Source organism: Sciurus carolinensis, chromosome 3, assembly GCF_902686445.1.
Source record: "Sciurus carolinensis chromosome 3, mSciCar1.2, whole genome shotgun sequence".
Lineage (NCBI taxonomy): Eukaryota > Metazoa > Chordata > Mammalia > Rodentia > Sciuridae > Sciurus > Sciurus carolinensis.
Genome location: NC_062215.1, coordinates 50,854,296 through 50,998,474, shown reverse-complemented (window position 1 = coordinate 50,998,474; position 144,179 = coordinate 50,854,296). Strand labels below are relative to the sequence as shown.

At 44.4% G+C, this 144,179-nt stretch overlaps 2 protein-coding genes across 9 annotated transcripts in view; both read right to left on the bottom strand.

Moving 5' to 3' along the window:
- The window catches only part of Pik3r6 (phosphoinositide-3-kinase regulatory subunit 6), a 63,801-nt gene extending 13,876 nt beyond the window's left edge, over nucleotides 1-49,925 (bottom strand). For 2 of the 3 annotated variants that reach the window (XM_047545573.1, XM_047545575.1), the window contains exons 1-16: nucleotides 49,788-49,925; nucleotides 35,137-35,238; nucleotides 20,902-20,985; nucleotides 20,266-20,357; nucleotides 19,848-19,916; nucleotides 18,909-19,041; nucleotides 18,666-18,735; nucleotides 17,383-17,560; nucleotides 15,483-15,648; nucleotides 13,320-13,406; nucleotides 11,962-12,385; nucleotides 11,539-11,617; nucleotides 10,821-10,943; nucleotides 7,376-7,486; nucleotides 698-785; nucleotides 314-384 (exon numbers count right to left, since the gene is read on the bottom strand). In XM_047545573.1, coding sequence (XP_047401529.1) covers nucleotides 314-384; nucleotides 698-785; nucleotides 7,376-7,486; nucleotides 10,821-10,943; nucleotides 11,539-11,617; nucleotides 11,962-12,385; nucleotides 13,320-13,406; nucleotides 15,483-15,648; nucleotides 17,383-17,560; nucleotides 18,666-18,735; nucleotides 18,909-19,041; nucleotides 19,848-19,916; nucleotides 20,266-20,357; nucleotides 20,902-20,985; nucleotides 35,137-35,149 — 1,788 coding nt within the window. In that variant the 5' untranslated portion in view covers nucleotides 35,150-35,238; nucleotides 49,788-49,925. The remainder of the gene's footprint in view (nucleotides 1-313; nucleotides 385-697; nucleotides 786-7,375; nucleotides 7,487-10,820; nucleotides 10,944-11,538; nucleotides 11,618-11,961; nucleotides 12,386-13,319; nucleotides 13,407-15,482; nucleotides 15,649-17,382; nucleotides 17,561-18,665; nucleotides 18,736-18,908; nucleotides 19,042-19,847; nucleotides 19,917-20,265; nucleotides 20,358-20,901; nucleotides 20,986-35,136; nucleotides 35,239-49,787) is intronic. The other variant, XM_047545574.1, reaches the window with a different exon arrangement.
- A 20,720-nt stretch (nucleotides 49,926-70,645) lies between these two features.
- On the bottom strand, nucleotides 70,646-143,712 carry Pik3r5 (phosphoinositide-3-kinase regulatory subunit 5). Of its 6 annotated transcripts, none has more exons than XM_047547556.1 (20): nucleotides 143,340-143,444; nucleotides 99,083-99,284; nucleotides 96,215-96,330; nucleotides 94,162-94,262; nucleotides 93,236-93,304; nucleotides 92,349-92,487; nucleotides 80,813-80,882; nucleotides 77,847-78,021; nucleotides 77,143-77,296; nucleotides 76,313-76,396; nucleotides 75,347-76,064; nucleotides 75,062-75,224; nucleotides 74,640-74,765; nucleotides 73,988-74,116; nucleotides 73,696-73,789; nucleotides 73,447-73,523; nucleotides 73,128-73,221; nucleotides 72,966-73,048; nucleotides 72,257-72,369; nucleotides 70,647-72,119 (listed from the first exon to the last, which is right to left on the bottom strand). In XM_047547556.1, exons 3-20 carry the CDS (start codon nucleotides 96,315-96,317, stop codon nucleotides 71,978-71,980), a joined length of 2,634 nt encoding a protein of 877 aa, XP_047403512.1. In that variant the 5' UTR covers nucleotides 96,318-96,330; nucleotides 99,083-99,284; nucleotides 143,340-143,444; the 3' UTR covers nucleotides 70,647-71,977. The 6 variants fall into 6 exon arrangements, 5 of the variants coding, with proteins under 5 accessions (XP_047403515.1, XP_047403512.1, XP_047403513.1 ...); XM_047547557.1 differs by lacking the exon at nucleotides 143,340-143,444 and adding an exon at nucleotides 101,141-101,273; XM_047547558.1 differs by lacking the exon at nucleotides 99,083-99,284 and having other exon boundaries at nucleotides 73,988-74,113; nucleotides 143,340-143,700.
- Nucleotides 143,713-144,179: the final 467 nt, after the last annotated feature.

The window sequence follows — 144,179 nt, the reverse complement described above, 5'->3', positions numbered from 1 at the left end:
GGCAGCCTTCCAGTTCCAAAGGAATAAGAAGTCCCCAATGCCATCAATTCAAGCATGTGGTTAATTGGTGAGGAAGAAAAGTTTGAGCAAGGGGACAGCCCTCTTGTTTCTTAAATCACATCACCTTGTATTATAAAGTTAACCTTGACCCACCAGCACCTGCACAACTCTCTGAAGATGGAGAAACTAGTGGCAGCTTCAAGAAAGGGGAAGAAGTTTCCTTTGGCTCCATCTGCTTCCTTGCCCCCTACCCCATGTCCCTGAGGCCAGCTGCCATCAGGTGTACCTCCTGGCCATGTCCACACACACTGACCTTCTGGTAGCACACGGAGAGCTCTGCACCCGGGCCCTCAGTCACACCTCTCCTCCGGGGTGAAAAGCCCTCTGAGGGAAAATGAGCAGAGGCATGAGGCGTGAGATCCCCAGCCCTCTGCCCTGACTTTGCCCTCCCCGGGGCCGTAGCTGAGCTGCTGGATTTACCAGGCAGCTCTCCCTGGACAGAGAGCAGCACATGGGGGACCATGCTGCCTTTCAGTTTGGGGGATCTTGAGGGGAGCAGAGGGCAGACCTGGCATCAGCAGAGGTGTGGGGTGGAGCAGGGACAGATGAGGTGGTGTCAAGGGCTGCGAGGTAGGAGGCAAAACTTGGGGGAAGCAGAGTCAGGGAGAGTTCTGGGAAAAGGGAAGTAGAAGCTCACCTTTGGGGATCCTGGAGTCTTGAATTTTCACCTTCAGTTCAGTGAGGAAAATGTCTTCTGTAGGGTCCTGGCTCAGGTCGCTAAACATCTGGCAAGAGGAAGAGATGGAGAGGGGATAGGAGGGAGGGAAGAAAGAAGAGATACTTAGAAGGCTGCCTCTGACTCCACAGCCGAGGATGCCCAGAAGCGGGGCAGGTGTCCCCTAACCAACCTGCCAATGATAGATTCTGAGCTTCATGAAACGACTATGTGGGTTTGAATCTAACCATATCTATAGAGCAATATAACATACAGTCATGTGTCACAGAACCATGTTTTGGTCAACAACGGGATCATATCAGCAGTGGTCCCACAAGATTACAATGGAGCTGAAAAATCCCCATCACCTAGAGAGGCAAGTTCATGGCACATGCGAGGGAGGTGATGCTGGTGGAAAAAAACCTGTGCTGCCAATCATAGAAAAGCATCACACATACAATTACGTATACAGTATTTGAAGATGATTATACATGATTATGCTACTAGATTGCATATTACACTGTTTTTATTGCTATTTCATGGTGCATTCCTTCTACATATAAATAAGAAACAGCTCCCCGTAAAGCAGCGTGCCCTGTTATACCAGCAGCAACTTTATACATCTCATGTTTACCGAGTTTCTAGTTTGCAATGAAAGGCTGCATCAAGATGCCATCCAGACTGGTGTAAATTCACACACTCTAGGATGTTTTCACAATGACAAAATCATCCAATGGCAAAGTTCTCAAGTCCTGTCCCTGTTGTTAAGCAGCACATGAATCTTTATAATTATTGGAAGGAAACTATGACTAAAACTCCACACTACCCAGTAACCATATGGTCTGAAGGGGAGGGCAGGTGGGAGACAAAATTCACATCAGGAAGGGGTAGAGGACTGAGGACCAGAGAGAAGTCAGTCCTTCAATGTCATAGAGAAGCCTGGAGCTGAGTGAGGGAAGGGACTGTGAGTTTAACCTTGGGGAGACTCCAAGGGAAAGGGGCAGAGAAGAGACAAGAGATGGGGGCTGGCTGGGGGAAGAGAAAGGGTGTCTGGACAACACAGAAGAGTGACCCAAGATTTTTTGAGGACAGGGATGTGAGAAAGAAAAATGAAGCCTCTGAAAGCTGGGAGGGAGGCCATGGTGTGTCCTATTGACCATTAGCAACTTCACAGATGCCGATGTTATTAGCCGATACACAAGACAAGCTGTGTGACCATGAGGTGTCAAGACAAAATCAGACCCCTCAACAAACACATCCAAATAAGACACAAACAGGGACATTGTGCAGCCATCCCCCTATCTTCCCATGCCAGCCATACAATTCCTTAGCTGATTTCTTAGCCTCACCAATAAAAGTTAAGTCAGTCACCGGCTTACTCCCATTTCTTGCCAGCACCCAATCCAAAGCAAAGTCTTGCTTTCCCCACCCTCCCCCAAATCCTGGAACACAGCCCAAATTCCAGAGTTAAGGTCTTCCTAGCAGTCCTTCGTGGTGCCCCATGGCACCCCCTGGTGGGCATTCACCCTCAGTGCAACAAGTCAGCAAACTCGGCAGCTACCAGTTGAACTTTCCAGACCAGGGGCCAAAGAGTATAGAGAGATGCCAAAGCTTTAGTTTAAGTTATTCCTGTTGACAAGATGTTTACTTCCTTTGCCACTGTGAGATGATTGTTTATTTTGTAGTGTTTTAGTTTGCTCTCTGAAACCCTAGAAGAGGGCCTAAATCCCGCATTTATGTCAAAATCAGAAAGGCAATAAGTAAAATATCTGCTTCAGGATGCAGACTGAAGAATAAAACTTGGTAAGATAGGAAGCTGGAGGTGGAGATGGATGTGAGGTATCAATTTTCAGGTGCTGGCAGAAATGTCAGGGCACAAGACCTTCTCTACATTGTGCAATGGGGAGTCAGGCAAATATCAGTTAGGTTTTCAGTAGCAGGGTGACCCGAATTGCTTTGTAGGATGACATACCTATGACCAAGTCTATAACACAGTGGTTTGCTGTGGGACTGTGTGTGGGTTGGACCTTTGGATACAGGAACACAAAAGCAGGAAGAAACAAGGGACAGAGACCCAGGGGGCTCAGGAGTTCCTTTTGTTGGGAGATTCTTCTGCACTGGACCCTCTGGTGGGCACTTGACATACACGATCTCCAAAGTGTTAACTTGCCCAGAGTCATAAGTAGCAAAGCAGGGGTTGTAATCTAAGTTCTTCACAGTGTCTGGGCATCTTTTATGTGTCTACAACCTTGCCCTCATCATCTTCTCTTTACTATAATTTTCTACTAATTTGAATTCTCACAGGAACCTTGAGATAGGTGAAGATTATATTCCCATTTTATATATGGGGAAAATTAATTTTGGAGAGGGAGAGGTGCCCATGATCTCAAAGCCAGCAAGGAGTGGAACCAGAAGACACAGCTTTTAGAAAACACTGTTTTACTAGCACATAGTGTCTGTAATTGCACATTCATTCCACTCATTGATCCCGCCAGGAACAGTGTCCACTTGTATGAGCAAGTGCATATGCTGTTATGTGCACACACACACATAAGGGCGGGTTTTACTGTGTTAAGAGCAGGATATTCAAGGATGAGCAGCATACAATTATTTATTTCAAGGGATGCCTAGTTTGGGTGAGGATCAACATATATCTGCAGGAATGTTACAGATCGGTAGATGATACTCTAGAGCCACACCCAGAACATTATGGTTACGCAGAGAAGCAGTACCCAATCCAGCTGGGGTGAGTGGAATGTAGATCAGGGCAGTTTTGTATAGGATGGAAATCATGAAGGGTGAAGGAGGGGATGTGAGGTGGGCGAGAGATGGCATTCCAGACCTAGGGCATGGCGTGGGCAAAGACCCAGAGGTGAGAGTATCAGGACAGGTGAAGAAAACCAAGGCAGAATAAAGGGGCTGCTGGACCAAGGAGCATCTCTGCAGACAACAGAGGGGAGCTGTCAGAAAGGTGAGGGAAGGGCCAGGAGGGAGGGCTACAAAAGTCAAAGGAGCTGGGTGCACACCTGTAATCCCAAAGGCTGAGGCAGGAGGATCATGAGTCCTAGGTCAGTCTCAGCAACTTAGGGAGGCCCCAAGCAACTCAGCAAGACCCTGTCTCTAAATAAAATATGAAAATATAAAAAAGGTCTAGAGACGTGACTCAGTGGTTAAGTATCCCCTGGGTTCAATCCCCAGTACAAAAAAAAAAAAAAAAAAAAGTCAAGTGGGGGCAGTCTCAAGAAGGGGGACATATATGCTTTCACTTGGGTAACCTGGATGCAAACATAGCTGTTATATACTTAATCCTATGGACAAATGAAACAAGTGTAGTGGGAGAGGCCTAGTAAGCTGGGACTGGAGATATCCTTGACTTGGTGACCTGGGGTCACTGAAAAGAACAGGTTGAGAACAGCTAGCCTGCCTTGGTGTGAGGATCAAGGGGGACAGGAGGGAATGGGGTGGTGAGTCAGGCTGACACGAGGCCTCCGGCTCCCTGGCCACAGCGACTGGTGTGGGGATAAGCTCTTTCCTGCTCTTTCCTGGTATTGGAAGAGAAGCGCTCTTTCCACTGGGGCTGCTAAGCTAGACGAATGTGGACTTGGAACTGCTGGTGGTCATCTTGCCATAAGGTGAAAGCTGGGGAGAGGGCAGAGGGGGAGAGAGAGAGATGGTAACACTCAATTCCAGCTTTCTGAAGTGACATCAGCTTTGAACTTTTCAGCAATGTGAACCGACAGATTTTCTTTCTTTCTTAACCCAGTTTTTAAGATTTCTGTTACTTGCTGCTAAAAGAATCCTCCCCAGAACAAGATGGGAGGCAAAAAGGATTGGGGAGATGTTGGTCAAAGAATACAAAATTTCAGTTAAATGGGAATAAGTTCAAGAGATCTATTGCACAACATGGTGACTATGGTTAATATAATGCACTGTATCCTCGAAACCTGCTGGGCTGGGGGTGTAGCTCAGCTGTAGAGCATTTGACTAGCATGCACCAGGGTTCCATTTCCAGCACCAGAAAAAGAATTAGTAAGAGTAGATTGTGTTTTCCCCATGAAAAATAAGTGTGTGAGATATAGCACATATGTTAATCATCTCAATATAGTCATTCTACAATACATTCATATTTTAAAGCAACCTATTATATGCCACAGATACATACAGATTTTGTTAATAAAAACTAATGGTCATATTTAAGCTAACTTGTAATAGTCCTTTACTGCAGAAATAAAAATGGAATGTGGAGCATTTTATAGTCCCTGCTTCCTGCTGCTGTATAATATACATTCAAAAGCTGTTTAAACAGTGCATTTGAATACTATCTGAACAAACCCACCTCAATGATAAGTGTTAGTATAACTTTAAGGGTTGGGGATGTAGCCCAGTGGGAGAGTGTTTGCCTAGAATGTACAAGGCCCTGGCTTCAATTTCGGTACTGCCCCCAAAAAAGTAACTCTAATGTCTATTTCTTATGTGAATTACTAACCATCATTTTTTTTCATGATGTCTCCTGGTAAACCTGTTGAATTATTAACTAGAAACATATTTGGACATTTTTAATTAAAATATAACCTTAAAATATTTTTCAAAATGAAGCAGGAGCCAGGAACAGAATTTTGTCAGTGCAGATGCTAAAAGGAGGACTTGATGGTCACAAGCAGGGTGGATGCCAGTGAGGCTCCTTCCCCATTGGGAATCCCCATTCTACAATCTACAGTTTGTGATGGGCTGATAGATCTGGCTCCATGAGAATGTTATAGGCCAGACTCTAAGGGAAATGATTAAACAGACTCCATTTTGCTCTGAGACCCCATGTTACGTAGGAAATAAGCTTCTCCCATGGGAACACCCCACCTCTGTGCCCACCATCAGTTACTTAGTGTGTGATGTTTAACGATACAGAATGATAATTCCTATGTAAAGAAAAATTGCTCTCTTTTGATTCCTATTGCTCCTAAACAATGTACCATGTGAACAGTGGTTGTGTGGATGTTAGCAACCATTCTTTAGTTTGTACCTAGGTAAGGGTCATTTTGACCCACTTCCCCCTCTGTCAATGATCTCATGATGTTAATGTGTAATTTCGATTCATAGCAACAGACACTTATGATTAATGTGATTTTTGGTATAAGAACCCCTACAACCCTGTGGTCAGGGCTGTTCTCCCAGTAGCCATTTTTGGGGGCATTGTGTGAGACAGTCAGCCGGCCAGCTTAATAAAGATTCTCAAATATGGACTTCTCAGTGGTGATCGGTCTGTTCTTAAGTTGCGCCCCATAACACAGTTGTGCTGTTTACTGTACCCCAGGGCTCAGACCATGTGCCTCCTGGGACCCGAGTTTTAAGGGTTTGTGTAGAATAAAGCCAGGATGCAAGTGTGTTGGTTTCTTCTGTGGTCTCTGAAGTAAGGGCCACTAAGAAAACACCAATGGTCAGTAGAAACTGGTCAGTCTTAGAGGGAAGAAGAAAGAAACCACAACCTTCCAACACAGCTCATAAAACAGCTATATCAGCTTCATAAGAACTGGGTAATCCTGGGAATTAAGGATTTAAAAGGCCAAATTCTCTTTCACCAAAAGAGAATGCCACCCAAGGTATGGTGTTTGGGGAAAAAAAAGTCAGAGATAAAATGGAGACCTGAAAAAAAGTTCAATCCCTCAGGTTTGCTCCTACCAAACCCTGTTGCTATGCGCAACTTTAAGGGGAAAATAAATGGAAACTTTATTCATCAATGGGCTCAAAAGTTTGTTTTGTTAGTTTTCAGTTACCAAGACCAAACGATGGAGACAAACGGTGAAAGTGAATGACAGAGGAGGAAGGTCCAAGAGGAAGTGAAAGCATGAGAGAGAAGAGAATAGATGAGGGGCCCTGAACTGGAGAAGGTCTACATCCACCCGGGGAGAGTCTGTGAAGATGGGAATGGATGTAGACCCATTTCTGGATGTGGGTAGGAAGTTGGGAGGAGCAAATAACTTCCCTTTCTCTTTGTTCAGTGGACTGGGTGGACAAGTCCTTTTCTGAATGGAAGGGCTTAAGAAAAGAGGTGGAAGATTGGAACAGTCATTGTCCTAAAGTAAGAGGGAGCTCACCAGGGAAGCTCTGTGGGCACCGCTGAGGGTGGATACTAGGAAGACATCAAGCCAAAAGGGCCTAGAAACCCAACCTTAGCAAAATGTAGGGCACACTGTAGCACTGATCTGGGCTTGGGTTTTGGCAGGAGGGGAGAGAGTAGGGAAGGAATGCAAAAGAAAGTGAGGGACAAGATAAGAGAATAGTTAAGATGAAAAATTGATTAGCACGGAAGAACTTGTAGTGAGAATGTGAGAACTTGCAGTGACCTAGAGGTCTCCTTGAGTCTAGCAGGGGAGAAAATGAGAGCCTTGGAACAATGGGAATTCATGACCAGACTGGAAAACAGAATTCAGAGCAGACTGTCCCTGATTCCCAGTCATCTACTTGGACCTGAGTTATTAGAAGTTAATAATTATCAGATTCATTCAGAGACTAAGAAGATAAAGTTAACAATCAAAAGTGTTTGAATGTGTTCATGATTTGCAGCCTGGTGACCTGTGCTTCCCTAGAACCAGGGTACTTGCGTGGTAAGATCTTGTGGTTCCACAGGCTGGCATGGTAGCCTTGGAGCCCTGCCAGGAGACTTACCTTGACTGTGTATATCTGGAAATAGATGGGTTGGGTCCCCATGCGAACATAGTAGGTGATGACATCCAGGATGAAGGGATCCACGGTCCGGGATGTGTCCAGGCAGGGAGGCTGTGGGAGAATGGGGAATGTCTTAAGCCATCTCCCTTCAGGATACTGTGGGAGGTGCCATTTTCTTAATAGAAAAATTCCAAAGCCCCCACTTATACTCTATCCATCTGATCCTTTAATATACTCCAAACCTTTCTGACCACCAATCAAAATATACCTGTCTAGAGCTCCATCTCCCCAGGGAATCTGATTCACTTCAATTCCACAGAGACATATTGAGCACCTAAATGCGTTGGTTCTTTGGAAGAGGTAAGATGCTTGTGAGTATAACTCAAGATGAAAGAGCCTGATAGGATTCTAGGTTTGGATTGGCTACTTTTTTTTTTTTTTTTTTTGTACCAGGGATTGAACTCAGGGGCACTCAACCACTGAACCACATCTCCAGCCCTATATTTTATTTAGAGACAGGGTTTCACTGAGTTGCTTAGCACCTCACTTTTGCTGAGGCTAGTTTTGAACTTGTGATCCTCCTGCTTTAGCCTCCTGAGATGCTGGGATTACAGGTGTGAGCCACCACACCCGGCTTGGTACTCGTTTTTGAGGCCTGAGTTTCCTTCAAGGGAAAATAAGAGGTTAAAGCATGTGATCTTTTGTCTTTCAGCTCTGCTGATCTCTGGATCTATTAATAAACTGACTAAAAAACTAAACTGGTGGTCCATGCCTGTAATCCCACCTACTTGGAAGGTTGAGGCAGGAGGACCACAAGTTCAAGGCCAGCCTGGGCAACATAGTGAGATTCCCATCTAATTAATTAATTAGCATGTTTACATGTTATTGGGAATGGACTTAGTGCCCTATCCTCCTTGGTGTCCTCAGCCCCATATGATTGCAGAGCATAACAATTAGGGTTTTTAGGCAAACAGAACATTTACATAGAATGCAATACAGATTGGATATACCTTATCCAAAATACTTGATTTCAATTTTTTTCAGATTTTGGAATATGTGCATAGGTAATGAGATATCTTGGTGATGGAACCCAAGTCTAAACATAAAATATGTTTTGTTCCATATAGGCCTTATACACATAGTCTGAAAGTATGCTTAGTGCTTCTGCATTTTGACTGTGACCTATCACACGAGATCAGCTATGGAATTTTCCATTTGTGGTCTCATGATGGTGCTCAAAAAGCTTTGAATTTTAGAGCCTTTCAAGTTTAAGGGTTTGGGATTAGGAACCCTCAACCTGTAGTATCAGAGTTCGAAAGAAGCTCAGATTTTATGTCTTCTAACTCACATCTCATCCCATAAGATGTCTTTTGACTTGCACATCTGGTTTATTGGAATACTACTTTCTTCCAAAGGTCACACTGAGGAACTATGAACTTGTTCTAATAATGCTATCATTGCTCACAATGCTTACATTTTCCTCATGCAGAAACTGCTTTTGGAGTAAGCATACAAGCCATTCAATTTGTTAATTTTAAAGGGAAGAATAGAGGAACAAAACCAAAATCTTGCATATGTCTCAGTGGAAAAAAAAAAGGCATTAACAGAGAAGGACCAATGAGTGTTCCTCCTGTAATATCCTCCAGCTTTCAGGAAACAGTATTTTAATATCCAGCTAAACAGTTTTTCATGTACATATGAGGATATCATAATTCAGAATAAATGAACATCCTGCCCAGATACCTTTATTTAAATAAAATATCTACGATGAGCCAATCCATCAAGTGATAAAACAAAATGGGGCACTCAGTATGTGGCAGGTTAAATAATAAATGGGTAAAAGTGATACACTTTATGTTATATACCTTTTACCATAATTGTAAAAAAACTAAAATAAATATATATACATCAATAACTTCCTTTGATACTAGAAATAGTTTCTCTCAAATATAAGGGAAGAAAGATAACAATTCGCAACACCAAGAAACACTCTCAAACAAAAGGAATAAGTTTAGTGAAAAATGGGCAAAAGTTCTCTGATGAGAGCTATAATATACTGATGGATAGACAGGAAGTTTTTAAAAAATGAAGTTACATCCCAGAGAGGGGTAACTTCAGGCACTCAAGATGCTAATTCTCCTCTAAATTGCAATCAAAATCCCAAAAGAATTTAGGAAAATAAAAACAAAACTTGAAATGTAATTCTAAAGTTTATCAGGAAAGATAAATAAACCAGCTGGATCTGAAAAATTTTGTAAAAGAAGAGTAAGTGTAGGCTTACCTTGCCAGATATTAAAATATAAAAGTGTTAACGTGTATGGAACTGCATAGATCAACGAGAGATAATAAGTATCCAGAAATAAACTCCAGCATATGTAAGAATTTATAAATAATAAATGTGGCATATCAAATGAGTGAGGCAAGATGGTTCAGGCAATTAATAGCTTTAGGACAACTGGTTAAACCTTTGGGAAAAAACAAAAATTATATGCTTCTTGCAAAACACTAAGATTAATTGCAGATGGGCTAATTAATGAAATGCAAAAACCGAGCACTAAAAGTGTTTTGGGTAAATTATCAGTGAATATGTAATCTTGGTGTAAAGGAGGTCTTTCAAAGCAAGGTTCCAAAGGCAGAAAACAAAAAGAATAAAAGTAGAATATATGACTACACAAAATTGTTAAATTCTGCAAGGCAAATAACTGATAGATAAATTACAAAGAGGAAAAAATATCTGCAACATCTGTGACAGCAAAAAGGGAATAACTGAATATATCAAGGTCTTCTAAAGTCCATTCTCTCCCCACTCCCAGTCATGCTTGGGGTGTGGCAGAATGGTCTATTCTTTTAACAGGGAATGTGGTTTGGAGTCAGGCTGCCTGGTTCCAAGTGGGACACCACTACTCATTTATGTTACCTGGGTCAAGTAACCAAATCTCTTTATGCCTCAACTTCTTGATCTGTAAAATGGGGTTATAGCAACAATTCCAACTGGAGTCATGAACCTACCTGGCTGGGTGGTGTGAGAATTAAATAAGCAATTCTCTTGGTGTAAGTGCTTAGAACATTGTAAGTGCTCAGGAAACACTGGCTGTTAACAATCACAGAAAAAATGATCCTAGGAAGTTCACAAAAGAAGGGCTGTCCTTGGCCTACACACTTACAAAAGAATATTTTACTCTGCCTTTTCCACAATAGTCTGGTCCAACATAGGTGCCTTTCAAGACACTGGTTGAAGGGGGCTCTTCCCTTGCATTCCCTTCTGACCTCATTTCATCCTTCTCAGCCCCTTTGAGACTGACTCTTGAGATCAGGGGTCAAGTGCAATATCTCAAAAGGACCTCCTCCCAACTCCATCCCACCCTGCTTCCCCACTTGGCTCTTCTGTCTCCAATTCTGTGCAGACCTACTGCCCCTCCCTCCCTCGCACCCTCGCTGCCCCTACCATCTCAGCCAGCTTGTGGATGGCGGGACACAGGGTGTTGACGGTGCTCTCGTACCATGGGTCTGCACGGCCCAGGAATGCGGCCAGCTCTCCCAGCTCCGGCTGCCTGGATGCCGTGGGCTCCTGGGGAGAAGGGGATGGGACAGACTTATTAGGCCCTCCCTTGCTGGTCAGAGGACCCCAGACACCAGGGCCTATGCTTTGTGAATGGAGTTCAATCGTTTAACCCTCTCCAGGCCTCCACTTCCACACCATGGGAACACAAGTTAGTGTTCTATTTCATAAGCTCAGGCAAAGCAGGAAGAGCTTTTGCCAAGGGTCACTTGCCAGGGATATTGAAAAATGATTTCGGGAGTCCAGGTGTGTGTGTATGTGTGCATGTGTGTGCACGCGAGAGGGACACAGAGAGGGACACCCACGTCTGAGGAAAAGATTGCAACTAATTCCATTAAAAAAACACAATGAAACCCAGTGCAGACTGGCACTGTGAGAACACCTGTCTCTGGCCATGTGCAGCCTCAGGGCACCTATCTGTGGCTTCTGAATCAGAAGACTGCTGAAGTCTCTGCCAGCTCTCCTTTCTAAGGCTGGTCATTCTGGTTCCTGAGCCAGGAGATGCCAGGCTGCAGGTGTGTCTCTGTCCACCCAGGCACCCCAACCCTTGCTTCCAACCCCATTCCTTCTCTATGGTCCCCTCACCCCTCCCAAGTCCAGTCACCTCAGGCGCCAGCACAGGGATATAATAGAGTTGCAGGCTGAGTCTGGGAGTGAGGCAGAACTTCTGGGTCTCCTGTTTCCTGAAAGTAGGTAGCAAAGCACAGTGAGGAAGAACAGGGGCAGGGGGTTGGTGTCAAACAGATTTGACTCTGCCATTTATTATTTCTTGGCTTTTGGAAATTTATACCATCTCCCTGAGGCTCTGTTTTCTCATCTGTGAAATGGGTACAGCCATGACATCCAGTCAGGGTGGTGATGAGGATCAGCAGTGCTCTATGATGGCTGCACATGTCAGTCCCCTGTCCCACCCTGACCTCTCCTCCTGACCCTCTGTCGCTCCTCCCTGATCTTTCGCCAACCCATACCAGGTCCACCGGTGCCCCTGACCCACCTCAGCCCCCAGCCCTTCTCCCTGGGGCCCTACCTGAGTCTGTGGTAGGCCTGGGCCAGGCGCCCCAGCATCCTGTCGTCCCCCAGCACCAAAACCCGTGCTGTGTGCAGCCGGGAGACCCCAGGCAGCAGTTCCCCATCCCCACTGGGCCCGCCTGTCCTCTGGTGCAGCCCCAGTGGCCCATCCCAGCTGCTAGGTATCAAAAAGTCCGGGGGCCACATGCGCTTCTTGATGCCCCCTTTGCGCTGCAGGCCAGCACGCTGCATCTCTGGGCTGCTGGGGGCAGGGAGCTCATCAACCCCCACAGGAAGGTCTCGCTCAATGCCACTGTCAGTGGACAGCATGGACACCCGGGCCAAATCCTGGTCTCGCCCAAGGCCCTGCAGATCCAAAGCTTCCAGGTCAGCACTGAGACGCAGCTGGGATTGTGGGCGGAGGAAGAGAACCAGCTCCTTCCCTGGGACAGAAGAACAGAGGAAGTGTCAGGGTGGTGAGGGCATCTGAAGCTGGCAGGGCCACTCCCCAGAAAAGCCGGGCTCCATGTTTCTCAAACACTATACAGTTGACCAGAAGCCCCACAGGATGCTCCACAAAGGAACAAAGGTTCAGAATCCTGCATACTTCTGTCCCTTCTTGTTGAGTCCCAAAAATGAAGGTATTAAAGGTTCTGAGAAGTTCTGCACTAAAAAAATCAGCTTAACCCAGCACCTTCTGCATTAAGCTGACCCTGGCACCCTCCGTACCTCCTACACCCTGTAGCTTCCAGAAGGATACCGGACAATCAGTTCCAGGGAAGATTTCCAAGCTTTTCTAATCCACCTTTGTTTTATTATACATGAGGATACTGAGGTCCAGAGGGAGAAGTAAATCTGTCTAGCATGACCCAGAATGCAAAATCAAATGTCAGGATCTGAACCCAGTTCCCAGCCCTGCACTTCCCATCACAACCTGCGTCCTCTTCCTCCCTCTCCTTCTCGAAAAGAGACAAGAGGTGGGGGGAAACCAGAGTGGAGGGGAAGCATCTGGGCAAGCAGGTCATTCCAGAAGGTTCCCTCCAGTTCTGGGAATCATAGTGTTTTGTGCTTGCCTCCTTGTTGGGGACATGGTCTGTTGTCATCAACAAGGCCTAGTGGCATGTTCTGGCACATGAGACCAGTGGCTAAAACCCTGAGCTATCCCAACACAGAGAAAATGTGTCCTTCTTCCAGATGCGTGCAACGACTTGAGGAAGAACAGAGAACAAGAACTGATGTATGCAGACACACTTACAGATGTACAGGTGCACACAGAAACACGCAAAGACACGTGCACAGACACTCACAGACATAAACACACACACCACTGTTTCCAGCCAGCTCCCAACAGGGGAGGTCAGAGGCATGGGCACGTACAGAGCTGCTCCTGGTCCGTCCACAGGTGGAAGGTGATGTAGGGGCTGGGCAGGGGGATGTTTGGTGGTCGGTCTTGGAGAGAATCACCTGAAGAAAGAAGCAGGCTGTGGGGACCGTGGGAAGTGGAGGTCTCCTCTACCCTCCCCACCTGCCCAGCCCCCATGGAGAGGCCTCGAGGGGTGGCAGGGACCTGTGTCTGGACTTGTGGAGTCTGCTTTTTCAGCTTATCCAGGGCCCAACGCTGCAGCTGTCACCTCCTTGCCTAAGAACATAGGGACTCCCTGTTTCCTACAAACTGCCTCACTCAGTCACGGTGTCCTTTGCAAATCAGCACACAGTCTTTTTCCAGACTTTTCTCCCATTGTTGATCCTGCCCTTGGCACCCTGTGACAGTCATGTTGGTGTTTCCAGTTGTTCTTCTAACACCCTGCCCACATCCAGTGAGGCAGAAAAGAACCGTTTCTCTCTGAGCTGCTTCTGGTTGTGCGCACCGCTCCGCTCCGGCCAGTCATGCAGCAGAGGCCTCATCCACTGAGGGCCAGCCCCTCTTCCTGCCCCGCCTTCTATAAACTTCTGCTCACTCTGCTGGTCCATGGTGGTCGTTCTCTGAGCAGAACTCATTGTGTACACTTTGGGCACACCTAACCTGCAGTCTTAGGATTTGGCTACTTCTGTTTAACTCCTACACAGCTGTGGCCCCTCCCTAATGAGGCTCTGAGCTTCCTCAGGGGAGGGCAACCAAGCTTCATTAGCACCTCCTACCTACTAGGGGCTGTTCTACTCACCTGTCAGACAATGTAATCATCTCTCTGGATCGTGCCAACGACCCTGGGGGACAGGTAACATAATCCTCAATTAACAGGGAGGAGCCAGGGCACAAAGAAGTTAAGTAACTGGCCCAAGTTCACATAGTAAATGGCAGATCAAAGATTTGAGCCCAAGCAGCCTGACTCTCATTCATGACACTAATTTAGAGTCACTGTCCCATGCTGCCTACATGTCCCTACAGCTGCAGGGGCTGGACTAGGGTGCTGGCTGGTCACTCAGATGCACAGGACAAGCCTAGGTAGGAGAAAGGTGTCCCCAGATGTGACTTGGATGGTGGGTGTGGCCCAGATGATCTCCCCTGATCAATGCAGATTTATGCCAAGCATTAGCAAGTGGAACCTAGAGGGAGTCCCGGGGTTGGCCCCAGGATTCATTGCAGCCACGGGGGGGGGGGGGGGCCTTCCTGAGCAGCCATTTCAGAGGCAGTTTAGAATTTTAAAACAAAACAAAAGAAAAGAAAACTGGGAAGATGGAGTCTAGGCAGGGGCTTCCCTGCTGCCCCACTCTGACTTTCTGCAGCCTCCACCCAACTGGGGATGGCCAAATTGAAGCCCCAGGGTTGGCACACTGATCTCCATCAGTAGTTTCCAGCCCTTTACACTGTGCCTTGTGACCATGCATGACGAGTGACCATGTGTTCTGGGACATGCAGGCTGGCACCTTCCATGAGTACTATGGATGACCACGCAACAACAGGACACACATCAGAGTCACCCTACGACAGTCAGAGAACACATATGATGGGTTCTCTAGGCTGTTTGGGATCTTCCCATCTACATGGGGCTTGCAGAATCATTGTTGAAAGAAACGAGGCATGCGGGATAAAAATGTATATCACTGGATCTACATGATGCTGACTCTAGATCCTCTGCAGACTGTCTTCCCACGATCACGTCTGTCTGTTGCTCTAGCACAGTGGTGAAGGAGGTTGCCTGGGTTCAAATCTTGGCTCTGCCACTTACCAGCTGAGTGATTTTCTAACTCACTATATTCTGCAAAACGGTGTAATAATAGTTTCTGTTTCATAAGTTTACTGTGATTAGTCGATTTAATGTATATAATATATTTAAATATATTAAATATAAATATATATTTTTGCTTGTAACTTCTACTGGAGTGTACAGTAGATCCTCTGTAGATGCAAGTTATCGTGATCAAATGAGCCACCTTCCTAGCGCCGGTCCTGCCAAGTCCCTGGGCATTCCTCTCAATTCACACGCTCCTGTGATAGGCCCTGCCAAATCGGGCAAAGTCTAGGCGGGTGCAGCGCTGCTCTCTGTCGCCCCCTGCAGTCAACTGTCCCAGAAGGTCCCCAGCTGACCATTCGCCGCTTACCGCTGCAATGTCCCCTTGCGGCGGCCGCCGGCCCCAGCAGCGAGCAGTAAATCTCCTCCAGCCTCTCCAGGTGTCCGGCCCGGCTCGGGTTGGCCTCGTTCGCCATCTGCTCCACTGCTGCCACCACCGCGTGGAAATAGCGCTCCAGGACACTGCGGGAACTGGCCTGCCAGGAGGTATGGCAGAGCCTGAGCCCCAGCCCAGCATCCACCCAACTCAGCTCCCATGCCAAGTCATAAAGGCCATGGACAGCCCCACGGGGCGCCTCTCCTCTGCTCCTGGGGACCAGACGGGAGCTGCCGGGCCAAGGCACCTGGACCTCATGTCTAGGGCCCCGCTCCTGCCCTGCAGCATTTTGCCCCATGCTGCCTGCAACCGGGAGTCATCTCTGCCCCTCACACCCTGTTATGGGGAGATGGCCCGTGGCCTGCAATGGCTTAAAGAGAGACATAGCAGTATCTAAAGGAGGGATCTGCCAAAGGCTTCGAGGTGTTGGGTTCAGGCTGTGGAGAATTTCACTTGGAAAACAACAGCAGGAAGAGCACCCCATCAAATGCGGGTTTTTTGGTTTATTTGTTTTTGGTTTTTGGTACCTGGGATTGAACCCAGGGAGGCTTAACCATTGAGCCACACCCCCAGCCCTTTTTGTGTTTTAATTAGCGACAGGGTCTCATCTCACTGAGTTGCTTAGGGCCTCGCCAAGTCCTAAGTTTGTCTTTGAGCTTGTGATCTCCTGCCTTAGCCTCAGAAGCTGCTAGAATTACAAGCATGTGCCACTGCACTCGGCCCATCAAATGTATTTTGATGGGCAAAGCAGGATCTGAGTAATGGGTTGGAAAAAAGAACTGAAGGCCTCCTCCACACACCAACTTCTTGGCACTGGCTAAGCAGAAGACAGCTGAACCCTTAAGGGCATCCTTCCTTTTGGGTGCCTGGCCCCTCCTGCAGTGACAGCACCACTGTTCCAAATCTTAGCAGCTTCCAACCTTAGCCTTGTCCAATCCAACCTTCCCCAGTCTTCTCCACCACCCCACAAAAGGTGACCCCAATAGGCAGCAGTCCTTCACCACCCAAGATCCAACACCTGGTGACAACCCTCAGCCAGAAAATCTCCAACCTACTCCATTTCTTGGGTCATGTATAGGGGCCAAGGCTGAGTCATAGAGAAAAGCTAGGAAATAAATTAAGTGATGGGAACAGCGCAAAAGCTCCACAACAGGAATGGTGGGTTGGTTAAATATAACAACACAAGACAAGAGAGAATATTGTGCCACCATTAGAAGTTCATATTTTCCAAAGAAAATATTTCTACACGGCATATTTCCAATAGCATGGGAAAATAAATACATATATACCTAGATACATATGCATTATATAAAACTGATACAGAGTTTGAGATCTTAATTTGTTAAAAAGGAGTGGGGGTGGGGCTGGGAGGCACTTTAATCTAAGCTTGATATAAGATAAACCATGTTCAAACCCTAACTCAGGCCCTTTGTATTTGTGTGACCATGAGGTTATCAACTTCTCTGTGCCTGACTGTTCCCATCTGTAAATGCAGATAATCCATTTCACAGCGTTGGGAGAATTTCAAAATGTGATAGATATAAAGGGTTTAACACAGTACCTGGAACACAATAGACAGTTAATAAACAGTGGTCTTCATAATTCCTGTTATTATTATTCAAGAAATACACCAAAATATTCATGGCTATTTTTTCTAGGTGGCGGTATCGTGAGTGGTTTTTATTTTCTTCTTTAGCTTATCTGCATTTTTCAGATTTTCCTTAATAAGCATGTATTCTTTGCTGATTTACGGGAGGAAAGGTGATATGAAACAGAAGCAGGAAGAGATCAGTGAGTGGTTGGTGTGGATGTGCAGGGCCTGGGTGTCAATTACCTGCAGCTTCCTGTGCAGAGCAGCAGCATGGCAGGCCTCCCCCAGAGCCGCCTGCAGGGCGTGGGAAATCACATGGCGCATGCAGGCCTCTGGGGTCACCTGCGCTGCCTCTATCTCCAGCAGCAGGGCACTGCACACGGAGGCAGACACCAGCTCAGGATCCACGAAGAGGAACACTCTGAGGGCGGGGGTTGGGGAGGAGCAGGACTGATGAAGATGACAGCTGGGAGAGGGGCCACTGGATGGGCACCCTCAAAACCTTAGAGCCACCTCCCCCCCACCCCTACTCACATACAACAAGGTAATTCTTCTGAAAAGAGGAGCAGCAAATTAAAAACTCTACAGTGAGATGACAATAAGGAGTAGTGGGGACTGTAGCAAATAGGAAAACATACCGAACCTTCTAGAAGGTCAGCTCTAGTTTCCTCAGTTGCAGTCCATTCTCTTCACACAGGGAAGAAGGACTAGCCCTGTGTCAAGGGAAGTTCTAAATCCTGCTCCCTCCTTCAGCATCCTGACCCAGGGACCATGTCACCCTCTGGGAGGGACCCTAAGTCTTTCCTGCTAGAACTAGATCTCTGAACAATGAACCAACCTCATCTTCTCTCATCACCCTGATTACACCAGAAAACCACACCCTCTTTCTCACTCAGCTGTCTCCCCTACCTGTCTAGCACTAATTTCTGGGTCCCTCTTCACCTCCCTGCACCCTTCCTAAGCACAGCTTCCTAAACCTCAAGTTCAAGCTGTGCCTTTCAGTGTCAAGCCAGTGGAGGTACCTGCAGAAGAGAGAGGCACATGCCCCCAACATCATTGCCCCTCTCCCCAACAGTGGACATTCCTCAGTCCTATGTAAAGGGCTGGGCACACACAGATTTCCTTGTGTGATCGTGGCCTCAACCCCCACTACAGATATTCTGGAGCTGCCTCTGGTTGCCTGGCTGGTTTGATGCACCATCATGGCCAAGGGCAGGATGGAGGTTCAGCAGTAGAACCACAGAGTGGCCCCCAAGGCCAGGTGCACTCTCTGCACATGAACAGGGTGGCTCCGAATTCAGTCAAGAAGAGAGGCCTTTCCTTCCAATGGACTCCAGAAAAAGATGTATCCTGCCAACCCTTGAACTCCAAGCTCACTCCACTGCAGGACAAATGTCATGGCCACAAAACTCTGCTAGGACTCTTTTCAATCCAGCCTACTCTTTTGTCCTACTGCTAGTAGGCAGTCACACATTCCCCAACACCTTGAGGGGGCTGAAGGCAGCAACCATTCTGGAGTCACTCACCTCTCTTGGTAGGGATACAGTTCATTCGTCAAGTTCTGTTCAGCAATGACCATCCTTTGGTACAGTGTCCCTACAGACCAGACTAGGTCAGCAATGAGGCTTTGAGTCTCTGACTCCCAACCCCCACCCTTCCATCCTAGTTGCTGAGACTCTCGAGCTCCCTGGAATCCTGGAGAAAAGGGACAGACCTTGGGTGGTGCTCGCATTGCAGTGTGGGAGATGAGGGTGCCCAGTGGCTCTCACCTGGGACAGCTGTCTCCGTTTTCAGTCTTATGGCGCAATCCAAGGCGACTGTGCAGTAGGGCGTGGGCAGGGTCAGTAACCTGGTGCAGAAGGCGTAGGTTCTCTGGTAGAGTTCTTCTGTGATGCCTGTGGCCTGGATGAGAGGAAGGAGTTGGGGCGCCCAGAGACCTAGGTCATGAAGGGTCCTGGGTGGGGTGGAGGTGGGTGGGAGAGGAGGAAGGTCGGACCTGACAACCAGGCTAGGCTCACAGCTTTCTCCCAAATCCACAACTTCCAGCCTCTTCTCTGCACATATGAGACCTCCCTTTAATGCCCCCACTCCAGCTCACCAAGAAAGAAATTCATCTCATCGTACTCCGCCAGCTTCCCCTCCCAACCCCCTGCTCATCCGGGCAGCACACCTCTGCAGTTCTCCTGCTCAAGAGCTTTACTCTGAGATTCTCCTCTGTTCCTCTTTGCATCCCACAGCGGCTCCCACAATGCCCAGAGGTTCCCCTTCCAGCCTCTCCTCCTCTTCCTCTCTGCGCCTGTGCCTTTGCTGGGGAGCCAAGCTCCATCCTGATCCCAGATACTCCAGAAGCCCACGCTGGCTCTTCCTGCCTCTTCTTCACCACCCACTCCCACCCCTGAGACACCACACAGCTCCCAGTAATTTTCCTAAGACATTAAAACTCTGTTTTCAGTATGTCTCTTCTTCTTATAGTGGCAAACCCAAGGACCTCGTCCGGCCATTGGAAGTTCTCCATGAATTCCCCACACTGCCTCCACTTTCCCACAAGGGAGAGAAAGGGTGCTTACAAGCCAGTGTGCAGGAAGCCATCCAAGAGCTTTTACTAGGTTTGCCCTGGAAGAGACTAGGTTCACTAAGGAGACAGGACGGTGTTCGGCCCGACCACATGTGCATCACCACTACCGCCTGGACCTCAGTCCCCTGCTCACCTTAGTGAGCACATACATCAGAGTGTGCAGCAGAGGAATGATGATGTGCCGGAGGTCCTCACTTTCTGCCTGGAAAACAGGAGATCCTGTGACGTGTGTGGGGCGCATCACCTCATCTTAGCAGGAGGCGGTTTGGGCAGGGGAAGGGGTGGAAGGCAGATCCCATTAGGCCAAGAGGAGTGAAAGGATAGGGGAGGAGTGGGGTGGGGAGGGAGCAGAGGTGCCGGAGCCCCTCTGTGTGCGGTGTCTGTATAGGGAGCTCTGTGGGGGAGAGGTGACTTATGTAAAAGTCTGGGAGGGAGATGTGTGTGGTAAACATCAAGCACATGATCCACAAATGACCCAAGTTTGGGGACACAGAGCTAATGAGCCCCCTCTCTCCTCAATCCCATCTACCTCCCAGAAGTCCAGAACTCACCTTTTCCAGCTCTCTGAGCAGAATGCGGACCAGCACTGGGCTCTTACCAGGATCTCGTTCAACCTTCTTATGCAAGGACCATCTCCACATGCCTGGATCAGGAGAAAGGGGAACCCAGAAAGACCAGGCAAGGCAGGTAGCTCTTAGAAAAGATCCCTCTGAGCAGGACCCTAAGCCTGGGGCCCAGACTGACCCTGCAGCCAGCCTTGGGCTCCAGGTGCACATCACAGGTAGATTCCTCCATGTGGGGGGATTCTGATCTGCAGCCCTTAATGAACAGTGAGTTCCTGGGCAGAAATGAGGGGAGGAAGGCATAAACTGGTTCAAGTATATGTGGATCTCAGAGCAGCGTTTCATACCGAGCCTCGGCCACCTTCTGGAGGCTCTGGCGTTTTGTTTGAAAATGAAGATAGGGGAAGGTAGTTAAGAAAGAGGCTGGCAGATGCTCAGTGCACTCTGCCACAGCTAGTGGGAAGGTTGCTCTAGGGAGCAGAGAAAGCATCTCTGGTGGACCTCCAGACTCCAGGTATTTTCAGGGGAAAGGAGTCAGGACCCTTCCTGAATGCATGGGCAGAGATTAAGGGGCGGGGTAGGGGAGGCAGAGCAAGTGGCTGCCACCTGCCTGCAAGTTCTTACCCTGGTTGCTCTGCAAGCCAGGGGCCTGGGCGCTGAGCTCCCGCAGCACAGCCTGTACACTCCTCTGCAGGTCCAACTCTGCATCTGGAAGGAGGTGGTCTTTGAGGCCAGGAACTCAGAGCTTGGCCCACCTGGCCTCACTGGGCCCACCTTGGCCCACTCCTGCACCCACCTCCATTTGCCCTGAAAATGTCTTCAGCCTTTCCATGAACCTCAAGAGGTGCCCAGAAGTAATCAACCAGGACACTGGCCAAGGCTAGAAGATAGCATTTTCATCATAATTCTATGTCCTTTGTCCTTTGTCAAATCAGCATTTCCCAGCAAAATCGGCGTTTCCCAAAGTGCAGGATCTATGGCAGGTTTTGCTATCTGCAGTTTCATTTACTTAAGTCAACAGCAGTCCCAAAATATTAAATGGAAAATTCCAGAAATAAATAATTCTTAAGTTTTAAATTGCTTACCATTCTGAGTATTATAGTGAAATCTTATATTATCTGGCTCCATCCTACCTGGAACATGAATCATTCCTTTGTTCAGTGTATCCATGCTGTATACACTACCTACCTGATAGTCACTTAGTAGTTGTCTTAGTTGCCAGGTTGACCATCCTAGTATAGCAGTGTTTGTGCTCTAGTAACTTTTATTTTACTTAATAATGGAACCAAAGCACAAGAGTAGTTCAAAGAGGCACAAGGGCATAAAACATGGAAGGACAGATAAACTCTTACTGCGGGAATATGGGGAAAACCGGAACTATAGGTAAGGATTTGATAATCTCTGGGGCTTCCGGCATTCACTAAGGGTCTTAGAATGTATTTCCTGTGGATAAAGAGGGACTATTATATACTGCTGGTGGTATGCAGTATAATTTGAGGTGGTACAAAACAATCTTAAAATTTGAATAGCTAGGCATTTATTTTAATGTATATTAGAAAAATACATGTAACTAGTACTTATACATGAAACTAAAATTTGAAGTCAATATAAAGAAACACATGAGATAAATACCATGTAACAAGTGGTGGTAAGGACTGTCCTTGATTAAAACTTACTTAGCTCCTCTGAATTCTCTTCTCAACCAGGCCTTGACTTTCCTTGGCCCCTGTTCTAGTTTTGGCCCATCCAGCCCAGTTTTAGTAAGAATCCTGCTAAATTAGTTTAGGGAGCTTTCTCCACCCTTAATATCTTCATTCCCCAATTTTAATATATAAGAGCTGCCTCTAGCAAGCATTCTGTTCAGCCAATTTAGCAAAAATCCCTCCCTGTTGATGTCTCCTCTTAGAATAGTTCTACCCACTGACCCATTTTTTCTGCTCATTTGCTCCAAATCTGCAGCTGTTTTCCTTATTCTGAGTTGAGCCTGCTCTCTCTTTCCTATGCAATAGTTCTCAATAAAGTCTGCCTTATTGTTCAACAAGAGTCAGAATAATGGTATGTTGGCATGGCAAAAACACAAAAGTGGTACAAGAATAAGCAATTGATGTTGTCAGAGTGTGGTAGCCATGAGAGTGCACCTTGCTGATCTCTTGCTAATTGGGAGTTTAATTGACCCTGACCTGAAGCTGCTGTGCTGTGAAATCCATTGCCCTGTGTGGAGCCACACTCTTGGACAATACCGAGAGCAACGGGAATTCCAAAGGCATCCCCGAGAGACACCTGCTCTGACAGCCATCTTTGGCTTAAGGTTCCCCACCATCCTCGGAGCCTATCCCAGATCCACCTCCACCCCAGCCAGTCTTAGACACTTCCACCCAGCCCTGTTTCCCTTTCTTTTTCCTTTTGGGCCAGATTTGCTTTGCTGTGAGGCAGCTCACCCTCCCAGCTCCCTCCTCATCTTCTGTCTGGCAGGTGTTTCCTCGAATAAATCCTTGCACATCTAAGCTCATCTTGGTGTCTGCTTCTTGGAGGAGTCAGAATAAGACAGGAAGTATAGGAAATACTCCCCACATAATAAATTCCCCTTTGCAGTGAGCTCCAACCGAGAGTTTGTCCTTATAGGTAAGTGTAGAGTCTCTAGTCACCAGACAACACAGACCACATGCCTCAGAACTTCCCTTTTTGACCTGACTGCCAGGAAACTTAAAGCCAAATTACGGCTTTGCCTCAAAAATCAGTACATCTCAAGAGATAGAGACCTCTCTTCTTGGCTTCTCTTTGGGGCTACAGCATTGAGCTCTGTTTATATTTATTTATTTATGCCAGGAATTAACCCAGGGTCACTTAACCACTGAGTCATATCCCTAGCCCCTCCACCCTTCTACACTTTTAGTTTTTAATTTTTTAAGTTTTGAGACAGGGTCTGGCTAAGTCTTTAGAGTCTCACTAAATTGCTGGTCTCAAACTTGCGATCCTCCTGGCTCAGCCTCCTGAGTCGATAGGATTACAGGCATGTGCCATCATGCCCAACATTTATGCTCTTTTAACTATAAACCTGACACACCACATTCCTTTGGAAGGAGGTAGGATAGAGATTATAAATTCAATTTAGGTTGCAGTTCAAGAGTTAAATTTCATTCAGGCCAAGGTGCCCTGTTTCCTGGTGCTTACCAAGTGGCCCCTCAACGGCTCTGGGGTGGGCCCAGGCAAAGTCCATAGGGCCCACCTGACATCTCTGAAGCCCCCACTTCCCTCCTGGCTCTCACTTGTCCCCCTGCGAGACACTTTCCACTGTCATGGCCCAATCCTGGTTCTCCTCCAGGGTAAGAGTGAGCAGAGTGCTAGAGCTGCATCTGCCCCTCTGGACATTCTGCAGACAGGGCAGCATCCCTCCAAACTGGCATGGAAGCTGGTCGCAATCTGTCCTTCCACCTACTCATCTCCACCTTGCATGAAGATTTAATAAGTTAATTTAGGGGCAGTCTTTAAGACATTAATTGATGTTTCTCTTTCTCTTTTCTTTTTTTCTCTTTCTTTCCTATCCTTCCCTCCCTCCCTTTCCCTCTCCCCATCTCTTTCTCTTTCTAAGGACAAAAAGACCTAACACCATGACAACAGTGACTTCCTCCTCTCCTCCTCCTTAGAAGGGAAGCCAGGCCTTTGTCCTCTGAGCCCTAGGTTCTTCTGCTTTGCAAAGGGAGTTATGTTTTTATGCTTCAGAGAAAAACAGAGAAGTTGCCAGTAGCCCCGGGAGACAATCTCAAATAAACTTTGTTTTCGAAAGTCTGGGCAGTCAGAACAAACTCTCAGGCTTTGGTCCACATCTGGCTTGCAGACGAGTTTTGTTTGGGCTTGTGTAGTACCTTTTAAAAAACAGTAACTGCCAACATTTTTTAATCAAGAGATTTCGCATAAAGTCTTGGGTGCCTGGCATCTCTTGAAATCTGAAAATCTGTTGATCCTGGGCATGCATTCCTCTGACATGGGGCAATCAACACGGTGGGGAGCAGCTATCCACTTGAGATGGGCACAGCTTCTCTAGTTCTTCACAGATCCCTGGTTTCACTCATTCAAAAGTTCCTCAGCTTGCTAATTGAGCCAATCAAGTTAGATTGTCCACAAAGGGTGGGAATGAAGGATCCCTTTAGTTAAAAGGTAGGAAGTTAGATTCCTCAAGGCAAAGAGGGAACAACGGTTATGGGATTCCAGGTAATGGGAAAGAACAGGGCTGGCTGGGACTGGCTAGCCTACCATGGTAGCAAAGATCAGGGGAGGGAGGGCAGCCAAGCATTAAACCCAGTGCCCCCAAATGCCACAGAAAATGTCTCCTAATCCATCTTTTCCAGAGCAAAAGAATATCCCCAAAGGAGCCCCTTATATCTTCTGGATACTGGCTGACCAGTTCTGGAGGCTATGACCAAGTACAGAAGACCACAGACTCTTCCTGCTACCCAGACTGTGTAAACCTGGGAAGACACTGGAATTCATACTGATCTTGGAAAATGAGTGCTTGAAGGTAGATTTGATTTGATTAGGCAAAAGAAAAAAATGGGGTATTTCTTATACTCAAGGGTCTGAGGATTGTTCATATATAATATATGTGTCTAATATTATCATTGACTCAGAACAGCCAATAAATAAAAGACATCCAGGGCATCCAAGATGGCGGACTAGAGGGAGGCTGCGTTCCTTGTCGCTCCATAACCCCGGTTTCAAGCAGAGGATATTTGTTTCTTGGTGAGGCAGTTTTTGCTGCTTATCGATCCCCTGCTGTTTACCCCATGTGTCTGCTGTGATGACCTGCAGTCTGCCACCATATTGACGCCTTTTTTGAGTGCAGATTGCTCACTGTCAGGCACCTATCATCCACCATTTGCCTGCCTCTCGCCTGTCCATCGTCTGCCTTACACCTATCCATCACCCAACACACGAGGTTCACCTCCCGATCGTGCAACAACAGTCAGCAAACGGATCGCCAACCTCCAGTGGAGCACCAGCTGCCTGCTGTTGCGTGGAAGTTCTCTGTCACAGTACCTGCAGGTTTGATTACACGTGGCTGCCGCCATTTTGAGACAACAGCCAGGCCCCATAGGACCCCTGGCCAGACTGACTGAGCCCCCTCTCCAGGATACCTCAGCCCGACCGATCACTCCCTGCCTCCAGGGCCCTCACATCGACTGCTCCCTGCCACCAGGACCCCCAGACCAACTGACTGCGCCTTATCACCAGGACCCCAGACTGACTGATTGCACCCGACCTTCAGGATACCGAAACCACACCAAACACACCCGACCTCCAGGACCCCTGCCTGACCAACCGCACCCCACCTCCAGGACCTCCAGTCGACCACATCCACACCCTGAGCTGCAGCTCCCCATTTGCCAACACATTTGGAAGCCAGAGCGGTCATCTTGGATAATCCTGGAAGCCAGAGCTCTGATCTTTAGGTGGGGCAAATCCCATCCTGAGATGACTGCTGGAGACTTGAAGCTCATTGTCAGGTACCTCTCAATCATTAGGCTACTGAAGACTGGGAGATTTAAATACTATATGAATGTTATAGTGTAGATTTTCTTTCTTTTCCTTATTGAACAATTTAAAGTTTTTATTTCTTTACTTTTCTTGCTCTCTTTTCCTTTTGTTTACCTGTTCCCTCAGAGTCTCTTTCTCCCTTTTTGCATGCTAACATCCAATTTCTTTTGATTACACTCTTACACTTTCTATTATCTAGAACTTCTGTATATTCTTTTCTTATCCCATTAACAGCTACATCCTACATCCCTCTGCATCCTCTTTGTCCTCCATTAGAAACTGCAGACCTTATTGCAAATCTGTTTGTTTTACTGAAGATAATAATTGAACTCATTCTGTTTATTATGACAATTTTGTTATTGTCCTCATAGGGACTATTTGGTCTAGGATTGCATAGTGTCTGAATTGGGCACTGCTAATATTGATCTCCCCTTAAAGAAAAGGTTTTAGAAACCTATAGGGCCATTATAAGCCGATAAGGGGAAATCTGGAATACCCCAGATCTGCACTGCTAGAGGGGAAGATACATGAACAACATGAAAAAACAAGGGAAGAAAATGATCCAAACAAATCTAGATTCTATATTAATAGAATAATAATAGAAGAAATGTCAGAAAAGGACTTCAGATTATACATGACTAAGATGATTTGCAAAGCAAAGGATGAGATAAGAGAGCAAATGCAGGCAATGAATGATAATATCAATAAGCTGAAAGAACAACTGCAGGAAGCAAAAGATCATTTCAACAAAGAGATAGAGATTCTCAAAAAAAAACAAAAAGAAATCCTTGAAATGAAGGAAACAATAAACCAAATAAAAAACTCAATGGAAAGCATCACCAAAAGACTAAACCACTTGGAAGACAGAACCTCAGACAATGAAGACAAAATATTTAATCTTGAAAATAAAGTGGCCCAAACAGAGAAGATGGTAAGAAATTATGAACAGAATCTCCGAGAATTATGGGACATCATGAAAAGTCCAAATTTAAGAATTATTGGGGTGGGATTGAGGAGGGCACAGAGATACAAACCAAAGGAATGAACAACCTATTCAATGAAATAATATCAGAAAATTTCCCAAACCTGAAGAATGAAATGGAAAATCATACAAGAGGTTTACAGAACACCAAATGCACAAAATCACAACAGATCCACACTGAGGCACATTATAATGAAAATGCCTAACATTCAAAATAAAGATAGGATTTTGAAGGCTGCGAGAGAAAAGCATCAGATTACATAGAGGGAGAGACCAATATGGATAGCAGCAGACTTCTCAACCCAGATTGTAAAAGCTAGAAGGGCCTGGAACAACATAGTTCAAACTCTGAAAGAACATGGTTGCCAACCAAGAATCCTATACCCAGCAAAACTAACCTTCAGATTTGAAGATGAAATAAAATCCTTCCATGATAAACAAAAGTTAAAAGAATTTACAAATAGAAAGCCTGCACTACAGAATGTTCTCAACAAAATATTCCATGAGGAGGAAATGAAAAACAACAATGTAGGTCAGCAAAGGGAGGAACTACCTTAGAGAAAAACCACTCAAAGGAGAAACCAAGCCAACTTAAAAACCAAAAATAAGCCAAATGACTGGGAATACGAATCATATCTCAATAATAACCCTTAACGTTAATGGCCTAAATTCATCAATCAAAAGACATAGACTGGCAGAATGGATTAAAAAGAAAGACCCAACAATATGCTGCCTGCAAGAGACTCATCTCATAGAAAAAGACATCTGTTGGGAGCTATGCCATGTGGACTCACCAAGATGGTGCCTGGCAGCCAGCCAGAAGTTGTTTTGGTCACATCGGCAGTGAGGAGGTTGATTAACATAAGCACACCCAGGTGATTTATCATTGGTCATATTCAATTAAGTCCACGCACACAACGTGTGCACAAGTGTTCCCAAGTGCTCCTGATCATGCCTGCTCGTTTTGACCTTTGCCATGATTGGGCAGCTAGCTCCTCGCCTAATCTTTGCATAATTGGCATCAGCCCTACCCTTCAACTCCTGGAGGGGATATAAGCCAGCTCTCCTCGAGCGTTTGGGGTTCGGAGTTCAAGTTCGAGTTTGAGGGTGGAGGTCCCAAGTTCCAGGTTCGAGGTTGGAGGTTCCAGGTTCGAGATTCTAGGTTCCAAGTTCGAGAGCCAGGGTTCCCGGGTTTCCTGATTCAACAACAATAAACCATTCCGAATTCGTTTGTCCCCCGCACCAAATCGATGACGCTGGACAGCATCAGACATCCACAGACTAAAGGTGAAAGGATGGGAAAAAACCTACCACACACATAGACTCAGTAAAAAAGCAGGGGTTTCCATCCTTATATCAGATAAAGTGGACTTCAAGCCAAAGTTAGTCAGAAGGTATAAAGAAGGACATTTCATACTGCTTAAGGGAACCATAAATCAGGAAGACATAGTGATAGTAAATATTTATGCCCCAAACAATGGTGCATCCCTGTACATCAAACAAATCCTTCTCAATTTCAGGAATCACATAGACCACAACACAATAATTCTGGGTGACTTTAACGCACCGCTGTCACCACTAGATAGAGCTTCCAAACAAAAACCAAAGAAACCATAGAACTCAATAACACAATCAATAATCTAGACTTAATAGACATATATAGAATATTCCATTCATCAACGAGCAGACTCACTTTCTTCTCAGCAGCACATGGAACCTTCTCGAAAATAGACCATATGTTATGCCACAAAGCAGCCCTTAGGAAATGCAAAAAAATTGAGATACTGCCTTGTGTTCTATCAGATCATAATGGACTGAGAGTAGAAATCAATGACAAAATAAAAAACAGAAATTACTCCAACACCTGGAGACTAAATAATATGCTATTGAATGAAACATGGATAACAGAAAACATCAGGGAGAAGATAAAAAAATTCTTAGAGGTCAATGAGAATGACGATACTACATATCAAAATCTCTGGGACACCATGAAAGCGGTACTAAGAGGAAAATTCATTGCATAGAGCACATTCCAGAAAAGAATGAAAAATCAACAACTAAATGACCTAACATTACAGCTCAAAGCCCTAGAAAAAGAAGAACAGCAAAAGTAGTAGAAGACAGGAAATAATTAAAATCAGAGCTGAAATCAATGAAATTGAAACAAAAGAAACAATCCAAAAAACTGACAAAACAAAACGTTGGTTCTTTGAGAAAGTAAACAAAATAGACAAACCCTTAGCCACAGTAACAAAGAGAAGGAGAGAGAAAACTCAAATTACTAAAATTTGTGATGAAAAAGGAAATATCACAACAGACACCACTGAGATACATAACATAATGAGAAGCTACTTTGAAAATCTGTATTCCAACAAAATAGAAACTACTGAAGACATTGACAAATTTCTAGAGACATATGCTCCTCCCAAACTAAATCAGGAGGACATACACAATTTAAACAGATCAATATCAAGCAATGAAGTAGAAGAAGCCATTAAAAACCTACCATCCAAGAAAAGCCCAGGACCAGATGGATTCTCAGCCGAGTTCTACAAGACCTTCAAAGAAGATCTCATTCCAATACTTCTCAAAGTATTCCAGGAAATAGAAAAGGAGGGTACCCTACCAAACTCACTCTATGAAGCTAATATCACCCTCATACCCAAACCAGGAAAAGACACATCAAGGAAAGAAAATTTTAGACCAATATCCTTGATGAATACAGATGCAAAGATCCTTAACAAAATATTGGCAAACCGTATCCAAAAACATATTAAGAAAATTGTGCACCACGATCAAGTGGGGTTCATCCCTGGAATGCAAGGATGGTTTAACATCCATAAATCAATAAACGTAATCCATTATGTCAATAGACTTAAGGATAAGAATCATATGATTATTTCAATTGACGCAGAAAAAGCGTTTGACAAAATACAACACCCCTTCATGCTCAAAACACTAGAAAAAATAGGGATAGTAGGAACATACCTGAACATTGTAAAGGCTATTTATGCTAAGCCCATGGCCAACATCATTCTTAATGGAGAAAAACTGAAAGCATTCCCTTTAAAAACAGGAACAAGACAGGGATGTCCTCTTTCACCACTTCTATTCAACATTGTCCTCGAAATTCTAGCCAGAGCAATTAGGCAGTCTAAAGAAATTAAAGGGATACGAATAGGAAAAGAGGAACTTAAGCTGTCACTATTTGCTGATGACATGATTCTATATTTAGAGGATCCAAAAAACTCCTCCAGAAAACTTCTAGACCTCATCAATGAATTCAGCAAAATAGTAGGCTATAAAATCAACACGCATAAATCTAAAGCATTTTTATATGCAAGCGACAAAACAGCTGAAAGGGAAATGAGGAAAACAACTCCATTTGCAATAGCCTCAAAAAAAATAAAATACTTGGGAATCAATCTAACCAAAGAGGTAAAAGATCTCTACAATGACAACTACAAAACACTGAAGAAAGAAATTGAGGAAGACCTTAGAAGATAGAAAAGATCTCCCATGTTCTTGGATAGGCAGAATTAATATTGTCAAAATGGCCATACTACCAAAAGTGCTATACAGATTCAATGCAATTCCAATTAAAGTCCCAATGATGTACCTCACAGAAATAGAGCAAGCAATCATGAAATTCATCTGGAAGAATAAGAAACCCAGAATAGCTAAAGCAATCCTTAGCAGGAAGAATGAAGTAGGGGGTATCACAATACCAGAACTTCAACTATACTACAAAGCAATAGTAACAAAAACGGCATGGTATTGGCACCAACATAGACAGGTAGATCAATGGTACAGAATAGAGGACATGGACACAAACCCAAATAAATACAATTTTCTCATACTAGACAAAGGGTCCAAAAATATGCAATGGAGAAAAGATAGCCTGTTCAACAAATGGTGCTGGGAAAACTGGAAATCCATATGCAACAGAATGAAACTAAACCCCTATCTCTCACCCTGCACAAAAATCAACTCACAATGGATCAAGGACTTTGAAATCAGACCAGAGACCCTGCATCTTATAGAAGAAAAAGTAGGTCCATATCTTCAACTTGTTGGCTTAGGATCAGACTTCCTTAACAGGACTCCCATAGCACAAGAAATAAAAACAAGAATCAATAACTGGAATAGATTCAAACTAAATAGCTTTCTCTGAGCAAAGGAAACTATCAGCAATGCAAAGAGAGAGCCTACAGAGTGGGAGAATATCTTTGCCACTCATACTTCAGATAGAGTGCTAATTTCCAGAATATATAAAGAACTCAAAAAACTCTACACCAAGAATACAAATAACCCAATAAACAAACGGGCTAAGGATATGAACAGACGCTTCACAGAAGATCTACAAGCAATCAAAAGACATATGAAAAATGTTCACCATCTTTAGTAATAAGAGAAATGCAAATCAAAACTACCCTAAGATTTCATCTCACCCCAATTAGAATGGTCATTATCAAGAATACAAGCAACAATAGGTGTTGGCGAGGATGTGGGGAAAAAGGTACACTCATACATTGCTGGTGGGGCTGCAAATTAGTGCAGCCACTCTGGAAAGCAGTGTGGAGATTCCTTAGAAAACTTGGAATGGACCCACCATTTGACCCAGCTATCCCACTCCTCGGCCTATACCCAAAGGACTTAAAATCAGCATACTACAGAGATACAGCCACATCAATGTTCATAGCTTCTCAATTCACAATAGCCAGATTGTGGAACCAACCTAGATGCCCTTCAATTGATGAATGGATAAAGAAACTGTGGTATATATATACAATGGAATATTACTCAGCCATAAAGAATGATAAAATTATGGCATTTGCAGGCAAATGGATGAAATTGGAGAATATCATGCTAAGTGAGATAAGCCAATCTCAAAAAAGAAAAGGACGAATGATCTCGCTGATAAGCGGATGATGACACATAATGAGGAGTGTGAGGGGGTCGAGAATGTAGGAAGGAGGGACTGTATAGAAGGAAAAGAGGAGTGGGAGGGGTGGTGGGGAAGGGAAAAATAACAGAATGAATCAAACAGCATTACCCTATGTAAATGTATGATTCCGCAAATGGTATGCTGTTACTCCATGTACAAACAGAAACAACATGTATCCCATTTGTTTACAATAAAAATAAATTAAAATAAAAAAAATAAAAGACATCCATAACTATTATATTCCCACCCATCCATGAATGCAGGATATCACTATTAAGTATTAATAGTAGTATTTAAATAGCATGGGAAAGAATATTCCCTAAAAGTGGCAAGACAATGCTATATGTTCATCATACCGATTTCATTTTCATTGTAGGTAGATAGGAAGACTACATTTCCCAGACTCTCCTCTTACAGAGGAGTCATGTGACTATTCTGACAAATGGAATGTAGTGGAAGTGATGTATGAGACTCACAGACCTGGTCATAAAATTCTGCACACTATCCTCCATACTGTTCCCATTCCACAGTGACTTTGGAGGATACATGTTGAAGGCAATGATGCCACAAGAAGGAAAAAGTCTCAGACCCTGAATGACTGTGTGGAGCCCAGGTTGGACTGTGTGTGAGTGAAGAATGAATATTTGTTGTGCTGTTCCTCTGATATTTGGGGTCATTTGTTATAGCACCTAGCATGCTCAGACCTGACTCATGGAAATACAGTGTTTTCCACTGTGTATCTCATTTGATTCTTTCAAGAGCCCTGTGAGCTTGGCAGGACAATTACTGTTCTCCCTGTCTTACAGATTCCAGGTCCAGAGCCCTTACCCTGGTCCAATATTCCCTCTCCAACCACCAAAGTTCACACTAGAGGTATAATTCTACCAAGAGCCTCTTTTTCCATTTTACAGATGAAGAAAAGAGGCTCCTTTATTTAAGGTCACACAGCTGTTGGAAGCAGAGCTTGCTCAGTCAAGTGCTTTTCCTTTAAAGCTGTGCTTTTGTGTGAGACCATCTGCCTGCTTAATGGGAAAAGAGAGGAAAGTGCACATCCAGGTAGGGCTCTGTATGCCTATTCATGTATACCTGGGGTTTGAAATGCAGAAATATACAGGTCTGATAAAGGTGTCTGAAACAAAGGTTCCCAGTTCTCACATAGGTGTTATTTCAGCTGAAGAGACAATATGGAGGGAGGGAAGAAGGGAGAGAGGGAGAAGACCACCAAGATCCCTACCATGGTAGGACCCTGTAGTCCAGGTCTGCTCCTCAATTTCAAGTCCACCAGTACCCAGATTTAGTAATTTGACCCTCCAACACCCTGTGACTCCAGACAGAGCAAGTCCCTCCCCTGAAATGTTTCACTTTATCTCTAGTTCCCAACCTTGGCCGCACATTAGAACCACTTAAAAACTTTAAAATCTACAAATGCACAACATCCTCCGTCTCTGAGGTGGGGCCAAATCACGGACTTTTTTACAGCTCCCCAGGAACTTCTGACGTCCTACTACTGCCTTAAGCAATCAGCTTGGAGTTCCGGCTAGTGATCAAGGAGGAATCAAGTAACCAGATGCTCAGAGCTCCTCCCCAATTTAAGGAGAAGGGTCACGGGATCAGGATAACTCTTCCCCAGCAATTCCCCTGCTTGTCCTGGTGGTCAGAGGAGATCCGAAAAATGCAGCAGGAAACAAGGCACTGTGACGCTTGCCTGCAATCCCAATGACTCAGGAAGCTGAGGCAGGAGGATCCCAAGTTTGAAGTCAGCCTAGGCAATTAAGTGAGACTCTCTCTCAAAATAAAAAAAACAGAAAAGTCTAGGGATATAGCTCAGTGGTAGAGCACCCTTGGGTTCAATTCCCAGTACTTAAATTAAAAATTAGAGTTGGAAAAAGTTGATTTTTGTTGTTGCTTTTTAGCTTGTTTAGCAATAGATATAACTTTTGTTCTGAAATATAAACCTTGGCACTAAATAGATAGCGGTTCCCTAATTCTCTTGGGGTCCAGCCCTGACATGAATGCAATCTTCTAAGAAATTTTTTTCAAGTAGACTAATCTTTTTGGGTTTTTTGTTTTTTTAAGACTAATTTATATTTCCTTGAAGTTACCCCACACCCATGTGTGGTGGTTAATTCTATGATTGACTTGACTCGGCCACAGGGTGCCCCAATGTGTGGTCAAACATCATTCTGGTGTTTCTGTGAGGGTGTTTTGGGATGAGTTTAACATTTAAATTGAATGACTGAGTAAATCAGATTGCCTGCCCTAATGTGGGTAGGCCCTATCCAATTAGTTGAACACCTGAATAGAGCAGAAGGCTGAGCCTCCCCTGAGTCAGAGGCTCCCCCTGCCTGTCTGCCTTCTAGCTGGGACACTGGCTTTTTTTACGTCATTGAATTTGAACTGAAACATCAGCTCTTCTCAGTCCTCAGCTTGTGGACTACAGGTCCTGGGATTTATCAACCTCCACAATCATGTAAGCCAGTATATAAGAGATAATACACATATAGCTATATTTTTATATACATATGGGTATATATAAATGTATATGGGTATATATGGGTAGCTGTCCCTGCTTCGGGGGGAGGTCCCCTCCCCTTTTTCAAGGGCATCAGAGTCTGTGCCAAGTGGCCTGAGAAGTAGTCTTTGACTTGCTGAGTGATTGCTTGATGATACACATTCAGGAAAATGGTCATCTCTCCTTGTCCCAGAATGACATAGAGTGAAGAATCTCAACTTTGGAATCTGTTAGACTGGGTTCCAGTCCTGGTTGTGCCATGTACTAAACTGTGTGTCTTTCAGTAAATTATCTAACCTCTCTCAACCTCAGTTTCCCTTTTATGAAAACATGATAATCATAGTGATAATCCCTACCTCACAGAATCCTAATGTTTGTTTGAGACATTCCATAGTGAAATCATTAAGTGTATGGATACTGGATTGCTAGGTTCAAATCCTGCTTTGATCATATGATGCCTGTATGGCCTTGGTGGAAATACTTGCCCTCACCATGCCTCAGTTTCCTCTTCTGTAAAATGAGAGTAATAATAATAATACCTATCTTATGGGGTAAATAAAGACAAAATGAGTTAATATTTGTCATGTGCTTTGATCACTGCAAGAGCTATACAGTTTCATTCCCTTGCACGTGCTTGGTAATAAACCTTGGCTATTTGTCTTTATTCTCATTGTCAATCTCGAAGACCTGCCAGCAGTTAGGGCCATGTACAAGTGTGTGGATGTCTGCCTCTCGAGATGTTCTCACACTTGGGCAGCTGAATTGGGATCTCCCACCAACCTGGGTGCCAGTGTCCCTGCTGACCCTAGGGACATGCTCAACCACAGAAGGGGCATTCCCCATGAGCAGCCATGTTTGCTAGACCCTGTCCCCCACCACACTCACCTGAGCTCTCCATGGGTGCCTGTGGTGCAGGTGAGGAGGATGTGGTTGTCTCTGGCAGCAGAATGGAAAGTAGAGTGGTTGATTTTCTGCACAGAGGTGGTTCTGCAAAATAAGAGGCAGTATTGTAAGTGGTGGGAAGGTACAGAAAGGGTATTTGGGACAGAAAAACTCCTAAGGGAACCTAGGCTTCTAGAAAACTGGAGGGAAGTCTAGATTTATTTAAGCAATATTTAAGTAATACTTAAATATTTACAGGGTAGAAAGTCTGGGGCTTTGTTTTGCAATAGTTATATATGCTTGTATATGGGGCCTCCATATCTGTTGGTTCCACATCTGTAGATTCGAGCAACTACAAAGAGAAAATATTTGGGGGAAAAAAACCTTACATTTGTGCTGAGTACACACAGACATTTTCCTTGTCATGGTTCCCTAAACAATATAGTACAATTATTTACATAGTATTTACATTGTATTAGGTATCTTAAGAAATCTAGAGATGATTTAAAGTATGCAGGAGGATATACATAGGTTATATGCAAATATTACACCATTTTATCTAAGGGACTTGAGCATCCCCCCAACAGTGTCTGGCATGAGTAGGTGCTCATTTAACACTGAGTATGAGAAAGGCTGGGGCTAAGGATAGGGAAGAGGTGAGAAGCTTCCACTCCTAGGAACTGTTCTTGGTACCCATTGGAAGTGGGGGTATGGAAGCAAATCCTTGAGGATATTGAGGAACAATTATGTTTAATTAATACTTAAATGGTGTTTAGTATATATATGTCAGGCACCCTTCTAAGCACTTAAAAGTATCAGCTCTTTAACACAAATATTAAGCTTATGAGGTGGATACTATCCCCCACCCCATTTTATAGCCAGGGAAACTGGCACACAGAAGGGTTAAATAACTATTCAAGTTCAGATAACTAGTACATAAGGAAATGTGAACTTGATCTCAGACCATGTGCTCTAGAGCCCAATCATAACCTGAGATAGTCTCACTGTGAGCCCCGTGGGAGGTGCCCCCAAAGTCTACTCCCCAGAGCAGCAGGACTAACAACTGGAAAATAGAGGAACGCTGGAACAAATTGGAGAGAAAATAAGAACACATACATGAGAAAGGTAAGAGAGAGAGAGAGAGAGAGAGAGAGAGAGAGAGAGAGAAGACAGTATATTTTTAGATATACATATATGTGTGTATTTATTTATGTATGTACATATATCTGTGTGTATGTATATTTCAAAAAAGAAAATCTGAATCTTTAGATTCTACATGGATTTTTAGAAAAATAATTATGACCCCAAAAGCTCTTAAAGACTCTTAAAGAGTCAGAAAAATGACTTATATTAGTAACCAGCAAAAACTAGCTCTAAAAAAGTGGTATTAACCCAGATATTTCCTCCAATAAGTTCTTTCCAACATGAAGGAAAAAAAAGAAAATTTTTATTATTTAAACTTCCTCAAAACATACAGAAGGAAAGATTCTTTCTTGATCAGAAAAAGCCAGCTTTACTTTGATCCCAAAGTCTAAAAAAGGTAGTTTTTAAAAGTAGATCAAACACATCACACCCAATGAAATGGCTATTATTAAAAAAATCCAAAACGCAAACAAATTTTTAAAACTACAAAATTGTTAATAATGGAGAAAAACCCAGAAGAAACATAAAAGTCCACTTATAGGGTATCAATGAAATAAATTAATCTGTGCCATGGACTACTGTGCAGTCATAAAAGTGATGATGTATATCTCTATTTACTGCATTAAAAAGACTTTCCAAAATATTAATTTTTAAACTGCAGATAACATAACAGTTAACACATTTATAACATTAACTTTTTACTTCTTGATACTAGGGATTGAATTCAGGGGTGATTAACCACTGAGCCATAGCCCCAGCCCTTTTTAAAAAAATTTTATTTTGAGACAGGTTGGTTTTTTTTTTTTTTAAGATGTTTACAGACCTTATTTTATTCATTTATTTATATGGGTGCTGAGAATTGAACCCAGTGCCTCACACATGCTGGGCAAGTGCTCTACCACTGAGCCACAATCCCAGCCCTGAGACAGGTTCTTGCTAAGTTGCTTAGAGTCCTGATAAATTTCTGAGGCTGGCTTTGAACTTGTGATTCTCCCTGCCTCAGCCTCCCAAGTCACTGGGATTACAGGTGAGCACCAGTGGGCCAGGCCTCTATAGTTAATTTTTAAAAGCATTTTAAGTTTGCATATATGCATTGAAAAAAAATCAGGAAACATCAAACCATGACATTGAAGTTTCTGATTCTAGTAAAGACAGAGTAAGTACATTCCACTGTAACTCTTCCACTAGGCACCACTAAAAAATCCAGATGGTATACATGCAGCAACTGGATGAGGATTCTGAAAAGTAATTGGCAGCAGACAGAAGGTGGAAGGAAACCAGAACTTGAAGTAAGAACAATCTGGTAATGTGTTTTCTATTCTCCACCCTCTGTTCTACACTGGCATGGACCCAAAGGCTAGAACCTGGAAGAACATACTGAGGATAGATGGAAAAAGGTCAATGAAAAGCCCTCTCTTGGGCTGGGGGAATAACTCAGTGGTAGAGCATCTGTCTAGCATGTGTAAGGCACTGAGTCTGATCCCCAGTACTGTTTAAAACAAACAAACAATGCCATGTCTTTCTTATCTGAGGAGCAGAGAAGGACTCTCTGAAGACTAGAGAGATGAAAGAATCCCCCTTTTTCTTTTTGTTTTCTCCTGCTATATCCCCAGGCAATCCTGTGATAGTAGTAACAGCAATAGTGAGAGGCAATGATCCAGCAAGTGACTAAAATTCTGAAAAAGTGAAACTCTTCTAACTAGAGAAACTCAGTCCTAATGCATGGGAAGACTCCTTGTTGCTCTTTCCCTCTATCAGAGGAACAAACATAGAAAGGGCAAACAAAATGGAAAAGAACAAAATAGTCACCTTACACAGTCCTAATTACACTAAGTGTAAATGAGCTACACACAGCAAGTAGAGATTGTTGGAATAAATAATCCAACAGAAAAAGAACTATGCCACCTACAAATAGGCTTACTTCAAATATAATGACATAGATAAACTGAAAGCAAAAGGACAGGAAAAGATCTATCATGCAAGCACTAAACAAAAGTAGATTTCAGAGAAAGAAAAATTGCTAGGAACAAAGAAAGTCTTACATAATGCACCTAATAACAGGGCTTCCAAATGCATGCAATAAAAACCAATAGAAAAAAAAAAAGAAAAAAGAAAAAAAATAGAAAAAAAAACCAATAGAACTAGAGAATAAGTGGATAAATTCACAAATATACTTGGAGATTTTAATAGACCTCTGTTAAAAAGGAAAATCAGCAAGGATATAAAGAAAAATCAATGATATCAGTTGATTGAGCTCAATTGGCATTTATAGAATACATAATAACAGCAGCATGCAAATTCTTTTCAAGTGTATATGGAACATTCACCAAGACAGATAATAACTTGGGTCATAAGACAAACTTTAGCATATTTAAAATAATTGAAATCCTACTAAGTAGGTTTGCTGATAATAAAATTAAACTTGAAATCTATAACATAAAGCTAACTAGAAAATTTCCAAATACTTGGAAATTAAACAACACATACCTAAATAACATTTGGGCCTAGAAAATAGATGAAGAGTGAATGTTATGAGTCCAGCATTACCCCAATACCAAAACCAAACAAAGAAGAAAACAACCAGTATCTCTTATGAACACATATGGAAAAATTCTCAAAAAAAATTAACAAATCAAATACAGCAATATATAAAAAGAATAATATGCACAATGACTTGATGGGTTTATCCAGGATGTAATACTAGTCCACTATTTGAAAGTCAATAAACATAATCTACATTAAATACTAAAAAAGAAAAAAAAATATGATCATATCAATTGATGAAATAAAAGTATTTGATGATTTTAACACTCACTAATGATAAAAATTTATAGATCAAGGCCTATAAATTGCCTGTAATCCTAGCAACTCCAGAGGCTGAGGTAGGAGGATCACAAGTTTGAGGTCAGCCTTGGTAACTTAGTGAGATCCTGTCTCAAAATAATAAGATAAAAGGGGCTAGGAATGTAGCTCAGTGGTAGAGCACCCTAGGTTAAGTCCCCAGTACTAAGACAACAACAACTAAAAAAACAAAAAACAAATTCAAAAAAACCTTACAAAAAATTAGGAACATGAGAGAATTTTACTACCTGATAATGGGCATCTACCAAAAGCAAACAAACAAAAAACCTGCTAACATACTTAATGGTAGGTAAAAGACTGAAAGCTTCCCTCAAAAAAGGTATACATATTGGAAAGGAAGAAACAAATCTATTTGAAAGTTCTACAAAAAAATCCTAAAACTAGCATAATGAATAATAAATGCAAGCAAGTTAAATCCACAAAATGTCCTAGAACTATAGAGTAATTTTGGCAGGAGTCACAAGAAATAAGAGCAACATACAACATCTGTCATATTTCTACATACTAACAATGGACAATTGGAAACCAAAACTTAAAACACAATACTATTTACAACATCTCCAAAAGGAAAGAAAGAAATACTAAGGTATAAGTCTAACAAAATGTGTAGGATCTGTATGATGATAATTACAAACTGCTACTGAAATAAAAGAAGATCTACATGAATGGGGAGATATACCATGTTCATGGTTTGGAAAACCTAAAATAGTTAAGAGGTCAGTTCCTTCAAAAATGTTTTATAGATTAACATAATTCCAATATTAGCAGGAGTTTTTGGTAGCTACACATAAGTAGATTCTCAAATTTATAGGGAAAGGCAAAGAAAGCAGAGTAGCCAAAGGATTTTGAAAAAGAATAATATTAGAGGACACACACTCCTTATTTAAGAATTATTATAAAATTATGAGCAAAAAGGTAAGCATATAGAGCACATCTAGATCAGAGTTCTCCAGTTTTACTTGTGTTTATTTATCTTTTAATAATACATATAAAACTACAAAATAGTGATATTTACTCATAAGTCATGGACTTACAGATAATTTTTATCTTAATACGTTTCTTCATTTTCTGATTTTTAAATATTGTGTTTTATTTACCATGCAGTGAATGGCACACACGAAAGAAGAGAGCTAATATGTGTATAAGTTTGTGAAGCATAATAAAATGAATGTCTGTGAGTTCACTCAATTTAAGAACATCGCCATTGCATGGCTGCATAAAATCAGAAATGAGCAATAATCTGTTAAATTCATCACTGCTGTCTTCCTTTCTTGGCTCCACGGACACCTGAGCTAAGAGGCTGACCTCTTCATTTTGAGTTCAATTCTCCCAGTCTTGAATGGCATGGTCCATTGACTGACCTCTCTGAACCTCAGCCTCCTCCTTTGTGTACCCCAAAACACCATATAGAACACAAGGCTATTGAACAACACCTGGATGTGGAGATTGGGGGCCCAAAACACAACTGAAGAGAGGAGTGCATTGACCATTGTACACTGGGCCAGGCATATGAGCTGCACCTATAGTTCCAGCTAGTCAGGAGGCTGAGTCAGGAGGATTATTTGAGCCCAAGAGTTCCAGACCAGCCTGGGCAATATGGTGAGACCCCATCTCAAAAAAAAAAGATGGAGGTCCCTAACATGCATTTATAAGAGTTGTAAGCACAGTCATCTAAATCATAATGAATTATAAAATTCAAACATGAAAACTTGATCATGAGTGAAGGAACCATCTAAAGGAAGAAGCAGAAAATGGCCACATAGTATGAGCCACCACATGCTGTAGACAGACAGCTGGGCACAAGGCAGATTCAGGTTCTGATCCCAAATCCAGAGGTGGCCAGGAGGCCCAGAGATTTTCCAAATGGAACCCAGGAACTTGGGTTTCCCAGGTCTCCTGATTACTTGTGTGGATGGAGGGAATGATCATAACCTTATTCCAACCCACTGCCCCTACTAGGTCCAAGCCACCATCATCTCTTGCTTGGATTGTGGCAGTGTCCCCCAGTGTTCCCAGTTTCCATTCATCCCCCTGCAATCTGTTCTCTGTGTAAAGTCCCTCCATGACTTCCCTTTGATCTTCTAGTAAACTCCACACCCACCCCTCATCTTATCTGCAAGCTTTCCTAATATGGCCCCAGGGCAACTCTCCAGCTTCATCTCATCCTGCTCTTGTTCATTGGGTTGCACCATTTTGCCAAGCTCAGTTCTGCCTCAGGACTTTTGCACGCCTCTGCCTGGCCCTCCCCACAGCTCTTCCCCCACCTGGCTTCTTCTCAAAGTTCAAGTTTCAATTTAAATGTCACCTCTTTGAGAGAGAGACCTTTCCTGACCACCGCAGTCACATTCTTGTAAATGCTTTAATTTTATTCACAGAATTTGTCAGTATTGGTAATTTTCCTGTGTCCCAATTACTTTTCTTAGCAACAGATTAGAATTTGAGCCCAAGCAACACAGGGTCCTGGTATGTTTTAATTGCTATAGCATGTCAGGTACCTAAGGTGGCGTTGGCACCTATTAGACAAAGAACACATATTTTAGACATTTGATGAATGAATGAAGGTAAAGAAGAATCTTGTCAAAAGTCACATTGCCAATGAAGGACAGAATGAGTGCTGGAACTCAGATCTCAACCTGAGGTCATGGTCATCACCCTTGCCTTCTGTACTCCTTCCTCTCTCCCCTCCAAATCTCAAAGAGTCTCCTGTGCAGTAATAAAATAAAGTGAGCACACAGGTGGGATCAACTAATAATGACCATGGAGTAACCCTGAAGGAAAAGAAATCACACAAATAGACTAAAAGAGAAGTGTATATCCAAGAAGCTATCATGGAAAGGCGCAATGTTCCTGGGATGATTTTCAACTGAAGATAAAATTCTAAGACTCTTAACAATCACTGTCAGAAAGATTCCTATGTTGATTCATTTATTCATCCATTCACTCAATCCCTTGTCAAATGTTTATCTGGCATTTATGTATATTTGTGCAGGTACTGGGGATGCTTTGCCCTGCCCTCTTGCTCCTCCCACAGTGGACCTCTGCAATTTACTTCCTCTCCTTTGGGGTTGCTGACCACACCATTGTGGGGGACAACCCTCAGGGACCAACTTGCACTAAGACAGGAAATGGAAACAAACAGAACCCCAATCATTCTCAAGTGCATCAACATCTCATTTGTTTTATTTCAGAAATGAGAAGAATTCCTTAGAACATAAAGTTTGCCTTCTCAAACCTCAAAGCATGTCTTCAAACGTTTTCTCAAAGGATTTTGATGGAGCCGAGCGGACACTGCATGCTCTCGAACAGTGAAGATTGCAAGAGCTGTTAGTGAGGGCAACCTCTACCCCCGCCGCATGACTGCGACTTTTTGACTTCCCCAGTGTTACTCACTATAGCCATGCTGACTGGGCCCCGAATGTAGTAGTGAATAGGGCTTTGGTCCAGGCCAATGCCCCACTGGCTTTTTTGTAATTCTCTCAGCAAGGAAAGGTGAGGTTTTGTAATTCATCCATCCAAAGAAGCACTTACTGTAATTTGTCTGCTCGAAGGGGTGCCTCCTTATTTGAGCAAAGTGCCATCTGTATTGGCTACAACCCTGTCTCAGCCGTCTCTGCTTTTCCACCCAACTGCCAATTTGCTGAAGGTTGGAAAGCCAGGTGAACAGAAGTGATCATTGTGAATGTAAAACACGAAAACAAAACCTGAGCATAGACCTTCCATCCTTGGATTTTGGTACATCTATTCAGGTGGTTCAGAGGCCCCTCTGCCTATTTTCTACTCCTGGTAGTATTATTGGTGACTGAGGTATTTGAGTAAATCAAAGTACATCCATGGAAAGCTATCCATGTGGCAGACATTTTGCAAGACCTGAGAGTTTAGCAATCAATGAATGAGACATAGTCCTTGCCCAGAGAAACTTCTGGTCATAACACTCTGTAACTTCTTCATGACCACAGTGTGATTTTAGTTGCCCAATACTCTTGAGTAGGCCTCACACACTCCCAGCCCACCATTAAGGCACTGAAAATGTCTCAGAGGCCTAACACATGCAACATACTTGTGATGGTTAATTTTATGTGTCATTTTGAGTCAAGGGATGCCCAGATAACTGATAAAACATTATTTCTGCTTGTGTCTGTGAGGTTGTGGGTTAGTCAACTTTCCATTACTATAATAAAATGCCTGGTTTAATTAACTTAGAAAAGGTTTATTTGATCTCAAAGTTTTGGAGGTTTCAAGCCATGATGAATTGACCATATTGCTTTGGGACTTTGGTGAGGCAGCACATTATGGCAGGAACACATGGTGAAGCAAACCCACTGACTTCAAGAGCCAGGGAGTTAAGGAGAAAGGTGATGGACCTGGGTTTCCACAATCCCCTTCATGAGCATGCCCCCAATGACCTAAAGACCTCCCTCTAGGCCCCACCTCTTAAAGGTTCCACCACCTCCCCACAACACTACTCAGAGAACCAAGACTTTTATGCATGGGCCTTTGGGAGACATTCAAGGTCCAAACTATAGCAGAGTGTTTCTGGAAGAGATTAGCATTTGGATTGTAGACTGAGTACAGAAGCTCTGCCCTCACTGATGTGGGTGGGCATTATCCAATTCTTTGAGAGCCCAAATAAAAAGTAAATTTGCTCTCTCTGCTTGAGCCAAGAAAGCCATCTTCTTCTGCCCCTGGGATACCAGTGATCCCACTTCCTGAGCTTTCAGATGTAAATGGAAACTGACACCATTGACTCTCCTGGATTTTAGGCCTTTGAATTTAGGCTAGAACTGCACCATGTGATTTTCTGGGCCTTCTGCTCACTGATGGCAGACTATGGGATTCTCCGTAATCACATGGGTCAGTTACTCATAACACATTTATCTATATATGAAAACACATATATATGAAACATATAAAATATATACATATATACATATAAAACATGTATGTTTACATATAAACATATATATACTATATGTATATCTTATTTATTGTTTCTCTGAAACACCTAAATAATACAATGTTAGCCACCAATTTCACATATGCACACAGGGAAACCCTGTAGACTATTCTCTGCCTATATATGCTTAAAATTCACATTTTACGTCAAAAACTGGCATATGGTAAAAATCTAAAAGACATGCATGGCTTTACAATGAAAAATGAAAGTCCTTCTCCCCCCTTCTCTGGTTCATCTATTTCCTTTCCCAGAAGAAGTCCATGGTTTTTGAAAAATTGAATCTGTGGTCAATATTTAAAAATCAAATTGCACATAAAAATCAAAATTTGAATTTTTAATTGAAAGAAATAACTGGAAGAACTAGTAACACTGGGCTCACGTTTCTTTATGGCAACGATCAGTTGGCAATGAAGTGCAGTTGCCCCTGTTGAAGGGCCATGTGTTCCTCAGGGTCTCAGTCCCCTTCCCCCACCTACTGCATCCACAATGCAGAGGCCTCGGGCAGTGTTGGCACCAATGCCCCAGCACTGTCAGTTTGTCTGTGGCATCGTTTATGCCACCTGCTGGGTTCTCAAAAGCAGACACATTAGCAATCCACAACCTATGTTGTGGTTCACATTCTAGTTCTCAAAGCAAAGAGTTCATTACAGAATACCTGATGTGAATGGGCATTGAGGTTAGCCTGGTGCCCATGTAAGTCATCCAGCAAACATTTCTGGTGCATCTTGTACTTCCTAAGAGCTCTTTATACTGTGTTAATTTCTGGTTCCCTTCACCAGTACGTAACTTCAGGAGGGCAGGAATGCTGTTTTGTTCATTGTTGTGTCCCTGTTACCTGATACTGTTTATATCACACAGAAGGCCCTCTATAAGTGTTACCAAATGAATGAAAGCCAGGTGCTTGTAACACAAGACGGGTTACTGTATCCAAGCTGCTCCCAGGCTAGGGGGCAGAAACAAGTAGTTTGGCACAGATAATACAACAAATGGCACAGGAAACAAAGATGGCACTGATGCCTAAGATACTGGCAGAGAAAATAACAGTCCTAGGAATTGTGAGAGACAGACATAATGGCGAGAAGGGCATTGTGTTTTTCCACACTCAAATGCTGGCCACTCCTATCACCTGTGGTGGCTGATCTGTCTCGAGCCCCATCTTGGACAATGCAGGGTGGGCAATGTCTGGTTGCTGCTTTGGTGCCACAAAAAGATGTGCAAGGTGCTGAACAATCAAGCAGTGTGTCAGACCTCATCTCACACTCCCCAGGCCTCTCCCATTTTGCCCAGTGACCATAAGAATGCACATCCCAGGAAAGCAAGACACCAGCCTCTGCCAATATCCTGGAAGGTCCCCAGTGACTGGTAGGGGAGGGACCCCAACCACTTGGGACTGTGGCCTGCACTGCGCCTCTGGCCCTACGCGACCCACAGGATCCCCTCACTGACTCACTTGTTTAGTAGTTCTCGACACAAAGCAGAACATTTAAGTCTTCAATTAAGTAAGCGAATGGATTCATCCATTCATTCAATAAATATTTATTTATCATCTTCTGTATGTCAGACTTTGCTTCAGGTCCTGGAAAGATGGTAAAGAATTAAAAGAGACCAAAATGCTGTTTTCATAAAGGTTGTACTCTAATAGGTGTGTAGTGCAGGAAGAAGGAACAGGAAATAAATTACACAATTAAGTTAGATATCAACTGATGCTAAGTGCTATAAAAATAAAGTTGGGAGGGGGGAATGAGAGGCCCCTCAGTTGGAGAGGAGTTTTGAGGGTTTATTTTATATTTTTAATTTTTTTTAAAACATTGTATTGTAAGCTGTGTGTGGTGGCACACACCTGTAATTGCAGCAGCTCCGGAGGCTGAGGGGCAGGAGGATCAAAAGTACAAAGCCAGCCTCAGCAACTTAGTGAGACCCTAAGCAATTCAGTGAGACCCTATCTCTAAGTAAAATCTAAAAAAGATCTGGGGATGTGACTCAGTGGTAAAGCTCCTGGGTTCAATCTCAGTACCATAAAAAAAAAAATTGTATTGTAAGTTGACAGTTAATTGTATGTCTTAAAGGGATACAAAGTGAGCTTACAATATATGTGTACAATATGGAATGATTAAGTCATGCTAATTAACACATCCAGCACCTCACTTACTTCACCGTTTTGTGTGTATGATGAGAACACTGAAATTTATTTTCTTAGCAATTCTGAAATACACATGCTTCTCAATTTACAATGAGGTTACATCCCAATAAACCATCATAAATTGAAAGTATCATAGGCCATTTAATACATCTAACCTACCAGCCATCGTAACTTAGCCTAGCCTATCTTAAACATACTCAAAACACATATATTATCCTATAATTGGGCAAAATCATCTAACACAAAGTCTGTTTTATAATAAAGTGTTGAGTATCTCATGGAATTTATTGAATACTGTATTGAAAGTGAAGAACAAGAGTGGTTGTATGGGTCTGCTTCAGGACCACTGTAAAGCTGAACCATTGTAAGCTGGGGATCACCACACACAACACACTTATTATTATTATTTGTAGTACTAGGGATTGAACCCAGGGCACCCTACCACTGAGCTATATCCCCAACCCTTTTTATTTTGAGAAAGTCTCACTAAATTTCCCAGATTGGTTTCAAACTTGCAATCCTCCTACTTCAACCTCCCAAATTGCTGGGATTACAGGTGTGAGCCACTGCACCCAGGCACCATCACTAACTACCCTATTATTACTATAGTCACCATACTATGCAAAACATCTCAAATAACTTATTCCTTCTAACTGAAACTTTGTACCCTTTGACCAACATCTCTTCATTTTTCCCACTCCCCCCGAGTGTGTGTGTAGTTTTTAAAAGGGTGACTAGGGGGTATCTCCCAAGGGAGTAACATTTGAGTAAAAACCTGAAAGAGACTAGGTAGAACCCAGTCATGTCTATAGGAGAAATGTCTCTGGCAAAGGGAATAACAGAAGCAAAGTCCTGGGGTGGGAGGATTCTTGGTGTCTCTAAGGGCAGTGTTGCCAGGGTGCAGTAAGTGAGGGGACAATAGGTTTGGGTTCATGCACACCTTGTGAACTTTTAAAGACCATCTTTTTAGGAATATTTGTATAGCAAATGGCCTTGGAAGAGAGAGCATCTCCTCCTAGGCACAGGGCAGATTTACTTGCTGTCCAATATATGAGAGATAATGTTTCCTTTCTGAGCAAAGGTTGGGCAGATCTGCTTGCAGCCCTCTGTGAGAGCCCAAGATTTCCTAAATTCAGGTTTCCTTGTCTATGATGCACAATATCCATTTGGATTGGCCTCCACACTGCCCCCATGGGACTTTTGCCACAAGCGAAACCCATGGATGTAACACTCATGTTGCTTGTTGTGCTGTGAGTAATAAAGTCCTTTGTCTCTGACTCTAGAATTTCAAGTCTTCTATCAGCATCCACAAAATGTGGCAATCTAACCTGCTAATCAAACATAGGGCAAAAAGATCCTTCACAGTTCTTGACAGAGAGGTGAGATCAGAGCCAAGGAATGAATGAATGAATGAACAAATGAATTGGGATTCAGAGAGCATTCTTCCTTAAGTCCAGAAGATTAGCAATGAATAGTCCTCAGGGTGGTACCTACAGAGTTGGCCACTACCATGGAGGTAAAACGGGCCCAAAAATGACCACAGAAGTGAGTAGAAAGAAACAAGTGGAGCCTGTTCACACTGTAGTTGGTATGTGATAACGTGGGGACAACTTCCTGGCTGAAGAACTGAAGAAAGAGGATTTGGATCTGAGGAAGCCTGCCTCAGCTGTGCAGGTTCAGGCCTGGCAGCTCCCGCCCTCACCAGCACCCCAACCCCCACTCCCAGAGCCCGCAGCAGGCCGTTCAGACAGAAGAACCTGCCACCCAGGCCATACCTGCAGGACCAAAACCCACTGAGAGAAAAGACGGGAGGCATCCCATGATGGCCCCTCTGCCTCCTTCCTGTCGCTCTGGCACAGAAGGAAGGGATCTGCAGATCCTGTGTCACCTGCTTCTCTCACTTCCTCACTGGGGCCTCCCCTCCTACTGAAGCTGCCTCACACTCCAGATGAGACTTGCCAGACAACAGAGCAACACCTAACACCTCTAAACAGTTGGTTTAGAGGTGTGATTAGTGGATTCCTTGGGAGGGGAGGAGAGTGAGCCCCAGGGGCCCAGGAGGCCACAGCCTGGCTTCCCTTGCTGGCCCCTGTGGAGGGCAGCAGTACTGTTTCCTCAGCTGTGTCTGTCCCTGGCTGGGAAGGAAACACCTGGATGTGGAAGAGCCTGTGGGGATGAGGAGCATTGTTCCCAGGGGCAAGGGGCCTGGGTGGGATCTGGGGGGTCTGGATACTGAGGGACCAGATGGTGGGGACAGCAGCTCAGCATTCACCCCCTGCCACTCAGCCACGGTGCTCTCCTGGAGACAGCCTGGGGGCAGGCAGCAGGCCCTAGCGGTGTGGCACAGCACCCCACACCAGAATGCCTGAATTCCAATCTGCTCTGTTGCTAGGGTCACTTGGGTTGGTTGCTTTAAACCTCTGTGTGGCAGTTTTTCTATCTGTAAAGGAGAGCTGACAGGGGCACCTACCTCACAGGATTGTCATGAGGACTAACAAGGGGATGTTTGAAAACCACTTAGGGCTTAAAAAATGAATAGAACAGGGCAGCGCCTCAGTGTTCTCCTCAAACTCTACTCCTCAGTAGTCATTTGGGGTCCCCGACTGTCTGTTCCCTGATCCCAACTTGTGTGCCCACTTTCGTGCCTCTGTGGGTTTGTGCGCTCTGTCCCTGTCAGCCGGAAAGTCTCTTGCCCATCTCTGCACACCAGGCCTTTCCTCTCCCTGAAGCCTCAGCTCAGATGCCATTGTCCCAGAGCCCTCCTTGATCCTGCACCTGGAGGGCTCTCTCCCCCTCACCCACACACGCAGCCTCGCCTCATCAGGGACCCTAGCACATCTCACTTTCTGTGTCAGACCATCATGGCCATGTCTCAACTCCCAGACCAGGTGGTCATCTCCTTGAGGACAGAGACCAGCCCTCAGTCAGGCTCTGGCACCAGTTGCACAGAGAAGATGCTTGATTCGTGTGCACAGAGAGGATCAAGCCAGATCAGCAAGACTGCCACTGAATTCCCCAGGAGAGGCAAGCACAGGTGATGTCCCAGAAGGGGCACAAACAGGGACCCAGATGAGACTTGGAGTCCTACTCCCTTACCCATTCTGCAATCTTTGGCAAGTCATTCCACCTCCCTAAGCCTCAGTCTCCTGACCTATAACCTGGGCATTCAAACACTTATCCATCTAACTTCCAATTGCTAGTGAGAATCAGATGGGATCAGGGGACCCTACAGCATAGGGCGTGTATAATTACCCCTATTATGACTGGCAAGTACAGAAGTCAAGGACAAGAAAGTAGAGCTTCCCTTACAGGGTCCTGTGTCTTTCATCATTGAAAAATCATAACCAGGGTGATCCTAAGGGCACCATATCTGGGTAACTCTTTTCACGAAGGCTGGCCCCAGCAGCCCAAGAGTTGGGTTCCTAAAAGCCAGAGCAACTCAGCCCCTCTGGGTCTTCCCTTCCAGCATCCCTCTTTCCCAACCCCTCCACCCACTCAGCTCAGCTGCGTCTCTCCAGACTCCTTCCCTGGAGACCTTGCCCAGCCAGCACCTACCTTGGCTTAGCCACAGCTGCTCTGCTCCTCAAATCTTCCGGCTGGTTAGCTCCCCACCTCCCACCCAGTGAGGTTAACAACCCCAGGGACCAGGACGTCTTGGAGGATCCTCCACCCGTCTTCAGTCGTGACTGCTGTCTTCAGATCTGCAGAGAAAAGCCCAGCGACTCACAGGCCAGTTCTGTCCCTCCTCTTCCTTCCCCTTCCCCAAAGCCCTCGAAGCTCCTCCCAGACACATCCTGCTTGAGGCTGTTTTCTGAAGCAGCGTCTGTGGTCACCCACAGTCACTGGAGCTTCTTTATTCTCATCTGGTGCAAGCGGGCACCTCCATAGGAACCCACTCCTCTGGTGCTGATGGGGCAGGGATGCAGGAGCCCTGACCTCTCTTCTGAGCTCCAGACTCGCCAATCTTTCCCCACCCAGGTCATCATCAGCCACATGTCCTGCAAGCACCTCCGACTTGACGTATACAAACCAACTCATCATTTCACCCCTAAACCTGCTTCTCTGCTTCTTAACCCAGAACAAAACCCTGGGTGTCATCCTAACACCTGCCCCTCCCTCACCTGCAGCATCTAAGCTGCATCAAGTCCTGTCAGCACCTCATGAATTGTCCACTGATTCCCATCCCCACTGTTGTCACTGCAGTGTCAGGTCATCTTGGTCTTTCTTCTGGCATGCTTCAACAGCCTAAGGTCTCCCTTTAATCCTGCCTCCCCCCCACAGTCAGAGGCCTCTTTCAGATAGTAAAATGCAAATCTGATCATGTCACGCCCCTGTTACAACCTTCAGTGACTCCCTATTACTTACATGATAATGGCCAAACTCTCCTTAGTGTGACTCTCAAGGACCTTGTTGGTCTGGTCTCTCCTTAATCTCCAATCTTGCGTTTTAGCCCCTCACTACGGCCCCTCCCAAAAGTACTGCAGTTTTTAACTATCCAGGCTGTGGGATTTTCTTCCTAATCCAACCCTCCTCCTGGCTGACCCTTGCCATCCTTTTCCATAGGGAAGAGGAGGAAAAGTAAAAGGAGAAAATGTTCAGCGGTATCAATGATTAGTGCTAGGGGACAGTGGGAACAGTTCAGCTCCAGGATGACATGTTTGTTAGTTTATCATATTTGTTCTCTTTTTTTTTGGTCATATTTTGAAGTCACATGATTTGGGGGAGTCTCCAACCACATTTCTAGACCTTTGAAAAAGCCAGTAACTCTGTGTTCTCATCCTATTTGACCTAATACCTCTGGAGAGAGACAGATTACTGAAAGTGTGTTTTAAGTGCCTGGACTCCGCTATGGCTGAAACCCTGATGCCATATCTATCCTTGGACTATTCTACTATGTGACCCAATAAATTCCTAATCTTTTTTATTTGGGGTGGGTAACTGTGTATTGAACCCAAGGGCGCTTTACCACTGAGCTATATCCCCATTTCTTTTTAAGACAGGTCTCACTATGTTGCCTAGGGCCTCAGTAAGTTGCTGAGGCTGGCCTCGAACTTGTGATCATCCTGCCTCAGCCTCCTGAGTTGCTGGGATTATGGGCATGTGCCACCACACCCAGCAATTTTTGTTTTTGTTTTGTTTTTCCTAATCTTTTTTGGATTAAGCCTGTTTGAGTAGAATTTGTCTCTTGTAACCTAAGGTGTTCTGGGGCTCTGAAATCCCTGATTATTTTCTGCAAGGTCCTGACTAGGTTCTGTTCTGACCTTTCATTTTGTAGAGGAAACCATCTGAAAACAAAACAGCCCAGAAATGTAAATCATTTACTCATGGTCTGCCTCCCTCCCATGGTGTTTTCTTTTCTGTTCATGTGACTGGAATCACGTTCCATCTTGCATCTCTGTATTGAAGTTCTTGGTCATAAGCCTGCCTGTCCCTTGTCCACCCCCACCCCCTGTCCTATTCCCTCCCCATATGACTGTTTGGGAGAGCAGTGCCCAGGTCTTATTCATTATTCTATCCATCTCAGGATAAGGAAAAGAGAATGCTTGGCTCATTAAATAAAGCATGTTGATGAATAAATGAATGAATGAACCCAGGACATGATAAAGGACTGAGGACTCAGCCACTGTAGGCTCAAGACTGGGCAGTGACCACGCAGTATGGCCACCACGGACAGCCCCCTGTGCTTATCAGCTTTCGCCTAACTGAATCGGAAATCACAAGCTGATGTGGGCTTCTCGTGGCTGCACTGCGCATCTTATCACATGTGGCTGACTATGCAACTGCTTTGGGTGTGGACACCATGGGGGTGACAGCTGGGGCCTGTAGACAGTCCTAGAGCTGTCCCTTGCAACGAGGATATGAGGTACCTTCATTGTTGAGGTCACACCCCTGGTTGCCAGCCAGGAACAAGAGACAGAATGAGGAAGAGGTAGAAATAAGCAAGTGCAGCACCCCTACACCAGTCAGGTGGGGACACCCCGACTCTTTAACCAACCCCCAGGACTTCACTCACTCTCCTTAGAGTTGGTTTCGTCCAGGTTTTCCAGGTTGTGCTGTTACCAGGTTCCTCGACTGTCCCTGTCTCCCAACAACCTCACCCAGGACCAACAAGACCAAGAGCAGGACTCTGCAGTGGCACTGACAGTAAGGGTGCCCTGCATTTATTGCATTAGATTCCAGATTGCCTGACCCACTCATGGAAGCAAAGTCGTCCTGGGTGATCAATGCCCAAGATGCAGAAGCAGAAAGGCTTATCATTATCATCCCACCTCTGCCCCATCCACAGCCTGCTCACCAGCAGGGGGCCCCTGCTCTTGACGGCCCCATTGCACACAGCTGCTATGACTTCTCAGGGTCTCCTATCCTATGAAAAGCAATTACTTCTGTTCCATCCTTATTCCTTTTTCCAGGAGAACCCATTCCTTATAGGCAAAACAAAACTAAACAAAAAACCTACAAAAACCCTCTTAGCCATTTTCCTATCCATTTTTTATTTAAAATAGTCAGGAGCTTTAAACAAAAATGAAATCCTCTTGCAATTGTGAGCAATGCCACAGTGAAGAAAGACACTGCCCTCTGGCATTGGTGAACTCTGGAGAACCAGTGGGGAGTCAGATGAGAATTATTTGCTCTGGACAAGGGAAACCCAGGGTCACCTGTACACTTGCCTCTGGCTCTGCCTCCCGTGGGAGCTATCTCTAGAACCATTCAGACTCTCATACTGAAATTCTTCATCTCAGTTTTCTAAGAAATCCACTCACACGAAACACTAAGAAGCAATGTAAATTTCCCTGAGAATTGCATCTGGAGGATGAAGGGAGTGTATATTGCATAACTCTCAGCAAACTCTTCAGAAATCCTCTGGGGATATTTCTGTTGTCCAGACACCTCCTTCTCCATGCCTCAGCATCGGGTGGCCTGAGATAATGTAGGAGTTTTGTTTCTCCCTTTCTGTCTTCTCCTCAAGTAACTCCACTCTCTAGTTCCTGGTTCCTCCCTCCTAGATTTTTTTTCCCCACAGACATATCCAGGTCCTCTTTGAAATGCATTCCGAGCACTCCAGTTCCATTCTGTTTGCACCTTCCAGTTTTGATACCTAAACTCATTAATGGCCATTCAAATCCCAGATGACCCTCTGGTTGGTAGGACCCAGTCTTAGAAAATGGTGAGAAGTTAGTGAACCAGAAAACCGTTACATAAACACATCTTACTTCTTTTAAACAATAGGTACAGTTATGAAGATGGATAAACTAGAGTTTAAAGACTCATATCTTTGGTGGAGGTGAAATTAGAACCCAGCACCACCCAGCCCATCTGCCCCCCAGGAAGACCAGCAGGCTGAGCCAGTTGGAATTCCAAATCGCTCAGCCTCACTCCAAGAAGACCAAGGCAGTGGCACAGTCAAGACCCACCTGCTTCTCAGGCAATCCACTCCAGCCCTCACACCCACCAGCCAGGGAAGCAGGCGGAGGCAGGACAAGGTCATAATTTAAACCAGTGTTTTCCAAAGTGTGGCCCCTGGAGCCACAGAATCAGCATCACCGGGGAATCTGTTAGTGACTAGTACTGTCTACAGTGGCTATGGAAACAGAGAAACAGGACAGTTATTTTTCCATCCTTTACTTCTGGTAATGTAATTCTGCAAAATGTGTGTGTACAAAATTAAGACAATTTGGGGTGATAGTTTACAGGAAGTAGGTTTACGCTTAATGTCCAACCACTCACCCTTTTGACCATTCTTGTTTTTCGGGGAGCGCGGGTGTTGCTGAGAGAAGAGGTCATTTGATTTTAAACACCATTAATGTTCCTTCTAAAAAGTTTTGATGTCTAAAATAATTACTCAAGTAACTCATAAATATGTTTATTGCCAAAATACTCAATCATTACAGGAGTATTCACAGTAGAAAAGAGAAATTCCTTTCTGTCACACACACACACACACACACACACCCACACACACACACCCATACACAATTCTGACTAGAAAATGTAAATGAGATGAAGGGGACCTATGTGAATAACAAGATTACCTTCTTTTTGGGCTTGGAAAGAAGGGACCAGGGCAGCTGGAGACTCACTTTCTCACCCTGACTTGGGCATCCTCTGGGACTCGGTCTCTCCATCACGTACACGCACGCATGTAACCACCCTACCCAAAGATGGCCGTGGTACCCTCCCACTGGCCCCACTTGTTGCGGGGGGTCCTGTGGAATTTATTCTAGTCTCTAGGATATGTCTAAGAGGATTCCAAGCCAGGCAAAATTGCCCAGCTTTCTATTTTTCCTGTCTACTCACATTAGGAAAATCAATAGGTTCTAGGAATTAAACATGTCCCTTTGTAAACTAGAGCATGTTACATTTTTGGAAACTGTATTTTTGTGGTTGACTTAGTGCCTCTCCTATGTTGGGCTTCTTCCCCCGAATCCCACAGTCCCTTTCAGTGGAGAGAGGTGGATACACTCTGGGAACTGTTTCCTGTCCCTCTGGACAGTGTTCTGTCCCTGTGGTATCTTCACCTCTCCATCCATACAGGTGGTTCCAGGGGGCATTTTTTTTACATGGAGCAATAGAAGTATAAGATACTTATTTATTTCAGAACTTAATGTGTTCCACAAAATCTGTTGGCACCCCCAATGCTTCCCCCACCAACTAAATTCTTCGGTTTTTACTTATATGTGTTTTGGATTATTTTTTACCTTGTATCCCAAGGACTAAAGAATTTGCATAGGCACATTCTGATGTTAAGTAAAATAGGAAGTCACAGTAGGTGGTAGTGGTCATGGTTTTCTCTGTTACTTTGTCAAAGAATGTATGAAGAGCTGGGGCTCTTCACACGCCTGTAATTCCCTGCAGGGACCTGCGACTGAGGCAGAAGGATCCCAAGTTCAAAGCCATCCTCAACAACTTAGTGAGGCCCCAGCAACTCATTGAGACCCTCTCTCAAAACAAAAAATAAAAAGGGCAGGGATGTGGCTCGTTGGTTAAGTGCCCCTGGGTTCAACCCCTGATACCAAAAATAAAACAAAAAGAACCACGATGAATGACAAACCGTTTGACAAGGAGAAAAATGATGTCTGGTGTCATTAGTGTTAATGCGCCCCTCCCTCTGTAGTGTTGACCCCAAACCTTCTTTTCCTTTCGAGTTTGGTGGGGAAGGCGAATCAGCGGCAATCAGGGATCAAGCAGTGGGATCTACTCAGTGATGACCAGATTGGTTGTTTAAATGGTAAGAGTCACTAGCCTGACCACACCACAGCATGGCCACTTGGGTTCCTGTAGAGATGGGCTCCGTTTCCACCTCTCCACCTCCAAAGGATTGCTTATTGCCTGACTGTATAATCTCAAGAATACCTTTCCAATTCTGAAGTGGGGTAGGGGTCCAGGGGTTGTTGGAAATACTTGCCTCTTGTAGATTCAGCCCTGATGTTTTCCTTCCTTTCTTCCTTCCATCCTTCCTTCCTTCCTTCCTTCCTTCCTTCCTTCCTTCCTTCCTTCTTTCTTTCTTCTTTCTGTCTTTCTTTCTTTCTCTCTTTTTTTTGGTGCTGGGTATGAAACCAGGGTCTCACACATGCTAGGCAGGCACTCAACCACTGAGCCTCGCCCCCAACCCAAGCCTTGATGTTTTTCTGACATCCTAAGAAGAACCCACTGTGCATAAAGTGGATATCAGAGTTAAAACTGTGAAGAGACAAAATAAGGAGAATAGTTTTACCCAAGAAAATGAAATATCACATCTGCATTTTACTATTAAGTGCATCCTTAGGAAACTGAATGTAACAAAAACCCAGGACATTTTTGGAAATTGTATGCTCTCTAGCAACTTTCTGTGAATTTTTATACAAGAACTATTTGATGAATTATATAAAATATTATAAAAATAGAAAAAATAAGGGTATCCCTTCTCCCCTTTCCCAATTTCTTTCCTCTCCCCACTCAACACTAACCACTGTTCATAACTCAGGGTACTTTATACATGAGCTTGTACCACACAAGTTGTTCAACTTGCTTTGTTTTCTGGGAGATCATTTTATATAAGTACATAAGGAGCAAGCATATTCCTTTATTAAATTTAAATGTACTTTTTTTTTTTTTTGGACTAGTAATGTGTTCGTGATTCAGAATGACACAGAAAATCAGTCCACTCCCTCTTTGAAAGCAGCCCTTCAGGTTGGTGAGGGAAACCCCTATATGTAACCCTTTCCCTCCCAAGGTTTTAGCAGGTACAACAGTTTCCCAGCTCCTTGGCATTCCTTACTTCCTTGGGGAAGGGGCGAATGGGCACAGAGAACTTGGGGTTGCTGTGAAGGATGTCTGGTCTCCTTTTACGTCCCCATTCTCATGGCATCCTTGAGTGGGAGACCAAGTGGACCCTCCTTCCCTATCTTCATCCCATCATCTTTTGAGTTTTCCCCCACCTCACCCCACAGGTTTCTCTGGAGATGCTAAGCTGGAGAGTAGGCCTGAGAGCTTCCCAGGATGTGGGGGAGGTGCCAGGGGTTTCTTGATGTGTATATAGTACATAATTCCTGTTTCCTTTGGCAAAGGTATTCATACCAGGAAGAGAGACAAGTCAAGAAAGCTGGGGCTGGCCAGTGAGAAAACTCAGAGTCCAACCCCTTTTACCCGTGCAAATGGCCTGGTCTCTATGCATAGCTATGCTGTTGTGCATGCTACATGAACACACACACTGCGCACACCCACCACACACCCTCAAAAGACAGGCGCTCCAATTGGGCTCTCCACCTAGCATGCCTCTGGCTGTGTGATTCCCTCCTCCTGGACCTCAGTTTCTTCACCTGAAATCTGACGGGTTGAAAAGCATATTTCCAAAGCCTCCTAGGCTTCTCAGTCCCAAAAGGATCCTGAGTTCTGACCTTAGAGACTCCGGGCTCCAGTTTTCCCCAGTGAAGGTGATGGGAGGTCCCGTACCTCTGAGGAGTGGGGGTGGGGTTGGGGTGGGTGCCGCTCTGCTCCAGAGGTCTCAGGGGACCACATTAGGCCAGCTGTCCTGCATGGAGCTATAATCAGGTTTCCTTCTGGACTTCCTCCCCTCAGTAGTGGCCAGCACAGACTTGCCTGGATCCTGGCCAAGCCACAGCTTCCCTCTCCTCCCCCAGCCCCTGGCTGGCCCACTACTCCCGAGGACGGGAGGAGTGTCCCTTCCTTTATGAAACGTCAGAGCTCCTCCTAGAGTCCATTATAATAAAGGACCCTTCTCAGACATCGGTGTGAACTTTGTTTTTCTGGGTCTCAGTTTACCCACCACTCATGTGAGTGGTTGGAGGGCCCATGTAGCTTAGTGATTAAGGACAGGGACTGGAATGAACTGTCTGGGAGTGAATTCCGTCTTCTCCTTTTTACTCTCTGTGATCTTGGGTAAGTTACTCAACTTCTTTGCCACTCAGTTTTGTGAGAAATAGAAAGTCTGGTGGTTCATCTTCAGAATATAGTATTCGGCCTTAATCGGATCGAATTGTAGCCATTTTAATTGTAACCCTCCCCTTTGCCCTTCCTAATTTTAAAATTAACCAATCGCGGAGATAGTACCCGAGTCCTCCAATCAGGGCGAAGGGCAGCGTTTTAGGGATAAACGTAGGCGGACTATCAGTCCAGGCCCCTTGCTAGGTTCTGTAGAATGCTCCTCTGGCAGAAGTAAAAGTTTGCCTTGCCTATCTACTTCCGGCATGTGTTTGATTTCTTGGGGGCACCTCAGTATTTCTAACAGTTTCCCTACCAGAAAAATGGATTTAATAGTACTGATCTCTGTAGCAGGGTATTTGGGGGGCATAAGTCCATTAATGTAAGCATGGGAATAAGTCTGGGAAGCATTGCTCATGGCTTAGTTTGCTCTAGTTGGACAATCTCTGGTAAGTCCCTGTTCAGGGTACAGTGACTGAAAGGTTGAGCCTTCCAGCTCTAAATTTCTGGGGATCCCTCAAGGGGTGTACACACGTAGCAGCTATGGCCACAGTTGCTTTTCCCAGGAGACACACTCAGAGGCCAGAGGCCCTGGTCTGAGCCATGACACAAGTGTACCTGCCCGTAGAACAGAGAGAAATAAACTGGCACATTTGGGGACACAGTTAGTCACCTGCTTGCTTTACCCCAGAATGAGGTAGATGGCACCTATTCCAGGGACAGCAACCTCCTTTACCTTTTACCCCAACCTTACAGAAAGGATTGGGGGGAAAAGAGGGATTCAGAAAGATGGGGAAAGAGGGGAGTCAATTCTTCCCCAAGTAAGCCCTTTTCCCAGGAAGAGGCCTACCTCCCAGTGCTGGATTGGGTGGTGAGGGTGACAATAGAGGAGGGGAATCTGAACACCAATACCCACCCCACACACCCGCAGCTGCTCCAGCAGGCTGGGTCCAGAGGCATCTCCTGTGTGCAACTGCAGGGATTGGAAACTTCTCTACAGCCTGACTTTAAGTAGATGGAGGGGGCTGTTGGCTTCCCTGCCTCAGGGGATGGTGGGGGGTACTTTACCTGGGAGGCAGGAGGGAGCATCTGAGGATGGTGATGGACCAGTGCCTTCAGACCCCTGCAGGAAGCACCAAGCTGCCTGAGGACAAACAAGTCTAGGAGCCATTGTTTTTGGAGGAGCCTCCTTTTCTGAAAGGCTTCACGGCCCCTGCTTAGCTGGCCAAGGTCCTTTGACTTTCTGCTCCCAGGGATCTCCTGAGGCCAGGCAGCTTCCCGGATAATAGTCTAGAAAGCACCAACCCCATTCTCATAGCTTCCTCTCATAAACCTACAGTCCCCTAAAAATATACACTGCACCCCTTCCACAAGTGAGGAAACGAAGCTTGGAGATGTGTGAGGTAGCCAGACTTGCACAGCAGTGGCAGTTTCTGCTCCTGCCAGGCCTCCCTGTCATCAGAGGGCTGGTCTGAGAGAGCACCTGTTGGCCATGGAAGCAGAGGGAGAGTAAGGCAGGAGGAACCACAGATGTGGAGTCGGGGAGGGGAGAGAGATGACACCCTTTTTACAGCCCCAACCCTGAGACCCTGCGTGCACAGCTTAATTTTGGTCCCGTCAATAAGGCCCACCCAGCCTTTTAGGAAGCAGAAAACTGGCAATGGGTGACATCCCCATGTCCCAAAGTCAGAGCTTAAAGGCTAGAAGATTGTAGCCCTGGGACAGGAATAATTCTACATGGAGCAGTGTCAGGAAGTCTTCAAGCTTATTGCCAGCTTCTCCTTAGTCCATGGTGAAGTAGCCATGTGGAGGAGGGTCTAGCTTGGACAAGATGGGGAGACTGAGCCACACAACCCTCCTTCACCTGACAACAGCAGCACTGAGACTCTAGTCACAGACACCCAGGCCCCCGATCCCTTTCTTCAGTACTCAGTGACTCAGACTGACAAGTGTCATGGACTGGATGAGACATTCTGGCTCAGACTCCCTTTAGTCTGTGACACCTTGGCTCATGGATTGTTCATAGATCGCAGTGATTATTCAGAGTGGGCATCAGACCTACAGGTACCCATCTACAGGTTAGCCAATGATTTATGCTGAAGTCTGGCCTAAGGAGTCTGTCTTCCTAGTGGGGGTGATAATAACCAAAGTAGTGGTTCTCTGCCCTCATCATCCTCCATCAGAATAATCTACAGAACTTAAACAATGTGGACACCTAGCCTCCGTTTCCCAGAAATTCTGATTAGGTTGGATTGGGAGGCAGACATTGTTTTTTTAGAAATGATTCTTAAATAATCTTAATGTGCAGTTATGTTTGGGAGCCACTAAATCAAGCCAATCGTTCTGTTTTTTTTTTTTTTAATCTTGTTATGTGTAATATAATTGCTGACTTAAAGTCTTTGATAATTCCAACATCTGGATCATCTTGGTTTTGCCCTTTGTTGATAATCTTTTTCTTTGAAAATGTGCCACATTTGGATGTTGAATAATTTTGAATTGCATTCTGGATGTTATGGTTTGGATATGAGGTGTCCCCCAAAAGCTCATGTGTGAGACAATTCAAGAAACTTTAAAGGAGAAATGATTGGATTGTGGGTGCCTTAACCCACTCAGTGAATTAATCTCCCACATGGGATTAACTGAGTGGTAACTGAAGGCCAATAGGGTGTGACTGGAGGAGGTGGGTCATTGGGGGTGTGCCTTTGGGGTATATATTTATTTTATATCTGGCAAATGGAGTCTCTCTCTGCTTTCTGATCATCATGTGAGCAGCTTCCCTCCACCATATCCTTCTGTCATGATGTTCAGCCTCACCTTGAACCCTGAGGCATGGAGTCAGCCTCCTATGGACTGAGACCTCTGAAACTGTGAGCCCTTAAATAAACTTTTCCTCCTCTACATGTATTCTAGTTGGTCTTTTAGTCACAATAGCGAAAAAGAAGACTAAATACTGGACATAGTGAATACTATGTCCTGAAGAATCTGGATTCTGTTATATTCCTGTGAAGAATGTTTATATTTTTGTTTTAGGTTGTTACCTTTGTTAGATCCAAATTACAAATTCTGTCCCATTGTCCATTGGCAGTTCAAATCTCAGATCAGTTCATTTAGTCTTAACTGCAAGATGCTTTGAGTCTGAACCAAAATATGTATGTATGGTCTAGTAGTCAGCTAAAGACTTGGGCAGGGTTTACACACAGAATTAGGGGTTGCATTCCTCTAGTTCTGTCAACTACAGGATCCTGCTCTGCCCACTTCGCTGCCTCACTTTCCAGTGGTCTTAGCTGACCCAGATTTCATCTCTTATTCCCTAGGCCAGAAAGATGGTGAACTTTCTATAGGAAATTTTGCTGCTTGTATTCTACCATGACTTGAAATGAATGTTTATTTTGCAGCCATTGGGTGAAGTGTTCTTAAATGGGTCAATAGTGTTTTCTCTATGTCCTTGTTAATTTTCTGTCTAGTTGTTCTACCAATTATTGTGAGTGGGGTTTTGAAATCTCTAATTACTTTTGTTAAAGTTGTCTACTTTTTTTCCCTCCATTTTGTTCTTTTTTGCTTCATGTATTTTAGAGTTTTATTGTTGTGTGTGTACATACCTGTATATTAATTATGTTCTTGACTTATTCATCCTGAAATCATTTGAAATGCCCCTTTTCGTCTCTGATAATATTTCTTGTCTTAAAAGTTTATTTTATTTGATAGTAAAATAGCCAATCTAGCTCTCATTATTACTGTTAGCATGGCATGTTTTCCATCCTTTTACTTTTCAATCTTGTGCCTGTGACTCTAAAGTATGTCTTTTGTATACAGCATATAGTTGGGTTTTGATTTTGTATCCAGTCTGAGCATCTCTGCTTATGAAGTGTTTCATTCATTCACATTTAATGCAATTAGTATACGGCCAGATTTGCATTTGTTATTTTGCTATTGTTTTTTTTATTTGTCTCTATCTCATATCTTTTCTGTCATTCTGTTCTTTTACTGCCTTATTTTTATTATTATTATTTTAGTGTATCATTTTATTCCTTTATTGATTTTAAATTCACACTCATAATTTTGTCTTGCATTTTAAATATGTTTTAGTTGTATATGGACACAATGCCTTTATTTATTTTGATGTGGTGCTGAGGATCAAACTCAGGTCTCACATATGCTAGGCAAGTGCTCTACCACTGAGCTACGGCCCCAGTTCATTGCCTTGTTTTTTATAGAAAAGTTGTTTCAACCTTCTCACTCCATCATACCCGAAAGATCATTTATTTTTTATTAGTGAATGATTCTTATTTACCTGGAATAAATCTTATTTAGTTTTGATATATTTATTTTATTCATATATAATTGTTTGATATGCCAACTTGTTTTCCACATTTTTTATATAGTTGTACACAATGATGGGATTGTCATACACAATGATGGAATTTGTTGTTACATATTCATAAATGCATACACTATGACAATATAACAATATAATTTGGCCAATATCACTCCCAACCAATATGCTACCTTTTAATTAAGGACTTTTGAATCTAAGTTTATGAGGGAACTTGACCAATAATCTAGAAGCACACTTACCATATTTGAATATGAAGGTAATGCTGACTTCAAAAAAGAGCTGGAAATTATTCCATCATTTTCTATTCTCTGAAAGATGTTATACGAGATAGGAGTTGTTTTATCCCTAAGTGTTTGGAAGAATTCACTGATGAATATACTTGACCTATGGTTATCTTTGTGAGTTTTTTTAATTAAAAAAATAATGGTTTGTGTTGGCGAGGATGTGCGGGAAAAGGTACACTCATAAATTGCTTAGTGGGACTACAAATTGGTGCAACCACTATGGAAAGCAGTATGGAGATTCCTCAGAAAACTTGGAATGGAACTACCATTTGACCCAGTTATTCCACTCTTTGGTTTATACCCAGAGGACTTAAAATCAGCATACTTCAGTGATGCAGCCACATCAATGTTTATGGCAGCTTAATTCACAATAGCTAAACTATGAAACCAATCTAAGTGCCCTTCAATAGATGAATGGAGAAAGAAAATGTAGTACATACACACAATGGACTATTACTCAGCCTTAAAGAAGAATGGAATTATAGCATTTTCAGGTAAATTAATGGAGCTGGAACATATCATGTTAAGTGAAATAAGCCAAAGCAAAAAAAAAAAAAAAGTCAAATGTTTTCTCTGAGAAGTGAATGCTAACCCATAATTGGGGATGGGGGGTTAGAGAAGAATGAAGGAACCTTGTATTGTGCAGAGGGGAGTGAGGGGAGGGGAAGGAGGTGAGGATGGGAAGGATGGTGGAATGAGATGGACATTATTATCCTATATACATGTATGATTACACTACCAGTGTGACTGTCCCACGTACAGCCAGAGGAAGGAGAAATTGTGCTCCATTTGTGTACAAGGTGTCAAAATGCATTCTACTGTCATTTATAATTAATTAGAACAAACACTTTTTGAAAAAAGAAGGGTGGGTGCAGGGATCTCATGAAAATCAAAGAGAGATCAATAGAGGAAAGGACCAAATGAGGGAGGAGGGGAGAGAGGGGGAAAGTACTGGGAGGTGATATTGGCATGTATGAATATGTAACAACAAATCCCATCAACATGTACAACTATAAGACACCAATAAATTTAAAAAATTGTAAAAAAAAAAAAAAAAAGCCTTGACTTCTGGTTTCCTGTCCTGCTTATGATAGGTGGATGGTCAGCCATGAGCAGGTGCATACAGGAGGACAACAAAGGACAGTAACTTACAGGGAGGATATCAGACATACACATCAGAGAGCTCATAAGTCACAGGACTGATGGGATACAAAAACTTTATCAAAACAGACAAGCATCCAGAAAATGGGAACTGGTATGTCAAACTTCCCCCAACCAGAGTTATTTACAACACTTAAGGAAACCATCACTTCCAGATCATGTTGCAACTATCTCTTGTGACCAGGTCATCCTGACCCTCCCCTTATGACTGTTGTGGGGTGCAGCTTAAGAACAGAGCAATCACCACTGAGAAGTCCAAATTTGAGAGTCTTTATTAAGCTGGACAACTGACTGTCTCACACAATGCCCCAAAAATGGCTATTGAGAGAACAGTCCCAACCATAGGGTTGCAGGGGTTCTGATACCAAAAATCACATCAATCATAAGTATCTCTTGTTATGATTTGAAATTACAAACTACATGAAATCATCAGCAGAGGGGGAACTGGGTCAAAACAACCCTTACCTAGGTACAAATTAAAGAATGGTTTCTAACATCCACACGATCATTGTTGACATCACTGTTCACATGGTGCATTGTTTAGGAGAACTAGGAATCGAAAGAGAACAATTTTTCATCACATAATAACTGTCATTTTGTATTGCTAAACATGTCATGCTAAGTAACTGATGATGGGTACAGAGGCAGGGTGTTCCCATGGGAGAAGCATTTCCTACATAACATGGAGTCTCAAAGCAAAATGGAGTCTGTTTAGTTATTGCCCATATAGCCTGACCTGAAACATTTCCATGGAGCCAAATCTATCAGCCCATCACAATGATCAAGTTATCACTGAAATCGTGTCATAACCACCACTTGTGACCAGGTCATCATGACCCTCATGAAAAAATTTGCTGAGGGCTAAACCAAGGGTAATAGAACACTTATGGGGGCATGAGAAACTAAGGCAAGAACAGAGGTACTCAAACCTAGACTTAAAAAGGGACTTAAAAACCCAGACTCTATAAGAGCCATTCTCTCTAGAGGTGGTTCACCCAGTGCCTAGACCGTACATCCTCATCCTCACTTTCTCTAAAAAACTCCTGCCTGTTAGTCTTTGCAGTTTGCTTGAAATCCTTCCTGTGAGATCTCAGAATTGGTGGATACAGACCCCTGGGGTCACTTCAGTTCAGTTCAGTGGGAACGGCTTTACAACACTTGTACGGAGCTTGGTTGTGTTATTCCCATTTTAACATCATGAAAAAAAAGCTGAACAACTGAAAGTCCACAACTCTTCTTAAATTCAACAGAAAACTGAGGTCATAGGACAATTAGTTTAAGCTTTCTTACCCTAGCCCTGGTTTCCCTGTGGAAGTTTCCCTTCTCGGCCTTCCACTCTAGTAAGTTTTGATTCTTTGTATGTATCTAGTTTTTGAAGCAAAAGTTTGTCCTGTGTTTAAGCTTTGTGAAGGATGAATTGCTAGAAGCTCTGTATAGACAATCTGGAGAGTTAAAGACTCCAGGGGGACCTAGTCATCAAGGATCCCGCACATCTGTGAGTTTTACCTCTAGGATCCCTACCAGGTTCTCATAGTGAAGAACAGCAATATTCCCTCACGATTCCAGCATAAGGAAGGGGAAGCACCATTTTGAAATATGCCAAGAGCATTCTCTACCTCTTCACAAAGGCTGCCCTTGTGAGAAACTTCTACCAGAGCCTAACTGATCTGGGGGAAGGGAAAATATTCAAATCCAGTCCACTCTAACCTTCCAGTGGGGCAATATCAACACTACCTTCCCTAAAAAACCTGTTTGGCCTAAGGGGTGTAAACAGAAGCACCAGAGGTATGGACGCACTAAAGACGGAAACCTAATCACAGGACTATAGAACACTCATTCACACTTATCACCACATAAGTAGGGCTCTTGTACAACAGAACCAATGAAACAAAGGATACCAGAGGAAATTTTAGCCTCTGACACCTACAGACACAGCAAACAGTTAACACAGCCTAACTCCTAGACAGAGTGACATAAAACCTGATACCAAAGATCTATTTACTTCAGTTTCTTTTAACCAGTACACCATGTTGACTTTCACCAAAAATTACAAGGCATACTCAAAGACAAAATAGCAAAACAAAACAAAACAAAAAAGTTTGAAGAGGCAAAACAAACATCAGAACCAGACTCAGAAATGGCAGGGTTGTTAGGTTGGGACTTGAGCAGCTATATGAGAGAGAACAAAACGACTAAGGTAGCAGGCAGCACATCAAAGAGCGACCAATCAACAGGGACAGATAAACTCCACTGACCCTTATGCCCACCTATCACTCAGCAGGACCCCCACACCTATTCTGGCCTATAAAGACCCTGGGCAGCTAGGGCCACATGCGATTTTCTCTCCAGCCTGACCTGTACCCCGGAGAGCCAAATTCCAATAAAGCTTGCTTCGGTCCTTTCTGCCCGCTTTTGTTTGGCCACTAGCCCTTGCCCTCGAGCTTACAAGCGTTCTTGGCATTATCAGACTGGGAACTTGAAACAACAAATTAATATGCTAAGGGATTTAATGGAAAAGTGGACAAACATGCAAAAACACATGCGATCATATAAGCAGAGCTTTGAAAACTCCAAGAAAGAATCAACAGGAAATGCTAGCAATCAAATACATGGTAACAGAGATGAAGAATGCTTTTGAAGGGCTAATCAGTCTGTATATCACCAAGTAAAATATCAGTGACCCTGAAGAAATATCATTAGAAACTTCCCAAACTGAAATGCAAAAAGAAAAACAGAATGAAACAGAACTGAGACAGTCTGCTTGCCCTCTGCCCCCCACAAAAAGGGCAAATGCAATCCCCAGACCTTAACTCATAGCCTGCCCACCATTAAAATTATATTAAGAGCTTTTTTTCTACTTTCCAACCCTTAACTCATAGCCTGTTACCCATGAAGAAGTATGACCTAGTTTCTTGACTATGACCTCACTCTCTCCAACAATCTTATCAACCTCAAAAACCAGGTGCATCTCTAACATCAGGATGCCTTTGCCTTAACATCATCACTGAGGATAAACTAGAAAGACAATGAACTGCCACAAAAAGCTAAAGAGGAACTTCCCAGGCCCTAAACCTGTTCTTCACATGATTTGTGTTTTCTTCTAGCAGCTGCAGCGATTCACTCTTACTACAGGACAAAGATGCTTATACAGATGTGGCATCCATAGGAGAGATGTAACACTTGGTTCCAGATCCACTAACTGACAGCCCCTCGCTCAGTGTGGAAGTGCTCACACTCAACCAAACAAAAACACCTTTGAATTGTACCTAAAACCAGTTAAAATTCCCCAACTCTAGCCCACCCCTGCACCCTATCACATGAATAAAACTAGGTCCTTTTGTTGTTCAGGGAACCACCCTGATCTCTGAATCTCTCCCCTCTCCTTGAGGTAAGCTTCCCCTTTTAAAGTTCTGTCTGCATGTTTCTATCTCTTGGCCTGGTTTTCATTTCCATTATCACCAGGCAGAAGTTCCCAGCTCCTGAATCAGAAGGTCCAAGAGCTGTGAGGTACTTACAAAAAGTATTTATATACACATAATGGGAATGTTAGGAGAAGAAAGAGAAGAAATATTTGAAATGACAATACCTAAGAATTCCCCCAAATTAATGACAGACACCAAGTCATAGAACCAGAAAGCTTGGAGAATATCAAGTAGAATAAATAACAGAACAAAACAAAAACAAAAACAAAAACAAAACAAAACAAAAAACTATAGCTGGGTAATGGTGATGTTTTCCTAAAGTCCCCAATACTGGGAAAGCTGAGAGGCAGGAGGAACCTTTGAGCCCAGGAGTCCAAAGCCAGCCTGGGCAACAGTGAGAATTCATTTCATGGAAAATAATAATAATAATAATAATACACACATACATACATACCTAGGCATACCATATTCTAACTGCAGAAAACTAAAGATAAAGGGAAAAACCTGAAAGAAAGCAGAGGGGAAAAGAACACCTTATTTATAGAGAAGAAAGAATAAGAATTACTTAGAATTTTCATTTCTTCTGTCAGATTGAAAAATTGTATTTTGGTCCCTTTCTCCATTTTATTCAAATTGTCAAATTTAATTGTGTAGTTTTTGTTAAATTCTCTCTCTCTCTTTTTTCCCCAGTGCTGGGGATTGAACTCAAGGCCTTGATCATGCTCGGCATGTTTTTCTGAGCTACAAGATACTCAGAATCTTTTCTTTTTATCTTTTTAATGTCTGTAAGAGCCTTAAAGATGTCCTTTTTTAAAATTCATCATATATCATATTGGTAATCTTTTCTTTTTCTCTCTCATCAGTCTTTCTGGGGTATTATCAATTAGCATGCTAATTTCCTAATTCAATTATTTCTGCTCTTACACTTCTAATTTCTTTAATATTGATCCACTGTTCTTTTCCTAACTTTCTGAGATGTAAATAATTGATTTTTTAGTCTTTACCATTTTATAAGATATACTTTTACGGCAATAAATTTCCTCCTAGGCATTGCTTGAGCATTTCATTAACTTCAATATCATATCTTCATTATCAACCTGTTCAAAATACTTTCTAGTTTCCATTTTTCTTGTTTGACCCATATATTAATTAGAAATGTAGTACTAAGGTAGTTGGGATTGTCTTGTAATACTTTTATTATTGATAGTTTAATTTCTTGTAGTCAGAATATAATCTGTTTGGTTTTAATCATTTGAAATTTGACATTCTGCTTATACTTGAAAACAATGTGGCTTCTGTTGTTGGGCACAGAGCTCTATCTATTTTAATGGATCAAATTTGTTATGTTGTCCAGATCTACTAAAATTTTTTTGTCTATTTGTTTTATCAGTTATTGAAAAGGATAAAGTTCTTCACAAAGGTTGTAAAGATTTTTAATATAGTCAATTTTTGCCTTATATAGTTTAAAGTTATTTTATTTGGTGTATACAAATTTGGAATTCTGATATCATTTTGTTGAACAGACTTCTTGATCTTTCTTTTTTGTATCAGGGATTGAATCTGGGGCACTTAACCACTGAGTCCCAGCCCCAGTCCATTTTTTAGAGACAGGGTCTTGCTAAGTTGCTCAGAACCTCACTAAGTTGCTAAGGCTGACTTTGAACTTGTGGATCCTCCTGCCTCAGCCTCCTGAGCTGCTCAGATTACAGGCATGTGCCACCAGGCCAGCTGACTTCTTGATCTTTATGCAGTGCACGTCTTTACCTTTTTTAGTGCCTCTTGCCTTAGGTCTTTGTCTGACATTAGAGTAACCATACTAACTTTACTGGTCAGGTTTGCAAGGCATTATCCTGTCTGTCCTTTTGCTTTCAACCTTTCTGTGATCTTATATTTAAAGGGTATCTCTTGAGAGAAATAAATAATTTAAAAAGCAATTTAAAGACATTTCTGGGTGTAGAATTCTAGGTTGGCAATTGTTTTCAGCACTTTAAATAGATATCATTTCATTGTCTTCTGGCTTCCTTTGTTTCTGTTGAGAAAGGAACCCTTAGATTAATTGTTGATACTTTATTCCTCTCTGAAAATCTTTAATATTTTCTCATTACTTTTTTCCCATTAGTTTGACAATGAGGAGCCTATGTGTGTCTGTGTTTCAAAAACTAAACTCTAGACTTTATTGGGATTTCACCATTTTCCAATTAATATCCTTTTTCTGTCTCAAGATCCAATCCAGGGTTCAATATTGTATTTGTTTTCAGGTTTACATAGTCTCTGTGGATTTATTATTTTCTCAGTCTTTATTTTTCCATGACACTGACAGTCTAGAGAAATATTGGTTACATCATCTCATCAAATATCCCACCATCAAGGTTTGTCTGCTGTTTTTCTCTGTGGCTTTGAAAAGAATATCAGAGTGAAGTGCCCTTCTCATGTGATTTTGTTTTGTCTTGTGTGAGATTTAGTGAGCTGATTGAATCTGTGGGTTGATAAGCTTCATCAATTTTGGTCTCTTGAATACTGGCAAAGAGATGTTGCTCTAATTCCAGGCCCCAGACTTTGGAGCATCACATGTCTCTGCCTGCCCCTCTTGATCTAGCATGCTGATCCAAGGTGCCTGAGAGCCACAGAGCAGATCTGTACCCCAACTGCAGCTTGGAATCAAGTAATCCTAACTCAGATAGATTCATGGGCAAGAATAAATGCTCATAGTTGTAATCCACTGAATTTGAGGTGTGCTTCATTATTGTAATAGCCAACTGATGCAGACTAGAAGCTTCTCACAGATCCTTCTCCCTCCATTCCAAGGAGTTGATCTGGGAACCTGGTGCCTACCTACCTCTCCTAAGTCACAGGTGTCCTCTACTATCCCAGCACTGCCTCTTCTCTCCCTTCCTGTGATCCAAGTCGAAAAGCAGACCCAGTCCTGGAGGGCCACTACTGAGATTTCTTCTTCTTTTCAATTAGTTGCATGGTGGGTCCAGTGTCCTGTGTACCATCCATCAACAATGACCACCTTAGGCCCAGTCCTTCTCTGAGGCTTGGGGTACAGGGAGCAGGTGGATATATGGGCTTTGTTATGGTTTGGATGTGAGATGTCCCCCAAAAGCTCACATGTGAGACAATGCAGGAAGGTTCAGATGAGAAATGATTTGAGTTGTAAGAGCTTAAACCAATCAGTGAATTAATCCCTGATGGGATTAATTGGTAGGGTGTGGTTGGAGGAGATTGGAATTGGGGTGTGGTTTTGGGGCATATATTTTGTATCTGGAGAGTGGAGTGGAGTGTCTCTCTCTCTCTCTCTCTCTCTCTCTCTCTCTCTCTCTCTCTCTCTCTCTCTCTCTCTCTCCTTCCTGATGATATGAGCTGCTTCCCTCTGCCACGCTCTTCCACCATGATGTTCTGCCTCACCTCGAGCCCTGAGGAATGAACCGGCCTTCTATGGGCTAAGACCTCTGAAACTGTGAGCACTCAAAAAAACCTTTCCTCCTCTATAATTGTGCTGGTCAGATCATTTAGTCACAGCAGTGAAATAGCTGACTAAAACAGGCTTGTATTTCCCAAGTGAAGTGGCACAGGAACTGTTGAGCCCTTAGGTACAGCGTTTTTGTTTGTTGTGTGCATTTTGTTTTGTTTTGTTTTGTGTGTCAGGGAGTATTATGAGCTTAAATAGAACAGTGCCAGGGAAATTTTAGCACAAAAGTATTTTTTTTTTACAGAATGGAAAATTACAAAAAGATAATCGAAACAATTCTCTAAGAATCTTACTTCTATGCATGAAATGATTTATGTAAACTAGCAGTTAAATGTTATGTAGCAAAATAACAGAAAGTCATTAAATATGAAACAAATAGAGTTTTATTTAACAATAATATTAAACACCCTTCATCAATTCTTGTACGCCATCTTGTTGACCATTTACTATGTATGAGTCCCATGTCCCCCAGTCAGGCTATAAGCTCACGAGGCCATTCATTCCCTCCATCTTCTACCCCTCTGGGATCTTGCCCACATTTCTAGTGAACTTGTGGGGATGGAAAATTCTGTACACAATGTGTACCAACCCGTGGAGTGAGATGGGAATGGGGGGCACTGGGATAACTTGATAGAGGAGGGGCTGAAGGGTACAGCACCTGAACATCCCTCCCCTGAAGCTGACAAAGGCAATTCCTTCTTTGGAAGGTACAACAAATCACTCCTTACTGCCTCCCTGGGTTCTGCCTCATGGTGAAGCAGGATGGAGTGAAGGAGGAGCATCACAGAGGCAGTGTGAGTGTGCCAGTGGCCAAGGACGGGGAATCAAGGTTGAGAGGGTAAGGCGCCAATCTTTGCTGAGCACCTACCACAATGAGGCACTGGGCTAGGTGCTTTGTGAACACTTTTTTTTTTTTTTTTTCCCAAACCTTTAAGGAGGCTTTATTTCCCTCCCATTTAGTGCTGAGGAAATGGAAACTCAAAACAGTTCATTCACTTCCTTTGGTCATTTAGCTAGAGGATACCTGAGTGGCTACTTTTAAGTTTCTCCTGTCTCCCCAGGATCTCAGATCCAGAAAGGGGCTCAAGAGAGCATCTGTACTAGGTCCTGGCAGTAGACAGGTCCAATGTTAGTGCAGTTTTTCAGAGAACTGGGGAACTTAAAAGAGAGAAAATGTGTGTGAATGTGTGTGTGTTTCTGGGGTGCAAGGTGAGGAAACAATATTGAAGGTCAGGTCAAGAACACCTACATTTCTCCCACCTGTGCCCCAGAGCAGAGGACTGGATTCCAGACACAGAACTCCCAAGTCTTTGACGAAGCAAGGGTGGGCCCAGCCAACGGTTAGGAGAGGAGGCCTAACCAGAGACTGGAATGCTGGGGTATCAGATCGCCCTTTGGAGGTCCACTCACCCGTCCCTCTCCTTCTGCTGTGAGGAATCTGAGCAGCTAAGAGGCCAAGCTCCTCTCCATAACACCTGCTTCTGAGGCCCCAGAAATCTTCTACCACCATGCCTCAGGCCCATTGCAGGGCCCACAAAGGGACCCTGACCTGGCACAAGGCCACTCAGTTCTCCACAGAAGCAACTTTCCAGGAACAGGGGTCCAGAAGAGGTTGCCCAGGGCTTTGTGTTCAGTCTGGTGCAAGGGCCATGCTAGGGCAGAGCTCCACTGAAAGTCATGATGGGCAGGCAGAGGAGGGAGCAGAGGTCAGGTGTGGCTTGGGCCAGCAGGTCAGGGGACTTCTGGGGTGGCAGACCACTCTTCTCTGGCTTGTAGCAAGGTGACACCTCACACCTGTGGGGCAGGGCAGGGGTAAGTGCAGGCTGAGATCTCTGCAGCTCTTTCCAGGCCTCCTGGGTAGGAGAACAAAAACCAATCCCCTCTCTGTGACCCCATTTTACTATAGCTGATCTTCTTCCACCTTTTCCTACCTGACCACACTCTGCAGGATCTTTCTCTCATCCTGGTCCAGACACACGGCAAAAGCGCAGCCATTGGAGCCAATGATCTGTACCTTGTCCACTTTAATCTGTGATGTGCTAATCTGGAAGGGAGGCAAGTGTCAGATCCTGGAGCCTTGGCCACACAACACTGCCAGCCCTTGGTGGTTCCTTTCCCAGAATTGCCCATCAGGTCTGAGGGAGTAAGGGACAGGAGTTTGATTGGCAATTCTCCAGAGCCAATGGTCAGGTCGGGGGAGGGGTCCTGAGACCTCCATCAGGTCCTGCCTCCTCTCTGGCCCCTGCCCTTTCCTGAGTCTGATAGAAGTACCTCCTGGGGAGATGGCACTGCCCTCTATACTGTGAGAGCCCTAGGGTTCCCTGAACAGAGTACACTCCACCCTGGACTCAGGGATCTCCAACCCACACGACCCTTCCATGTACACATCCTCCCACAGGGCACTTCTTTCCCTGACACCCATGACACTGCATGCCTCTGCATACCCCAAGCCATAACCCTCGCTTGTCTCTCCTTTCTCATCTACGGGCCCTGTCAAGGACATTCCTTCTCTTTCTCTGCTACGTAAAGGTGTACACACGCGCACAGGCACGCGCGCACACACACACACACACACACACACACACACACCGATGTACAGGAACATGGGCACACTGACTGGAGAGAGGAGGAAACCCTTACCTGGTTAAAACCCTTCTTGGATTTGGGGTTCTGCCTTTTCACGACTTCTGTTAAGGTTAGCGTCAGTGCCTCCATACTGGAGTCTGAAGGTCAAGGGTGGCTCAGGTCAGGCTCAAAAATCCCTCCCTTGCCATGCCACCCCATACCACTGGGCCCACTCACCTAGCTCCTCCTGCTTCTGGCAGGCTTTGTTGAGGTTGACAGAGGTACAGACCTTCTCCAGGTTGCTCCAGCGGCTTCGTCCACTGATGGCCCCCTGGAAATAAGGCACAGCCAGACCCTCTCAACCCTCAGATCCCTGTGCCTGCTGCCTTCAGAGGCTCTGGAGGCCGCAGGGGAGAGATGTCCACTCTCTCCTCTGGCCACCTTTTCTCAGCACCAAAGGGAGCTTGCTGCAGGGCCCAGCAATAAATGAGTCCAGTTCTGGGACCAAGCTCTGGGGGCGGATGGGTAGCAGATCCCCAGAGGTCATCGGTCTTACCTTGCTGTAAACAATCTGTAGTGTTAGAGGGACGGCCTCCCGGTCGCCATCGATGCCCAGCCGCTTACTGCCAGGACCTGTGCCATACAGTCTTCACTCGCTCTCCATCTCCCGGGGCCCCGCCTCCCTCTAGCCTCTCTCCCAACAGGGCCCCACCTCCCAGGATGCTGCCTCATTTTAGCCCCTCCCCACCGGGCCCCGCCTTCCTCCCGCCTCCCCTGCCTCCACCCTGGCTCTGGCAGCACACACCTGAAGCCTTGATAGCTCGGGTGGCAGCAGAGTGACCAAGCTCCAGGGAGTGGATGAAGATCTCCGTCGTCTTCTCCCCATTGTCGAAGGTCAGCTGGAGAGGGCGGGAGCACAGGCATTCGTGTGGACCTCTGCACAGGAGGTTCCACCCGGCTCCTCCAGCATAGCTGACAGCAGCTGGTGGGAGTGGGGGCCTATAGGCCCAGCAGGACATAGTCTGGGACCTGGTGATGCTGACCCTGGCTGCCAGGGAGTTTGGGGAAGGTGGTGGAACGGGCAGGGCAGACCTTACCTCTGTCTGATAGACCTGCAGCAGAACCGGCCGGGCAGCGAAGCGGCAGTAGTAGAGCAGCATGTCGGCCAGGATGGGCAGCTGGGCAGGGGAGCCCTCCAGGGGCCGGGACTCAGCCTTCAGGGACTGCTGTGGCCAGTGGGGGAGCCAAGCCAGAGGCACAAAGAAACAGAGACCCAGAGAGGAAAAAGGTAGTGGGGGGAAGAGAGGAAAAGACACACAGGCAGAGGCAGAGAGAAGAGAGATTCAGAGGCAGACAGAACCAGGGAGAGAGAGGGAGGGTGAGATGGAAGCTGGAGGGGGACTGGGGGGTGGGGAGCATGGTGCAGCCTTCACACCCTCCTCATCTGACACGTAGGACTCCAGGGAGGCCTCTCACCAACCTGGACAAGCCAGGAGTTGAGGAAGGAAGCTGAAATCTAAGGTCCCCTGGACTCTTCTGAGGACCCTTCCTTGTCCCTGCAGTGACTCTCCAGCTCTTCTCCTCAGTGCCCTGGGTTCAAGCGGTCCTGCTTCTCACTCCCCCTTCCTACTCTTTCAAGTAAGCCCTAGTTCTTCCTGGAAGCCTCAATCAAATCCAGAGCATTCTAAGTGAGTGAGGCTCAGTGACAATAGCCAATAGGTTCCAACCCCAACCCAATGGGCCACTTACCTGGCACAGGACTTCAGGAGGCAGGTGCATGAGGCCCAGCACATTGCGCTCATACCAGGGATCAAGCATGCCAAGGTAGTGGGAGATGTCATTTGTGCTGTCCTCCCATGGGGGTGTGCCCAGCTCCTGGGGCAAAGGATAAGAGTCATTCCCAGCTACCTAGGAGAACTGTCCATCTTTGCTGCCCCAAGCTGAGACTTTCCTTGCTCTTGAAGAAGTATGACAACTTTCAGTCTTTGTCATATGGCAAAATGACATGCCTAAGTGCAGGGCAGGGACCTGGGAGTGAGGGTCAAGCAGAAGGAAGGGTCCTGGATACACAACTGATGACTTAGGATGACTCCCAACCAGCCCCCTTTAGGTACCTGGAACCTGCTCATGTCCACTTTCCCACCCTATTTGGCTGGGGGCTGGGGACATACTGCTGGGTTTGGCTGCTTCGGGGAGTCTGTGGGGAATGGAGACATCTGGCTCAGAGGGGCTGGGCTGGCACCAGAGCCAGTTGCATGGCTTCGCTTCACAGGCACATAGAAGAACTGCAGTTTGAACAGCCGCGTGAGGAGCGGCCGATTGTTCTCCAGCCTCCTGTGGAAAAGAAGATAGTGAGAAGCGAACCCTCCTCGGTTGCTCTTGGATACTAATCTTCCAACCCTAGTTTCCACTAGAATAACACAAGGTAGAGCAATGTGCCCCATGACTGATCTTACCGGAGGTTGCTATATGCCCGAGCCACTTTCCCTGAAACCCTGTCAGAGCCAAAGACCACAACCCGAAGTGTGGAAGCCTTGGGGTCCTCATCCCCACTCAGAAAGGGGCGGCGGCGCTGGTGGCATGGGGCAGGGGCCAGGAGCCAGCTGGGCAGTTGGGTGCTGAGCTTGGGCTGGGGCAGGGAGCGTGAGCGCTGGGCGCGGGAGGGGGGCTCCGTCGGGCTGTCCAGCGGGCTGCAGAGGCTCCCCGCCCGCCGCAGGGGCAGGGCTGTGTCTGCGCCGCTCTCTAGGCCCCGAGAATTCCTCCGCAGTACCAGTTGGCTGGTGCTCTTGAAGATTTTATAGATTCTATTGAACTTTTGCCCAGGCCTGCGGTGGCCCCTGTGTTCCTGGCTGCCAAGCCTCTTGGGCCACTCGGAGGAGCTCTCCTCACTGTCCTCCACATAGCCACTGTCCATGCCATCAGAGAGGCCTGAGACGAAGGAAGTCAGCAGCTGACGGGAGAGCTCTGGCCCTGAGGCCTGGGAGGAGGCAAGGGACAGGGTAGAGTCACGGGACACCAAAGAGTTTGTGGAGAGCAGTGAGTCCCTCTCAGCACAATGACCATCTGCTTCCAAGTCCTCCTCCTCCTCCTCCTCTTCCTCCTCCTCTTCATCATCTCCCAGGATCCCTGGCTGCAGCAACTCCTGTTCCTTGAGTAGGATTTCCTGTAGGATATCTACAGGGAAGAAAGGGCAGTGTCTGGTTGGGTGGTCTTAGAATCCCTTCTGAGGGACAGGCTCTGGCAGGCTTGGGGAGGAGCAGGAAGGGGGCTGGGCCAGCCTAGGACTCAGTGCTGGCCCCTGCTCTGCTTAGGGTCTTTGAGGGTCCAAGGGGAGAGGGGGAAGGCAGTAGCACAGACCCAGGACCACAAAGAGCTCAGGCAGTGTGGTGGGCAGGTGCCCCAGGGTCCAACCAACTTCTTACCAAAGCTGTCCTGGTTCCAGCTGTAGGTATAGCACCTGGCGACAGGGATGGGGATGGTGTGGAGCTTCCCAGGTTTCATGGTGTCTGTAAGAGAAGTGAGGGCAGGAGAAGAGGACTGGGAAAGGGTGTTGTGCCCAGCGCAGACCCTTTGACTTAGAGAAGAGGCCAGAGTTGGGGAAGGACTGGCATGAGGCCATGCACCTGGACAGTGTGAGGCCGAGTTAGAGCCAGGATGCCTGGCTCCCAGCCAGAGGGCTTTTCTTTGAAGCACATGATATAAAGCCGTGTGCTTTACTAGCTGGGTGGATATGGCCACATCACAGTCCCTGAGCCTCATTTTACCATGTCCAAATGGGAAAAGAATAAAACTATCTTAAAAGATTTGTATGGGAAATATTGTAATGGAAACTGCTAAGTGTTCCCAGAATCTGTGCTCCCTTATTCTGTGGGGGAAGAGTTGTAGAGAGGACATTTCCTGGGCTCCTTCAGGGCAAAGTGTGGCTGTTTTATACAGGTGGGCTTAAAGGGATACATGCGGAAGGGATGTGTGCAGCTTCTCCAGCACCTTCAACAAAACAACCAAGCCCCGTGACCCTGGCAAGCCCTGGCTTTTCCTCTTCCCACAAGCTGCCAACATGACAGCAATCCAACCCTGCACCTGCAGACGGATCAGTGCCCTAAGGGATGGTGGAGCAACAAGATGGGTGAAATCCCTGGGTCCCTGAATGGCTATGTAGAGCAGAGCTATCAGGCCCACTACCTACACCCCCTGAGAGCTATAACAGGTGACAGGGAAAGAAGACAAAGTTCCCCTGCCCTCAGAGCCTCACCTAAGACCTCAGGGAAGCCAGCTTTTTCTCCCACTGCCTGGAGCTTCGTCCTGAGCCACTTCCGAGCCTCAGTTGCATCCCCGATTTCAGATGCCTGCTCCTGTGCCTCAGCAGTCTCTGTGAAGATGTCCTCGAGCTCTGCCAGGGTCTTGGACTGAAAGTCCAGGAGAGATGAGGTTTGCTCTTGTCCAGTGGCCTGGTCACCTGCCTTTTGCAGTTCCCAGGATCTCGACAAAGCCAGCAGCCACCAGTCTGCACCCTGGTCTCACTGCCCACCTCTACTACAGCTGGCTAGGGAGCTGGGCCTCCCCCTGCCTCCTCTCTACTCTCAGGAAATGATCCAGAGAGAAGGACTCAGAGGCAGAAGACTGCAGAGCAGGAGGGACTTCAGACTCCTCACTGCACCCAGAGAGAAGTGGCTGTCCAGAGTGACACAGCTGACTGGTCACAGAGCTAGAACTAAAAGCCAGGCCTCAATCAAATGCCCATTCCCATTCCGGGTGCCTTCTTCTGAGGCATCAGGCATCAGCACCCAGCTTCTTACCCAAGGTGCCACCTAACTCTGGTCAGGATCTAGCCATTGTCCTGCCATGTCACTTGGGGTAAGAGAGCAGAGGCTGCAGCCAAGATGGAACAGAGAGGGAGCTGTGGCTCTCAGGAGAAGTGCCAGAAGTCACCAGAACCCCAGGATCCCATGTCCATACCTGCAGCCTACAGTGCAGGCCAGGGAGGTCACAGTGGGCACCAAAGGTGGCCTGGAAGGCATGCAGGAGCAGGGTGGTGTAGGCGCTGTGGGGGGAGTGCCCAGGTGTGCTCAACTTGTCAGCCACGGCAAGGAACTCAGCCTGTACCTCCACTGGGTTCAGCAACAGCACAGTGCTAGAGACACAGAGGACCAGCAGTGAGACCTGGGGTGGTCACCAGGCCAAGGCATAGCCGCACACCTTGCCCTACAGAGCTCAGAGCTCAGCTCCACCGAGGCCTGGGCCTCCTCACAGCCCAGTAGGGCCTGAGCAAGCAAGAGCAGGAGGCAAGGAGAGCAGCCTGGAGGGCTCAAGGTTCCATTTCCAAGAGGAATGCTTGTGGAGTACTTTGGAGTATTTTTGCAGCTGGAGCTTTCAAAGACTTTCCAAACCGAACTTAGTTTTTAAGAAAAATGAATCTTAGCCTTAATTTTCATACAAACGTTTTTTCCTATGGCACATCTAGGTGGATGCAAATTATTCAAAAGAGGATGGTAGTTTTGTCCAGGTGACTTGAAGCCAACTGACCCTTTTGGTGGGGGTAGAGGGGCACAGGGCAGCCACCTGCTGTCTGGTCTGAGACAGGTAGGGCCTGAAATTCCTCATGGAGCAGAGTGGCATGTGCCCATAGGAGGGGGTACCAGTCAGGGCTTCATCTGATTCCTCCACTCATGGGGATATCTTTTCAAATTAGCCCAAAGCCATCATGCAGGCTCACATTGGGCTAGCGGGTGGGCGTTTGCTCAGTCACCTCCACCTCCCTTCCCACTGGATGTCTGGGTTCCCTCTTGGTGCTAGTGTTTAAATTTCTTTATTATGGAAACGTTTAAACATACACAAATGTTAGGAGAATCATGAACCTTCAGATACTGGTAATAGTTAATACACGTGGTCTCCTCATTTCCCCCGTGCCAAGTCCCCCATGACTGCACGATCTCAAATTTGAACCATCGTGATAAAACATTCATAAGTTTACTCTTATCCTCACAATTCCGTTGTGTTGTGTTAAAACTCAGAGCAAAGAAAAACTGTGCAAGTAGGGTTCCCGGAAGGCTGTGTGGATGTCTGTCCCAGAGCTGGGCCCCCAGCTTCAGGGCAGAGAGACAGAACAGAGTCCCATCAACTGGGCAGAAACTGGTTTTTATTTCCCCATTTTTGAGGAAAAGGAGACAGGCTCTTATAAGGGGCATGTGTCTGAGCCCTTCTCCCTTGCTGAGCTCTTGATCTTTTTTTCCCCACTATGGGCATGTGCTAAGCACCACTGTTTGAAGGACAAGACCGAGGTCCCGCATGATTTCATTATTGAAGAACTTTTCATCATTCCCAGTTTATAGATAATGGAAGTGAGATCATCTCCCAACCCTAAGCTCTTCCCATTAACCTCTCTGAGCCTCAGTTCCCTTATCTGAAAAACACCTTTCTCACAGGATTAGCTTGAGGATTAAGTGAGTTAACACATGTGAAGATGTGTAAAGAGTGCCCAAAGCCCAGTAAGTACCTTAAAGGTGCAGGAGATTATTCACCAGCCCACCTGCCTACAGCCCACCTGCCTGTAGTCTCCCCTTATCTAAGGTTTTGTTTACCTGAAGTCAACCATGCTCTGAAAATATTAAATGAAAAATTCCTGCAGTGAAGGATTCATAAATTTTAAATTGCATACCATTCTAAGTAACGTTGAAATCTCAGGCAGACCAGCTGCAGCCCACCTGGGACATAAATCATCCCTTAGTCCAGCATATCCACACAGCATATCTACCTGCCTATTAGTCACTCAGTAGCTATCTCCATGATCACTTAGATTGACATGGTATCATGTGCTTATGCTCAAGGAACCCTTATTTTACTTAATACTGGCCCCAAAGCACAAGAGGAGTGATGCTGAAAATTCAGATGAGCCAAAACCACTACAAAGTGTTTCCTTTAAGTGAAAAGGTGAATATTCTCAGCCTATGTAGAATTCAGTACTATCTGCAGTTTCAAGCATCCACTGCATGCCTTAGAATGTATCTCTTGCAGATAAGAGGGGGCTACTATATGACATTTTTAGGTCTGTCTCAACATCTACCGTAGACTTTTTATTTGCTTGTTTTTACCCCAGAAGTATTCCAACCACCTCAAAAATATTTGCTCGATGTGAAGTGAACCCCTAGGCTATGGAGTGGGAGGGATGGGGCAGCTAGAATTTCTGAGCTGGTGGAGGACAGGGTCCCCGCGTTTGTAACATGTCAAAGTGAGATGGCAATAAGACGGAACCCATGTAACTTTGAGATCTCCAGAGGATCCTTGGAATGGGTGCCTCTTTTCTGATGCTTTTCAAACTATAAGCCAGGACCCAGGAGTGGGTTAATGAAATTGGTTTGGAGAGCCACAACAGAACTTGTTATTTAAATGACAGGGGTAAGTTTCAGTTCATGAAAAATGTTTCAGCTCTCTGTGTGCCAGAACATCATATAAAAAATGTATTTTCTAAATTATATATCCTGGTCAAAAGAGTTTGGGAAACACTGTTTCAGTAACAGGAGAAAGACACTATGGAAAGAGCAAGGACCTTGGAGTATGACTGACGCTCAAACCCTGGTTACACATTCACTAGCTGTGTGCCTTGGGGAAGTTATTTGGCCTCTCTGACTTCCAGTTTCCTCTTCTGAAAAGCAGGAATGAATGAGGTAATGTGAACCTAGTACCTGACATGATTGATGCAAACGCCTTTCAAGAATCTGAAGGAAGACCCTCATCCCAGAAAAATGAAGTTATACACAAAACATCACCAGCAATTCCAGAGGGTTGTTGATCCTTTGAAACCTACTAATTGGTGACTAGGGTGGGAAAGGGTGCAGTGATGGGGGAATGCCAGATGCCAGGGTGGAGAGGCTGGTGAAAGGGTGAGAGGTTCTCTTCCAGTTTTTCCCTGCCCCAAGAAAACTCACACGGTGGAGCTTCGTTGACTCCTGATGGGCAGGCCCTGCTCAGACCGCACCAGTCTCTGGTAGGAGATTCCTGTGGGCCAACAACAAAGAAAAGAGAGTTCATGGGCTTATCTCTTCCCTTAGCAATCATGTACTTGTGCCTTACAACAAGACAGGCACTGGTCAGTCAGGTCAGAAGTTCCCGGATGAGGCTCAGGAGAACCCTGGGGAAGAGAGTTGCTATTTGGACCTTTCACGTGCCTGGCATTTACTTCTGTGTTTCCAGTCATTCTTCACAAATGACTCCCCGACCCCACCTTTGTGACCTCAGCCTCCACCTCCCAAATCCATCCTGAGCCTCAGCCACTTTTGGGGGGTTTCTGCTCCAGTTGCCCTTCCATTCAAAGGGCTGCCCAGTCCCCTCGCAGACAGTCTGCCCAGTCTCCAGGCAGCGGGCAGCCTGGCAAGGAAGGAAGAAAAGGATGCAGGGTTGGAGCCCTGGTCAGAGGCCTGATTTCTGTCCTGGCTCCTCCACATGATCTTTTTTTTTTTTTACAAAACAAAATATAGGGCTGGGGAGATAGCTCAGTCGGCAAGTGCTTGCCTTGCAAGCACAAGGCCCTGGGTTCGATCCCCAGCACCAAAACAAAACAAAACAAAAAAAAACAAAACAAAATATATAACACTGTTTAATAATGACTTCTATATGGCCAACTGATTTTCACACGACAGTTTCAGTGATTTTTGCCTAACACTTGTATTCATAGCTAACCTACAGTTGCAATTCAAACGTGTTTGGCAAAGTCAGTCTACAAATAAACATTTGACTAATATTCAGTTCAGCAAAGAAGTTGCTCATGCTACTGAAATTCCAATGTGAACATTGGCTGATTTTTTTTTTATCTTCCTTTATGCTCCCTTTGTTTATTTATTTTATTTTATTCTTTTTTTAAAATTTATTTTTATTGTAAACAAATGGGATACATGTTGTTTCTGTTTGTACATGGAGTAACAGCATACCATTTGCATATTCATACATTTACATAGAGTAATGATATTTGATTCATTCCATTATTTTTTCCTTCCCCCACCCCTCCCACCTCTCTTTTCCCTCTATACAGTCCCTCCTTCCTCCATTCTTGCCCCCCTCCCACCCCCCATTATGTGTCATCATCTGCTTATCAGTGAGATCATTTGTCTTTTGGATTTTTGAGATTGGCTTATCTCACTTAACATGATATTCTCCAATTTCATCCATTTGCCTGCAAATGCCATAATTTTATTATTCTTTATAGCTGAATAATATTCCATTGTGTATATATATATATATATATATATATATATATATATATATATATGCCATGGTTTCTTTATCCATTCATCAATTGAAGGGCATCTAGGTTGGTTCCATAGTCTGGTTATTGTGAATTGAGCAGCTATGAACATTGATGTGACTGTATCTCTGTAGTATGCTGATTTTAAGTCCTTTGGTATAGGCCAAGGAGTGGGATAGCTGGGTCAAATGGTAGGTCCATTCCAAGTTTTCTAAGGAATCTCCACACTGTTTTTCAGAGTGGCTGCACTAATTTGCAACCCCACCAGCAATGTATGAGTGTACCTTTTCCCCCACATCCTCGCCAACACCTATTGTTGCTTGTGTTCTTGATAATCATCATTCTAATTGGGGTGAGATGGAATCTTAGTGTAGTTTTGATTTGTATTTCTCTTATTACTAAAGATGGTGAACATTTTTTCATATGTTTGTTGATTGCTTGTAGATCTTCTGTGAAGTGTCTGTTCAAATCCTTAGCCCATTTGTTGATTGGGTTATTTATATTCTTGGTGTAGAGTTTTTTGAGTTCTTTATATATTCTGGAAATTAGTGCTCTATCTGAAGTATGAGTGGCAAAGATATTCTCCCACTCTGTAGGCTCTCTCTTCGCATTGCTGATAGTTTCCTTTGATGAGAGAAAGCTATTTAGTTTGAATCTATCCCAGTTATTGATTCTTGCTTTTATTTCTTGTGCTATGGGAGTCCTGTTAAGGAAGTCTGATCCTAAGCCAACAAGTTGAAGATTTGGACCTACTTTTTCTTCTATAAGATGCAGGGTCTCTGGTCTGATATCAACTTCCACATGATCTTGAGTAGATCATTTTACCTCGGAGTCTCAGTTCCGCCCTGTTAGGGGTGGCTTAGATGGGTGGCCTCTGAGACCCTGAACAGTCCATGCTTCCTCAGCCCCTCCTGGGATCCACCAGCCTATAACATTGCCCTCTTTAGCGACTGCGAGGCAGAGCACCGGTGGGAGGGAGAACCTGAGCTCAGGAGGCTGTGGAGTCTCGCACTACCCATATGTTGCTGGGTCCCTGGCACCAACCACCACAACCCATGGTCCTGGTGGGCATGTGTCCCAGGGATCCCTCAGCCCCCTGGCTCAGCCTCAGTTCCTGCCAGGCAGTAACCGTCCAACCTCCACAGATCTGCCTGGCTTCCCACACCCCATGGGAAGCTGGTGTCTTGCCTAAGGTTACTTTCTCTGAAGTCTGGACCCCAGTTCCCCTCCCAGCCTACAGCCCTTCCTCTCCAGGCCCTTCCATTGCTCTGTCTCCTGTGCCTTCAACCCTGCCGGGAAGAAACCAAACAAACATTTTCTGTTTTTTTTTTTTCTGCCACAAGACTCTGCAGTTGGACAGTATCACTTTACAGTATGTATTCAGTCTACATCAACCGCAGTGAGATTAAACAATCCGCTCTCTTACAGATGAAGGTAAACCGAGGCAGGGCTGGGGCTGTGGTGAGGCAGGCCACCCTCTTGTCTGAGGTTGGAGGTGGTCACGGGGAAGTCCCTGTGAGGAGCTGGCCACCTGGGTCTGGGCTTGAACTAATACTATAGCTATGGGGCTAAGTCCCTGAGGTTGTGCTGTCACTCTCAGGACTTGGGACACCATCTGGTGGCTGCTTGTATACATTACAGAGAAAAGCTCTGCTTGAAACCCCTACCCGCCCCCCAAATAGAATATAGTGGAGACAAACGGATATTCCCCCACCTCAGACTCCCTAACTGCAAAACACACGCAAGAAAAATCTCCTAACCTCATTTCTTTTTTCTTTACTACTTCATTTTTTTTCAGTGCTGAGGATGGAACCCAGGGCCCCACACAAGCTAGGTAAGCGCTCTACACTGAGCTACATCCTCAGCCCTGTTTATTTATTTATTTTAAACACGTAGTCCACATCCCACTGACCTCTTATCTTCACCCCCACTCTGCCTTCATTGACCCAGGACATACAACTCGTCACACTCTGAGGAGCAGCAGGCTGTGAAATCGCTCTTCTTCCACATCAGGTTTCCTTCAAAACGCTTCCAATCCCACAGCCTTCCCAGAGCTCACCGGTATTTCCCCTGTCCCTAAATAGAACAGCTCAGTCTTAACCATCACTTTTCTTGGGATTCTGTTTATGGAGTGTTTATGGATTCTGCTCGTCTGCGGCGTCCATAATGAGAAACGTTCTCTAACATCTCACATTCCTATACCCGTGTACCCTGGGATACTTTCCTGGCCATATTTTAGGATTATAGTACAGTTAGAGCTGGGGTTGCTCCCTATTCCCCATGTGGATTCCCAATAACTGCCTGTGGTTTTTTGCTTCATTATTGGAGGATATTTGAAAGGGCATCACCCGGATTCAGAGGGAGCTGTTTTCAGAGCTGACTGACCTGTCTGAATACCCAAGACCCTATCAGTTCCCAAGTGAGCAAAGGTATCATCAGACAAACCCCCCCAACCCCACCCTGATGACACCCATCAAGTCCCCCTTCTTGGCCTCTCTTGGTAATGGCCTCACTGCTCATCTTGGGGTGTGGAGTTTGCGGGGAATGGATTGAGGGGCTGGGGCCAGAACTAGAAGCAAATAAGAAAATCCTGTAATAAGAAAAAAGACTTTGATCCTATTTATTTATTTATTTATTTTTGAAAACTGACTCTTTGAACCGGGTTTAGAAATTGTATTCCAGCTCCCCATTTGTTGGGGTACCTTGTGAGGTTAGAACTGTCTCCCAGCATCCTGCAAGACAGATGGACCCTGCTTTTCATTATGTTCCCAGGTGGCACCAGAAAGATCATTACTGCTAAGACAGGTGGCAATATCAGTACCAAGATCACCTTTAACCCCACACCCCAGTCCCTCAACAGGGAGCCTGGTCCATCCCTAGTGCTCTACTTGAATCCTGAGTCCCAAAGGCCCATTTGTTAAAGCTTGGCCCACTCTTGGGAAGTGATGGAGACTGAGAAGTAGGACCTAGTGGAAAGTACTTAGGTCACTGAGGCTGTGGCCTCAAAGGGGATTGTGTGAGCCCAGCCCCTTCCTCTTCCTCTCTGTTGCCTTCTGGCAATGAGGCGAATGGTCCTGCTGTACCACATGCTTCCACCATGATGTACCACCTTGCCACAAGCCCAAAGCAATGGGGGCCATTTGATTTTGGACTGGCACCTTCAAAACTGTGAGCCCAAGGAAACTTTTTCTCTTTATAAATTAATTATCTCAGATATTTTGTTATAGTGATGGACATCTCAGGTATTTTATTATGATGATGGAAAACTGAAAAACACATTTGGTCACCTGGGCAGATGGGACCAACTTTCTGAGGTTGCTTCTTAGACCCACCCAAACTGCAGATATTGAACAACAAAAACAAAAACTTTGCCTGGGTTGTGCCTATTTCAGGTTCTTGTAAGCAGGAAATGGAGTGGAGCCACCCTCTAGGGACAGAAAGTGGGTACTGACAGGGTGCCATGCAGTCATGGCAAAGTTCACTCTCCAGACATTCAGGTCTCTTCACGGTGGAGACACATTTGCCCACCTCAGCTGTCACTCTGTCTTAAGGTGGCAAGTAGATGGCTCTGTACACAAAGCAGCAGACCGTGAAGACCAAGGACACAGAAAAGTCACCATTTCTGCCCTCAAGCAAGTATGGATATAAAGTAAACAACACACCAACGCACTGCGCTGAGAATGCTGGGAGTTCTTGGCCCAGGTGAGGCAGGCAGCAACAACATTTTGACTCAGTTTCCCCTTACAAGGCATAAAAGCAAGATTCCATGAAGTCAACAGCACTAACGTAAAGCAGAGCCCAGCCTAACTGTGTTGCAATCCCCAAAGGAGACGGTGTCGTTCAGTTCTCCAGTTTCTATAATTAATGTCAGCTCATGGTTGACAGCTTGAAAGTCTGACCTATAGCAGACCCAGGCATGACACTCCCAGCAACTAGGTCTCTCTTATACTTTCTCCCAACTGGGGACCCATGAGTAATACCTTCCTGCTCCCCATCTTGGGATACTGGATTCTGGAGGGGCTGAAGGAACCTGGGACTTGTGGCCATGTAGCCTCAGCAGGCGCTGGGCAGGAAGGTACAGCATAGTCTTCAAACAAAGGCAGTGGGAGGACATGGGCAGGAAGGCCTGGGATCCCTGCCAGGTGGAAGTCTGGGAGCAGAGAGGCAGAGGATGGGAAGGGATGCGGTTAGGAAAGGCAAGAGGAGAAGGAAACTGGTATGCAGATCTCGGTGCTGGCAGAGTGGATTTCAATTCTTGGAATCAACAGGACAATGATAACAGAAGACCCATTCTGGCGTGAACCCACAGGAATGCCTGTGGGGTGAGGTCCTCCAGCTTTGCAGGCCTGGGGGTAAGTAAGGCAAGACCTGCCATGATACCCCTTTCACTACCCTTCCAAGAGTCACACCAAGAGTGGGTTTTCTGGGCCACTTTTACAAGTAAATCTTACACAGCAGAAAGTTCTAGTCATCTACGCAATATCCATTCTTCTTTCTTCCTCACTAATGGGACACTGGGCTATGAAGTCACGCTTCTCAACCACCCTTGCAGAAGGTGTTGGCTGGATTCATTTTTGCAACCTCTCTCACTTCTTCCTTTCTGTGAACTGGGATGTGGATATGATGTCAAGAGCTCCAGCAACCATTTTATACCATGAAATGTCCTTGAGGACAATGACTCCAGCTAAGAATGGTGGACCCAAAAGGTGAGAGAAGGTCAATCCAGGGTGTTTGTGGGGTCACTTACCAATGCTGGACTGCCTTTTTCCGGATGTTTTTATTTTGTATAAGGACAAAATAAATCCTTCTGAATTTAAGCCACTGTTATTTCTGGGCTTTCTGTAATATACAGCCAGCTTAGTCCTAGCTGATCACAACCTGTGATTTCTGGGACACCTGCACTCTGTTCTTTTCCCTGAATCTCCCCCACCCACCAGTCAATGATGTTTGACATTCGTTCCTTCAAACATACTAAACCCTTTATCCCATCATCAGAGACAGAAAGAATAAAGATCAAATATCTCAATGAGTAATATCTCAAGAGAACTTATTGCCACCGAAGAATATCCAGAATTCACCTGCTACCAGTTCATAGGCAAAACTGAATGAGCCGAGGTTGAGGTTTCTTCTACTTTGACAGGAAGTCAAAGGGCAGGAAAGCATTGGTGGTGTCCAAAAGGGGTGGAAAAAAAGAGAGAAATTCCCCAGGGAGGAAAGTGCTACAAAACGACAGCCGGGTCAGCCCAGAGTCTTTGGGTCACACAGTCAGTCACCTGTCTCTGCTTGCAGGTAGAAACAAAGCTTTATGCAAACAGGAGAATATGCTATGGTTTCTGGAACCAAAGAGACATACAGGTTCAAGCAGTGGCACCCCTGTTAGCTCTGTGACTGGGCACCAGCTACTCAACTGTCCAGCTTTCTGCTTCATCATTGGAAAGATGGGTATGATAGTCGCTATCCAACAGGGGTTTTATGGGTATGTGGGACTGATGCTCAGAAGTGTTTAAGACACCATCAGCACACAGTAAATGAAACTATCTCATCTTCCATATAGTCATCATCACCATTAACATAAGTTTTGCTTTTGACAGGGAGAGCATAGATAACTTGCCCAAGACCTTCAGCTAGTAAGTGATGAAGCAAAGGTCTTGGTCTAACCAAGGTCCTTGCTCCTCTTCCACTTGATTTTGTTTTGGACAAGGGACGCTGACCTCTTCTGAATCTGCGTTTTCTTGTGTACGGAATGGGATACTATTACTTTCTCTCTCTGACGTTGCAGGGCTGTGGTCTGGAATAGCACTCCTGAGGTTTGTGTGCTTCGAAGACTGCTGAGTGACTTGCACACAGGATACCCACAGTTGCCACTCAGATTACAGATCAGTTCTTTGCAGGAAAGTATGTGGTGTGTGCTGCTTTGTGGGCATGGAGTAAATATTTAACAAACATGTGGGCTGAGCTCAAGAGGGCTATGGGGGGGCAGGACCCAGTGGCACTGATGTGAGGTGACCCCAATGGGGGTGGAGTCAGGAAGAAGGGGGAGGTCCCAGTCTTGATAACCAGCCCACTTCCTCTGCCACCCAGCCACAATATCCATGGCAACTGGGTCCCTTAGGCTCCGTGGGTAGAGAACCCAGCTCCCCAGGCCCCCTGTTATCTTCTCCCTGCAACCTTGCCAGGACCCATCTCTTAAACTAACACTACCACCTTCTGACCACAGCAATGTGAAATCATGTAGGCAACATTAATCCTCATAAACTGCTCTGAAAAAGAGGTGTCATCATATTCCCATTTTATAGACGAGGAACTGAGGCTTATATAAATTAAATGTCTCTCTGTAAGCCCCACAGATAGTGAGAGAAAGACCCAGACCCAAGATTTGAAACCATAATGGTCTGATGCCAAGTATAGGTAACAACTAAACTATCTGGCCTTTCCTCCAAGGCCTCAAGTTCCCAGCCTCCATTCTAGCCTTCTCACTTCCTCCTATTGCCTCCCTCAGCTGGGATTACTGAGGGAAGAGGCAGGACTCGGGAAGGCGTATCACCAAAAATCATACTAAAGCATTTTCTAACAAACCTACCTTAGGTTTATGTAGAGGAAGGTAGTTTTATTTAATCTACTATTTGCTGTTAATTAGGGTTCAAGTTCTTTATTAAAGATTAACTTGTGGAAGTGAGATAAGTTGCAAGTGTTTTTTGTTTGGTAGAAAGCACAACCCAAGAAGTGCTGATTTCATTCCCCTTTGTGATAGCAACTAATTTTGCACCTAAAAGTCCAGTCTTATTCTAGTTTATATGAGAACCTTGTATCAGTTTCCATCTTTCTTTAAACTACCTCTACAATCTTGCTGGCTCCCTCAGCAGTGAGTTGATTCATCTCTGACACAGGCTCACAATATATTTGTTTGTGGGTTGGGTTTTTTGTTTTGTTTTGTTTTGTTTTGACTTTAAACATTTATGTATTATTTATTGCAATGATGAAACCTGAAATGAGGGCATTTGAGTTGTGAATTTGATAATGTTGGGTGGTGAGTACCCAGCCCTTAAATGTTATTTTCTATACTTTTTTGTTATGTTTGAATAATCCATAAAAATACTAACACATTTGTTTAGGTTTGGTTAATATTTACAAAATTCTCATGAAAAATCCTTTATTGTACAATATTTCCATCAACTTCAATGCTTGTGTTCATTTGTGTATCTAGTTTATTTTATCATTTAAATTTTTTAAATTTTATTTTATTGGTTCTTCTTAGTTATACATGACAGTGGGAATCCATTTTGACAAAATTATACAAGCATAGGACTCCATTCTTGCAGATGGGCACAATGGTGGGGTTCACTTAGGTCATTTCATGTGTACACAGGAAAATTATGTTAGATTTATTCCACTGTCTTTCCTATTCCTATCCCCTGTTCCTTTCATTCCCCTTTGTTTAACCTGCTGAACTTTTCTTCTTCCCCCTCTCCCCACTGTGGTTCAGTGTCCACATATCTGTGAAATTATTCAACTTTTGTTTTTTTTGGAATTGGCTATTTCACTTAGCATGATATTCTCCAGATCCATCTATTTACTGGCAAATGTCATAAAGTCATTCTTCTTTATGGCTGAATACTGTTCTATTGTGTATATATACCACAATTTATTTATCCTTTCATCTGCTGATGGGCATCTAGGTTGGTTCCATAGCTTAGCTATTGTGAATTGTGCTGCTATAAACCCTGATGTGGCTGTGTCACTATAGTATGCTGATTATAAATCTTTTGGATATATCCCAAGGAGTGGGATAACTGGGTAAAATGGTGGTAGTTCTATTTGTATGTATTTTTTTAACTGTTTGAAAATTATTCTCTGACATAAGGGAGAGTTAATGGTTTCCTATTTCGGTTCTGCTTTCCCTAAACAAAGAGCATGGGCAGCTTGGCCTTAGTTTCCCTTTCTAGGCATCTGCCTTCTCCCTAATCACCAGGATATCTGAGGCCTCATGTGGTCCCAGGGGCAATGTCCAGAGGTCCTGAGTACCTTGAGTGATGGTTCTAAGGGTCTTCCCTGCTCTAAGGCAAAGGACCATTTCCAGCCCCATCTCTAGTGGCTGCTCTGCCTGGCTCTCGTGCTCTAGGCCTAACAGTCCGTCAGCACAGGGTCTGGGCCTTACCCCCACCTGCCTCTCCTCACATCTGCTTGCTGGGCTGCCCAGAAGAGTTCCAGCCCAGCTGCCCACAAAAATACCTCAAGGCATAGCACGCATTCAATTGAGGGGAGCCAGCTGGTACTACTTGAAATTGGGAAGCGGTTTCCCCACAGGTGATGCCCCTCCCCAAACCCAACATCTCCCTTACTCTTTTCAAAATAAGCAAGAGTCACAGATCTTTGGTATAAACTGGAGGCCCTGCCAAGGCATATGTATTTTGATTTCTTTCTCTCCAAAACACAGAGGGGAAGAAAACCTAGCCTCCCGGTAAGGGGACTCCAGTCACCACCAAGAGGTCCAAAGAATTTGCTAACTCTTCTCCAGTCCAGGATCTTGTAATTTATTTTCTTCTACTGCTTTGATGACCTTATTTTCCATGCTTAAACCTTTCATCTCTCTGCAAGTTGTTTTGTTTGAGATGGGCCTTCTTTTGGGTTTTTGTCTTTATTTTTAAGATGAAATTCTAACCCTTTTCTTACGACCTGCCAATTATCTGGATACCATTTATTAAATAACTGAGATTTTTTCGTCACTGGTTTGAGGGTGCTGTTTTGTCATATACCCAATTTTATATATTCTGTTTATAGATATTACATTTTGTTCCATTAATCTACCTATTCTTATACCAATATGTGCTATTTTAATAACCATAAACCTATACTACCCTCAAAGACCTAGTAAGGGAAATATCTCATTTTTATTCTCTTTTAAGAATACATTAATAAATACATGGCAACTGCATGAATAAATGCTATTTCTTTCAAATAGACTCGTGTGTTAAATTTTAAAAAGATCTTGTTGGTATTTTAATTGAGATTGCTTTTATTTTTCTAACAGTGTTATTATAATATTGATTCAATGCAGCAATATGTCTCTTTAATCATTTATCTTCAGTAAAGTTTGTTTTCTCTATGTAGCTGATTCACATTTCTTTTATTTCTTTCATATCTTTAATTGCCATTATACTTTTCTCTCTATTGTGTATCCTTAGCTGTTGATATGGGAAAGTACTTAAGCTACCTATTTTCTAGTTCTGACAATTATTCATTCTGGTGGTTCTCTTAGACTTGACAGATAAGCACTTGTTTGAGCTCTAAATAATTAAAATGTTATCTTCTCTTGATGAGGAAATATTCTTTATTCTAGTCTTTTTGCATAGGCAAAAACTCTAAGCAAAAAGAGAGATAATTGAGTTTAAAGGAAATGCCCCTGGCACATAACCTTGGGCTATTGCCATATTTAAAATACTTCTATGGAAATAATTTCCAATATATTGAGGGGTTTTGAATATCTGGACTGTGTGTTGAATTTACCAAATGTTTTAGAGACATCTGTTGAGATGTTAAGTGACTGTACTCCTTGGAATATCAATGTGATGAATTACTCTAATATAAGGCTACCATATCATATTTGATTCTGTTTTCTCTTGCTCTATTATAGTTTTCCTAGACTTCATTTGCATGTCTAAAGTAGTACTTTCAATTTCTCAAGAACCCTTACTTTTCACACTTCATATGTGAAAACTTGGACAGTACCAAGTCCTCGTCCACACCTGCACAATGACCACTGACCTGTCCTTTCCTAACACCAACCATCCTCTTGTGCCTGTGTTAACCCACACATGCAAGTGCCTGTTTGCTCCTGGGGCAAAGAGAACAAGTAAGGATCTCTAGTCAATACTCTGGGGGCTTCTCTGGCTGACATGAGCAAACTTGGAGATCTCTTGGGTAGCTGGAGCAGAGGCACAGGTGAAGTGTTGGGGTCTTCTTGTCCTGAACCCTTGCTCCGGCTTCCCCTAAAGGTTCATCCTTGAGTTTCCTTCCACACTTACTGCTTTAGCTTGGGCAGACTCAGCCACCTGACATTGTATGTACCATGAAGAAGAGACTCCAAAGTTTTGACCAGGGCTTGGGCAGAGGTGAACTAAAGGTTAAAAGGTGAGGAGGGTCATATCCAAAGAATGTTTCAGAAGAGCTGGAAGCTTCCTGACCACAAGAGCCCTGCCTCTGGTGCAGGCCTCCTCAACACTTACCTGGGGCCTTAAGTTCAGCATCGATGAAGGTGAGCAGTTCCTGGCAGATACTGCAGTAAGGAACAGGCCAGGTCAGGAACCGGTGGTAGGTTCTGGCTGCCTTCAGAAGGAGATCAGAGTCTGGTGGGAAGTGTGGTGTCTAGGATGGAGAAGAGGCAATAAGAGAGGTGTAGGTGAAAATAAGCTCTCTGATATTCCAAGACAGCTTTTTCTCCCTTTCTGGAATGTTCTACAAAGGATGGGCATTTCCTAGGAGCAGTATGTTGCAGAACAAGGTTAGGAAGAATGAGAAATGAGTTACAGGAGTGAGTCTCAGATGAGCAAGATGGCACCCAGGGCCTTGTTTTTACCAAACAGACCTCAGTTTACCCAAACTTGAGAGAGCCTCTCTGCAAATTGTCACCTAAAGGTCATTCTACACTGTGCATTGTTGCCACTTATTTGGGGGAAGGATCTTCATTCCTGTAGTTAAACATCTTCACTGCAGGCAAGTGTTTATTCTTTGGGTGGAATGAATCCATGTATACAGTCATTTGGGTCACCAGTCTGGTGGACATGAGAGGTGATCACACTGGGTAAAAGTGAGCTCTGGGGTAAAAATTGAGGTGGACATAAAATCTCTCAATGGACTCTCTTATGGTTTATGAATATACTGTCACAGCAGTTTCTTTATGGAAGCCCAGAGATGCCAGGCAAAACGGTGGCCACAAGGAGTTACTGGAGGCCCCTCAAGATGGCAGCTCTGTAAGACATCAGAGGGCCAAAACAGTTAGAGTTCCTCTCTATTAATCCCCACAGGAGCCAGGACGGTGCCCCTGATGGCAGTTGCTCTTCCCTCTTCTCCCTCTCCTCCCCTCCCTCTCCGGCTCGGGCCCAAGTGAACTTACACAGAGCACAGTGGAATAGAAGAGCAGAGCCAGCGGGGTGAGGAGGTCATAGGTGCCTTTCTCTTGGACCTGTGGAGAGGATGGGGAGGTCAAAATGCTAGCATTCACTTGGCGCATTCTGGAACTCAGCAGGCTTGGTGGGGCAGACAAAGTTCCACTATCTCTTCTGTGCTGGATGAAATTTAAGACTTTTCCATCTCTTTACTCTGAATAGATGATGCATCTGCCTCAACTGCTATTTGATCCCTTCTACAAAACCCTCCCCTGTTGCTACACCAGAGTGGATCCTTTTCATTTGGGTTTATAAGTTAAGCACCCCAGAGGTGGTTAGTGCTTAAGCTGGTTTGCTTATGATCACAGTGTAAAAGCACCAGGTAACAGTAATGCCAGAATTGTAACCTTAGATGTCTTGATGAACCAAGACTTTCTTTTTATAGAGGTTGCCAACTGAGAGAAAGAAAAATCACATGTTTTCCAAACTCAGTCATGCATTTGGAAAAAAAAATTAAAAGAGAATTCTTTATAAAAGAGCCAGAATCCTCTTTTGGGATTCGCAGGTGTTCTGGAAGCCTAGCCCAGCTCAGCACTGCATGCATTCCTTGTCATAAAAGTCATGTATTGAACTGTCAGAGGAGGCCTCAGTTTCCCTTCCCAATTGTTTTTCTCTTTTATGCCTTTGTTCTTATGGGTCCTTTTGAGAAAGGAATTTGGTTAAGCTTCTTCCCTCCTTTCTAGACTATTCCTTGACTTATGAGCAATGTCAGTCCTAAGAGGCAGCTTCAACTCAGGTCTCTGAATTATATGTTCACTCTGGAGTGAACACAACCTTTCCAGAAACCCTCAATGCACAAGCATCCAGACATATGATTTTTCAATTCTACCATGCCAAACCCAGAGCTCTGCCTTTCAATCCCCAACACCCTCACCTCTCGGGTTTTCTGCAGGATCTGCTCCAGGAGGATGAGAAAGTGGCCTGGGTCTCTGCTGACCAGCTCCTGTAGGCTCCAGCAGTTCAGACACAGTCCCGCTAGAAAGGGAGTAAGAGAGGCCAGTGACCATCTCAGGAGCTATAGAGGGGGTGGGGATCTATACTGGAACATCCTCTCTTGGGGATGGCACTGGAACATTCCTTTCTAAAGTAAGAGAGCCTTAGTAAGAACGCTGAACCAATGGTCTACCCTACCCCAATGAGACATGATGACCTGTTTCCTATTCCTACTGTACAGGAGGCTCAAGAGCACAGATTGGAGATATGGGCTGGGAACCCCTTAGAGGTCAATGAACTTGTGGGCACTCTGCCCCTGCACCTCTGGGGAGCATCAGTTCTCCCATGTCCCCTGCTTTCCTGCACTGCATACTGGTGCCTATGAGGCACAGGAAGTTAGATCAGAGCTAGAAACTGCTGGAAGAATAAATAGAGGAGGCACAGCAAGCTCCACCCTAAGGCCCAAGAGTGCATCTGTGACAATCATGGGATTTCCCAGGACTGCCTGGCAATGGAGCCCAGGAAGGGGAAGCCAAATCAATTTATAGCTAAAAAGCTATAATGAGCACTTTGTCACCGTAACTTCCCCAGATTTTCTTAGTTTGTTTGTCTCTGTTTCCCTGAAGTCGACAAGGGTAAACCCCTAAAAATTAAAGGGGGTGGTCACAGGGATCAAGGGAGGCTATATATTGGTTGGGGGATGAGAATAGCAGGGGTGGAGGTGTATTGACCACACATTTCATGGGATTCAATCCCCAGGTCTCCTCATATGTACATGGATTCCTTCTAAAGACCTGGAAATCCCTAAACATAGACTTTTATAAAACTTGAAAAAGTCATATCTTTTCATATTCTTTTACTTAATGATCCCCCTCAACTCTATAAGCTTAGACTCCATCAAAACTTGAGTACTAGGCAAGAAGAGAAATTTCTATTTTATTGACCACCTACTATGTGCCAATATGCTACTTTGCATATATTATCTCCTCTGAATGTTCCAAGCTCCCTTCAGAAATGTGGTTCCTGTTATTATTATTCCCATTTTACAGTCAAGACAAGTGGAGTCCTGAAAGGATAGGTAGCTTGCACATTAAAACTAAAGACAGTTTAAATGCAGATCTGTCTAATCCTGAAGGCCAGGGAAAGCTCTCCATGGAGGTGACATTTGAGCTGAGGCCTGCATGAGAAGGAGCCAGCTATACATAGTCTGAGGGAAGAATTCCAGGAAACAGGTGCAGAGGTCCTGAGGTGGGAAGAAACCAGGTATGTAGCAGCAGGCACATCTCATAGCATAGGTAGAGAGGCAAGTAGACACAGATGTGAAAAATCTTTACCAGAAAAAGGAATTCTTATAACTAGTCACCAGCCTCAGAGACACACCTGCCCCAGCCTGCAGATGCCCCAGTTGTCAGTTCTGGGAAGCATGGAATAGAGGGTCCCCTGATCCCTGAAGTTCTTCCAAGTTTCTCCCTTGTTCTAAAGGCTAGAAAAGAGCAGGGCTGTGGAAAAAACTAGAAACAAGTAAGCAGGAGAATTCTGGGGAGAGCTGCCTGTGAATTCCTGGCTACTCTTCTGGAATCAGTAGCTGTGGTGTTTCTAAGCAAATTCCAAACCTTCAAGGAACTGTGCTTCTAGCACATGCCTAAGAAGCAAGATACCACCTGAGTAGGATGAGGAAGGTGTAAAGGGAGAAAAGAGAAAGAGCCTCATGCTGAGGACTTAGGCTTTATCAGGCTCCTGCCCAGGTGAGGTCGAGGGATTTGCTTAAGTCATTCACACAGGGTTTGAACAGAATCTGAGGGCTAGGGCTGGAGCTCAGTAGTAGAGCACTTGCCCAGCACGTACAAGGCTCTGGGTTCAAACCGAGCACCAAAAAGTAAAAAGAGTTCATTGTGAATCAGAATCTGCCAGCTTCCATGATTGGTCCAGGGCCCACCACGGCTCCTGAGGCCCCCTTGGGTCTCAGGACACCTTCCCAGCTCCCTCAGCCCTACCTGACCAGGAAGTGGAGCCTCGGCCGAGGCTGAGTCCATGCAGGCAGCGCTCCAGGGCATGCTGGATGCGGTCCTCCGTGCACGTCGTGGCCCCTGGCTGCATCCTGAGTCATCGCCTGTGTGGGGAACAGATGCCAGGTCAGCCTGTTGAGCCCCCCTCTCAGAGAATACGAGGCTTGTCCCTGAGTCTGGCAGGGCAGCACCTGGACCAGGAGAGTGACTGGCACTCACGGTCCAGCGTGATCAGCCCTCTGTAGCTCGGTACTGTGGGCACTGCCCTAGGGGCCTTAGTGCTGCCTCCAGGGCAGAAACAGTTTGTGGAAGGCCACATCTATGCAGCAGGAGAGGCCACTCCTGTGGCTGAACAGCACAGAGGTATAAGAAGTGAAGGGCCAAGTGCCCAGGGGATGCACAGAGAATGACCAGACCCTAGAGGCAGCGGGCAGTGGGGCAGGAGAATCTCAACGGGAAAAATCAAAATCACGAGGGGAATTGTTTTCTGAACTTCCAGGCCTGCGTCCTCCCAGTCCTCCAGGGATGGGGCCATAGGATCTCCTGTCACAGGCTGGTGCTCCATGCTGGGGTGCCAGGCAGGGTGCCCTCACACATCCACATTCCCATCCTGCCACACCTCTACACAGGTCATGGGCATCTGTGTCCTCTGCTCTAACCTCTTTTGCCATTTTTTCTTTCCTTTCTCTGAGGCTTCATGATGTCACCAGCTATCCAAAGTCCTTGCCTAGTCCCCCTTCCTTATTCTTCTGGGAATGCTTAGTTCTGTTGGAAGGCAACTGAGGAGGGGACTTAAGGGCTTTAGTAGCAGAGAGGGAATGCAGGGCCTCAGCAGGGACAGTCCAGCTTCTTGGATCCGGGTGAGGGTTCCCCAAATCCCTCAGAAAGACATGACATACATATGACACAGTGATTAAGTCGGGCTCTGGCATCCAACAGGTCTGGATTCAAATCTGGACTCTGATATTTTCTAGTCCTGAGATTTGGGGTAAATTCTTTAACTTTTCCAAATCTCAGTTTGCTTATCTATAAAATGGGGATGACAATGGTGCTAATCTGGCCAGGCTGTTGGGAAGGTTAAATGTCACAGTGGACACCGTAAGCCTCCACTGCGTCAGCACGGTCTTTGCAGCAATTGCCCCAGTGCTTGGGAAGTTCACTGCATTCACCTCTTCCGAGCAGATTTTGTCACTGGCCTGTCAGACCAGTTCATGGGGAAGCAGAGGAAGTGGCAGGCCAGTTCTGTGGATCTGGGGACAGATCAGGAAACCAGAAGAGGAAGCTTGGAGCTCAGACCCGAGTCATGCAAACGACATGCAAAGAAATATAAGCTCCTGATTCAGGTCTAGTTGCAGGACTGCAGCATTCAGATCATGGAGTCACCACATAGGCAAATCTTCCTACTTCCCTAGCCTGGGGGGAACCACATGCCCAGTAAAAAATAAGCCCTGTTGTGGACATCACTTCCTTGATGTCCCAGGAGGACTATGCACTATGAAATGATAGACACACAGCAGCACCCATGATCCATTCTGTCATTGATTTCTTGACCAACCACAATGTGCCGGAGATACAGCAGTGAACAGAGCAGGCATGCTCCTCGAGGGCGACACAGACACTCACAATAGAACAGACAAAGAAAGAGGAAACCCCATAGCATAGTCAAACATGCTCTGAAGAAAAGCTATTTCTGGGAGGAGGAACGTTGAGGAGCCCACTCTAGGTTATTGTGGGTCTCTGAAGAGGGATATTTAACATAAATGAGGGAGCCTGGGGAAAATGAGGGGAAGAGTATTCCAGAAAGAGGAGATGGCATGTGTCAAGATCTGGGTGCAGGGATCAGTGTGCCCAGGACCTAGACCCAGGAGCAAGGAGACTGGGGTGCTGAGTTGGCCTCAGACACAGCCTGAACTTCCAGGTCCCGCACCTCTGCTGACAAGGAGACAGTGAAGAAAAACCTTCACAAGTGACTCAGGACCAAGAACCTTGGGTGCTCCCATTAGTGATACCTGTTTGTCCCCAGACATCCTTTGGTCCTTTCATCATCCTTAGGCCCAACTGTTACCCTTGCCATTGGACCAGGTAGACAGTCTACTGCCCCGAGTCAGACAGGGCAGCTTTCCAGTGTTCAGCCCCTCCTGCACCTTGCATGTGCCAGCATCTGGCATGGATGAGCACCTGTGGAGATAACACTGGGCGAGGCTGTATCCTCCTGCCTTCAGTCCAAGCACCAAGACCACTGTGGACATTGGTCCTAGCAGGTGCAGGTCTGATGGCACCTGCTGGAAAAGGCAGACCACTAGGCACCATCACCAGGAGGACTTTGGGCACGAATGGCAAGCCAGATGCCACCAATCCAGCTTTGTCCTCACAGGCTGCTTTCTCCCCTGTCCGCAATCCACACCCCCAGGTCAAATTCCTGAAGGAAGATCAGAGGTCTTCCTGGCAGGTCCCTCAATTATAGTAGGAGAAACTGAGAGCCAGAGTGAGAAAGGGCTCGCTCGTTCAAGGCCAAGGTATCAGCTGAACTTTTTCTGTCTTCCCAAATTGTGGCTGAGGTCCCACTCCAAGGACTCCAACATTCCAAAGTCCTCAGAGGCACAGTGGACTGTAGGGATGGGGGCTTAGAGGGGGCCGTTAGCCAGAATCAACAAAGCGACACCCCCATGCTGTCATTAGAAGATTAGGGAGAGAGAAAAATGGTTGTCCACCATCCTGGAAGGCCCTCCTTTCTCTCCCCAGAGCCAAGGGCCAGGGAGTAGGGAATTAAAGAGAATCCCTTACACAGACTGGGCTGCCTGTCATGTGAGGGCATCCTTCTTCGCAGTTCAATACCTACTCAGCAAATTTGCTCACCTGCTCCTATGCTACCTGGAGCCGAGGCAGGGTTGAGAGGAGGGGCAACTTGCGAGTCCACTGTGGGGCAAGTCAAAGATGTGAGTTCCCCATCAGGGTGCGGGGTGGGTGCCAGGAACAAAAGCTGCCTTTGAGCAGTTTTTGCTGCTACTTTACTCCAGAGGACAGAGGGAGGCTGAAGCTGGATCACCTTTGTGGGACACTGGTGGAAAGGAAGAGGTGGGCAATTAGTTGCACAGAGAAGTTAAACAACTTGAGGTCACACAACTAGGAGGTGGACAAAGCCAGGATCCAAACGCAGGGAGTCTGGGTTTTTACAGTACATCGTAACACTGCATCACAACCACTGCAGTGCCTTATCCCTCAGTGCAACCAGATGCAGTTACTAGAAAAACAAAAGCAATTCAAGTTTTACCCCAACTCAATTACCATGGTTTTGCTTTAAGAGGTTTAGAATTACAGGGCGTGGTGGCACACACCAGTAATCCCAGCAATTTGGGAGGCTGAGGTAGGAGGATCACAAGTTCAAGGCCAGTCTCAGCAATTTATCAAGGCCCTAAACACTTTAGTGAGACTCTGTCTCAAAATAAAAAGGACTGGGAATACAGCTCGGTGGTAAAGTGCCACTGGGTTAAATCACCAGTAAACCTGCCCCTGAAAAAAAAAGAGATTTAAAATCTGCCAGGCATGGTGGCACAAGCCTGTAATCCCAACTCCACAGGAAGCTGAAGCAGGATAATTGCAAGTTCAAGTCCAGCCTGTGCAAGTTAACAATGCCTGTCTCAAAATAAAAAATAAAAGGGGCTCAGTGGTAGAGCATCCCTGGGTTCAACTCCCAGTACCACCACCACCACCACCAAATAACTAACTAACTAACTAGCTAAATAAATAAATAAAATTTAGCCTCCCAGTTGCTGGGATCATGACCCCACCATGCCTGTCTACAGCAGCTGCCCAGCACAACTCCTTAGATAGAACCAGGGCTCACAAGAGTGTGAGCCAAAGAGGGGACACCCAGCAGACCCTCTTGGAGCAATAATGATCATGGGGGCACAAAGGCCCAGGTGTCTCTATCCTGAAGCATGTGCTAAACTCTGTGAGCTGGGTTTTAAGTCATCCTCTACCCAGCCCCTAATGTGATGGACATGCCACGTGGCAGTCATGAGTCACATATGTGTCCTACATTGTCATGATGCAAATGCAAGACACAAATAACACCACTTCTGCCACACCCCTGTCCTTAAGGTGCCAGCACACACTGTTCTAGGGCTGTTGCTAGCACCTGTCCTAGAGGACAACAGCTACCCCCAGGTCCCCCTCCTGTCCCACTTGATGGGCACAATCAAGGCCTTCTCCATGGAAGAGCTGGATACCCTCAGGGTCCTGGGCAAAGTTCCTGAAGTGCCAGCTTCCCTGGCATCCTGGGGCCACCAAGAGCCTGACCAAAGCTCTCAGAGTCAGGACTTGCTGCTGCTCTGAGCTTGGGGAGCCTAAGGAGGTGGGAAAGGGAGTTTGGTTGAGGGGCCCCTCAGCTGAGCTGCCCTGGGGGTCAACCCAGAGCACAGTGGCTCAGCGCCTGGTCCTTGGCACACTCATTTCCTCCTGGTGAGTCAGTCGGTCATCACTCATTCCTTGTGACTGGTCCCCTCTGGCTTCAGAGGGGGTGCCAGGGGAGGACAATAGGAACCCCTCTCTTCAGGAAGAAGCCTCTTGTCAAAAACTTGCAAGCAAGACCTGGCCTCTCCCTGGCATCCCACCCCCACCCACCTCTTTAAGAGGAGCCCCCCATTGTGAAATTCCAGCTGCTGCCGGGAATGGCCCCCCACCCTCCAGGGATAGTGTTGAAATATTCAACAACGGGGCCTGCCCAACCTCCAAGTTCCTCTTCTAAGCCAGCACAGAGGACTCAAGAGTCCTTACTCAGGATCCTGAGTGGGGCAGACAGACTTGGAATTGGGGGTGCATTTGTGGGGCTCCAGTGGACTCAGGGGAGGTAGCTATACTTCTCTCACCCCTTCACATGTTGACATGACTCCATGAGGTAGGCACAAGGCTTACCAGAGGGGTGGGGTCTGGTTCACTTCCATGATTAGTTCTCACAAGGCAAAGAGGAGGGCTTCTTTCTTTTGGTGTCTTCTCAAAGTGCCAAAGAGCAGAAATTGGACTGTTCATATCTCATGGGGAAGGAGGCATGGGCCTCCAGGTTCTGGCTAGCACCCCACACTGTTTTCCTGGTGTTCTGGAATATTCCAGGTTCATATTTTGCAATCCTGGTCCCACAGTAGCAGGGGACCAAAATGGGATACCAAAAAAAAAAAAAAAAAATTAACAAGTTAGTGGTATTACAAATGATGTATGTAATCACACTGAAAGAGATAGGGAAGAAAATAACTAATCTAAGTAACTTCAGTATTGTTATGGTCTAGATATGAGGTGATCCCTAAAGCTCCTGTTAATGCAGGAATATTCAGAGGGAAAATGATTAGATTATGAGAACTGTAACCTAATCAGTCCTAGTTTGAATGGACGCCTACCGTAGGTAGGTGGGGCCTGGCTGGAGGAGGTGGGTCACTGGGGACATGCCCTGGAAGGGCGTGTCTTCCTGTGGCGCCCTTCCCCTCTTCCCTGTCTCTTCTTCCTTGCTTCCATGAGGCGGGGAGCTTCCCTCCTCCACACCCATCCCCCATTGTGTTCTACCTCACCCTGGGCCCACAGTTATGGAGTCAGTCATCTATGGACTGGACCTCTGAACCCCATGAGCCAAAATAAACTTCCTCCTCTAAGTTGTTCTTGTCAGGTACTTTGGTCACAGCAGCACAAAAACTGACAAAAACAGGTTTATATATGTTGACTGGTTAAAGACAAAAAGAACTATAAACAAGTATTATTTCTTGACAGTCAAAGCTATACACCTAGGTGTTCTCAAAGAAGTGCTACTCCAGCCTTGACCCGTCTTTTCCACTGCCACCCGCCTCCCATAGTTACCAATCCCTTTAGTCTCTGCTGTGTCCTTCCTGTGTTGGAAGGGAGAATCATTTTTACTTGGATTGCAGAGGAGACTCCACCTCAAGCAACCACAAAGAGGAGAATGGGGTAGAGAAGTCGTGTGTTATTAGAAACCGATAGAAAGGAGTAGACAAGGAGTGATCCCACGTGGAAGCAGGTGGACTGCATGCCTTGGTGTGTTTGTGTCTATCACTGCGTTGATGTTACTTAAAAGGACAGGGAAAGCGAAGAGTGTGCCCAGGGTCTGCAAGAGCTCAGGGTTAAGCACACGTTAATATATGGGAAATTGTCAGAATAATGTGTGGTACATCATAAGAATTCAATAAATTTGACAAATACTAGCTATCAGAGCATTTTCTTAACATATGCATTTCTGCTGCCCAACTCCAGGAGTCTTTTGGATTGGGTTAAGAATGATCTGGTACACAGGTTAGACCTGCAAAGTAATGTTTTCTATTTGCTGTAGTTTGCATCCTCTTGTGTGTGTATGCGCCCACACATGTGTACGGTGCTTGGGATTGAGCACAGGGCCTCGCACACGCTAATCAAGTACTCTACCACTGTGTTATATCCCCAAGTCCTGTAGTTTAGAGTCTTGACCATTCCCCAAAGGCCCATGTATTAAAGGTTTGTCCCCCAGCCTGTGGAGCTATTGGGAGGTGGTAGAATGCAGGTGTTTCTGTGTGTATGTAAAATAGTTAGTCAGCATTCTGTCACTGTGATAAAATGCCTAAGATAAATTATTTATAAGGAAGAAGAGTTTATTTTGGCTTGCAGTTTCTGGAGGTTTCAGTCCATGGTTGAATGGGTTGTTGCTTTAGGGTCTGTGGCAAGGCAGTACATCATGGTTAGAACACATGATACTGTCTACCTCATGGCAGCCAGAGAGCAAAGAGAGGGTCCCAATATCTCCTTCAAACACAATCTCCCAATGAGCTAACTTCCTCCTACTAGACTTCACTTCCTAAAGATTCCACAAAAAAATTATAAAAATTAAAAATGTGTTGGGGAAAAAGTCTCTACTTACAATAGTACCAAGAGGAATAAAATTTTAAAAATAAACTTTAAAAATATGCAAGATTTTTATGAAGAAAACTTTTGAGGAACACAAAAGAAAGCAAAAGTAAATGGGAATGTCATTAGATAGGAAGATCCAATATCATAGAGAATTAGTTCAACAAAGAGTAAAGGCTAAACACAAAGACCTAAAACTAGAACACTCTTGGATATGGAACAGAGCTTTGTTACATTGGATTTGTCAATAGTTTTGTGGATATGATAGCAAAAGCACTTGTAATAAGAGAACAAATAGACAAATTGGACATCAGAATTTGAAGCCCTGTGTTTTAAAGGGCTCAATCAACAGAGTGAAAAGGCAAGCAATGGACTGGAAGAAAACATTTGCAAATCATTTATCTGATAAAGGGTTAACATCCATAATATATAATGAGCTCCTACAACTCAACAACAAAACAATAACAAACAAACAAAAAAAACTTGATTCCCAAATGGGCAAAGGACTTGGATATTTCTCCAAAGAAGGAGCCAATGTGCATATGAAAAGATGCTTTTCATGAGGACATATAATGGGGGTGGGAGGGGTTAGCATTAGGTTTAGGGTTAGGTTTAGAGTTAGGCTAAGGAGAGCGGTAAAAATGAAGGAAAGAAGGACTGTATAAAGGGAAAAGGGTGGGAGGGGTGGGGGGGAAGGGAAAAAAAAGAAACATCATTACCCTATGTAAACGTAAAAAAATAAATAAAAAAAAAAAAGAAAAAAAAAAAGATGCTTTTCATCACTATTCATCAACAAAATACAGATCAAAACTATAATGAGATACTATCTTATACCCACCAAAATGGTTATTACTAAAAAAACAGCTAATAAAGTATTAGGATGTGGGGAAACTGGAACCCTTGTGCCCTACTATTGGGACTGTGAAATACTGTAGCAGGTATAAAAAACAACAGGGTCGTTCTTTAAAAAATGAAAAGTAGAACCGGTATGTGATCCAGCAATTCCACTTCTAGATATATGCCCAAAAGAATTGAACAGGTATTTATACTTCTCTGTTCATAGAAGCAAGATTTATAATTGCCAAAATATAAACAACCTGAGTTTGCATCCAAGGTGAATGGATAAACAAAATGTGGTATATACATTCAATGGAATATTGTTCAGTCTTTAAAAGGAAAAAGAAACTTGATGCATGCTACAACATGGATGAACCTTAAGCAAATTATGCTAAGTTAAATAAGCCAGTCACAAATAGACAAATGCAGGATTCCATTTATATGAGCTCCCTGGAGTTGTCAAATTCATAGAGACAGAAAGTAGTCTGTTGGTTGCCAGGGGCTGAGAGAAAGAGAAAATAGGGAGTTTTTTAGTTGATACAGAGTTTTAATTTTACAAGATGAACAGTTTTGGAGACTAGGTTGCACTACGATGTGAATGCACTTTACTTAACAGTACACTTAAAGATGGTTCAGATAGTAAATTTTACAGTATGTTTATTACACTAAAATTTTAAAAAGAGTAAAAAAGGAATTAATTGGTACGTTTGTGATATCAGGTAGAAATACCAATTCTCCATAAGTTTCAGCCTAGAGAATAGGAAGGCAGGCAGACTGGCTATTCGTAGGTAGTTCTTCTATGTCAGATACTGTGCTGGGCATTTTCACTTGATTACCCAGTTTAATTATCATAATCACCCTATAGCATAATCATAGTTGTCCCCTATTCCTGCTGTTCAGGGAAGGTATGTTACTAATTTGCCCAAGTTCCTGTGGTCGTGATTCCTATGGCTCAAGCTGGAAGAGCATCTAAAGATGGCCAGACTCCCAAAGTCCATATCTTCCCTACAATGCTGTTTATAGGAAGTCATTTCTGTCCTTGTCTAGACACTCAAAGGGCTGACTCTGCTGTTTTGTCTGTGTGCTATAATTTGAGGCTTCCAGGGAAGATGTCCTGCACAAAAAGGGCCTGAATTTCTATTGCTAGTGATTCATTCTCCATGGGTTAGCACTGCTCACTTCTTTGGTCCTGGTTTATTTTTAAAGATGTAAGATTCCAGGAGAGACATTTAGTCACCAAATGAATCTATTACAGGAGTAACAATGGATAGTCACTGGGCAACTGATGGACTCCAGGATCAGGAGAGAGAGGAGATGTGAAGAGGTGGGTGGTGATGGTGTAGGGGAGGGGGGATCAGAGGGGAGGGAGGTGATGAAGAGGAGGGGTGCCGAAAGGAAGGCCCATTAGTGAGCAGAGACAAGTCTTTGCCCACTTCTTGATTCTCCTTATTTTCCAATGAAGGGCACAGGAAGGTCCAGAAAGACCAAAGGTGTGTTCGAGGCTTGAAGCGCATAATCTCGCTCATTCTGAACAACCCTAGAACTCACAGAGCCTAGGACAATGAAGACAAAGGCCGGGAAGCTCCTGGAGGCTCAACCACTTTGCCAAGAATATACAACAAACAAGTAGCATAGGGAGAATTTGAACTCAGGTCTCAGACTGACCCCTACACAGGTGGAGTACTGAAAAGGAAACAGGATGCCTGATGTCTTTGCATATAATTATTAGAATGTCAGCTAATGAAATTTGAAGGCTTGTTATGTGCTGGGCACTGTTCTACATGTTTTCTATGAATTAATTCCACATGAGGTAGACAGTACCTTATTTTACAGGTGAGGATACTGAGCACAGTGCATTCTCTCAGCTGGCAAGTGAATATGCCCAAGGCATTTTAGATTCTCAAAGCAGGTAAAGGAAGTAAAGATGGGCAAAGTGAAGTTACTGCCCAGATGGGGAAGCAGCTGAGGACAATAGGAATTTGCCAGGACATGAATTCCACAAAGCAACCAAATTCTATGGGTCCCTGGGCTAAATGGTAGGCACCTGGCACTGGAGATTATTTAATCCCACCTCTTTTCAAATTTAGAGACTGTCTTGTTTGTCAGACCGATAGTGATATTTTATAATTTTAGGCAAAGGAGATTTTGCTGTTTCCAGAGCACTGTGACTTCCAGATGCTTTACCATCAGAATAACTTTGGGTCTAATCCATTATCTCTGCCCTCAGACATTTTTCTCCAACCTAGAGTGATAAACTACTCCCTCATTCATCTGACAGCAATAATTGCTCTCCATCTTTGGCAAATCCATCTTCCTTAGTCTCTGTTTTCACTCTCTTTAAACTCTTGCCCCATTATATAAGAAAAATCTCCCACCTTCTTCTCCATCCCATTCATGACTATGGCTTAGTAGTGGAAGCAAAACCACTCTAACAAGAAAAGAAACCATCCAGACTCATGAATAAAACTGAAATCAGATACTCTTCTCGATACTAGGCCAGGTGTGGTTTTTACAACTTTTTATGAAGTAGACACTGATTTCAAGAGTCCCAGTTAGCCCAGTCTAGAATTTTCTGGAACTCTAAGGGACCATTTACTATGACATTAGGGCATTAAGCACTGATGCCATCTCTCCCAAATTCTCACCAAATATGCCTTACATGTGGAGAGAGAAAAATAAACACTTGTGTTGATATAAAAAAAGATACACATGTACACATAATCCAAATTGAAAACCAACACTGGTAGCCAGGCCTGGCATCACATGCCTGTAATCCCAGTGACTCAGACTGAGGCAGGAGGATCACAAGTTCCAGGCCAGCCCCACACCCTGTCTCAAAATAAAAAAAATAAATAAGGACTGGGGATGTAGCTCAGTGACCTTAGGTTCAGTTCTCAGAACTCCTCCCCACCACCACTCACCAAAAGAAAAATAAAGGAAGAAAGAAAAAGAAACCTAACAGGTTAGAGTCAGAGTGACATTATGTCTGAGTCAGGTGGAAATGGATAAGAAGACCAGGCTCCCACTCGGGCCTGTCTCTGGAGCATCTGGGTGGAGTTCGCATCATAGCCGGCTAAAGTGTGGCCTTCAAGTGGGTGTCTGCACTTATTGGATACCTGATCTGCTTTTGTTCTCTTCTTCAATAAAGACTGATGGGTTCTACCTGCTGAGATGGAAAACTCTGGGGAAAGGACAATTTGGGAGATGAAAACACTAGTTCTGTGTTGTCCAAGTTGCATCCCTCTGACCCCAGTGGGGAAGTCTGGGCTACAGCTCTACAGCTGGGTGTTCCTAGCACACGGTGGTCAGTGAGACGACGAATCATCCGCAGGGCACGCTATGTTCAGAGGTGACACATGGAGAGTCAACAAAAGGGCACTGAGAAGATGCAGCTCCTGAAATAGGAGGAGAGCGAGAGGTCACAGAACTCAAAGCAAGAATGTTTCAAGGAGGGAGTGTGGGGTGCCCATGCAAGATCTCCAACACCGGGCAGTGAAGTGGCCACTGGATCAGGTGATGTGGGGACCAGAAGACATGCTGGGGAGGTGGCAAGGGGCAACTCCTTTGGGAGTTTTGCTTATGGAGTTGGGGCTTTATGAGTTGCCCTGGTATCCTTCTGTTAAGCTCCTTTTTGTTTTTCTTTACCTCATTCAAATTCATTTCTGGCAACTGTGACCAAAAGAACCCTAGGATGTTTACAATTCTTTTTTTACATCTTAAAAAAAAATACCCCATATGGTTACATGCCAAAGTATTAACAGCAATTATCTCCAAGAGGCAATAACATAATTTTTATTTTTGCTATAAATAATTTTATGATAAGACATTTTATAGCTTTTTTTATTATACAAGTATTATGTTAAGTATAGAAAAATTAGAAAATGATTCTGGGAAAGTGGGGCAGGTGTACTTTTCCCTATTCTTCCTGTGTGGTATAGCTACAAACCCTGGACATTGTATATAAAACTGTCCTAAGAGACTCTGAGAGGGAGACGAGCTAGGGACCTTGGGAACAAGGAAGGACATGGTGGCAAGTTCCTTGGGTTCTCTTTTTACCTCATATATTCCAACTCAGAGGTGAAGAGCTAGTAACCTGGAAAAACCAATGGATACAAATAGAAAAATCTGACTCCTTTTAGCCAAAGAATGTGGAAAGAGGCAGCAAACAAGAGAGACAACTTTCAAACAATAATTGCTGTGTTCCGGTCAAATTCCATAGAGAAAACTGTGGTGTCAGTAAAGGTTCAGAGGAAAACTAGATTTCCACTCTGCCAGCCTGTGTTGAGGCTTTCCAAGCCCCTGTAGTGGGTACTGCCTAAGAGGCAAGTAGGTGTCAAGTCTTTTCCCCCCTGGTGGTAATGTGCCCCCTCCCACCCTATGACGTTAATAGACACCAGACCTGGACCTCGACTTCCACTGAGGAGCCTGGAATTCCACCACCGACCCCAGACACCAGAGAGTCCCCCTTCCCCAATGGGCTGGTATTAGGTGAAGCCTAATGGAGAGTCAGGACTTTCACTACTGCCCAGACGTCACCACCTCCCACCACCATGGTTATATTAGAACAGTAATGACGCACTACTAAACCCTTCCAGCAGTGGGGGCCTAACAGGAAGTTGAAACTCCTACTCCACCCAGTAGTAATGAGGATCCCTCCCCAATGTCAGTGGAGGTTGAACATGGAACTGGAACTTCTACCCCAACCTGGCACTTCCCCTTAGAAGTTAGAGGAAACCAGGTAAAGCATAACGTTTAAGTGAGATTCAGATCCTCATAATTCTCACAATACCCAAAATGTCTATGTTCCAGTCAAAAATAAGATATCACATCAAGAACAAGGACAATCTCAATCTGAATGGAGACCATCTATAGATGCCAGCATCCAGATGGCAAAAGTTAAAAATTTTAAAGCAGCCATCAGTTAAAAAAAAAAAAAAAAAAAAAAAAACTGCAATGAGCAATTATAAAACTCTAAGCAGAAAGGAAAAACAAGAAAATCTCAGCAAAGAAGGAAATTTTACAATGGAGAAATAAGATAACTGAAGTTAAAATTTAATGAATGAGGTCAAGAGCAGAATGTAGGGGACAGAGGAAAAAAAGTCAATGAACTTGAATATAGAATACTAATATTACCTAATCTGAACACCAGAGAAAATAGAAGAAAAACAAACAGGGCTTCAGGGACCTGTAGGACCACAACAAAAAGGTCTCATGTTGCCATCACTGGAGTTCTAAAGGAGAAAGAGGGCAGGACTGGAAAAGTAGTCAAAGAAATAATTGGTGAAAACTTGGCAAACCTGGCAAAATAGGTAAACCTACAGATACAAGAAGCTGTGTGAACTATAAATAAAATACAGCTGAAACACTCACCAAGTCATCTTGTAGATGAACTTACGAAAGTTAAAGGCAAAGAAAAAAAAAAACCTGTGAAAGCAGCAAAAGAGAGAGACACCACCTTACCATAGAGAAGACACCACTGGAGCACAAGTGGGGTTTCCATGTGAAATCACAAGGGCAAAAAGGAAGGAGAACAACATTTTTCAAGCATTGAAAGAAAACAAAAACAAAAACAAAAAACCCTGTCAACCCAGAAGCCTAGAACCAGCAAAAATATCCTTCAGGAATGAAAAGGAAATCAAGACATTTCCAGATAAAGGAGATCTAAGCTAATGTGTTATCAGCACACCTGCCCTAAAAGAAGGGCTAAAGGAAATTGTTTAAACAGAATTTAGATGATAATAGAAAAAGATATCTTGGTACATGAGGAAGAATAAAGGTAGGCAAAAAACTGGATAAAATTTGAGTTTTCTAAACTATGTTGGATGGTTAAAAATGCGATACTGATGTGGTTCTAAATGTACATGGAATATCAACAATCATGTTATAAATAAGGGAGAACACAGGGAGATAGAATAAGGTTTTTATACTTCACTAGAACTAACATCACTAGACTGTTTTAAGTTATGTGTGTACACAGTTATGTGATACCTAAGAAACTACTCAAAAACTACACAAAGAAGTATACCAAAACATTATAGAGAAAATCAAAATGAGTTTTTTAAAAGTTCAAGAAATACATAGGCAGAAAAAGAAAACAGAAATAACAACAAATAGGGATTAAAAACCTAGAAAACCAATAACAAAAGAGCAGACTTGAGCCCTGGCATATCAATAATGACACATGTAAAAGAGCTGGAGACATTAATTAAATGACAGGGATTGGAGTGCATTACAAATCATGAGCCAACCTTTTGCTTACAAGAAACTCACTTCACATGTTATGATACAGGCAAGCTGAAAGCAAAAGGAAGTGAAAACATATATCATGCAAACACTACTGAAAATAAAGCAGGAATGACTATGTTGCAAATACAGTAGACTTCAGAGTAAAGAAAATCACCAGAAATAGAGATGGACATTATATAATAAAAAGAAAGGTCAGTTCACCAAAGACAGAGCAATCCCAAATGTATTCACATCACCCACAGCTGCAAAACACGTGAAGCAAAAACTAAGAATATGGCTGGTCACAGTGGTCACCTATAATTCCAGCTAATCAGGAGGCCGAAGGAGGGGGATCACAAGTTCAAACCAACCTGGGCAACTTAGCAGGACCCTGTCTCAAAATAAATTTTTTAAAAAGTCAGGAAGGGACTAAAAATATAGCTCAGTGGTAAAGCATTTGCCTAGCATGCATGAAGCCCTGGTTTCCATCCCTAGTACCACAAAAAAGAAAAGGAAAGAGAAAAAAAAAATTGGGAGTATGGAAAGGAGAAATAAACAAATCCATGATTATAGTTGGAGACTTCAACATTCTTCTCTCAACAATTGATTAGAAGAACTATAAAGAAAATGAACATTTAGCAACACTCCACCCAGCAACAGTGGGATATACATTCTTTGTAATTATCTGTGGACTGTACACCAAGATAGTCCATCTCCTGAGCCTTAAAATCATAAGATAATTGAAATCATAGAGTGCATTCTATGACCACCATACAATCAAATTAGAAATCAATAACAGAAAGATAGAAAAAATTCCAAGTATTTGGAAACTAAACACACATCTAAATAATCCATGGGTCATAGAGGAAATTGCAAGGGAAACCAAAAAATTCACTGAAGGAATGAAAATACAATGTATTAGAATTTGTGGGACATAGTAATTACACTCCTGAGAATTATTGCAGAAAAATCAAAACATGTCCATACAAAAACCTGTATGTGAATGTTTATAGCAGATTTATTCACAATAGCCAAAATTAGAAAAAATTCAGATGTCTTTCAATGGGTGACAGATTCAACAATGTCATATCTATACCATGAAATATTACTCAACAATAAAAAGGAAAGAACTACTGATTCACACACAGCCTTGACTAACCTTTAGAAAATTATGAACACAAAAGGCCAATGGCCAAAGATTACATACTGTAAAAATTATATACTGTATCGTCAATTTATATACTATTTTCAAATGACAAATCTATGAAAATGGAGAACATATTGGTGGTGTTGTCATGGATTAAAGAGATGGTGAGGTCAAAAGGGAAGTGGGTGTAGTTGTAAAGGAGCAATGTGAGGGATCCTCATGGTGATGGAAATTTTCTATCTGACTACATCAAGGTCAACTTCAATCTCTTGTTTGTGACGTGCTACAGTTTGTCAAGAAACTACTATTGAAGTAAATGGGGTAAAGAATACATGAGACCTCTACTATTTCTTGTAGCTACATATGAATCTACAACTATGTCAAAATTTTCCAAAAAAATCTAATTAAAAAACAGAAATTAGAACTGGGGGTATAGCTCAGTGGTAGAGCACTTGCCTAGCATGTACATAGCCCTGGGTTTGATCCCCAACACTATAAAACAAACAAACAAACAAAATCCAACCAAACTACAACAAAAGAAAAAATTTTAAATCTTGAACAGATAAACTTTAAAATGTTGAAAGATAAGCTTTAAACATACCCAGAATAATCAATGTCAATATTCTGATTTCTGTCCCTCTAAAAATCCTTTTTTTAAGTCACAAAAATCACACTTAAATATATTTATCTTAGTGCTTGCCTTGTAAGCATTAAGGCCCTGGGTTCGATCCCCAGCACCAAAAAAAAAAAAAAAAAAAAAATATATTTATCTTATAAAAGAGGCCACATTTAAGAGTCTATCTGGAAGAAGTACTTTCCCCACCAGAGGGGAAGGAGTAATTGGCATTGGATAGGTCTCTGTCCCTAAATAACTGTAAGACTAGTCAAAACTTGTGAAGCGACTTTATGGACATTGGACAACAGGCAGCACAGGACTGCTACATCTGAGTGGGGGGAAATAAACAAGGAGAATGTATTTCTGGTTTTCTGCTTCAAGTTATTTCCCAGAGCATGGAGCCCAGGGAGGGGCAGACCCAAGTTCAGAATGGAGGTCTTTCTGAGTTGAGAAGACAGAAACCAGAGTTCCAAGCTCCTGAAATGGTTAGAATCAGTGGGTCCACAAACTGGAAAAGAGGAAAATGTGAAAAAGAAGAGTTCAAGAAATCTGTGGAGGGGTTCTCTTGAGACTTCTGCTGAATACTAAACTGCATGTGCAGGACAAGACTTTATGAAGACTGGGAAAACCAGTTATTGGGAAGTCTTGAGTTAAAACAGAGATTCTAGAAAATGCACAGTGTTGGGAGCCATTGGATTTCCAATCAGTCAGAGTGTAGTAATGTCACTGAACACCTCAGGCATTTACTGAAACTCTAGAGAAACTCCAGCTCTTGAGTAAGAGTAACTCTGCACACATCCTAACTAAGTTTTAAGAAATGCTTAAAGGGGTCATATTCCACCTGTAAATTAATTGCCTGCCAGAATAAAAGTCATTCTTTAATGGAGAATGATAAGATCTAGACTCTTACCAACATGGCAACCACAATGCCCAGAATGGGATTTAAAACTGAATAGACAGCCAGGCATGGTGGCACACACCTGTACTCCAGCAGCTTGGGAGGCTGAGGCAGGAGGATCATGAGTTCAAAGCCAGCATCAACAACAGGCAAGGCGCTAAGCAACTCAGTGAGACCCTGTCTCTAAGTAAAACACAAAATAGGGCTGCAGATGTGGCTCAGTGGTCGAATGTCCCTGAATTCAATCCCTGGTACCCCCACAAAATGAATACACAGATGAAGCTGGAGAAAAAACGTAACTCATTACTCAGGAAACAATTCAATAGAAATAAACCCAAGGATGGAAGATGTGTTACAAATATGTTAAAAGATTTCAAGGAAAATATATATAACAAGTTAATGAAAAATCTCAGTAGAGAGTTGGGAAGAATGAGAATCTTTTAAAAGGAAGAACTGAGATCATATCAGAAAAGAAAAATTCAATGGACACTGGAATTCAATGGAATTGAACAAAGATTGGACACTGAAAAAACAAGATTAATGAACTTAATATACAACAATAGAAACTACTCAAAGATTTAAAACCAAAAAAGACTTTAAAATATATGAACAGACCCTAAATGGACACAATCAAAAGACCTAATAGATATGTGATCAGCGTCTCAAAGAGTGGACAGAGAGAATTCAACACCCATTTATAAAAACTCCCAGTAAGATAGAAGGGAACTTCCTAAGAGTTCAATAAAGGTCATCTATGAAAAAATCTACAGTTAACATCATACTGAAAGGTGAAAACTGAGTACTTTTCCTCTATGATTAGGAACAAAGTCTGCTCTTATCATTTCTATTTGACATTGTACTTGAGGTCATTGTCATGAGGCAATGAAAAAACTCCCACAAATTACAAAGTTTATTTGCAGGTGAAATGACTATATACACAGAATATCCTGAGAAATCGAAATCTATTAAAAAAACTACCATATATGAATTTATCAAGCTATAGGGAATAAAGTCCATATAAAAAGTTCAATTATATTTCCATATATTAGTAATTACCAATTAGAAAATGAAATTTAAAAAATATATCATTCACAATAGTATCCAAAAAATGAAATTCTTACGAATAAGAAAAAATGTGCAAAGTTTCTACATTTAAATCTACAAGCCAGGCTGGTAGTTTACACCTGTAATTGCAGCCACTCGGGAGGCTGAGGCAGGAGGATCCCAAGTTTCAGTCCAGCCTTGGCAACTAAGCAAGACCCTCAGCAAATTAGTGAGATCCTGCCTCAAAATAAAAAACAAAAGGGGCTGGGGATGTAGCTCAGTACTAGAGCACCCCTGGGCTCAATCACTTGTACGGAAAACAACCAACCAACAAAACCTACAAAGCACTGAAAAGATAAATCAAAGAAAAAATGGTAAGAGATACCACATACATAGTCAGAAGACTCAACATTATGTCAATTTCCCCCAAGTAGATCTACACATTCACTGTGATCCCAATAAATATCTCAAGAGAAAAGGAAGGAAGGAAGGAAGATGATTCTAAAATGTATATGAAAATACCAAAGACTTAGAATAGTTAACCATTTTAGGAAAGGACAAAGTTGGATGATTTGTGCTACTTCAAAGATTTGCTCTAAATCTACATTAAGACAATATAGCATTAGCAATATAAAGCAATATAAAGACAAATAGATCAAACTATCAGCCCAAGAGTTCAGAAGCAGACCACCATCTACATGGCTCATTGATTTTCAACAAAGACATCAAGGCAATTCAGTCAGGAAAGGAGAATCTTTTATCAAATGGTATTAGAACAACTGGACATCCATCTGGAAGATAATGAATTTAACCCATGTATCACACCATACAAATTGTCAATTTGACATGGATTAGAGTTCTGGATGTTAAAAAGTTCAAACTATGAAGTTCCTAGAAGAAACACAAGAAAATATCTTCATGATCTTGCACTAGGCAAAGATTTCTTAGGACACAAAAAGGATGAAACATAAAAGGAAGAAACCTAATAAATTGGACTTCATCAAAATTTAAATTTTTGCTCCTTGAAAGATACCATAAAGAAAATAAAATAGCAAACCACAAACTAGGATAAAATATTCACAATGCATACATGGGACAAGCGATTTCTATCTCAGGATTGAATAGATACTTCACCAAAGACATGCAATGGCCAATAAACACATGAAAATAGGTTCATCATCATTTGTCATTAGGAACATGCAGATTTAAAACTATGAGATGATCCAACACCAAAATGTATAAAATATAAAAGATGGATAGAACCAAGTTTATAAGGATATAAAGTTTATAAAGTTTATAAGAGCCATTATACCTTACTGGTGGAATCATGAAATGGTACAGCATTGAAAACTGGTTTCACAGAATTAAATAATCACCTACTGCTTCGACCAAATAATTCCACTCCTTTACCCTCCCCCCTAAAAAAGAAACTATATGTTGAGGAAATGTTCATAGCAGCTACACAACAGCCTCACACTAGAACCAACCTGATTCATCAGTAAGTGAACAATTAAAAGTATTTGATATATCTATACAATGGATTATTACTTGTCAATGCAGGGAATATAAAAGAACAAAGTGCTAATACACATAATGGCATGGATGAAAACCAAAAATGTGGTTATGAATGAAGAGGAATATAAAAAGATCACCAGGTACAGTGGCACACACCTGTAATCCCAGCAGTTTAGGAGGCTGAGGCAGGAGTATTCCAAGTTTAAGGTCAGCCTCAGCAATTTAGTGAGGCCCTAAGCAACTTAGTGAGACTCTGTCTCAAAATAAAAAATAAAAAATAAAAAGGGCTGGTAATGTGGCTCAGCGGTTAACTGCCTCTGGGTTCAATCCCTGATACAAAAAAAAAAAAAAAAAAAAATTGACATTCTCTGGTTCCATTTACAAGAAGCTCTGGAACAGGCTAAACTAATCTACAGTGAAATAAACCAACATGGTGGTCACCTCTGGACAGTATAGAGAGAACTAACCAGAAATGGGCATGAACTTTTGGGGATGATAGGAATAGTCTGTATGTTGGTAGGAGTATGAGTTACATAGGTGTATATTTTTCATAACTCATCCAACTGTATAATAAAATTGTGTACTTCATCAGGTATAAATTATTCCTCCATTAAAAATGTTTTTAAAGAGTCTTTTTATGATATACATGGTGCATAGAAAAAAAAACTTGAAAGTTTTTCTCAGCCTGACAATTTACCTTCACCTTTTTCCTTTTTCAAACACACAAACATTTTCCTTCTTACTTTATAGTCCTTTTTTTCTTTTTTCTTTTTTTTTTTTTTTTTTTTTTTTTTTGGCAGGATTGGGGAATCAAACCAGAACCTCAGGCATGCTAAACAAATGCTCTACCACTGAACTTTATTCTCCAGCTCACTTCTGATCCTTTTTAAAGTATGTGTATACTCATACATACTTGCATATATGTTATTAGGATCACAACAAACACTCTGTTCAATTGTTTCTAAAAAAAAGCATGTATGATTATACTCAGCCCGCTGTGGGTTCCACATCCACAGGATTCTACTAACTAGGGATCAAAATTATTCAGAAAAAAATATCCTCTGGGGCTGGGGATGTAGCACAGTGGCAGCACCCTTTGCTTAGTATGTCAAGGTCCTAGGTTCAATCCTCAGCTCTGTTAAAGAAAGCAAAAAAAAAAAAAAAAAAAAAAAAAAAAATATGCATCTGTACTAAACACTACAGATATTTTTTCTTGACATTATTCCCTAAACAACATAGTATCACAACTGTTTACACAGCATTTACACCATATTAGATATTATAAATAATCTAGAAAAAAAGAAAATTGCAAAAAAAAAAAATAGTCTAGAGAAGATTTAAAGTATATGGGAGGATGTGTGTAGGTTATTATGCAAATACTATGCCATTTTATATAAGGGATTTGAGCATCCAGGGATTTGGACCATAGGAGGATCCTGGAAACAATCCCCCAGAGACACACAGTGAGGATTATAATCATTCCCCCATTCCCTTAAACCTCTCCAGTGGTTTTTCATGGCTTTAGGACAAAGTTCAACAACCTAACTCAGCTTGCAGGACCTGGAGAGTTCCAAGCCTTCCTCCCTGACCAACGTCCTCCTTCCCTTTCCTCTGCCACAAACAATGTCCACCACCTTTCCCTGCTTCTGATTTGGATCCCCGTATGCATTCTTCCTTCTTCTGATTACAGTCTCTTCTTCAGGCAAGGCCTCTGACCCCCAGGCTGGGCTGAGTGTCCACTTCTGCCCTCATAGCTCCCATTGTCCCTTGGCTTCCTCAATGTCTGCACTGTGACTGCCCACTTCCTCTACTGGGCTTCCAGCTCTGAAGACAGGGTCCCACTACCATGCTCACCATCTCACCCTGGCACCTGGTGGCATAGGGCACCAGCAGAGTCTCCCTGGACAGTTGCATGAGTCTGACAACCAAAGCCCCACCCAAATATGTGCCCATGATGTTATGACCACATGAGCAAGAGGGGGCATTCCTCAGGCCTCAAGGGGAAATCACATCTATTGTAATGTCCCAGTGAGTCAGTCTTCAGAGGTGTTGATCAAGGCGGGTTTTGGCCACCCGCAGTGTGGGCAGGTTGCCTGGGAGACAAATTTCCTCCGCCAGAGGCAAAAAAAAAGAGGTTCAGGTCAGAACCCAAGTTTCTTGGGAGCCCTTCCTAAGACCATGGAGGATGAATCCAGAACAGTTTAGGGTGCTATCAATTCCTTTCTTCCTTAATAATTCCCTCCCCTTCCGCATTCCCATGCTAAGAAGGCAACCTTCCTGGGGAAGGTTTATGGGGAACAGCTCTGAGTTCCTAGAAGCTCCTGGCAGGATAGGGCTCAGAGTTGGATTTCAGTTAGTTGACATAAGAAGATGAATGGTAATTTATTTTTCGTTTTTATAGGCCTTAATTCTTTTTTAAACTATATTTTATAATTTTTTTTATGTGGTACTGAGGATCAAACCCAGTACCTCGCATGTGCTGGGCAAGTGCTCTATCACTGAGCCACAACCTTCACCTTAATTCTTAAAGCAGTTTTGGCTTTACAGAAATACTGAACATCAAGTAGAGTCCTTATATACCCATGCTCCTCCCCAAGTCGCCCACGGTTTTCCCTATTATTAATAACTCCCATTAGTGGAGTACATTTGTTACCATTGGTAGACCGATGTTGATACATTTATATTAAGTAAAATCCACAGTTTGCATTAGGGTTCACTCTTGCTGCTGTAGGAACTTATAATGTTATGTGTACACACAGAACATTCCCACTATCCTGAAAATCCTCTGTACTGCATCTCTTTCTCTCTATACTCTGGCAGCTACTGTACTTTTTACTGTCTCCATCGTTTCACCTCTTCCAGAATGTCATACAGCTGGACTTACACAGTATGTAGCAGACTGGCTTCTTTCACTTCTAAATATGCATTTTAAGGGCTGAGGCTCAGTGGTAGAGCACTTGCCTAGCACCTGTGAGGCACTGGGTTCGATTCTCAGTACCACATTAAACTAAACAAAATAAAGGCACTGTGTCCATCTACAACTAAAACCCAAAAAACATGCATTTAAAGTTCTCCCGTGTCTTTTCATGACTTCATAGTTAATTTCCTTTTATCACTGAATAATATTCCATTATCTGGATACGTCAGTTTGTCTATACATTCGCCTATTAAAAAGACATCTGGGTTGCTTCCAGTTTGGGACAATTATGAATAAAATGCTATAAACATTTGCATGCAGGTTTCTGCATGAACATAAATTTTCAATTCATTTGGGTAAATACCTAGAACTGCTACTGTTGGATCACATAGTAAGAGGAGGTTAATTTTGTAAGAAAGGATCAAACTGTCTTCCAGAGGGGTGGTGCCATTTTCCATTCCCACCATTAATGAATGAGAGTTGCAATTGTTTCACATCCTTGCCAGCATTTGATATTGTCAGTGTTTGGGATTTTGGCCATTCTAATAGCTGCAGAGTGGTTTCTTATTGCTGTTTTTATTTGCAATTCCTGTGCTTATCTTCCATTTTTATCTCTTCTTTTGTGAGGTGGCTGTTTAAATCTTTCACCTTTCAAGTAGGTGGTTTATTTTACTATTATTAGTTTTAAGAGTTCTTTGTATATTATGGTTGCTTGGTTACCCAGGGTCACATGACTTGGACCTTTTTTTTTTCCCCCTTTGTGGTGCTGGGAACGGAACCTAGGGTCTCATGTATGCCAGATAAGTGCTCTACCACTGAACCGCACAACCAGCTCTCTCTGTACTTTGTACTCAAGTCCTTCATCAGGCATGTGGTATTTAAATATTTTCTCCCAGTTTGTGACTTCATGTTTCATTCTCTTACCAATGTCTTTCCTAGGAGTAGCAGTTTTAAATTTTCATCAAGTCCAACTTATCTAGTTTTTATTTTGTGGATTATGCTTTCAATGTTATATCTAAAATTCACTTACAAACCCAAGGTCATCTAGATTTTCCCCCATATTATCTTCCAGAAATTTTATTTTGCATTATACTTTCAGGTCTACAATCCATTATGAGTGATCTTTTTGTGAACACTATGAGGCTTGTGTCTGGATTCCCTTTTTGTCACGTGGATGTCCACTTGTATTGGAACCATTTGATGAAAAGGCTCTCCTTTCTCCATGGGACTGTTTTTGTTCCTTTGTCAAAGACCAGTTGGTTTTATATCTTTATGGATGTGTTTCAGGGCTCTCTATTCTGTTCCACTGATTTATTTGTCTTTTCTCTCACCAATATCATGTATCTTGATTACTATAACTCTATAGTTGTTAAAGCTCTTTGTCTTGAAGTCAATCTTCCATATTTTAGGTTATCCTTTCCTTTCCATATAAACTTTAGAATAAATTTCTTAACATCTACAAAGTAACTTAATGGGATTTTGCTTTGGATTGTTCTGAATCCATAAATCAAGTCTGGGAAGAATTAGCATCTAAATAGTTAGTCTTCCTATCCAAGAACACAGAACACCTCTCCATTTATTTAGATTTTCTTAGATGTTCTTCATCAATTTTGGATTTTCATGCATAAATCTTGATGTATTTTGTTATATTATACCTAAGTATTTTATTTTTAGTGCTAATGTGAATGGTATTGCATCTTTAATTTCAAATTCCAATTGTTCATTGCCAGTACGTAGGAAAACAATTTGCTTTTGTATATTAGTTTTATATCCTGCAACCTTGCAATAATTGCTTATTAGTTCTAGGAATTGTTATTGTTGTTGATTCTTTGGGATTTCATACATAGACAATCATGTCATTTATGAAAAAAAAAAAACAATCCTACATCTTCCTTCCCACTCTATACATCTTTTATTTACTTTTATTATATTTTTGCATTAGCAAGGACCTGCACTATGATGGGAAAAGCATCCAGTTTCCCACCATTAAGTATGATGTTAGCTTACAGGGTTTTTGTAGAAATTTTTTATCAAGTTAAGGAAGGTCTCTCTATTCCTGTTTCACCGTGAATAGGTGGTGTATTTTATCAATTTTTTTCTACCTATTGATATGAGCATATGATTTTTCTTCTTTAACCTGCTGATGTAACAGACTGTATTAATTGACTCATAAATGTTGAACCATTCTTGTATAAATAGCATAAATCCCTCTGGTTATAATGTACAGTTCTTTTTATGCATTGTTGGATTTAATTTGCCATTATTTTGTTGAGGATTTTTATATCTATGTGCATGAGAAATACTGATCTGTACTTTTTCTTTCTTGTAATAGTTTTGTCTGGTTTTGATATCAGGATGATGCTAGTCTATAAAATGAGTTAAGAAGCAGTTCTTCATCTTCTATTTTCTGGAATAGATTGTAGTGAGCTAGTATCATTTCTCTAACATTCAGTAGAATTCATCAGTGAAACCATCTGGGTCTAAAGTTTTTGCTTTAGAAGATTATTAATTATTGATCTGCTTTCTTTAATAAGTGCAGATTTGCTCAGACGATTTATTTCTCCTTGTGTGAATATTAGTAGAAATTAGAAATTGGCCCATTTCATCTGAATTATCAAATATGTGGGCATAGAACTCTATTCTTTTATTATCTTTTTACTGTTCATAGCCTAGGTATTGATTTCTGCTTTTTATTGAGATAAAAACTCATATAACACAAAATTCAACAGTTTAAAGTATACACTTCAATATATTCAAAATGTATACCATTTACCACTATCTAATTCTAGAACAACTCCAACACTCCAAAAAGAAACTCTGTACCTACTAGCAGTCATTCCTCTCTCTCCCTATTCCCTATCTTCTGCAATCATCAATTTACTTTTTGTCTCTAAGGAATTGCTTATTCTGGACATTTCATATAAATAGAATCATATATGATGTGATTTTCTGGATTTTTTCACTCAGCATATGTTTCTAGGTTCGTCCATGTTGTTGCATGGAATGGTACTTATTCCTTTTTATAACTGGGTAGTATTCCATCCTGTGGGAATACCAAGTATTTCCTAAATAAGGGAATTCAAGAACCAACATTCATACTGGGCACATGAGGGAAACCTTCTTGTAACCCAGGCAAAAGAAAAAGATGGGAGACATAAACCAGGTCTGAGTCAAGGGTCCCCTTCTACATGAGGGACAGTAAGAAATGACTAGCCTGGAGTTCCCTCTATAACAGAAAAGAATCTTGCTTGAATTTCATAGGCTTAAATAGACTACTGCTACTATCACCAGCTAACATCCACGATGGAACGATCATGACCTGCCAGGAGCTGTACAGCAGGCACTTGCACGCAGAGTGATCCTTCAAGGTGAACAATCTTCATCTCCATTTTACACACCAGGAAACTATGGCTCTGAGAAATAAAGTCACTTTCTGAGGCTCTGCAGCCAGTGAAAGCAAAGATGCTAACTCAGGTCTGCTTAACACCAAAGCTCTGCTCAGCATTCAGGTCACACCAAGAATTTTTAATTGCTCCAGTAGCAGGCCTTACTGACTTTTTGTGCCATGGGCCCATTTGGTAGTCTAGAGAAGTCTATAGATCCATCTTCCAGAATAATATTTTAAATGCATGAAATAAAATATACAAGATTGCCGAGGAAATGAATCACATTGAAATACAATTATCAAACTTTTTAAATACTCAGATTTATGAAGTAGTGATATATGTTCCACTGATTAACACACTAAATAATAAAACCCAGCAGCAAGTCTAATTCATATCATCATGCTGAAGTATTAAAAAGCACAAATGACACTTGAGTACCTGCAACCAGTGTAAAGTGGTACGAATACATCTGGATTTCAGTTGGTGACAGAGGCACAGGTGCTACAGATATGACTGTGGTTTGTTGCCTACGTTCATAATGGAAGGAAATGCTAAACTTCAGTTAGAAGTGAGTGAAAATAATGATGTCACATGTCTCCCAGACAGGTTCCCAAGCCTCTGGGTGAGAACCTCTGCTCCCCAGAAGTGGTGTAACCCAGAGAAATGGACATGAAAGCCAGGAGAAGAGGGAGGCCCTTCCCTCTCCAGGGCCTGCATCCAGGAGTCCTAGTGTGAGAGGGAGCCACCTTCCTGTCCCCTCTCCTTCCCTAGTCCAGAGTTCCAAACTCCTTGAATATAGTATGTTTCAATGTTCATGCTGGTCCCTCGTCTCAGCTTAGTCTTACACATCATATTTTCTCTCTCTCTCTCTCTCTCTCTCTCTCTCTCTCTCTCTCTCTCTCTTTCTCGACAGTTTAATTCCTTTTCAAAACCACACCCCCAGAGAGATGTGGGGAGTTTCTAATCTCTCATATCAGACTTCTTGAATGACTTCAGAAGGGCATCCCCTAAGCCTGGTTCCCCTGGGAGAAAGGGCCAGCTGAAGGGGTGGAGCGAAGCCCCTAGCAGTGAATAAAAACCCAGGGGTGACGCACGGCAGGAAGCGGGGGCTGCAGGGCAAGCAGCTCCGGCAGAAGAACCTGTAAGCCACTGCCCTTCTCACCTTCTGGGGCTGTGTGCTTCAGGAGCACATGCTGGGTTAAGCCACATAACCTCTCTGGACCTCAGTGTCTTCAGTCATAAAATGGGAAGATGGGCCTTTCCACAGTGGCGCGTGATGAGGTAAGGTGTAGCGGCCAACCCCAGAGGTCACCCCTGACCAGATCGAATCCAGAAAATGCCACAAGCAGCTCCATGAAGCAGCAGCCCTTTCTGGCACCTTCCTAAAGAACCAGGGCACAATGACCTCAGGTCTCATCTCCTGCTGGCTGCATTTTGGAGACACATCCAGGGAGGGGGCAGAACCAGTGCTTGGACGCAGCCCACGTCCTCTGCTTTCTCTTCCTCCCCTTTATTCAGGGACCCTAGGAGAGTCTTCCTCCCCTCTCAGCCTCAGTGTCCCCATGGCCCAGGGACGTGTAAGGGCCCCTCCAGCTCCTGCCTAATGAAGCAGGAATGAAGGACTTGCATCATCCCCACCCCCCAGTGTCAGTGGCAGGATAGTAGGAGCCTCTCCAGCTGTCCCATCAGGTCCTCATGAGCAGGGACCACTTTGCTTCTAGTCTAACTGATAGAGGGGTGAGGGGTGAAAATAGGGCTGGGGAGGGGAGGCAGGAAGCCAGACTCCATGGAAACACCCACCCAAAGAATCCTACATCACCTTGTTTCCAAGGTTCCCCAACTATAGTTGGGGGAGGAAGCAGCAGCAGCCAAGAAGGAGAGAAGAAAGAGGATGTAGACAGGGAAGGAGTGACAGAGGGGACTTGAAGAACAAGATTGAGCAGAAATACCCTTCAGACATCCTGAGACTGATGTAGATGAAAGGAACTCAAAAACAAAAACAAAAAAGTAAAAATGTACACCAGCAGCCCCAAGGTTTCCTGTTTTTCTAACAAATCGCCGATGATTTCCAAGAAAAGCAAGCCGTTCTGCGCTTGGCCCAGGGCACAGCCGCAGAATTTGCACATCTGGCCTGTGCTTCGAGAGCAGCCCGCACGGCACCAGGGCACAGGATGTGGCAGAGCAGCCCCAAGGGTCTGTAACTCGAGGATCTCAAGAGAAGCATGGCCAGGAGCCCTCCAGGGAACCACCAGCTGTAGCCATTCCTGCTGCCTGCAGCCTACAGGCAGTAGCTTGTACTATCTAGCAGCCAGTTCATCCTACAGCCTCCTTAAATCCATCCTGCTGCACTGATGCAAGTGTCCATATGCAACCAGTAAGACAGAGAAAATATAAAGATCCCCCTATCTTTAGAGAACCCCCCGGAGGGTTTATGTGTATGGGCTTCCCGTGCCTTTCTGAATTCTCTGAGAATTTCCAGTCACAAGGGCACTGGCAGGAGGACTCTAGGGAGCACAGTGGGACCAGGTTTCCTTGGAAACAGGAAACTGACAGCTCAAGTGGAGGCAAGGTCACCCTGCAGGCTCTCCATAAGGGACCCCCATCCCGCTCTGTCTCCAGCTTCTCTGCCTATTGTGGCACAGGGTCTCACAGAGTCCAGGGCTCTTTCAGAAGCCCCTAGAGGGACAGGGAGGGGCTGAAGATTAATCTAATGAGCTCAGGACCTCCAGCCTCCCCAGGAAACCACACCCTGCCTCTCCCTGCCTGACCCCACCCAGAAATACACAGTTGACCCTTGGAGAGCCCTCCCTGTCCCCATCCCTGCCTTCTCTCTCTTCTGCCCACACAGAGCCTCCAATGTCACTGACCCTGGGAAAACATGCCACCTTTCAGGCCTGGGTGCTTCACCTCTTCACTCCTTTGGGTTGCGGGCATTTCAGGTCTGGGTAAGAGTAGCCTGCAGCCCTCTCTTGCCCCAACAGAGGCCGGCTGCGGGGAGTCTCAGGTGGACGGAAGGAGGAAGACAGGAGAAAGTCTTGAAGCCTTCTTCTCCCTTCAGCCTTATTGCTATTTGGCAGCTACCATAGCTGGGCAGACCAATACTCACATCAAAAACACACACGCACGCACACACGCACACATATACACACATACACTTTGCTGAACCATCTGAATGGCAGTTGCAGGTTTGCAGCCATTGCGACACATCCCTCGCAAATAGTCATGTGTTGATTTGTGACGAGATACAGGTCTGGGAAATGTGTCCTTGGGCAGTTTGTTCCTGGCCCAAACACCATGGAGTATACTGATACAAACACAAGATGCAGGAGGCTGCTGCTGGCACCACATGACACCGTCTCACAGGAAACCTTAAGAAGGTACATGTTCTAAAATAATGACAATAAGTTTAGAAACATAGTCACTTATTGTCATTATCAAATATGATGTACCGTATATTCCTGCTATCCTTTCAATGACTGGCAGGACCACAGGTTTTCTACACCAGCATCAAATACACAAGTAATGTGTTGTGCTTACAATGCTATGTCACTACGATGTCACTAGGCCATAAGAATATTTCAGCTCCAGTATAATCTTATGGGACTACTGTCATATATGTGTTCCATCATTGAAATGTTGTTATGCAGTACGTGTCTGTATTAGATTGAATCATTTTAACCATGATAAGATACTGGAGAAGTCACATGTTCAATCTAATACTTTAGCACACATCTCTTAAATCCAAACATCCCCCCACCTGACCCTATGGTTATGACATCTAGCAAACTAACAATAACTCCACAACATTTTCTGCTGTGTCCCAGAACACACTTCTGCTGATACCTGGTCCATGTCTGACTACACACCAGCCCCACTCCTCAGGGAACTCACCTGGAAAGGGGGCACACTGGATTAATTTATGAATTAAATTCCTTCAGACACTAACGTTTCATGATTTTATTCTAGAATGATGAAGTGGTGTTTTTCCTTCCCCTCGGAAATAGCGGGTAGGAGCATGGTCTCTATTTGACATGGGAATATGAGACCACTCTTGAGTCCAACCCTACTCACCATACCTGTCTCCAGGCATCAAAGGCACCAGGCTAGGGCAAGAACATGCGTGATCCTAAGAGAAGTACTAGGACGGTTCCTCAGTGTTAGGGTTTACATATGGAGTGTCCCCCCCAAATTTCTATGTTAATGCAGGAATTTTTAGAGGTGAAATGATTGGACTGTGGGAGTTAACATAATTAGTTCATCCTAGTTTGAATGAACTAACTGGCTGTAGGCAGGTAGGGCATGGCTAGAGGAGGTGGGTCGCTGGATGTTCTCTGCAAGGGTTCCTCTTCCCTCTGACCCTGTCTCTTTTCTCTCTCTGCTTCCTGGCCACCATGAGCAGAGTGGTTTTCCTCCACTGTGCCCTTCCATCATGATGTGCTGCCTCACCTTGGACCCAGAGCAATGGAGTCTGCCACCATGGACTAAACCTCTGAAACCATGAGCCCCAAATAAACTTTTCTTCCTCTACATTGCTGTTCTCAGGTGTTTTGATCACAGCAAAAAAAGTTGACTAACACACTCAGGCTCCTCAAACACAATATTGGAGCATTTGATCAGACACCAGCTCCACAGGATTCTACCCCAACATATCAACAGGTCTCTCTCCTCAGGAAAACAGAAGGCACATTATAAGTCTGTGGTTCCCAAAGGTGGTCCTGATGGTAGCTCCCACCGCACATCTCCTTCTACCATATAGCATCACCACTCCTCAAGGAGTAGAGTCTAATTCCCCTCCCCTTACACCTAGGTAGGCCCAGGACTGCTTCAATCAACAGACTACAGTGGAAGTGACACCATGTGGCTTCCAAGGATGGGTCAGGAAAGGCAACACAGTACATGACTCTTGGAACTTTGAGTCACGGTGTAAGAAAACCGACTGTGCATCTGGAGGCTGCCCCAATGTGAGGAAGCCCAAACCATGTGCAGAGGCCACGTGTTGGCACTCTGGTTTACAGTTGTGGTCCCCAGTTGTTTGCATCTTATCAGCAGAGGCCCAGGTACTGTTGAACACACACATGCCAACCCCATTGTGCCCAATCCAGATTCTTTATCCACAGAATCCATGAGCATAATAAAATACCTCATTCCTCTACATCATATGAAGTTTGTTTCACCGTAATCAGTATCTGGGTCAAATATAGCTGGGGTAGGCCCCACCCTGACAGAGACTAAGCCACATGTCCAGAAGCCACTGGACCCAGGGGTTCAGAAAAATCCAGAAGGAAAAGCTAGAAAGAGAGTGCCAGGCATCTAAGATAATCACAGCAATTCAGAGGTGAAAGGTTCCCTGAGAGGCTGTCCAAACTGTTTATTTACTCAAATAAAAACCTTTCTTATCTAGTGAATATGACAAGAAAATTTGCTGGATGCTGTGATAGATACAAAGATGACTAATACACTGTCCTTCATTTCAAGTTCTGAGCTTCAGTGAGGCCAGCATGAAAATGACCACATTCTGAGGACTAGAATGATCACAGAGCACACCAGACACCCTCCTGCCCCAGGACCTTTGCGCTGCTACTCCTCTGCAGGGAGGGCTTTCTTTCCAGATGTCTGCTTGGTTCACTCCCTCTCCTCTTTCCAGTTCTATGATGTGTTCTTAACAAGCTCTGGCAAATCCTGTCTCCAGCACAGCCTTCCTTACTTTTTTCTACATCCTCGTCACCAACTGACATGCTAGACATTTCACTGTGTTACTATACTTCCTGTCTGCCTCTCACCAGCAGCCCCCTTCGAGCGTAAGCTCCATGAGGGCTTAGAAGAGTGCCTGGCACACGTTGCTGAGTGAATGCAGGAGTAAGAAAACGCAAGAGGTTCAAAGGAAGACCCAAGGAAAGAGAAGCACATGGGAACTGAGGTCTGCATGCTGCTTTTCTCACATGGCTCATAAAGTTGACCCTGAGCCACAGTCTAGGGAAGGCAGAGGCTTTGCCTCAAGGGCAGCTGACAGGCTCGTGAAGTTAAACTCAGGCCCTTAGACTAATCCTTGTTCCCTAATCCTCTCACATCTTAGAGAGTCACTGAAAACTATGGAAATTACTCTTCTATCTTCTGTCTTTAATTCTGACCAATTAGAATGGCAGGTGTGTAAAACAGAAGTGAGCAGAATCAGGAAGAAAAGGACTACATCACCTCAAAGTGTAGTCATCATGGAAGAAAATGCTGGACATGGTCAGACACAAGTCATAGATTTCAAGGAAGCAGGTTTTCAAGAAGTCAGGAATCAGAGAGCTTGACTTACCAGAAAAAGAAAACTGAAAATTAAAATCTGATGGTGCAGTCATGGAGTGTCTCAGGAAGGAAAGAAGGGGGACCTTAGAGGGGCCAGTGGGACTTTCTAGAGTGTATGTAAAGATGGAAGTCAGGCCCCCAAATAAGGATGGATATTAGGACGGGCGCAGTGGTGCACGCCTGTAATCCCAGCAGTTCAGGAGGTTGAGGCAGGAGGATTACAGGTTCAAACCTAGCCTCAGCAATTTGCAAGGCCCTAGGCAACTTGGTGAGACCCTCTTTTTAAAGAAAATATTTAAAAGGGCTGGGGATGTGTCTCAGTGGTCGAGTGCCCCTCGGTTCAATCCCTGGTACCAAAAAAAAGGACATTAAAAGCTGGGTATGGTGGTGCACCCCTGTAATCCCACAATTTGGGAGATCGAGGCAGGAGGACTGTAAGTTTGAGGCCAGTGTCAGCAACTTAGCAAGACCCTGTCTCAAAATAAAAAATAAAAAAGCTGGGCATGTATCTCAGTGGTAGAGTGACCAGTGACCCTAGGTTCAATCCCCAGTAACAACTACAAGAAAAAGGATACTAAAGAGTGACAGTGAAGATGTCACAAATGTCACAAGAGCAAGACTTGAGAAACGCAGGAAGATATTCAAAAAGCCCACGAAGTTATTTTCAGAACCCAATCAGAAGTATGCATTCCCTTAGTATCTATTCCCTGTCTCTAATATGTTTCTTGTTTCATTTGAAAACTTTTCATAGTGTTTAATAGTCTTCTTCCTCCAGGTCCTTTTTTCTTCAGCCATTAAAATTAAACCAAACTTTGGAATATGATGATCATGTTAGATAAGAGGACTTTATTTTTTCTACTACAGAGTAGAGATGATAATTTACAAGGTTTGGAGAGTGCTTTTACAATTATCTTTTATCATAATACCCAGGTTGGTAAACCAAATGTTTTCCTTGGTAGAAATTTCATCAGATAAGAGGCTTCCTTCTGTTTCTGATGCGAAGATTTCTCTTCATTCAGATCAGTAGGGAGATAGAGTATTTGCTCTGTAGAAACATGGAAGCCCACCTTCACACTGAATTCACTCACATATTTATGGTCATTAATCAGAGTATGTGATTCCAGATGTCTGAGAGAAAGCAGGGCTCTCTTGCCATTGTCCTTTATCATTTTTCTCAAAAAGAATGGTTAACTCACTGGAAAGTATGGACCCAAGATGGTGTATTCAGTCGACAGAAAATATGTGTTAAAGATCTATGATTCAAGGGACTTTACTAGGCACTGGGACCCCAGAATTTCCTGGAGCCCACTGTCGGGGGCAGATGGACCCTGAACAGTCACCACACAAAGCCTTAGTAGCAACAGCAACAACAACAAAAATTTTTTTTAAAGATAGACAACCCAATGGCAAAATGGGCAAAAGACTTCTAACAGACGCCTTGCGAAAGAAGATAAATGGCCACTAAATATATGAAGAGGAGCTCAATTTCATGAGTCATAAAGGAAATGCAAATTAAAACCACAATGTGACACCACTACACACCTACCAGAACAGCTACAGTGAAGAAGATGGAAAACACAGAGTGTTTGTGAGGATCTGAGGCAATGAATCCTCACAATGGCTGACGGGAGCCCAAGTGGGTACACTTTTCAAAGGGAAAACCATTCAACAGTCCCTACGAAAGCTCACCTGTGCCGGCCCTGTGACCCAGCATTTTGTCTCACAGGTACATGCCCCAAAAACTCCCATGCCAGAAGGCACCAAGGAGCAGCATCCAAAATAACATTCGGGCTGGAAATGACACAACAGGTTAGGTGTCCCATGGAGGTTGGTACGGGACAGGTGCAAAAGGAACGCAGAGGAGGGAGGGTATAAAGTGGAAAAGCTTCTTTAAAAAGGTAACTCCTGAGAAATCCTCAGGAAGACAGAGATTTCCTGGTTGAGGTTCAACATGGTGGTCAAAACGGTGGAGGCAGGAGGCAGGAGACAATGCAGATCCTTTAGGGGGACTGCCAAGAGTTCAGACCCTGGAGCATGAAGTATACTGTGGGGCATGCTGGGAGATGAAGCTGCATGGCTGGAGTGGCAGATTGTGAAGGACTATGAGGCCAAGCTAAGTGCTTACAGGCCGACTCAAGGGCTGTGTACGCTGAGCTGGTGAATGACTTTGGTCTTGGGATTTAGGGATTTAGAGAATCAGACCAGCCATGGAGTCAGAGGTAGACTGGGAGAGAAGGGTCTGATGCAACAGGATCTGAAGTCTTGTTGTTTAGAGTGCGTGTGTGCCTATGTGTGTGTGTGTGCGTGTGGTGCTGGGGATAGAACACAGGGCCTTGGACATGCTAGGCAAGTACTCTACCGTTGAGCTACACCCCCAGCCCTGGTTGAGTTTTGGATTACAGATGAGGATAAATGCATCTCAGAGTCATAAAGAAACTTGGGGTTATGAAAGGGGACTGCTACTGTTAACCTTTGTAGAATTGGAGAAAATGAAATATGTGTAACAGAATGAGACAGAGACAAATTAGAAAAGGTTGTCCTCATTGGGGGGCACAGAAAAAGAGTAGAATCCTGGAAATTCTCTCACTGAGTGCACGATTCCCCTGGTAATGTCCTCTACACATCATTATGAGGCAGTTTGTGAGCACTAAGGAAGGGAGCCAGGGACTGCCAATGGTTAGAAGGGATTATGGAGTCAAAAATCCCTTTCCCCTTTCCTTCTCTTGCTAGCTGGAATGCCATTATGATGGCAACTGCTAAAGCAGCTCTCATGGACCGTGAGATGAAATCCACACATTGAGGAAGACAGAGCAACAAGACAGAAGGAACCTCTGAGGTTATCCTATAAAGTCTGGATCACTTAGACTGTTATAGGAGAGAGAAATAAAATTATAAATTGTTTAAGCCACTAGTATTTTGGGCATCTCCAATACAACAGACAAACCAATATGGTAATTAATATTTCAGTCAATGCTGATTTGTCTAGTAAGTAAGATTATGTTGCTGTTGGTCTGTTGCTGTCACTTAGCTACAGCTGGTGGATTCCCCCCACCAATTTGTAGAGTATGTTTTATGGTCTGACCTTAAATAGGGACTACATGGTGTACCTAAAATTCCCTCATAAAAGCTGCAGACATCCTCCAAAGAGGCAGCGTACTTTATGTACAGAGATTGCACCACTCTGTATCCTACTGGAGAAGGAGCAGCAGCCAAGGTTGTGTTATTTAAATACCTGACATTGGTGCACACTGGGTTAGATAATACTGAAGCCATTCAAGGCGAGGGAGTTCTGTTTTACTAAACTAGAGATCATCTCTTACTGGTCACTAAGAAGGTACCAGAAGAATAAATTATGGGCATTACAAAACTTTCCCACCTGAAACAAGATCCAAAGATTTTGTGGAATTAATGTTCCCACTTTCATTTACTGAGCAGGCCTTAGGAGTAAGAGAGCCAGTGAGAAGCAATTCCTCCATCTTTGAAAATGCAGGATGGGTGTGGGGAGGAAAGCAGATGGGATTCTGAGGGAACTGAGTTCTGGACCCAAAGTGGAATTGTAGCCAATGTCCCATGATGCTCATGGCCCCAACCCAAGCCCTTCCATATCCCCTAGAGAAGAACCTTGATGGGAAGCCCATAAGACTGAGCCTTGACCTACAAGAGGTGTTCTCCAGCAGTTATACCACCTCAGAGGAAAATGTCAGACTGTGATAGTATGGTGCTTTGAGCCAAGGGGGGAAAAAATAAAAGGAATGGGGAATTGTGGGTAACTTCTTCCTTATTCATTGCCTTAGTACACAGTCCAGAACTGAGGGCTTGCTTCCATCAGCTCCCACAAATCTCCACCACTTGTACCTTCTAGAACAATCTCTGACCCAACCCCCAAGTCCCTCATCTGCCTTGGGCCTGAGCTTAGCCTCATGAGTTCAGAAATGTGTGTTCTTGACACCTACAGAAGGCGAGGCCTTGTTCAACTCCCCCTCTCATCGCCCACCTCTACCCTCACGCTGACCTCCACCTTCCTCAAGGAAATTTTTATTATCAAGTTCTTCAAACTGCCACACCCTTACTAGTAATTTTTTTCTTCTTGACACTTGGTAGCAAACCTCCTTACACAAACCACTATATTCACATAATGGCTAATGTGTCACTGTCATAGAGGCCTCTGCACCCTAGCCCTGTGGTTGGGCAGCTCCCCATTCTTTCTCCAATGGGGCTCAGAGAAAGACTGTACCACAGAAATCAGCCTCAGAGCTTCAAAAGGCTGCAGTTGGGTGGGCCCCATGTTTTTATTACCCATTTACTAAATAGAAATGGAATATGGAGAATGTTTCTCTCCCAAGTCCAAGAGACCCCAAGGCACCTGCCAAGAAGAACCTGCCAACATCTCTTCAGACATGTGCACCAGGGCCCTGGACACAAGTTCATGTTCTTATGAGGGACATGGCAATGGTTCCAGACCGACAGGTGATTGCCTCACAGCTGCCACAGCCCTTTGAGGAGGCAGAGAGGCCAGTATCATTTATCAGATGAGCATGGAAATGGGTGTCACTCTCCATCCAGGGGACCTCCAAATCAGATTGGAAGGTTCTCTCTAGTGAGTTCTTTCCCTGCTCACTCCTTCCGGCAGAAAGCCCTCTTTCTTCTCCAGGGCATAACTCCTTTTCAAAACCAAGAAAAAGAAAAAGAAAGAAAAGGGGGAAATAAAGAACCTTCTATTGCTTACTCTAACCCCTGCTTGAAGTGAGAAAATTCTTTCTTTCTTTCTTTCTTTGTTCTAAAGGGTTCCACATTAAACTGAAGGGCCACATCTGTGAAAAATGCTTTGCATTTTTATAAGATGTAAAGTATAATATGCAAATTAATCATAGTTATTAGTAATACTTTATCTGCTTCCAATTTAAAAATCTGTATTCTACATCTCCTTGACCTCCTCCAGAGTCAAAGGCCAGTCACTCCACCCCCTCCCAATGATGTTCAAAGAATCCCCAGAAATGCCCTCCTCAACAATTACTGTCCCCCTGAAAACACAGCTCCTGATTGCTCCACAGCCTGCGGGACAGGCAGGACAGGAAGCCCCTCGGCCTTGTAAACACCGTGTTGCAAGAACACTTCCCCAGGCTCCTGGGTAGAAGCTGTCACCAGACAGGGAGTGGCTTGTCAGGGGGAGGTTCCCTAGGGCTTCCCCTGCTCTCAGACTTAGAGAACTGTTTGTCTTAACACTGAGTAAATTGAAGAGTGGTAAAAAAATGGATCCCCGAAGAGAGGCGGGGTCTCAGCATCTGGGGCTTGGTAGAGGCTTGCGGGGTCCAAAGCAGCTAGAGGAGGTTGTCTAATTTGTTCTCTTACTAGAAAGTAAAGACGTAGGTGTCTGTGTTCCTTCAGATGCCCATAGAAGGCCAGAAACCTATCTGGAGGGTGTAATCCCTGAGGAGAGAAAGACTAGACCTCACAAAGATCTCAGCCCAGTCTGTCTGCCAGATCATCAGCCACCCAAGGCTAAGGCCCAGGTGTCCTCCATACTGACTGTCCCATCAGGTGGGCATTCATTCAGCAAATACTGACTGAATACCTCCAGGGGCTGTCCCTTGTGAGTCACTGGGGAATCCACGCTGAACAAAATGCTTGGAAAGGTTTCCTCATCAGAAGAGAGTAAGATGCAAGAATACAAGTTAGGTCTTAGGGAAACTGTGTCAGGCAGTCTGCTGGAAGAGAGGATGAAGATTCTCAGAGAATGGAGTTGGACTTGAACCCTGAACACAAGACCAAGGACTCTGGACTTCCCCTGTGTGCTGAGATGCCATAGGAGTCTTCTGAGCATGTTAACAGTCTCCCTAAGAATCTCCTAGTGGAACAAGGAAGAGCCTCTGGCCCCGAAGACCCAGCTGCAGGTGTACAGTAAAGAGAGCTGAACTGAATGGCAGAGAGAACAATGAGGAAGTGAGAAACACAAGAACCATGGCTATAGGAAGCACCATCGCAACTGGCTAGAGAGTGGAGAACAAGGAAGATGCAGGGCAGACTTGGAGATGAGGCTGAGCTTTCAGGACTGGAGTCCCAATACAGCAGAGACCAGAAATGCGGAAGTCTGCAGAGGAAGCCCAGCTTGCAGAAAGAGTCAGGCCTCAGGGGTATGCTTGCATTGAAATGGGACATCCAGGTGAAAATAACTAGCCTTCCTTGAAGGTAAGGGTCTGGTTGAGGGGGAGAAGCAAAGCCAGGGATGGTGAGAAGAGGAGTCAACAGAGGAAAGGAAGTGGGCACGGGAAGAGGGAAAGCTACACTCAGGTGAGAGTGCATCAAATGCAGGTTGGGAAGAGGCCATTGGAATATGCCAGCAAAAAGCCACAGCGACTTGCAATAGAGAACTGTGGGTTGAAGAAAGGGATTGCTGCCTCTGTGCTCTGAACAGGGACTCACAGTCACAGGGAGTTCTGTCATGGGTCAGGGGGCAGTACCAGTAGGGAAGGAGCAGGACCCCTCTCTGCTCGGTTCATCAGAGCAGCTCCTGCAAGGGTGCTCCCAGAGAACAGGCTTTGGAAACTTCCCAGAGGCCAGGATCAGGTTTGGTCCTGGAGGTAACAGGCTCAGAGAAATGAGGTGGTAATTAGGGACAAGGATTAGAGGTCACATCTCCTATTCCCTCCCTGAGCCTGGACATCACACCACAGCCTCCTGTGTTCTCTCAAGTATAGTAACAGGCCAACAAGAACTCTGAGCTTCTAGTTTTCTCAAAATGAAACTCCCAAGATGTCAGTACAGAAGTGAATGCAAAATACAAAGGCTTATGAAACACTGACTCCAAAGCCCCATGAACAAAAGGCCATTCATTTCCAGATCAACCTGGAGGTTGGGTAGTTGGATCCTGAGAGTTTACCCGGGACATGCACAAAGAAAGGTAACTCTGAAGTAGGGCCCAACTAGTTTATTTCACCAGGTATCAGAAAGAACCAAGAACAAGAGACCAAGCAAAGCCCAGGTTTCTAGTCTAGGAAGTGAGTGAGGATCTGGGACCAGTGGGGTCTCCAGGGTCCCTTGCCATGTATGGTTATATTTTTTTTTAACAGTCAAAGTGCTTCTGCTCTGGGGGAACACACTATGAAGCAAGACTGTGAGATTTCTGAGAAAACTGCTCAGCTTTGGGATTTCTTTGTTCAGGGCCACTGAACTTAAATTTAAATTATGCTTTCAGAACAATCAGCTTTTCCACAGTTGGTCAGACTCAGAGCTGTGAGCTAGAGAACTGGAGTCATTTCAGTCTCCATTCTCACAGCTATCAATTCCACACTATCTGACATGTAATTTTCCTGAATATTTCCCCTAATGGAGAACTCACTACCTCAATTAGATCTGCTCTGAATTTCTCTAGGATCTTCCTTACAGTGAGCCTAAGTCAATTTCCTTTCCATTTCCCTTCATGGATCCCTTTTCCATCCCGGAGAATAGCCTTTACTTCAAAAGAATGCTGCCCTTCAAACATCGAGGACAGAAGGTACTTCTCCCCTTAGAGAATAAACATTTCCACTTCTTTAATTATTTCACATTATATCATCACCATCTTGGTCACTTTCTCTGGGTAAAAAGTGATTGGTTGATCAGCATCCCCACCGAGGCAACGTCTGGGACTGAGCTGCACTCCAAAGGGATCTGCCCTACCTCAGCATGGAAATGGGCCTTCCCATAAGCTCAACAGCACATGAAGTGAGGACTCATGGGACTAAAGAGCCGACTATTGAAAAGCCAAGAATCAAAGAATGATTCAGAAGTCAGCTTGGGAGCACTGAGGTCTATAGGTGTGTATCTGGGAGGACTGAGAAAGAGAAGAGAAGAAAGTGTTGGAGTTGTGAAGATAAGAATCTGGCAGTAGAAGATCCAAACATCAGGGCCATTCTCCCACCATTCAAGGAACAGATCATCTCCTGCTCTATAAGTTGCTTTGGGTGTAGGTAAAGAGGAGTTGTGTCAGGCTGAGACTGTAGCTCAGTGGTAGAGCACTTGCCTAGCATGTGCAAGGTCCTGGGTTCAATCCCCAATACCACCAAAAAAAAAAAAAGGATGAGTTGGGTCCAAGATCATTTTGCAAAGCTGCATGCACTGATAGTACGAGCACAAAAAAGGATAAGAGCAAACTCATTTATGAGTTTCTGTAATTTAAAACTCCAGGGCTGGGGAGATAACTCAGTTGGTAGAGTATTTGCCTTACAAGCATAAGGCCCTGGGTTCAATTCCCAGTACTGCAAAAAAATAAAATAAAATAAAATAAAAGTCCCCCAAAGGCTCTTGTATTAAAGGATTAATCCAAAGCTTGGTATTATTAGGAGGCTGTGGAACTTTAAGAGGTGGGGTCTAACAGGAGGTCTTTAGGTTACACCAAGTATGCCCTCAAAGGGGATAGTGGAACCCCAGACCCTTTTGTCTCTCTTTTGCTTCCCAAAAGAGGTGAGCAATTTTGTTTGGCCACATGTTTCCACCATGATATGTTGACTTGAGGTAGACCAAAAGCAATGGGGGCAATTGATCACAGATTAAAACCTCCGAAACTGTGGGCTAAACCTTTTTTCTTTATAAGTAGGTTGTTTCACGTATTTCTTATGGTGATGGAAAGCTGAATAACACATGAGTATAGATGCAAAAATCCTGAAGAGAATCACAGCAAATCATACCTAGCATATGTGAATAAAGTGCTCAGACCAAACTGAGTTCATTCCAGAAATGCAAGGAGAGTTCAGTGTGATGGAGATGATGATATGATGATGTGATCATACATCTACTGCCAGGTGAAAGGATAAAAGCATTTTCTAGTAGATGCTTAAAAAGTATTTGACAAATTTATCATCCATTCATGCTTTTTTTTGTGGGGGGTTAACCACCTTGGGGGCGGGGTTAAGCCAGGGGGGAGCTTAACCATTAAGCCACATCCCCAGTCCTTTTTATTTTTTATTTTGAGACAGGGTCTCATGGAGGTGCTTGGGGCCTCACTAAACTGCTGAGACCGGCCTTAAATTTGTTATCTTCCTTCCTCAGTCTCTGAGCCACTGGGATTACAGGCATGTGCCACCATGTCCAGCCCATTCATGCTTTCAAAGTTCCTTAGAAATTAAAAATCGAAGAAAACTTCCTTCGGACACAGCACTTTACTTCCAACGAATTGTGATCACGTCAGAAAAACAAAGCCCCAAGCTTATGTCAGTCTCTGGGAACAAGGGAAGTTGTACATGTGTGTGGCAAAAAAGAGCAGTGGCCACCTCGCTGATTCCTAGACTGTTTCTATTCATGCAAACGCCCACAAACACATTTTCTCAATCTTAAACATAAATCTAGTTCCCTGATTAGGGGACAAACAGAAGAGTTTCTTTTTAGGACCCCACTCACAAAAGTAGTATTCACTAATCACCTTGCAAATGGGTGAATTCAAAGCTTGATAAGAAATCCAGAAAATACACACATGGTGATAGCTTGGTGTACAATCATGGAGCTCAGCCCCCTTACCACACCACCTCAAATTCTCACCAGTGAGTCACTGGGGATGTCCCCTACAGTTTTCATTATCCATCACCACCCCTAGCTTGCCTGACAACAGCTTCCTCTCCTGTGAAGTTGTGCTGGGGGTTATCCAAAGAAATCAGCATAGAGAACATCATATTTTCTAGAACACAACTTATTAAGCCAGGTTCCTTGGTGGAGTGCTGAGATCTGCAAGACTCTGGAATTTTATGCAAAATTTTAAAAGAGAGAGGGAAAGAGAGAGTCCTTGTGTGTGTGAGTGTGTGTGTGTTTGCATGTACCTGTGTGCTTAGTGATACATCAATTCCATCAGTTTTTCAAAGGGGCTCACTATTTAGAGAGCATTTGAGATTCCTCTGGAAGAGCTGTAGGTGCAAATGTGATCTAACACACACAAAAAAACACAAGGATGAACACCTTGGCCAGGCTGGGTGGAAGTGGTTGTGTGAAGATTTGCCTGACAAGAGCCCAAACCACTGAACCACACGGGAACAAACGCTCAGACCAAACTCCCAGTGATATGTCTGCCCAGATTTCATGATTATGGAAAAACAGCTTTGGATGAAGAAAAAGGATGTGGTAAACAAAAAGATGACTTCTCAGATGATACAGGGACTCAAGAGCTGGGTTTTTGTTTGTCTGTTTGTTTTGGTACCAGTGTTTGAACCCAGGGGCACTAAACCACTGAATCACATCCCCAACCCATTTATGTATTTTATTTAGAGATAGGATCTCACTGAGTTGCTCAGGGCCTCACTAAGTTGCTGAGGCTGGCTTTAAATTTGCAGTCCTGTTTCAGCCTCTGGAGCCACTAGGATTATAGGTGCACACCACCATGCCCCACAAGAGCGGGGTTTCTAAAAAACAGCAGCTCTTAAGAGGGACAGAATGAAAACGTGGCCTATAGTGGGGTAGAGTCTTCCATGAATGGGAACTCCCTCAGCTTTGATGGAGGTGCAAAAATGCATAGAATCCTGAGTAGGATGTGCTCTCTGGAGATGAACACCAAAAAGGAAAAAGGAGCTTCCCCATAATGGTATTTAACTTTAATGTTCATAAGTTGGAACTTGAAGTATACAGAGAGAGAAGGGCAGGGAATGAGTCCCTGGTCCATGCCGGACACAGAACAAGGTGATCACTAGCTCAAGTGTCATTTAATTCTCATAGGAGAGGAAGCCCAAATACCGCTGAGTTTGTTGAACAGAAAGCACAAGAGAGAGCACCCAAAGAGCCTTAAATAAGTGTCTGCTGCACAGTATGATTATTGTCATTACTATTTTCTTTTATTTCATATCTGTCAAGTTTCAACTCAAACACTATTTTCAGGGGATTTTTCCTTAACCTACAAATTGTATTAGGCTCCCTTTCCATAATCTCACAGCACCCCTCAATTCTCATGATTGCATTACATGATTTGCATGTTGATGTCTTGATGATGAGACTGTCATTCCTATGAGAGCAGAAACAATGGCAGTCTTGCTCGGTGTCCCTGGAGCTTAGTCCATGCCTGGCACACAGAAGGTGCTTGATACAAAATGGCCAAGCAAAGGATTTGAACATGAGATGTTAGGCAGGGGCACAGAAAGTACTGAGGGCCATACTTCCATTATATAGATGAGGAAACAGGCACCGGAAGGGGCACACAGACTCAGCTGTGGTCCCACGGCTAGGAGGTAGAGGAATCAGGCTGAAGCAGAGCCCCCTGATTTCATGTGAGGCAGAAGCCTAGAAGCCACCTTCAGCCCTCACACCCAGCCCTGCCCCCTCCAAAGAAACCACACAAGTTCATTTGCCTAGGTCAACAACAGCAACAAGAAGACTCTGGAGGACATGAAAATGAAAAGCACACCACTCCCTGGTGACCCCACCCTGTTGTCCCCCACATCCTGCATCCAGGCATCTTCCACTGTGGGTGTGAATGGATGGACTTCTTGCCTTTGAGATCTGGAGAGATTGGCAGTGACAGCTTGATGATAATGTGAGCGTCAGGTGCCTCAGGTGGGCAGACCATAACTTGCCAAGTCACTGGTCAGTCCTGGAGGCCACGACCATCAGTGCTATTGTGGGGGAGACACACAAGCTTACTGCTGTGAGGTGAGAATTGGGGAGGAGTTGGGGAAGACTTAAGGTGCAGCTGGAGCATCAAAGGAGAACATTTGCAGCTCATTGGGCAGATAGGAGAAGGGAAAAGGAACCTGGGGAGGCAGAATAGCACATGCAAAGACAGAGAGTCTACCCAATCTTCAGAAGAAGAAGCAGAAAGGGTGGACCTGGGCTAGGTGGCAGGAGGCATTGGTGGTCGTGCTAATGGGGCCTTCACTGAAGGGCAATGGCAGCTCTGCAGGGTTTTCAGCTGATAAACAACTCACACAGTTTGTCAGCTTCCACTACTATAGCAGCTGGGGAGGCAGGAGTTCCACTGATGCCTAACTAAAGCCTAGAGTTGCAGGGCACAATGGTGCACAACTGTGATCCCAGAGACTTGGGAGGCTGAGGCAGAAGGATCACAAACTCAAGGCCAGCCTCAGCAACTTAGCAAGACCCTAAACAACTTAATGAGACCCTGTCTCAAAATAAAATATAAAAAAAATTAAAAAGGGCTGGGATGTGACTGAGTAGTTAAGTGCCCCTGGGTTCAATCCCTGGCACCAAAAATTAATAAATAGCCCAGCATCTGGTAGCCAACTATAAATCTGGTAGACTCATGAAAGACCAATCTGCTCTGCGCCACGAAAGTCAGCAATTTTTTCCCACTCCTACCGTCATACCTTCCTACAGCTACAGTTCACTTATTCAAGTCATTTAACGGATAATCTCAGTTACCCAGAACCTAGTTAGTAGCCTAGAAGCAAAGAAACAAACAAAACCACCTGTAGACGGCCACAGTTTATGCCGCAGAAGTGCAAGGCACGCACTTGATAACCACAGGCACACACGGGCTGCCACTATAGCTTGCTCATCTCTGGAAGAAAGCAGATATCAGAATCAGCCCAGTTCTGGCACTTTCTGAATGGCTTGGCCCTCAGTTTTCTCATCTATAAAATGGGAACTATAGCTATAGATATCTTAGAGTGAGGCTGTGAAGATTAAAAGACATGAAGTACTTAGCATGGTGCCCAGCACCATAAAATCATAGCCAAAAAGGTGAAAGGACACAAAGAAGGATAAAAGAGAAAGAGCAGAAAATGTGTCCTCAGCAGATACAGGGTACAAAAGAGAATGGCAGGGTAGAACCATTTGATAAAATTGTCAAGAAATGATTAAATCAGACCCAATGTGCTATACTTATAAAGGCAGGAAGTACTTTGTACAAAGATTTCCTTTTAAATTGGATATAGTAAAACATTTTTGAAAACTGGATAAAATGAAAATTTGGTGCTTAGGAGGTAGAACTACTAGAAAAATTTACATGTTCAAAATATGAGAATGGCATAATTCTGTATGTACCTGTGGACATCTAAAACGTACCCCCAAATCTGTAAAATGTACATTGTACTTAACAGAATCTATGAACACACAATCAGTTTTAAGATGCGTCATTATTTGTATGCCATTAAGGAATAGTGTTATTATAATTGTAAGATGCCATAGCTGGTAAGATGCACCTTGAATATCCTAATATGTAATATATGTTTCCTATGGGAGTGTATCATCTCCTCCTTGGGAAAAAGTCAGATGGACTCTTACTTCCAACTCTCCCATCTAGGCCAGAAGCTCAGAAATCAAACTAACCACCTCTCCCCTGACCTGCTGGCGATCACTATATTATGTTCCTGTAGAAGTTTCCTCTCTTAAAAAACTGATTCATAGGGCTGAGCTGGGGCTATCGCTCGGTGGTAGAGCTCTTGCCTAGCATATATGAAGCCCTGGGATGGATGCTCAGCACGAAAAAAAAAGGAAGGAAGAAAGAAAGAAACTGATTTAGGCTTTCAGTCCACCAGCTGAGATCCAAAAGTTCTTCTGGATCACTGTGGTCCCATAGGTCTGATCAGCTCAGCCCTGGCAGTGAACCTCTCTGAACCAAGGCCAAGTCAGCTCAGCTTGAGAGCTCAGCTAAATCCAGGCTGGAGCTTCCACACTGTAAGCCGCACAGGTTAAAAGGGCCCTTGCCCTCCTCCTCACCCCACTTGGCCACTGATCAATGACTAACCCAGGACGGTGCAGCAGCCTCTGACAGCCAGCCTCCTCCACAGCCTCAAGCTCTCCCTTCTCATCTCTCACCACCATCAACCCCCAATGTGCTTGATGCCCAGTACCACCAGTTAGCATCCACCCTAGTATTCCTGAAAGAAACAAAATGCAGTGCTGTGGGGAAGGGAGGAAAGGGAAGCAAGGCGGTAAGGGTGGTCTGCTTCCACTGCAGTTTGGGGAGGGGAAATAATGAATTATCCCCCCCTAAGCTGAAGAAGAGGGGGGAAAGCCCAATGAGGACAAGCAAATAAAGACCCAGAGCCTTCTTGCCCCATAGTCCTGACTAACTATGCTTCAAAAGGCAGCGGGTGGGTGGCATCCTGAAACAGAAAGAGAGCTTGAGCACCCTGTCTTCTTTGTCCTGTGGACTCCTGAGGACACATACCACCAAGCCCATGCTGCCTACTCTTGTTCTAGGAACATCTGTGGAGCATTTCCCAGGTGCATCTGTTCTCAACACACCTGTCTCCTCTAACTTTCCCCACGGTTCTGTACATCAGTATTAGAGCCTGTTTTACAGATAAGGAGACTGAGAACAGCAGAGGGGTATTAAAATGCTGTAGTTCACACAGGTAGGTGCACCTGGCTAGAACTCGGATCTTTTTTTCCATATCACACATGATTCCCAAGCAATGGCTCCAACCTCATCGAGTAAGGAACTTATTAAAAAATTTTTGGAAAAGTACAGATTCTACACCTCCACCCCTGGAAAGCCCAGCTGCAGCTGGGTCCTGGAGAATCTGTTTTAACAAACACTCCAGGAGACACCTCAGGTCTGGGAACCTGAGCCTTACCAGGTCAGTGATCCAGAGCACAGGAGAAAAGAAAGTATGGGTGAGATGACAGAGCAGCCCACTGAAGAGAGGAAGAGAATGGATCCAGAAAAGACCGTCTTCAAGGCTGACTTGGCCTACTTTTGGCCCTCTTTTTGCCCAAATCCACCCCGCCTCTCTGCAGGAGGCTTAACTCACTCTATACCACATCCTGCCGCTTTCATCTCGCCTTCCTTTTCCCTCTGAACAATCTCCTTCCTCCTACTGTCCTGAACTTCTTGAGCTTTTACCCTGCCTGGGATGGGTCAATACGCACGCACACACACACAAAGTCAAGCCGGTACAGCCAGTGTGGAAACATGGACCCCTCTGACAGCTCAAAGCGTGCAGTTCTCTGGAACAGCAGTCGCTGTTTGGAGGCCCATGCTCACTAGCAGGGGAAAGCCAGAGGCTCGACCCGCCTTAGGCAGGCACTTCCACAACTCCCAGGTCCTATGGAAAAGGACCTCTGATGCCAACAGTCACCCAGAGAGTTCCCGGGTCCAGCAGGCAGGCTCCTTGACCCCCTGGACACACGGAGCTCTGTGACCAAGGCAGGAGCTGCGGACGCATTTAGTCGCACAAAGGCATCCAGCATTAGCTACTTAGATTACGGTGAACTGTCCCAGGATGCCACTTCTGTCTCTGGAATTATCTGCAACGTGGGTTTGCGACCCAGTGACCCCGCCAGGGACTTATCCTCCGGTTTACAACAGCAATCTCTGTACAGGTTACTCGCTGCAGCACCGGCTCTCAGAGCCCACTGCTCCCTGGTGGTCCCCAACCTACTCTGGCTCTGCCGTGAGCTACCACGCGTGCCCTCCACTCCCTCCCTCCGCCGCCCAACCACACACCTGCAGTCCCCGCCGGGCGCCGAGCCCCTCTCCAGCGGCGACTCCCTGCAACTTGAGGAACTCTCCGGACCACCACGCCACGGCTGGAGCCGGGCGGCAAGTCCCAGCCTCTGCCAAGTCTCTGCAATTCGGGTGGGTTGGGGGCGGGGCCACGTGGGCGGGACTGGTCCGGGGGCGGGGCCGGGGCGGCACTAGCTGCCTCGCCGGCCTCTCCTGCCACCTGGTGGCTGGGCAGTGTCAGCCAAGTGCGGGTTTGGCCTGGGCATCTGAGGACTTACGGCCTGGAGCCCACAGAGCATCTGTAAAGCAGCTGCGGCTCGAAATCCTCCTACCAGCGCCACGAACAAACCCTGGCTGGTGTGCGGCCGTGGCCCGAGAGACGCCAGCGCGGAGCAACACGATCCCCCAGGAGTAAGGTGAGGTTCGGCCTGGCGGGTGGAAGCGCCTTTCGTGCCTCGCAGGAGCGGTGGGCGGGGCAGGGGGGAGGCTTGGGGTGGGGGCTTCGGGGAAGGAGGAGAAAGAGGAAGCTCCGACGAGCTGCTTCCTTCTCTCACTACGACCCAGTGCCCCACTTCCTCCTACTACTTCTATTTTCTTTGGGTGATCTTAACCCTTACAGTGCCCGCACCCCGGTTGTGTGGTCGAGCACCCTAATCCCCGCCCTTCTGCAGCAACCTTCCTAGAAAATGCCAGCCAATCCAGACTTGAACTCTACTTCCTTCAGCCATTAGTTTGGCTTCTCACCTTCCCTCCAAGCGCCAGGGTTGGCTGTCACTTCGGGTGGGTTCCGCTTCCCGAGGGTAGGGGATGGGGGAGTTCCTACCTGCAAGGTCAAGACCC

What these genes read in the sequence shown, in the direction of transcription:
- Pik3r5 (XM_047547555.1), bottom strand. Translation starts at nt 96,317, where the DNA reads ATGCAGCCAGGGGCCACGACGTGCACGGAGGACCGCATCCAGCATGCC. An exon ending in TACAGATTGTTTACAGCAAG is followed by an intron (nt 73,222 to 73,446) that starts GTAAGACCGATG and finishes CCTTATTTCCAG; the next exon opens with GGGGCCATCAGTGGACGAAG. An exon ending in CCAGAAGCAGGAGGAGCTAG is followed by an intron (nt 73,049 to 73,127) that starts GTGAGTGGGCCC and finishes CTTGACCTTCAG; the next exon opens with ACTCCAGTATGGAGGCACTG.